The sequence below is a fragment of the Urocitellus parryii genome, chromosome X (assembly GCF_045843805.1).
Source record: "Urocitellus parryii isolate mUroPar1 chromosome X, mUroPar1.hap1, whole genome shotgun sequence".
Lineage (NCBI taxonomy): Eukaryota > Metazoa > Chordata > Mammalia > Rodentia > Sciuridae > Urocitellus > Urocitellus parryii.
The window spans coordinates 65,087,823-65,232,001 of NC_135547.1; positions in this window are offsets into that span (position 1 = coordinate 65,087,823).

A 144,179-nucleotide genomic window follows, 5' to 3' on the forward strand; every position below is an offset into this window, starting at 1 on the left:
TAGGGCAGAGGGGTTGGAGTGGAATGGAGGTGGCATGGGGTTAGAAATGATGATGGAATGTGCTGGACATCATTATCCAAAGTACGTGTATGAAGACACGAATTGGTGTGAATATACTTTGTATGCAACCAGAGATAAGAAAAATTTTGCTCTATATGTGTAATATGAATTATAATACATTCTGCTATCATATATAAATTAAAAAAGAAAATAACTTACAGTAAATAATTATAGAATTTTAAAGGTTGTCATAGGAAAATGACTAGTCCCATTTAGAGTGAAAACTATTTGATGTCATCTTCTTTCTCAGCCAAAACCCTCGAAGATAGAAGGTCTTGGAATAATATATACCATATTTCTGAAAGAAAATGGATGCCAGTTAATAATACTATACCAGCAATATTAAGCTTCAGAATTGCGAAATAAAAGCATTCCATCATACACAAAAGTTAAAAACCTAGAAAGCCTGTATCACAAAACATACTGAATAAAATATTTCATGAAGAAGAAATGAAATATAAAAGTGAAAACAAGCAAAGGGAGAAACTACAAACAGAAAAGTTAATAAAAGGAGAAACCAATTCAAAAACCTGAAATAAATCAGAATGACAGGGAGTAGAAATTATTACTTAATTGTAATATTGAAGGTAAAATGAACTAAACTCATCAACCAAGACACATACTGGCAGATTAGAGTAAAAAACCCATCAAGATGCTCTCTCCAAGAGACTCCCCTCATAGGCAAAAACATCCAAAGAATGAATGTAAAAGGACAGGGAAAAACACATCATTCACATGAATCTCCTAAAAAAGCAGGAATTTCTATCCTAATATCAGCTAAAAAGGACTTCATGGCCAAATTAATCAGAAGGAACAAAGATTATTTTGTACTTATTAAGGGGATTATACATCACCAAGATATAGTAATTATAAAGTTTTGTGCCCCAAACAATGGATAATCTATATACATTAATAATAATAATAATAATAACAACAACAACAACAACACCTTCTCAATTTCAAAAACTAAAGAAAACAAAACACGGAATACTTGGTGACATAACATGACTCTCCCCTCAATGGATATATTCTTCAAATTATAACTAAATAAAGAAGCCAAACAACTAAAAGATAAAATTAATCATTGACTTAACAGACATATTGAATATTTCCTTCATCAATGACTAAATTTATTTTCTTCTCAAAAGCACACATGTTCTTCTCTAAAACAATGTCTTAAGCCACAAAGCAACTCTTACCAAAAACAAAACAAACAAACAAAAATAGAGATAATATCTGTATTCTATCAGAACAAAATTGAATGGAATTAGAAATCAACAATGAAATAAAAGATACAATCTACTCTAATACCTGGAGACTAAATAATATGCTATTGAATGACAAAATGATATCAGAGGAAATAAACAATGAAATAAATAAAAAGTAAGGCAAATGAGAATAGGGATACAATTTGTGAAAATCTCTGGGAAGCTATGATGGCAGTTCTAAGAGGAAAGTTTATTGCATTAATCTAATTCATTAAAATAGCAAGCCACCGAATAAATCATCTAACATTACATCTCAAGCCCTTAATAAGTACAAAATAAGAATAGGAAGGATAAATGAACATCACAAGCAATAGAGCACAGGAAATAAATTAGTGCTGAAAAGAAATTAAAAAGGAAAAAAATTCACAAAAATCTACAAAACAAGAAATTGGTTCTTTGAAAAAATGAAGAAAGTTATAAAACCATAGCCATGCTAATGAAGACAAAGAGAGAAAACTCAATTATTAAAAATTGTTATATAATAGCAAAAATCACAATGGAATTTAGTGAAATACAGATGATAATAAAAAATTTTAAAATGTATACTCTAATGAAATAGAAAATCTTGATCAAGAAACTTTTAGAGACATATGAATGACCCAAATTGAATCAGGAGTACAGAGAAAATTTAAATAGATCAACTTAGGTTAACAAAAAAAATCCTACTAACAAAGAAAATCCCAGTACAAGTTGTTCTCACCCAAGCTCAATCAGATTTTTCAAAGAATAACTTAAAGAAATACTACTCAAATCATTACATGTAATATAAAAGGAAGAAATGCTGACAAACTCATCTGTGAAGGTAGTATCCTGATAACAAAACCAAAGAAATATCAAGAAAAATATTACTTCAGAGCAATATTCCTGATGAACAGATACAAAATTTCTCAATGAAATATTGGCAAAATGTGTACAAAAAAATATTTAAAAGATAGTGCACCACGATCAAGTGAGGTTAATCCCAGGGATTCAAGAGTGGTTTAACTTATGGAAATCAACTAACTTCATTCATCAAATCAATAGACAAACATCTCTTGATTAGCTCAATAGATGCAGGAAAAGCATTTGATAAAATTCAGTATGAATTTATGCTCAAAACACTTCAAAAAGGGATTCTAGGAACATACCTCAACATTTTAAAAGCTATTTATGCTAATCCCAATGCCAACATCATTCTAAATAAAGAAAACTAGAAAGCATCTCCTCTATAAACTGGAACAAGACAAGGATGCCCTCTTTCACCAGTTGTATTCAACATAGTCCTTGAAACTCTAGCCAGAGCAATTAGGCAAATAAAAGAGATTTAAAGAGATGCAAATAGGAAAAGAAGTATTCAAAATATCCCTATTTGCAGATGACATGATTCTGTATTTAAAAGATCAAAACCAAAACAACAACAAAAAAACTCCACCAGAATACTTCTAGACCTCATAAATTAATTCAGCAATGTAGTATGATATAAAATTAACACCCATATATCAATTGTGTTACTATACATAAATGATAAATCAACTAAAAGAGAAATTAGGAAAAAAATTCCCATTCACAATGCCCCCCCCCAAAACAAAATACTTGGAAAAAATCTAACAAAAGAAGTTAAAGACCTGGGGGGGGGGACTACAGAACACTAATTAAAGAATTTGAGAAGTCCTTAATGCCAAGAGCCACAGCCAAGTAGGAATGGCCCCTGGCATTTTGCCAATAGTATTCGTTGACAGGCCAGGCATTACTATCCTCCTTGGCCACTACTTTGGTGTTCTCGCGGGGATTCCGGGGGAATCCCGGAGATTCCCGGAGAGTTCCCATTGGTTGGGGAAGTGCAGGAGGACAGATTTCCGGAGGAGATATTTCCAGTGGCTGGTTCCTGGACAAGCCTCGAGGCATTCGGGAGAATTCCCCGGGAGTGTGTGTGAAGTGTTTTGGTGGAGTTCAAAAATAAAGTTTGTTCCTGCTTCAGTGGCTCGTGGTTTGTGCCCAGCCAGACTGCAGCACTTAAGAGATGGAAAGATCCTCTGTTATCTTGGATAGGCATAATACAGTGATTCAATGACCTCAATATTTATAGTAGCTTAATTCACAATTTCTAAGCTATGGAACCAACCTGAGTGCCCTTCAACGGGTGAATGAATAAGAAAATGTGCAATACATCCACAATGGTATATTATTGAATAGTAAAGAATAATAGAATTATGTCATTTGCAGGTAAATGGGTGGAACTAGACTATCATGCTCAGTGAAATAAGTTAATCCCAAATAACCAAAGGCCAAATAGTCTCTCTCACAGGCATATGCTAAGACATAATAAGAGGGTATAGAAGTTGATTGAAATAGGCAAAGATGAATGAAGGGAAGGGAGGAGGGTTTGGAATATGAAAAAGGGAGTGAAAAGGACACCACTTTCCTATGTTTATGTATGAGTACTCAACCAGTGTAATTTCATATCATGTTCAACGACAAGAACGGGAATATAATTAGAATAAATTATACTCCATATATATATATATATATATATATATATATATATAATGTAAAAATGTGTTCTATTGTCATGTATATATAAAAATAACAAATAAAAAGAAAAAGTAGAAAACAAAATCTAAGAGTTTGAAGTCTTGATAAATGGACATGAGTATTCATACAATATTAAGGAAGGAATCATAATGATGATCAAGTTATTCAAGAACTGTGGAACATAATTAAAACATGTAATTTAAGGTCATAAATTTAAGGTCATATATTGAGGAAGAAGAATGCCCCAGTATGACTGGGCGAAATAACGGGGGGGGGGTGACAAGCAATTTGTGAAGGTTGATACAGTGGGAGCCACTTTATTGTAGGATAGCAAGGATATATATACACATAACTGAATACACAGCTTGTTTCAATTAACATCATCCAGATACATCAATCAGTCATCAAGGAATCCTCATCATCTTAATTACACACAGCTTAACTCAATTAACATAAACTAGATACAGCAGTCAGTCATTCCTTAATGGCTCCACACTTAATGGCTCCCTAGGGTTACTTCACAAACCACTCCCTCTGGCAAAATGCCAGGCGCCATCTTGACTTGTTTATGGACCCTAACAAAGAAGATACAGGTTAATGGTGTTCCTAAGGTATTCGCTGAAATAATAGAAAATTTTCCAGTCATTGGGAATGACAGAGACAACCAGACACCAGACATTTAGAACTCCAAATGGGCATGACAAGAAAAGAAACTTTCAATGGCACATCATAATTAAATGCAATAAAGTCACGAACACAGAAGATAGCAGAAGAGTGCAGGAAGCTGCATTTCTAACTGCACCATGGTGTAAGATCAAGGTTGATGAAAGAGGGATTTAACTATAATTTAATATTGGAAACTTGTGGGGACAAGTGCATGGTGTACTGCATACATGGCATACCTTAAGGACCTGTGAGCCACAGGCAGCTTACCCCTTAGGCACAGCCCTGGGTATGAGGCCATGTGTTGCAGTCCTTGCACTTGCTCCATGGCCCACTCCTTGGTTGGTGGCTGCAAGGACAGTTAGCAGAAATTGCATTGGTGGCTGCCTGTAATCTGCTTAGCTACTGCCTGAGTATATATACATGGTTAACTGTGCAATAAAATCAAACCTGTTTCCTGCTTGGTCTCTGGAGGTTTTGATTAGCGAATTCACCCTGTTCTGTGGACCTCCTCACTTGACGAGAGAGAGCTCATGCAGCTGGTGCCTGAGCAGGGACCTAAGGTAAGCCTATAAGACAGGGTGTGGCCCCTCACAAAGTGGTGAGGAAGGGAAAATGAGGAACCTACCAAGTTCCTCTAAAGCCTTCAAGTGCTGCTCACTCTCTTAGATACTAGAGATTTAACCCTAAATAAGAGTGAAGCCCAGAAGTTCTGGGACGTTGTGATTGATATCAATCCATGGATAAATGGTACTGATATTTTTGATCCTAGAATGTGGGACAATATAATGGCAAATGTGCATCAAGGTGAAGTGAGACAGAGGTATACTGTACCCCTGCATTTGTTTTTCTATTGTGAGAGCCATTCAGCAAAGTCTAGAGAGCCTGGCAATAAACCCTTTTCATATAATGATGGCCCTGAGGGATGATGAGAGACAGAAAAGAGGAAAAATGCAGGGGCAAAAATCTACTGCAGAGCAAGCAACTGCAGCAGGCACAGGAAAGCAGGGGTGAAAATTTACTTCAAAGCAACCAACCACACAGGTGAAGTAGGGAGAGAGGTAGGAAATGGTACTGCTAGCCTTCATGGTGCAGGAAGAGGGGGCCACAAATGGTGCAAGTGCGCCTTCTACTGACAGGCACAATTTATATCGTTCCCTGAGTCAACAGCAACTGCCTCCTTATGAGGCAATGACAAAGCCAACAAAGGACTATGACAGCTTAGAAATGACGAGGACACCAGACAGGCCCAAGCCATGGTCTCCCAGAAACCCATTCCAGGAGGCCAGAGAATTTTTTGAAGATCTATGTAGGATAAAAGATGATAAGTAGGGTAAGGGAGTACAGCCTTCCCAGTTAACATGACCCCCACATCACAGCACCCTGCCACTTTGTATCCATACACATTGGGTACCCTGAAAGAGTTGAAGAAGGTAGTAAAAGAGAATGGGCCATGGGGGCCATTCACAGAGCAAATACATGCTCAAATCACTCAGTCTTGAACATAATTGCCCTCAAAACTGGAAAGTCCTAGCCAGAGCAACTCTTGAGCCCACAACATATTTGAAGTAGAAGGCATTCTTCAATGATGAATGTGAACAGCAGGAAGATTGTAACCATGGCAGAAATGTTAACCTCCCAGCTGAATGCTTGCAGGGAGAGGAAATCTACAATTCCCCTGCAGTACAGACTAGAGGACCACCAAATTATTTAGATCAGGTGTGGCTCTGTGCTCTAAAATCCTGGAGGAAGTTACCAGCTGGGGGAGGTACAGTTTCTATACAGGGCTGAAGGCATAAAACCACTTAGGAATTGCCACAGTTTATTGACAGAGAAAACAAGGTGGTAGAAGGGAAGGTGTCTCATGAAGGAGCTAGGGTGGCCTTAGCCAAGGAGTTGATTTGTGATTGATTAAATAAGGAACATAAAGCAGCAGTGGTGCCAGTATGAAATGGCACATTGGATGACTGGATTTTGGCTACCCAAAATATAGCCTCTTTGCTGGCCTCAGCCATGACAGTTGCATAAAAGCAGGACTAAAGAAGCTTGCAAGCAGCTAGTCAGAGACAGCAAAATATTTGCACCCTTTTTTCCCATTGGCCCTTTACAACCTGCTGGAGTGAATCCCTGGGAGTTAAAATCTAATGCTTTGTGGCAAAAAGATGTCACTTTCTATGTACCTTTTGTGTGTGTATATATATATATATATATATATATATATGTGTGTGTGTGTGTGTGTGTGTGTGTGTGTGTGTGTGTGTGTTTTCAGGCTGTGTAATTGCCACAGCCTCAACAGAAAAAAACACAAAAAAGGTCAAAGGTCATCTCCCATCTACTTAAATGTTTTGGAATTATGAATGTTCCCATGTCTATTAAAACTGACAATGGGCCAGTCTACACTAGCAAGATATGTCAAGGAGATTGCAGTGATTGGCATAGACAACACTTCACTGGGATCCTCTACAACCCTTAGACTCAAGACATCATAGAAAGAACACACACGGAATTAAAGACCATGCTTCAAAACAGAGAGGGGAAACTATACCTCTCATGATGCCTTGAAAATAATCTTATTTGCCTTAATTTTTTTTCAATTTCAAAATTTTCTACATAAATAGCAACCCATAAGCATTGGGCCCCCCTCACAGGGCCCTCCCATCTACCTATGGTTTCATAGAAGGATCCCATAACAAATGCATGGGATGCTCTGAGGCCCCTCCTAACCATCGTTTGAGGGTTTACATATGTTAATAGGAGCCTCACCCCATATGGATGCCTGCCAGAAAGCCAAGCCCTGAACACCAATAACCACAAACTAAGAAGATGAAGGAATTAACTCAGGAGGAAAAACCTCTCAAGCAGAGGACTCATCTAGGCAAATGGACCTCACGTAAAGTAACCTGGGGTGATATTAAAGGTCTTGTTGAACAAGCCACCAGATTGGCCCCTTTGCCTGGTGGCAACCCCATCCCTGGGCCTATAACAATGGTCCTAGTATGTGCAGTGCTCACTGCTAACACTTAAGCCTCCCATCAGGTAAATTGGATTTTGGTTCCTAGGCCATCACTTTTAGCTGTTGCTAATTGGAAAGAGGCTTTACCCAAGCTCTTCTCTAATAATTCCAACCTTATTGATCCTGAGTTATCCATCCAGGAGGTAACTGTAGCCTGGAATACCAGCATTTTCTGACCCACTCTGCCTATTTGTTTCTCCATAGTGGATAGTGAAAACTATAATTCAGATAGTCCCCTCTTGTTTTGCTCTTGCCAATAAAACTACTGTAGATAACTATAATAAGTCACCTTAGAATTATAGTTAATGCTACTATTTCCATAGACTCCCCTATGTCAAATGCAAGAAATCCTTGCTGCCAACATGCCCAACAATGCTTTTTGGAAAGCTCCCCCGCACACCCCAGACAATGGTAGCATCCCATGGAATCAATGTGTCACTGCCATACCTTATCTCCTTGATAAGAGAAATTTCTCTGAGGAAGAACAACATCTATGAGCCTGGGTGAGCACAGCTCCTTGTAATGTAACTGATGTGCTTCAAAACCACATGCACTACTGCAGTAACTACTACACAGAACAAGCCATTAGCAATTGGTATGCAGAAAATCAGTTTGGCATGATGGATATCACACCAATATGCTAGCTGTTAGACCTATCGAATGGGCAGCAGCCGGCTGGATGAATGGGTCTAATATTCAGTCCAGACCCTGACCATGGATTTGCCTTTGTGACAAATTATACACATACCCACTATGCACAAACTTATGTTATGCCACCTTTTGCCATGCTAATAATCAATGATACTGATGTCATAAATATCACTCATACAGAGATCCCTTGTGCAGTCAATACATCATGCTAGTTCACAAATTGTCTAACCCCTCTATGAAAGCTAAATGTATATTTATACTCAGAGTGCCCTCAGCAATCTGGCTTCCAGTGAGTGGAGGAGTCCAGAGACATGGTGATGAAGATCTGAATGAGATCCTACACCAGACAAGGCATGCAATTAGCCTCATCATTGCTGGAATTATTGTCCTGGTAGCTGCCATCCCTGCCATAGCCACTGCTGCTGCTTCACTCACTCAGCATATCCAGACTGCTCAGACTGTAAAAAATTTGTCTACTGTCACATCAGAAGCCTTTACCATTCAAAATGATTTAAATAAATGGTCCTGAGCTGCTATTTTAGTCATTCAGCAAGAACTACACCTCCACCAGGAACAACTAGATATACTGCTTATGTTGCAAAGGCTCACTTGTGACCCTGAATTTCATAGTATTTGTGTCACCCAATGTGCTGTATCTGACAATGTAACCTTACACTTCCCCAATTTTTCTCAGTATATTAAGGGTGCTTGAGATGCTAAATATGTTATAACTATGCATAACTTTACCAAGGCAATTGTCAAAATCATTGAGACAAAGAAGTCTATCTTGACAACCTCTTCTTTCTTCCAGGGATTGACTGAACATTGGAAAAACCTGTTAGCCAAATTACCTAATTCTTATAATGCTATTACCATGACCCCATTTATAATAGTAATAATATTTTCTTTTCTTGAGTTGTGAGATGCTTATGTAACCATGTAAAGACCATCACACACACACACACACAAAAAAAAAAAAAAACAGCAATTCTGGATGAAGTCCTTGCAGCACCATCAGAGGGGGGAGAATGGGGACAAGTGCATGGAGTACTGCATACATGGCATACATTAAGAGCGTCTGAGTGGCAGGCCACTCCTCTTGTGTGAGGCATGTGAGCAACAGGCATCTTACCCCATAGGCACAGCCCTGGGTGTGAGGCCATGTGTTACAGTCCCTGAACTTGCTCCATGACCCACTCCTCGATTGGTCACTGCAAGGACAGTTAGCAGAAATTGCATTGGTGGCTGCCTGTAATCTGTTTAGCTACTGCCTGAGTATATATACATGGTAACTGTGCAGTCAAATCAGACCTGCTTCCTGCTTGGTCTCCAGAGGTCTTGATTAGTGACTCTGCAGCCACACTCTCCTCTACCCTATTCTGAGGACCTCCTCACTGGATGAGAGAGAGCCCACACAGACACTTACAGTGGCTTAGAAACTCATAAATTTTTAATAAACAAGAAAAAAAAAAACAGCATAGCCCACCCATCATTCACCAGAGCAGAGTCTCCACAGACAAAGTGAGGGAGACATAGTCTTAGTATAGAAAAACTGGAGGTTAAAAACACTGCTTAATCTTTTTTTTTTTTTAGAGAGAGAGAGAGAGAGAGAGAATTTTAATATTTATTTTTTAGTTTTTGGTGGACACAACATCTTTGTTTATATGTGGTGCTGAGGATCTAACCCAGGCTGCAAGCATGCCAGGCAAGCCCGCTACGGCTTGAGCCACATCCCCAGCCCGCTGCTTAATCTTAACTGGACCAGAGATGCGAACCTGCACTACATTTTGGTAATTGCAAAAAGTGCTTATGTGTTTAAGACATGCACTCTGTATCTCAAGTGGCCCAGGAGAGCTGAGGCAGGGGCCATCTTGTGGTGAATGCACAGCAGCAATGAGATCAAAAAAGGAAAGACATGCACACATTACACAGAAACAATATGCCAGCAAGTGCCTATCAAGGGATGTAGGCTTTACCTGGTGGAACATATGAGAAATGGGCACCAAGTAGATGGTACTCTGGAGGACTCACATTAGAAGAGCAAAGGTGAGCCCCACTGGCTTCTCTCTTGTGCCTATTAGCCCATGTGACCAGCTGAATTGGCCACAAGTCTTAACAGGCAGTGGTGAGTGCATGAACTAATTCAGAGAAGGCTCTGGTTCTGCACAGCAATGAGTTGTGGATCAGAACCTCCTGCCACAAGATTAAATTTATTGGAAGATTTCCAAGAACCAGACTTGAGGAAGAGAGAGGCCACTGTCTGTCCCCAGGGGCAGATCAATATAGTCTCTCCAAAGAAGGCACCAACCAACAATACCTGATTAGAGCTGAGACATAATTAGTCATCAGCATTGACTGCTGGAATTCCCCTCATAGAATGCTGCAGAAATGTTACCCTAGGAATGCAACAAACCGGTCTTATGGATAAAATCCCAACTAACACTAAGTCCTAACAGATCCCATCTCATAGTGGTGAGAAAGGAAGCTGATTCCTATATCAAAGAGCTTTAATCTTAGGTCATTCCAACTGGTATCTCACAGAGGAACACAAAAACAGAACAGGGATAATAATCCCCATGCTTTGTGCTATCCTCTGTGGAGAAGGTTCCATAAGTTTTCACTAAGATTTTGGAATTTTCTATAATTTTATAATTTAAGTTAATTTAATTTTATTCTTTTCACATGTGTGTTTATGCATGTGAATTCTGGCTATGTTGATAATTTCAGGGATATAAATATATACATTTATTTTTTTTAATTTTCTCTCAAGTTTAGCATTGTTTTGGTTGGAGTGATGGGGATTGGACCCAGGTGCTTAACCACTGAGCCCCATACCCAGTGCTTCTTCTTCTTTCTTTTTTTTTTTAAGACAAGGTCCCACTTAGCTGCTAAGCACATTCCAGAGTTCCTAAACCTGGCTTTGAACTTGTGATACTCCTGCCCCAGCCACCCAGGGATTATAGGCATGTGCCACAGCACCCAGGCAGCATTTTAAAAATGTAATTATTTTTTCCAAGTATTGCATTTTGAGGCTTTGGGATTGTGTATTTTGGTTTGGTTTTGTATTATTTTAATTTGTTTATTTCTCATTTCTCTTTCTCTTTTATCTTCTGCTAATGGCCAAAGTTTATCTTTCTCTGTCTCTCAGTATCTTAGTATTCTCCCTTCCTTCCATATAAACATCATCTGCTGCATTTCTTCTGCATTCTATTAACTTTCCAAAATAGTGATGTATTTTCTAACTTCCAAACACATTTTCTTTTTCTCATAATTAACTGTATTTTTACCATCATCCAGAAATGATCGGTTTGTCTAATTCCTTCTCTGATCATTCATGCAACTATAATCATTGGTTCCAGTGGATGATAGAGTTGACACCTGCTATTCATTTTACAGCCAGAGCTAGTTCATGGTTATTGCTTTCACTGTTGACAATTGCTAATCTACCATTCTTTATTACTGGTGACAATGTTGAATATGCCATACTAAGAATTGGGTATTTACTTTAGCATTGTTTATTGTTTATTGATTGCAGCAGTTGTTACTATTGTTTATTTGATCCATTCTGTGAGGTACTGGGAGCCTACAGAGACACTGAAAGTACACATGTTAGAGACTTTGCTGATGTAATAACATTTCATGCCATTACTCCAACTCAAAGACATGAGGAGACAAAAAGGCTCAGATTAACAAGGACCTAATGAGAAAAATCAGGTAGGCAACTGAGAATCCACCATATGGAATCTACATAGACTTTAAAAAACAGAGAGAAGTACCAGGACAAAAAAAGATACACATCCAAAGAAAGAAAAAAAGAAAACAAAGAGAGGTAGAGAAATCCACTTCAACTGATGTAAAAGACCAAAACCTCTGAAAACATAGGAAAATAGGCAAAACAAAAATCTCCCCTCAAAATCCACAATCTCCCATCAAAGGATCCAAGTGATATAGGGGTACATTAAAACCCAGGGAAAGAGTACAAAAATTATTACCAAAATGATAAATGAGGGACTGGGATTGTGGCTCAGTGGTAGAATGCTCACCTAGCAAGTGTGAATCCTTGGGTTTGATCCTCAGCACCATATATAAATAAATATAGTGTCCAACTACAACTAAAAAAATAATATTAAAAAAAAATATATTAAAAAAAAAAGTGTTTAATGAATTGAAAGAAAATCTAATGAAGGCATTCATACAGTAATTATAAGAGATGAAAGACCAATTGAATAAATAAATAAAAGTATTGAAAAGAAACCAAACAAAACTCTTAGAAATAAAAGATATAGCCAGTATGGTGGGGCACATTTGTAATACCAGTAGCTTGGGAGGCTGATACAGGAGTATATGAGTTCAAAGCCAGCCTCAGCAAATGCAAGGTGCTAAGCAACTAATGTCTCTGAATAAAATACAAAATACAAAATAGAGCTAGGAACGTGGTTCAGTGGTTGAGTGCCCCTGAGTTCAATCCCTGGTATTGCTCCCCCCCCAAAAATAAATGAATGACATAATAAATCAAATTAAATATTTCACTTGAAGGAATCCCTAATAGATTAGATTACAAAAAAATAGAATCTCAACTCTTGAAGATAGAACTTCAGGCATTGAAGACAGGATATATGATCTTGAACACACAGACAGCAGGAAAGGGAAGAAAATTATAGAGCATGGCCAAAATATACAATAACTCTGAGACAAATTTCAAAGACCAAAGCTGAGAATCATTGGGATAAACATGGAGATACAAATGAAAGAAATGAATAACATTTTCAAATGAGATAGTTACAGAAAACATTTCCCATATTAGAAATGATAAAGACATTCACATACAGGAAACTCACAGGACACCAAATATTTACAGTTAATTAGAAAGCTCATGGAGATATATCATTAAACATGCCTTTTAAAGAAAATGAAGAAGGAATAGCAAAATCTTCAAGAGAGAAACATGAGATCACATTTAGAAGCAACCCAATAAGGCTCATTTCTAATTTCTCAGCTCAGACTATAACATCAGGGAGGGCCTGGAATGAGATATCCAAAGCCCTCAAAGAAAACAAATGCAAGCCAAGGATACTTAGAAAAATCATTTTCAAATTCAAAAAGGAAATCAAAGCTTTCCATGAAAAGAATAAACTAAAAGAATTCATGACCACCAACCTAGCACTTAGAAAGAATACTCAAACTGCACACAGAGGAACTATAAAAATTTTCTTAATCTTAAAAAAAGAAAAAAATGATAGAAAAGTATTCCAGTAAATGAAAATCAAGCCAAAATAAAATATAGCCTAAAAAGTCAGTAAACCACAAATAAATATCCACAGTAACATTGAATATTAATGATCTAAACTCCCAATTTAAAATATATATATTAGAAGAATGGATCAAAACCCAAAATGCACCTATATGTTTCTTATTATAGATCCATATTATATGCAAAGACATCTATAGGCTGAAGGTCAATGGATGACAAAAAATAACCCAGGCATAGATTCAAGAAAACAAGCAAGAGTAAGTAGCTATGCTCTTATCTGTCAAAACATATTTCTAGCAAAAAAAAAAAAAAAAAAACCTAGAAGAGACAAAGAAGGCCACTATATCCTAGTAAAGGGAACAATACAAAAAGAAGATATAACAATAGTAAATAATTATGCCCCAAATATCAACACACTCAATTACATGGAAAAATATACTCTCTGACATTAAATCTCTCATAGACCCCAACACAATATTACTGGGGGACTTCAGTACCCTTATCAGTAGCAGTTCATCAAACATAAAATCAATGAAGATAACTCTAATCTAAAAAAACACAAAAATCAAGTGAACTTAATAGACATCTACAGAATATTCTACCACCAAATATCTGAATTTACCTTTTTATAAGCTGTTTATAAAACTATTTCCCAAAATATATCATATTCAATATCACAAAGTAAATCTTTGCAAATTTAAAAATAAGTCAATATAGTCCCATGTATCCTGTAAAACCATGATGGAATGAAGTTAGAAATAAACATAAAGAAAATTAAGAGAATCTGCATAAACAGTGACTGAAAGTTAGTATCTTAAATTTAAAAAAATGATAAAAGAAGAAATGAGAATAAAAATGATGAAATTCTTAGAAATGAACAAGAACAGAGACACAACATATCAATATTTCTGGTAAAGTATGTGTTATGGTTTGGATGTAAGGTGTCACTCAAAAGCTCATGTGTTAGTGGAAAAAATCTTAGAGGTGAAATACTTGGGTTATGAGAACCTTAACCCAATAAGTGAATTAATTCCCTAATAAGAATTGACTGAGTGATAACTAAAGGCAGGTAGAATGTGGTAGGAAGAGGTAGGTCATTGGGGGAGTTGTATCTGGTGAGTGTGGAGTGTCTCTCTCTCTCTCTCTCTCTCTCTCTCTCTCTATATATATATATATATATATATATATATGTGTGTGTGTGTGTGTGTGTGTGTGTGTGTGTGTATCCTTCCTTCCTTGTGTGATGTCTTGAACCACTTTACATGAACATTCCCTTATTTCATGATGTTCTGCCTCACTTCAAACCCAAAGAAATGGATCCAGCTGTTGGAATGGACCCAGCTGTCTATGTACTGAGACCTCTGAAACCATGAGCCCCCAAATAAACTTTTCCTCCTCTAATTGTTCTTGTTAGATCTTTTGGTCATATCAATAAAAAATCTGACTAAAACAGCTTGAAAGTAGTTCTAAGAGAATATATATACTCTTAGAACTATATATATATATATATATATATATATATATATATATATATATATATATACATGCATACAAACATAATTGAGTGCCTACATTAAAAATCTCAAATATCTATCAAAAGAAGGGATGGGACAAAAGTAAGACTGAAATCTAGCTGGGCAAACAGGTCCTGTGGTCCTGTGTCTGGCATCCACAGAACATAGCATGATGTCTTCTCCAATGATCTATGATAGCTTTCCCCTTTAGCTTATTTGTTGCCATCCAAATGGCCTTTCTTTTGGGTTGTCTCTACTAAATTCTTGCAGCTTTCCTAGGGTAATGTCCCACATTAATGGAATTTTTTAATCTCAGTGGTCTCCACTGCATCTTTGGCTTTCTTCTACCATCTTCACAGCTTGCCTTCTCAGGAAGAACTCACAGGGACTCCAACACTGCCTCACTTTGCCTGATTCCCAAGTCCTTCCTTTGAAATTGTGATGGAAGCCTCCATGACCCCTAACTCCACCATCCTGCATTCCTGCCTAATCACCATCACATGGTTGATGCCAAGGTCTGCTGCCACATGGAGCAGTAGCTAAGCCTCCAGAGACCCTGGCTGTAGCAGTCTCTTCTTCTCTGGGTGGCTGAGCACATTGAAAAAATTTTATAGGCCCCTTGTGCAAAAAAGGTGCCCCATTGGTGTCTTTCAAGAGAATTTTTACTTTTAATTCCTCTGATTTGCAATGGATGTGGTCTTGACAATGCCTGAGATGACCTCAAGCCATCTTTCTTATTGTCTCTTGGCAAAGTCTGTAGCATTTCTTTACTGGCAGTAATGCCTTTAACAACTACCACTTCCTTAGGCCCAGTTTTACTTCTGCCTTTCAAATCCAAGTTTTTAAAATCTTTCTGGTCCTGATTATCACAACAAACTTAACTAAAATCCACCAGCAATATCCATGCCACCACCTGAATTATATGTGCCTAGACATTTATTCTGCCAGATTCAGAAGTCTATGGCTTTTAAAATTATCCTCACAGAAAATCTCAGGATACTGGCAGCATGTAGACAATTTCTCAGCCAGAACTAACATGAATGGTCTCTACTCCAATTATCAATAGTGTCTTTCTTTTCCTCTAAACCCTCTTGAGCCCTGTATTCACTTTCCTTGGTCCAATTGGTCTTCTAGTCTTCTGAGTGCCCACCAGAATCAGCCATTAATCTCTGGTTACAATAATCTAAAGTAATTCTAGCCTGCAGTGCTAAACATTTCAAAATTATTCCAACCAATTCCAAAAAGCTAAAAAAGCTTCTGAACCACAGGGTCAGTTTAGTCACAGCAACAACTATGCTTTTTGGTACTCCATTTCTGTTTTAGTTAGCTTTATTCTACTGTGACTTAAAGTTCCATCCAGAACAACTACAGAGTAAAAAGTTTATTTGGGGGCTCACAGTTTCAGAGTTCTCAGTTCATAATTTATTAAAAAGGCTGGGAATGTAGCTGTGTGTCAATGCACCTGTGGCTCCAATTCCCAGTACCTCCCCAAAAAAATAAACAAGTAAATAATAAAAATTATTAGAAGTAAAGAAATTATTAAGATCAGACCTGCAATTAATGAAATGGAGAACAATAGAAAAATACAAAAGCTAACTAAAACAAAGAGATTGTTTTAGTTAACTTTTTTATCACTGTGACCAAAATAATTGACAGAAACAACTTAGGGTGACTGGGGTTATGACTCAGTGCTGTGGCACTTGCCTAGCACATGTGAGGCACTGGGTTTGATCCTCCACACTACATAAAAAACTAGGTAAAAAAATAAATTTAAGGCTAAACACAGTGGCACATGCCTGTAATCACAGAGGCTCGGAAGGCTGAGGCAGAAGGATCACAAGTTCAAAGCCAGTCTCAGCAAAAGCAAGGTGCTAAGCCACTCAGTGAGACCCTGTCTCCAAATAAAATACAATATAGGGCTGATGATGTGGTTCAGTGGTTGAGTGCCCCCAAGTTCATTCTCTGGTACCCCACAAAAAAGAATTTGAAAATAAAACAATTTAGTGTAGCAAAATTTATTTGAGTTTCATTATTTTAGAGGTCTCAGTCCATAGATGCCTGACTCCATTTCCTCTGGGACCAAGGTGAAAAGCACATCATGGGTTAAGGGCTTGGTGTAGGAAATCTGCTACCCTCATGGCAACAAAGAAGCAGAAAGAGAGAGAGAGAGTATAGGTGGAAGGGACTTCAGGGAAGAACATTCATTATAGGACACACATTCAGTGAGCCAATTCTCCTAGCTACACACCATCTGCTAACACTTACAACTCAATAAATTCATTCAAACTAGGATTGACTGGGTGATGGCTGTAATAATCCAAATATTTTACCTCTGAATATTTTTCCATTAACAGGAGATTTGGGAGGGATAGGTAATATGCAAACCATAACAGTGGTGATTCTTTGAAATGATAAATAAGACTAATAAACTCTTACCAAAAATAATATTATATATATATATATATATATATATATATATTTGATACACATATGAATACATATATATAAATCATATATTAATATCTTATTCATTTCACATATTAATATATGATTTATACAAATCATACATATGATATATTTGAATTAAATTAATAAAAATAGAGACAAAAAACAAGATATTACAACAAACACACGAAAATCCAGAGGATCATTACAGAATTTTGGAAAGAAGAAAGAAAGGGGTAAAATCATAGACACATATAATCTACCAAAAATGAACCAAGAGGATATGATCAACTTGAAAAAGCCTTGTACAGTATTTGACACCCATTCATGATTTAAAAAATCTCAATAAACTACAGATAGACAGAAATTGCCCACTTGATATAAATAGTATATACTTCAAACCCAAAGACAATACAATACAGAATATGGGAAAATACAAAACATTTCTTGAAAATCAAGGCAAGCATGTTCACCTTTACTACTCCTGTTCAATACAGTACTTCAAAATTTAGCCAGATAAATTAGACAAGAGAAGGAAACAGAGACAATGCAAATAAGACATGAAGAAATTATAAATATAAAGGAGGATGCAGTCAAAATGGTCCTGTTTGTACATGATATGATCCTATTTTTAGAAAATCTTAAATTTTCCTTCATAAGTCTTCTAAGGGGTGATAAGCAAATTGAGCCAAATAGCAGGAAAAGTAATTAGCATGCAAATATCAATAGCTTTTTTTTTTTTTACTTAAAATGAAACCACTGAAAAATAAATGAGGAAAATCAATTTATTCACCAAAGTCTCAAAACTACTTAGAAATAAACCTAATCAGAATTGAAATACCTCTACAAGTAAAATTAGAAAATGGTGAAAAATAAATTGAAGAAGACACCCAAATTTGCAAAGTCACCCATGGTTGTGGAAAAGCAAAATTAATATTGTTAAAATTTCATACTACTAAAAGTGATCTATAGATCCAATGCCATTCTTATGAAAATATCAGTGGTATTCTCAGAACTAGAAAAAATAGTCATAAAATTTTTATGGATGGAAAAATGACCGCAAAATAACCAAATCAATTCTGTGAAAAAGTATCAAATCCAGTGGCATCACAATACCTGACTTCAAATGATACTACAGAGCCAAAGTTAAAAAACAAACAACAACAACAAACTTTGGTACTGGCATTATAATAGATATATACACCAATGGAATAGAATATAATAAAGAGGCACATCCACACAGAGATAACACAGATATAGTCATCTGATTCCTGACCAAAGTGACAAAAAATACGTGGGAGAGCATGACTAATTAACAGTGCTTGGAAAACCGGATATACATTTGTAAAAGATTGAAACTAGATTCCTAGATCTTAACCTACATTAAAGTCCACTCAAAATGTTGTAAGCCCTAGGAATAAGACCAGAAACTTTCCAAAATTTCCAGAAGAGAATATGGGGGAAATATTCTACCATATAGACATAAGCAAAACCTTCTTAAATAAAATTCCTATAACTCAGGATATAAGAGAAAAATATTAAATGGTATGTCAACAAACAAAAACTTTGTGCACAGTTCAGGGAACAATTCATTTTGTGAAGAAAGACTATATAGACTGGGGTAATATATTTTCCAGTTACTTCTCTGGCAGAGGATTAATATCCAGAATATATAAAGAACTAAAAAAAAGAAAGAAAAAGAAAACCAACAAAATATTTCATTCAATAAATGGGCAAATGGACTAAACAGATACTTCCCAAAAGAAGTAGTACAAGTAGCCAAGAATTAAAAATTTTTAATATATTTAGCCATTAAAGAATTGCAAAGTTATACTCTCCTGAGATTCCATGTAATTTCGATGAGATTGGGAACCAAGAATACAAATAATAATAAATTCTGATCAGAATTTTGGGAAAAGAGAATTCTTATGCACTATTATTTGGAATGTAATTTTTTTTAGCCTATGGAAATCAGCACTGGATTTGTTCAAAAACTAAAAATGTAACTACCATGTGATCCAGCTATATTACTTCATGGTATCTTTGGTAAAGATTTAAAGACAGCACACCTTAGCAATACATGCGTTGCCAAATGTATAACACCACAATTCACATAACCAAAATACGGAATCTGACATAAGCCCATCAACAGATTAATGGATAAAATATGATACACACACACACACACACACACACACACACAGAGAGAGAGAGAGAGAGAGAGAGAGAGAGAGAGAGAGTGAGAGAGAGAGTTTTGTTTTATTCTGTCCCAAACAAAGAACAAAACCATGTAATTTGCAGGAAGATGGATGGACCTAGATAAAATTATGTTAAGAAACATAATCCAGTCTCAGAATTCAAGTGTGATGTGTTTTTTTTTCTTATGTGTTTTAAGCTGAGAGAAATAAATGAATAAAAAGTGATCCTAGAAAAATAGAAGGGAGACCAAAAGAGTAGGTAATAGAAACAAGATAAGGGAGGAGGAAAGGGCAAGAGCAGATATTGAGAAATTAAATTGTTCAAATTCTATATGCATGTACAAATATGCCACAATGAAAACCAGTATTTTGCATAATTAATATGAACCAAGAAAAATATAAAAGAAAAGCTGTTTTGTTATTTTCCTTTTGTTACTGCTGTGATTGTTTCATAGTGTCAAACCATAGATTTCCATTTAAAATAAAATTCACTAAGATGAAAACTAAAAGTTTAACTTTCCTTTGCCTTGATTCGGTATACAATTATTTTTTGCAATTCAGTTTTTAAATTTATTTATTTATTTATTTATTAAATAGGGTATATATGACATCAAAATAAATTTTGATTCATTGTACACAAATGTAGTATACAATGAATCCATTTACCTGGTTATACATGATGTAGCTTTGCACCATATGTGCAGTCATACATATACCTAGGGTGATGATGTCCATCATATTCCACCTTCTTTCCTGCCCCCACACCCCCTTCCATCCCCTTCATCCTCTTGACCCAATCAAAGATCCTCCATTCTTCCCATGTTCTCCCCTATTATGGAATAGTATCCCATTATCAATGAGAACAACCAGGCTTTGGTTTTGTTGGATTAGGTTACTTTGCTTCACATGATATTCTCCAAATCCATACATTTACCTGAAAATGCCACAATTTTATTCTCTTTTAATGCTGAGTAATATTCCATGGTGTATATATACCAGAGTTTTTTTTAATCCATTCATCTATTGGAGTGCATCTAGGTCAGTTCCCCAGTTTTTATATTGGGAATTGAGCTGCTATAAATATTGATGTGGCTGTGTCACTGTAGTTTGCTCTTTTTAAGTCCTTTGGGTATAGACGGAGGAGTGGGATGACTGAGTCAAATGGTGGTTCCATTCCAAGTTTTCTAAGGAATCTCCGTACAGCTTTCCAGATTGGTTGCACTAGTTTTCAGTCCCACCAGCAATACATGAGTGTGCCTTTTCATCCACATTCTCGCCAAGACTTATTATTGTTTGTTTTCTTCATAACTGCCATTTTGACTGGAATGAGATTAAATCTTAGAGTAGTTTTGATTTGCATTTATCTAATTGCTACAGATGTTGAACATTTTTTCATATATTTGTTGATCCATTTTATATCTTCTGAGAAATGTCTATTCATCTCCTTAGAGCATTTATTTATTGGGTTTTTTTTTTTTTTGGTTTTTTGGTGTTAATTTTTTTGAGTTTTTTTATATATCCTGGAGATTAATGGTCTAGCTGACATGCATGTGACAAAAATTTTCTCCCATTTTGCTCTCTCTTCAGCTCATTGATTGTTTCCTTTGCTGAGAAGAAATTTGCTCTCTCTTCACCTCATTGGTTGTTTCCTTTGCTGAGAAGAAATTTTTTAGTTTGAATCCATGCCATTTATTGATACTTGATTTTATTTCTTGTATCAGACTGATACCAAAATCAGGCAGAGACAAATCAAGGAAATTAAAATTTCAGACCAATATCACTGATGAATATAGATGCAAAATTCTCAACAAAATTCTGGAACATCATGTACAAAATCATATTGAAAATAGTGTACCATGACTAAGTGGGGTTCAGGTTCATTCTAGGGATGCAGGTTTGGTTCAACATTCAGAAATCAATAAATATAATTCATCGCATTAATAGACTTAAAGATGAGAATCATATGATTATATCAATTGATACAGAGAAAGCATTTGACAAAATACAGCACCCTTTCATGTTCAAAACACTAGGGAAATTTAAAAGTCTATCTAAACTAAACCCAAGGCCAACATCATTCTAAATGGACAAAATTGGAATCATTTCCACTAAAAACTGGAACAAGACAGGGATTCCCTCTTTCACTACTTCTACTCAATATATTACTTGAAACTCTAGGCAGAGCAATTAGACAAAATGAAAGAAATTAAAGGAATACCAATAGGAAAAGAATAACTGAAACTATCATTATTTGCTGATGACATAATTCTATACTTAGAGGATCCAAAAACTCCATAATTTTTTATAGAAGAAATTGAGCATAGGTGAAAACAGATCAAAATCAAAAGTTGAAGGAGAAACAGGAGAGAAAACCATGTGTCCATGTTTAGGTCTTCACTGAGTGAATAAAATTGTTGCAAGGAATGAGGATTTAAAGCAAAGTATTGCCAAAGCAACTAATGTTCTAGCAGTAAAAAGTAAAGTAGGAACATCCTTTCTGTTGTTTTAAATACTGTTGAGATGGGTGGAATTAGCAAGACACATAGTGTTTATTCACAGGAATGTGCTTCAGTCTCTGAAGTATGAAGATTGCACACACTAATTATTATACTAAGATACTTTGAAAGATTAATTTATGAAATTAGTTCCATAAAATATAGACTGGATGTAGGGAAACCTCAAATGGTATGGTAGGACCACAAAGCAGAAGAGTGTTCACAACAACCAGAATTGAAATAACAAAAAAAAACCCAAAAAACAAAAAACAAAAAACACAAGTTTTTGGATCTTGAAAAAGGTTCGTGTGAAGACATATAACCTTCTGAGAAACCATTTTCTTTAGATGGTCACTTCTCCATTAAAAAAAAAAGACACTTCAGAGTGAGAGTCAGGAGCAATTAACACTCCAACTTCATTGTTCCTATATCTAAGTGTGCACTAGGGCTTCCAATCAATGAAAGCTTACTTCAATCAGAGGATAAGGGAACCCACAGTTATAATCTATACAGGTAGGCCTTGTGAAGAGAAAAAAAGGAGATAATGGAGAGAGTGAATTCAGAGAATTGTTAATTTTTATAGTGTAAGAAGTTCAATAGTTGAATTTCACCAATAAATAATTCTTTTTTTTTTTTAAAGAGAGAGAGAGGGAGAGAGAGAGAGAGAGAGAGAATTTTTAATATTTATTTTTTAGTTCTCGGCAGACACAACATCTTTTGTTGGTATGTGGTGCTGAGGATCGAACCCGGGCCGCACGCATGCCAGGTGAGCGCGCTACCACTTGAGCCACATCCCCAGCCCTCACCAATAAATAATTCTTCTAGCCATATTCACTATTACATTTTTATTAGAATTCTCAATATCTTTCATAGTCACAAGTCCCAGATAATTACCATATTGCTTCTAAAACAAAGAAATAATGAACTTTTTGACAATCTTTACACTCATAATATGGATTTAATAAACTACATAAAAAATTCTGATTGAATCTTAAGATTACCTTAGATGTTGTTTCCATTGGTATTATAAGGTTTCTCCACATTTTTAACCCTTCTCTCTTATCTCTAGGTCATTCCTTCTGGAAAAACTTTTCCTTCTTTGTCCAAAATATCCCATTCTTTCTATATCTGTTATAGTAATGGAAATTATTTGAATGACCTAGTCATTCCATTCAGATTTGTTTTATCTTCTCGTCTTTTCAAAACTTCTGGTCATGAATGTTCATGATTCCCTAATGGCTCAAAGCTTCTTGCCATTTTATAAATAAAACACCAATATCTTACATTCTTCTACCACCCTATATTTTCCTTATTCCCTCTGGTATCATTTACTACTAAAATATATGAAAACTCTTAGGCATGGCATTCTTTGATTTTTGATGAGGTATTCTTAAATCAGAAAATCACATTGTTAAATACATATCATGATAGAATAAACAAAATACCATTCAGTGCTTAGTTCATGAATCTCCAGTTTGCAATTACAAATAGATTGAAATATTCTTTGTATATTTTACATAGGTGTATTATATATACATTTTTAAGAGAGAGAGAGAGAGAATTTTTTAATATTTATTTTTCAGTTTTCAGTGGACACAACATCTTTATTTTATTTTATGTGGTGCTGAGGATCGAACCCAGCACCCCGTGCATACCCCGCGCATGCCAGGCGAGTGCATTACCACTTGAGCCACATCCCCAGCCCCAATATATATACATTTAATTGTCTCTTATTGGAATCCTTTTACAAACACCATACTACTTAAAAAAATAACAAATTATATTAACCTACTAGCAAGATAAACTACTTAAAAATGAACTCACATCAATGACTAATGCATTACAATTCCAGGCCATTGGCATTATTTTTATTGATGAGTCATATTCCTAATTCAGATGCTTTTTCTATTGTACTATGTTCAGACTGGTCATAAAATATAAATATCTTTGTCTCTATTTATATAAATGAAATTATTATGGTACCCCCCAAAAAAGATAGTATTAGATTCATTAACCACTTTTTAAAATAAAAATATTAGGAATATCTGATATTCTTTTTATACTAAACCACAATGTATGGAGCAAGTGACATAAAATCTGAGATGGAAATAGTATGAGCTAATATCTGAGATAATTAATCATGTTTACAATGTAATCTCATAATAACTGTTTACAAGAACATTTGTACATGAGTTGATGTCCTGGTTCAAAATAATGATTTATTAAACCATGGAACTCCCACACCTGTGTATTCAAATTAATTGCCACTTCTGCTACTCAGACTCAGAAAATCTTCCACATAAAATTGTACTCTATTTACAGATTTAATATCTGTAAATGAAGACATCTTTTCCTTGCCAAAGGCACTACTAATCCTTACTACATATAGAAGTGAAGTGACTCCAAATCTACATAGCCAAGATCTGATATAATCATTCATGTAATCCTGTAACTGGTTCTTATGTGCTAATGGGACATTCTTATTTTTACATATAAAAGTGTTCCACAGAATTTATTAAAAAGTCTCTTAAGAAGCAGCAAAAGAGAGAGAGAGAGAGAGAGAGAGAGAGAGAGAGAGAGAGAGAGAACACACCAGAGAATCAAAGTGAAATCCCTTGAGCTCATGCTTAAGAGCAGAAACTACTGTGCTTATTTAAAAAGAATTGCTTGATTTAATTAATTTTAATTCATTTAGTGCTAAAATGAAGTTGCAAATGCTTTCTTAAGAGCTATCTGTGCTGTCCCCCTCCAAATCTCAGTTTTTTTCTTCTGCATTTTGAACATTGTTCTTCCATTATATCAGATCTCTATTGTCCTTCATTCATTGGTTAATTTCCTGGATTGAGATTTAATCATTGCAATGGTATTTATAGCTATGAAAAATGAAACATCCTGATATCAACTATATCATAACAATTCATGTCTACTTTGAACATAACTAACCACTATGATTTTAATGATTAATTCATTCTCTTTTTCTATTTTCTCCCAAGTAGTGTGTTGGCAAGATACAAGATACATCAAACTATATTCTACTTTAATTAATGATACTAGGAAGTTCCTGATATTTTCCTGGGAAAGAAAAATTTGTTTTCTGCTTTGATGCACACTGTGAAATTTTAATATTTTAAGTGCTTTTTAAATGCTTATTCCTGTGAGGTAAATGTTGTGATTAACTAAAGGACTTTTTTTTTTACTACATTTGGTCTGGTTTAGATTGTTAAAATATATTTACATAAGAGAGGGAGAGAAAGACAGAGACATAGAGATAAAGAATACAAAACTGAAAAAAAAAACACTAGTTAAGAAATTTGTTTAAAATTTTGAGTTATATTTAATCTGGTGATGTGTCACATTATGATCTATAAAATTTTAGGCACAATGTGGTGGTTTATGTTATTCAGTTTCTGTAAACAAACACCAGAAATGTTAAACAGATGACTGAAGAAAAGACAAAAAGAGAAAGACTCCTGAAATAGTGGAGGAGACAAAAATTTTTCCATGGGATTTTGATATTCTGTTTGTAATACTTCATATAAACAGAAATGCTAGCTCCTTATGGATTCCAAAATTCCTGTCTTTAGCACCTTTAATACCATAAAAAGTGTTCACAACCTACTGCTTAGGTATTCATGGCATAGCATATTGGCAAGCTGGGGTACTTTTTATTCTTTTTGTATTGGCAAATCCTATGAGGAAAATACATTGGACACTGTTGTAAAAGCAAGTCCACTTTCTAGAAAAAACATATAAGCCTTTATGGGGGGATTCTCAACTTCTGAATAGGTTACAAATTAAATTTTCAGAAGCAATGCCAAATGTTTATGTCATTTGGAAAGCCAGAAGAAATATGGGCACATCAAATTCTACTGTCCTCAAGCCAAACTCACCCAAATATAACTTTCTTTAACATTCTTTGTACCTTCTAACTTCCAAACAATTCTGATTCTTGGGACCATGGAATTGATACAGAATGAACTCTCATGTTCCACTGTTGATAGAAATCATGTATCAAATGAGTTTGGCAGGTTTTTCATTGAAAAGCTTTTAAAGTATTGATATAACAACATATATATATTGGATATATAAGGACCTGTATAAGAAACATTACATAGAATGTGAAACACTGACATTATTTTTGTAAAAATATGTCAAAGATAGTAGTTTTCTCATGTTTTCATAAATATTTCATAATAGTTCTAAACACTTTTGAATTTTAAATGGTGTTTGTCATCAACAGGTTTTATTTTGATTTACCAATAGCAAAAAAACTGTGTTACCTCTGTTACAACAGCATTTTACCATTCGAAATAATTGCTCCAAAAGACTTCAAGGTAATTTAGACAAAACAATTCTCTTGAAAAAATAAGAAAAAATACCACCACTCAAAGTGAAAATTTTTCTTCTTTGGAAGAATTAACATTGTCAAGATATATTTTAAACTTTTAAATTTAAAACTTCTCATCTGTCATGATATATTAAAAATTCTAAATCATTCTATTTAAAACTCATAGGTTTTCAATGGTTAATTTTGGTCCCTTTTTATATTCTTAAAACAAGAAAATGAGTGGATTTTTAGTAAATAAAAAAGTATCAAGATTCATTAATGGGTGCATTTTTAGGGAAATATGGATATTTATAATAGAAAGACTATCTTGATAAAGTTCAGTGAAAACATATTGCTTCCAAATATATTTTTCTTTAAAAAGGCAATTCTTCTTAAATGGTCCTAAGAATGTTTTATATCAGGGAATCAGAGTTGAAAGGGTCACAGTTTCAACATTATTCCCCACAAACATGAACTGAACATGTAGTTTTTAGCCATATTAGTAATAGTCATGTACATTACATATTAATAGTGTATAAAGAAAAATAAATCTACATAAAAATAGCAATATGGAGAAGGGTTTCATAATTAGGGATTGCACTCTTTTGGGAATTAGAAAATATGGCACAATCATAGCCCTAGTGATCACCTTTCACAATAACTGTGTGGGAGATAGCAACAAGAGATAGCTATAGAAAGGAAAGTATGTCTCAAAACCACTGAGAGTTTTAACAACAGGGAGTGTAGATTGTGAAGGGTTGGTTTGCCTGCTGTAAGTAGCAAAAAGTAAAAGTATTCACATGTGGTTTCACCTGGGAACTGGTGAAAAAGTTATAAACAGCAGCACAATTCATAATAGCTAGACTGTGGAGCCAACCTAGATGCCCTTCAATGGATGAATGGATAAAAAAAATGTGGCATATATACACAATGGAATATTACTCATCACTAGAAAATAATAAGATCATGGCATTTGCAGGGAAACGGATGGCATTAGAGCAGATTATGCTAAGTGAAGTTAGTCAACCCCCCCAAAAAAACAAATGCCAAATGTTTTCTTTGATATAAGGGGGGTGACTCAAAATGGGGTAGGGAGGAAGAGCATGGGTAGAAGATTACCTCTACATAGGGAAGAGGGGTGGAAGGGAAAGGGTGGGAGAAGGGGAATTGTATGGATGTTGGAAGGAGACCCTCATCGTTATACAAAATATATGTATGAAGATGTGAGGAAAAAAAAAAGAATAGCGTTAACTTACATTAGATAGAGAGAAGTGATGTGAGGGGAGGGGAGAGGAGAGGGGATAGGAAGGATAGTAGAATGAAACTGACATTATTATTACTGTGTGTATATATGTGACTGCATGACAAATATGATTCTGCAACCTGTACACTCAGAAAAATGAGAAATTATATCCCATCTGATTCAAATGTATGATATGTCAAGGTCATTGTACTGTCATGTGTAACTAATTAAAACAAATAAAAGCACTTTTTCATTTTTTCCATTCTACAATTTTTATCTATCTATCTATCTATCTATCTATCTATTAATTTTTGGTGCCACAGATTGAACTCAAGGACATTCAACAACTGAATGAAATCCCCATCTCTATTTTGTATTTTATTTAGAGACAGAGTCATATTGAGTTTCTCATCATTTTGCTTTTGCTGACGTTGCCTTTAAACTTGTGATCCTCCTGCTTCAGCCTCCAGAGCCACTGGGATTACAGGTGTGCACCACTACATTCTATTTTTTTTTTTACTTTTCTCCAATTACCAATTTAATTAATAATAGTTTTATTAATTTTGAAGAGTTTTTTTTTTTGTTGAAACAGGGAGTCACCATGTTGCCCATGATAATCTAAGAAAGGAAGGGAAACTGAAGGAAGAGGGAGAAAGGGAAGGAAAAGATAGGGTAATAGAACAGATGAATACAATCAAAGCATAATATCTGCATGGAAATGTTGCAATAAAACCGATTAATTTGTAGAATTTACTATGTGTAAATAATTAAAATAATAAAAAGTCACACTAAGCAAATTATAAAAAGGAAAGGCCAAATATCAGTAATTATATTCTACTTGAGGGGTTGGTTATGATTTAGCTCTGTGATAGAGCACTTGCCTAATATTTGTAATGTCCTAGGTTTCATATCCATTAATCCTCCACATCAAATCATGTTACTATCTCAAAAAGAGAGAGAGAGAGATAGAAAGAGTAGCAAAATTAATATAATTCAGGCCCAAGGGATAAAATAATGATTAGAAAATGAATCAATTAAATTAAAATAGATAAGCTATAGAAAAATTAATATAATAAAAGTGAATTCTAAGAAAGATCAATACGATTGATAAATTATATAAAAATAAATATAACAAGAAATAAGATATAGATCACTGATATCAGAAAGGAAACAAAAAGTATAAAAAAGATACTAAATCCATTAAAATGTAAGAGGATACTGCAAACAACTTTATAATCATGCATTTAACAGCTTGGAAAAAATGACATAATTCCTCTGAAACCAAAAATGAAGAAATTCATGAAAAAAATCAATAAAAAAAACTAAAATATACGCAGGTATTTATTGTAGGCTTTCTAATCTGGCTTTGTGTTTGTCAGCCTTTCCAGAAATTTTAAGCAGCTGCATATTTCCTTTTAACTTGCAATTATTCACACTGATTCCACACCTGATGGCTCCCAGGTTCAGGTATTCCAGGAGTGTACTATTGGTGTATTGTCACTGTTTTGACACTAGAAGGAAATCAACTTCCAATTTTGTCCCAAATAGACTATCCACACAAATTTCTTCCTGGAGCAAGGGTAGGCTCTGGTACCCCATTCAGTTACCAATATGTGGTCAGGCATTCTGGAATTCTGCTAAACTCTTCAGAGAATCACCAGGAATTGGCAAGTCCCAGGATCCTTTGTCATGTTCATGGTCATGAATTCCAACAATCTGTTTCATATCCTGAATCCACAACTCACAAAGCTTGTGACTACTCTAGGTTAGGACTAAGATACACATTGCTATGGGTTGCCTATTACTGAGGTAGAATCATGGTCCTATACCACATCAATAAGCCAAAGATGATGTTAGCTGCAATAGAATTTCAGTAAAATTTCAGGTTTCATGTCTTCCCCTGGCACTTGAGCTATTCCACAGTCTCTGTTCACAGACAGGCTTAAATATATGTGAAATTAGAGTCTTCCCAGATTTATGATTCAACTGCCTAGCACAAGCACCGTCTCATTTTTCTTACCCTGCCCTGACCCCAGGTAATGTGTTCTTGCCCCACATTGTGCAATCTGAGTTTGGAGGTAGTGGTTGGAGGATACAGCCCCTGGCCATCTAGAATCACATAAGATGTGTTATATTTCAATCTTACAGGTAGAAAGACCTTCACAGATGTATACTGAGTCCCAACTCAATAGAAATGTAGGTTGACACTTGACTCCATCCCAGTATGACACACATCTATCTCTAACTGGTTCCAGGGCAATTCTAGAGTCTCATCTGTGAGAATTGGCCATGTTTGGGAATTGCATGATTTGGGAACAAGTTCTAGAAACAGCGCCTAGGCTGTCAATTCTGCTGATACTCTGGGTCACACCTTAGTCACAAAACTACAGAAAACTTAGTTTTACAAGGAGGGCAGCTGTGCCTTGAAAACACTCTGAAGCAAGAAATGAGGCTGGCCAATAATGAAGTCTGTCCTATGAGTACACATGTCTCTGCATGATGCTAAGATTATACAGAGGTTTCATCTGTGATATCAGACCTGCTTACAGGGCCTTCAGATACTACCAGGGGCTGGGTCTTAACGTAGGCAGTGGTCTTGGAACTGTGCTTTAAGACCTAGATTTCATACCCACTTCTACAGATGAGTTTTTGCTTCCTGATCTGTCATCTGAGTGGAAGAGGCAGATACCTGTGTGTAATAATGCAGTTTCCACAGTAAATTCCATAGGCATTGGCCTGGCAGTAAGAGTCATAGAGCTCTGCCCAGCATTGGATTCTGTAGTAATTTCCTTGGTAGTGGGTTTCAAGTTTAAGGCCTGAACTTAATTGTATCTCTGTCCCTAAATCAGAATGTGTCTGTCTCCATACTAGGCTGCTTGGAGTTGGAAGAGAGTCAACATTGGAATCTCCTCCTTTCTGCCTTCCCCCTGCCTTCTCTTTCACTCTCTCCTTCCCCTACAAGCATGTGCTATGGTCACTCACCTGACTTTCTTAGTTCTTGTAAAGGTGATTTGGTGTCTCTATGGGGAGATAATCTCTGAATGTGCTTATTCATTCACCATCTTTTTCTGCCGCCTCATAGACTTTTTGAATGGTAGCTTTATTTTTTTTATTTTATTGTTTTGTTGTTGTTGTAGATGTACACAATATCTTTGTTTATTAATTTTTATGTGGTGCTGAGGATTGAACCCAGGGTCTCACACCTGCAGGGTGAGTGCTTTACCACTGAGCTACAGCCCCAGCCCTGAATGATAGCTTTTTAAATATCTAATTTTCACTAGAAGGTCTGCAGAGCTCTTCACACTCCATTTTCAAGCTTCTCATTCTATAATTTTCTAAACATCATCATTTGGGAATACTGTATAAAGGATAGAGAGGACATCTATGTCATTTGTTACAACTGTATGTTGATTCGTAATATTTTATCAATATATTAAATTAAAATTAAATTTAAATATCACAGAAAATAAAAACTGTTTAGGAATAAATATATCAGTATATACATATGGTATGCAGGGACAGTGAATCTTATCAATATTGTAAAGTTAGAAATTCTACTAAAAATTAATTTGTATGGTTTGGGCTGCGATTGTGGCTAAGTGGTAGAGTGCTTGCCTTGCATATGTGAGGCACTTGGTACAATCCTCAGCACCACACAAAAATAAATAAAGACATTGTGTTCACCTATAACTAAAATAAATAAATAAATAAGTAAATAAAAAAATAATAAATTCATTTGTATGGTCAATACAATCCCAGAGAGAATTCCAAAAGAACATAATAAGGGGCTGGGGATGTGGCTCAAGCCGTAGCGCGCTCGCCTAGTATGCATGCAGCCCGGGTTTGATCCTCAGCACCACATACCAACAAAGATGTTATGTCCGCCGAGAACTAAAAAATAAATATTAAAAAATTCTCTCTCTCTCTCTCTCTCTCTCTCTCTCTCTCTCTCCTCTCACTCTCTCTTAAAAAAAGAACATAATAACACATTATATTTTTGTCATTTTTTCTAATTTTAAAATTATATTTACTTAAATTGATACATTAAAAATCACTACTGTCAATGGTGTAACAACATGTTTTGATATACGTATCCATTATTTAATTTTGATCTGGTTAACATACCTAACTCCTCAAACATTTATCATGTTTATGGTGAAAATTTTCAATCTTCTATATTTTAAAAATATGTGTTATATTAATATTATCTATAGTCAGTATACTGTGCCATAACATATCATAACTAATTGTTTATAACTGCCTATTGATCCCCATTGATCCACCTTGGTCTTTATTTTATCCCCTCTGCATTCATTCTCACATACTCACATGATCCTCAACAAACACACAGATGGAATGCATTTTCCACATATTGACAATTATAATATTCATCCTTAAAAAGGTTTACTTATATATTCACCTACTTAAATCCTGCCATTTGTGAGAACATGGAACATAGATGAAACTGGAAGACATAATGCTATGTGAAAAAATTCAGACACAGAAAGGAAAACACTGATTGATCTCATTTATACTTGCAATCAAGAAGAATTGAATTCATAAAATAAGAAAGAAGAATGATTTTTGACATTGGCTAATATTGAGAAAAACTGAACATGTTGATAAAAAGATACAAATGTTTAGTTTTGTAGGATGAATAAGTTCTGTATAACCAATGTACTTCATGGGAACTATAGTTAATAAAACTAAATTGTATACTTGAAATGTGTTAGTAGAGTTTATATTAAGTATTTCATATAAAAGAAGTTATATGAAGTAATAGATTTTTTAAATGGCTTGGTTTAAATAATAATTTCATGATATGTGTATATCAAATGTATTTTTATGAATGTCATATTGGACACTTTAAATATATAATTTTTACTTGTCAAATATACTTTAATAAAATTGCAAAACATAAGAACACAATACGAGTTGGCTGTACCAGTGAGATGTCACATTTGGGTTGTCTATTCTGTTTCATTGATCTATGTATTTATTTTTTCAGCAATAGTATGCATATATTAATTGTTATAAAAAAGTATAAAATTTGCATGCTTTTTTCTTCATTTTATTATTTTTTCAAATAATTTAAAATAATACATTTATTTCATGTTTCTATATAAAGTTTTAGAATAATCTTGTCTATTTCTCTAAGAAAATTTTGCTCTTAATTTCATATAAAATATATTCTCTCTCTATATATATATCAATTTCAGAATTATCAACATCTTTAATATGTTAAATTTTCTCATAGATAATATATCTATTCTTTTATTCCAATCTGCTTTTTTGGCATCAAAGATTTGTAGTTTTCTCACAAAACTTCTCTACAATTTTCATTATATTTACATATAACTATTTTCTTTTTTGAGTAAGTATAAGTGGTATTTGCTATTTCCTGACTTTTTCTATTCTTTTAGCTTTCATTTTTTGAAGCAAAAGTTACCAATTTGTAAAGGATATGAACCATATCATATAATGGTAGAGAACTTTTAATGGGACAGTAAAAGTCCCATTAACAGTAGACCTTGTTAGCAATGAGAGGAGACAGATTTTTACTCCTCTTCTTGTTTAACAAATATGAATAAAAGATGACTTTTCAGCATTTGAAAACTGTCCAATAAGTGCCAGATATATCTGTGCCATAATCTTGGACTACCTGAGCTTTAGAAATTTTATGAATGAATTTGTATTGTTTAAGTCACCCTGACTATGGTATTCTATCATAGTAAACCTAACTAATTCATGACAAAATTGAAAATTTAATTTTCATTTCTAAATGGTCAATTCTAGTGTATATAATAAATACATGTGATTTTAATGGATGGCGTTTTAAAAATATTTTTAATTTGTTACACATGACAGTAGAATGCACTTATGCATTGTGATATATCATATATAGATACAGTATAATTTCTCATTTTCTGATTGTACATGTTGTAGAATCACATTAGTCATGCAGTCACATATGCACATACATTTTTAGAACATATTTCAATTCACAAAAAAGTGAGATGAAGGTACAGAATTCTTTTATATACTCTGCACTTACCTATGTATATATTAATCCATTATTAATATCACCATTAGGTTGATTCATTTATTAAAATTGAATCAACTTTGATGTATTATTATCATCCTAAATACATAGTTTACATTTATGTCCCATTCTTGATGTGGTATATTTCATGAGTTCAAAAATGTATAATATGTATCCACCATTATAGTACCAAAAACATAATTATTAATTCTCTGATCATTCTTTATGCATTGTTCATTGACCCCTCCTCCACCTAGAATCCTGGAAACTACTGAAATTTTTTCATTCTCCATGATTGTACCTTTCCTAGAATATCACCTATTTAAAGTTCATCTTAATTACTTCCCATTTTTAGCAATTATGAATAAATCTACCATTAAGTTCCATGTGAACGTGTTTGAGTTTTCAGCTTCTTTGGGTGAATACCCAGGAGTATGATTTTATTCTATTTATTTTTTTTAGTTTTTAATTTTTAATGCACCTTTATTTTATTTATTTATATGCAGTACTGAGAATCGAACCCAGTGCCTCACACATGCTTTGCATGATATGAATGTGTTTGGTTCTTTTAAGAAACTGCCAAAAGCCCTGGATTACTTTGGCTCCCACAAGTAATCAAATAGAGTAAATGTTGCTTTATATACACATCAGCATTCAGTAGTACCTGTTTTATAAAATTAGGAAACTCAAAAAGATGTTTGATGGTAAATTTTTATTAATTTGTATTTTCCTGAATGCATATCACTTGGAAAATATTTATGTATTAGTTGCTGTCTGTATATCTTCATTAGTGAGGAGCTTGTTAAGGCTTATAGCTTATTTAAACTGGGTTATGTGATTTCATATTATAAGATTTTAAGAATCCTTTGTATATTTTGGTAACCAACCACTATTATATATGTTTTTTGAAAATATTTTCCCTCATTGTATGTCTTCCATTTTTATTTTTTGACAGTGTCCTAAAATAGCAGACTATTATTTTATTTTATTTAGTTAGTTTTTAATTTTTGTTGGACCTTTATTTTATTTATTTATATGCAGTGCTGAGAATCTAACCCAGTACCTCACACATGCCAGATAAATGCACTACTGCTGAGCCACAGCCCAAATCTCTAATATTTTATTATTTTAATTAAGTTCAACCTATTCATTTTTTAATTTTATGTATTATGCCTTTGATGTCATATCTGAACCATCATTATTGAACGAATTCTCATTTGGATTTCTTTCTTATGTTATCTTTCTGGAGTTTTATACTTGCTTTTCATTTTACATTTAGATGTGTTTTACATTTGAGTAAAATTTTGTATAAAGGGTGTAAGATTTGTGTCATCATTTGTGTGAGAGGTTTTTTTTTTGTGTGTGTATGTGTGTGTGAATGAAAGTTTAGTAGTTTCTGTACCATTTGTTGAAAAGAGTATATTTCCTTCATTTTGCTGTTTTTGTCCTTTGTAAAAGGACAGTAAACTATATTTATGTAGGTCTATTTCTAGGGTCATTATTTTGCATCACTAATGTTTTTGTCTATCCTTTTATCAACATCATAGTTTTATTTGTACCCTCTTGTTCTCTACAGAAACCAAAGGGCAGGGATTTTTAATGTGAAAGGTTAAAATCTCATTCCCTCTTTGGCCTTCTCTGATACGAATATGGCTATAATATATGGTTTCTGGTGTGATCTGTATATCCATGTTCATCACAAATCTGAATGTTTTAAGATAATGCTAAATAAAATGCTATCAAGGGGTGGAGGCTTTGGGATTCCCTACTACAACAATAACTATGGAAGTTGTAGAATTGGAGGCATTGTCGTTTTTCTAATAGCACGATGTCCAGTGGAATTATAAGGGCAACACCACCCTCTGTACTTCCATATAACTCTTCAATTTTCAGTAAATTTCATGAAATATTTGCCTTAATTTCATATGCTTTCTGTTTTGGAGAACCAGTGCCACTGGACTGCAAACTGTAAGATCTGTAGTGTGCTTTGTGCCCAGCAAAGCCATGGGAGTACAGCACCATGATATCTTTGCTGTCCAATGCCCCATTATGTTCAGAAAGTGAGACATGAAGTCAAAGAAGGCTATTCTGAAGACTTAAGATTTAATCATTCTCCTGTTATATTTTGAATTTACTTGGGGACAGTGATCCCTTTTTTCTATTTATATATCTTCATTTTAAAATGTACTTGTCTATCATATGTTTGTCCCTCCATTTCACTTGGAAACACACAAGTGGTTTGATTTCAAACATATTTAATTGGAGAGAGATATGTAGCAGAGGAAATCACAACTTGTCTTTCATTAAAGTCTACATCAATATTAGATGATATTTATTTAGGACTTTGTATTTTGATTTTGACATTGGGATATATTGGCTATTGTGATGTAATGAATATGCATTGAATATGCATATGAAAAGATAACATCATGAGGGGCCTGATGCAGAATGCCAGGTTGTAATTTTCTGCTTTCTCCCCTAATTCAAGAGTGGAAAGTTAATCCCCAATGCAGTAATACCAATAGTGAGGATTTAGGGATTTTATAAGATCATGAGAACTCCAGCATAATAAATGGGTAAATTCTTATAAAAGGGATATGAATGAATTTGTTAAAGAAAAGAAGTCTCTATGAGGAACAGTCGGAAGCAGTTATCTTAGACTTCTCTGTCTCTAGAACAATGAATAATAAATTAGGTTTATATATGAGTTATCAAGACCAATGTATTATATTATAGTATCTAAATCAGACTTAAAAATCTGTCTTGTTTCCTCTGTATGAGTCCATGTACCAAAATAAATCTTTTTGCTCTAAGTTGTTCTGGTCACATACTTTGTTCACAGTGACAAAAACACAATTAACAGTTATAGTCACATTTATATATTTCCAAATACACTTTGCTAATATTTTCAAGATTTTTAAATATACTTGTAAAGGTTATTAGTCTGTAGTCTTCTTTTTTGAGATGTGTTCCTATGAAATTTTTAAAATTTATACTGATGATACATAATTATTTTGAAAGCATTTCATTTTCTTCTGTTTTCAAAAAGGTGTGTGAAAAGGCTATTAACTTCTAACATTTGGTACAATTAATTGAAGGCCAAATGAAGATACACTTTTATTTAGGGCAAGTATTTCAATTGCTAATTTATTGTTTTTACATTTTAGAAACATGTTGGAAGTTTGTGTTTCATCCTGAGATAATTTTAGTGGCTTCTGTTTTTCTAGATGTTTTTCCCTATTATATCCATGTGTTGAAATTTATTAATATCCCCAGTGACCCGCCAGTGTGGTAGACACGTCACCCCAATTGGAGTAAGGGCAGAGCAGAGCTGCCACCCGCGCCTGCAAGGTAGGCAGACCTGCGACCGACCGGCAGAACAGGCCCAGAGGCCGATCAGCGTGGTAGACAGATCACCCCAATTGGAAGAGGAGCACAGCTGCCGCACGTGCCTTCAAGGGAGACTTTTCAACTATACAAGAGCAATATAAATATATAGAGGGAAAATTCAATAACAAAACAGTTTCACCAAGCAGAAAGAAACGCGAGCAGTATGAAAAGACAAGGAAAGAAAGGACCACAAGCAATTCAGGTCAACTCAACTTTAGAAGAGGTAATAGCTACAGCAGATGGAATGTCAGATAAAGAATTCAGGATATACATGCTTCAGATGATCTGGAGTCTCAAGGAAGACATTAGACAGCAAAATCAGACAATGAAAGATCACTTCAACAATGAATTACATAAACAAATCCAAGAAGCAAAAGATCAACTATACAGGGAGATAGAGGTTATAAAAAACAAACAAACAGAAATCCTAGAAATGCAGGAAGCAATAAACCAACTTAAAAACTCAATTGAGAATACTACCAGCAGAGTAGAACACTTAGAAGATAGAACATCAGACAATGAAGACAAAGTATTTCAACTTGAAAAGAACATAGACAGCTCAGCAAGACTGTTAAGAAACCATGAGCAGAACATCCAAGAAATATGGGATAACATAAAGAGACCAAACTTAAGAGTCATTGGGATACAGGAAGGTATAGAGGTCCAAACCAAAGGAATGAGCAATCTATTCAATGAAATAATACGAGAAAACTTCCCAGACTTGAAGAATGAGACAGAATCCCAAATCCTAGAAACCTACAGGACGCCGAATGTGCAAAATCATAAGAGATCCACACCTAGACACATTATAATGAAGATGCCCAATATACAGAATAAGGAGAGAATTTTAAAAGCTACAAGAGAAAGGAAGCAGATTACATTTAGGGGTAAACCAATCAGGATAACAGCTGATCTTTCAACACAGACTCTGAAAGCTAGAAGATCCTGGAATAACATATTTCAAACACTGAAAGAAAATGGGTTCCAACCAAGAATTGTGTATCCAGCGAAATTAAGCTTCAGGATGGAAGATGAAATTAAAACCTTCCACGATAAACAAAAGTTAAAAGAATTTGCAGCTAGAAAATCATCTCTTCAAAACATCCTCTGCAAAATATTACAGGAAGAGGAAATGCTAAATATCAATGAAAACCAACAGCGGGAGGTAGTACAGTAAAGGGGGGAAAATAATCAAAGAGGAAAACAAACCATGTTTAGTAATATAAATAAACAAATATGAATTTTGTTGATAACTTTGAAGGAACAAACTTTAGTTACTTGCATTTTATGACTTTTTCTATTGTAATTCATTTATTCTCTATTCATTATTACTTCTTTCCTTTGCTTTCCTGGAATAAATAAAGTTCCTCAATTATTAATTTGATAGGGTGAGATAAGAAATGCAATTAATCTTTCCTTGTTTGATACTCTAACCTCAGATGAGAGCTTGGAGTATAAACAACTCCCATGTTCTTGCCTGTACCAACCCATCACAAAGTGTCAGGGGTATAGATTCCATCCCACGTTGCTTAGGAGGGGTTTAAAAGTGAGCCATATCTCAAATTTCATTGCTTTTGTATTTCTTACTATTATTTAGTAAATTTTCTTAAATCTATATTTCTCCATTTTCCATATCAATTTAGTATAATTCTAAGATATTTTAAATGAGTACTCTTAACTAACATTCAACATCAATTAGTGTTATCAAACTTGTTAGATGACTCCAGAACTCCCCTCCAAATTGTTATTATTTTGCAGAATAAAGGAGAAATAATATAAGTATGTCCATTTATCTAAGATGGTGTTATTTCTAAAACAACAGTAATGATATAAAACAAGATAAAATGTGTAAAAGATCTGCTAAAGATAAATTTACTTTAAATCTGCTCAGAGCCACAGCCGAGTTGGAATGGCCCCTGGCATTTTGCCAGAAGTAATGGTTGAGAGGCAAGCCATTAAGATGATGCTGGATTGATTCAATTGTATATTAGACCTTTACTGTCTGCCTTGGGCCCGCTACTTTGGAGTTCTCCCAAGGATTGCCTGGGGAGTTCACGTTGGTTGGGGAAGTTCCAGGAGAGGGAGTTCTGGTTGGTGTGTGGAGTGTTCCTGGGGGCCTTGTGGGTGGCGTTCGGAAGAGTTCTCGGGGAGCGTGTGTGGAGTGTGCTGTTGGAGTTCGGAAACAAAGTTTGTTCCTGCTTAAGTGGCTTGTGATTTGTGCGCAGCCAGACTGCAGCAAAATCAAAATTTCATTTAATCGTAAATGTTCATTTTTTTTATTCTTTATGTAACAGCATGAATTTTCTAATGGTACATGAATTTTTCTGTTTTATCATTCATTACATGTTTTAGAAGAGATTTCTAAAGTTCATTGTTTATGTTGAGGTAGAAAATCCATGAAATGTGGTGATATCAAAATATTTTAATATTTTCTGAAAATATTTAATGTTTTTACTTCAAAATTTACATTTTTCAAATATGTAATTATGATTGCTGAACACTATAATTATTTAACATTTCAATGTAAAAAACACCTAAAGTGTTTCTTAATTAAGATAATTGATATATCAAGTGGTTTTCCTTATAATTTGTTTTTTATGTTTAACAATTTTGCATAATAAAATAATTTTACACTTAATAATTGTGTTTTAATATGGTTTGATGAAAAATAATATAATTTACAGTGTCAATTCTCCTTATTTATCTTGTTCATAGGATTTTATGATATATTTATTAATTCTAATATATTGCTTACAGAAAGCAATGCAATCTATCCATATATTTTATGAGTTAAATTACTTTAAAATACTCTGTACAAATTCACCAGAGTGAGCATAAGTAGTCAACAATACATCACGGTTTGCTGAAAATGTGCAAGAGTTGAAACCAATGGAAACTTGTGAATTTCTGGGAACTCTAACTCTTCCTTCAGGATACTCAGGTGAAATGAGTAAGGGTGACATCTTTCTATGACATAAGGACTTAATGAAGTTTAGTTAAAGAAACATATATTGAATAATTTCAGTTTTTTACATTGCAATATACATTTTAAATTTTCTTCTATTTTCTTTCTGTTTGCACACTAGATCATCTGAAGCAGCCTTGGTCATTGTGTTTCTCACTTTTGAGATCTTGGTCTTACATCACTCATTCATAAGAATATCTCTAGATAGATTTTCCAAAGAAAAAATTGGCTGACTTATATTGATTCTTCCCTCTGTAGTTTCAAGGAGATAAAAAACATTTGTTCACCTCTTCTCTGATAGACAGGCTGAAACGGAGTTAAAGCAAACTAAGGCATTGTTTGTTCGAAAGTACTGAGAGTTATAATTGATCAAATTATGTTATATGTACTTATAAATTTGTCAAAATGAACCCCACTTTTATCAATACAATACACTAATAAACTCACATACACACAAAATGAATTCAAACAAAAAAGTTTATTATTACAAATTAACATCTCTTTTCTACTCCAGATTTGTTGCCTGAGTTATAACACTTGAAAATAAGAACTGTTTTAAATTAATAAACAAAATATAATAGGGCTTGTTGGGCTGGGGTAAAATTAAATTGTAGAGCACTTGCCTGGCATGTGCAAAGTGCTAGGTTCCATCCACAGAAGCACAAAAGATAAATAAATTTAGTTCACAGGTAGTGAAACGTTACTTTATCTTAAGGGAAATATAACTTTATATTGTTGCAGACCATAGAGAAACATTTCCAGTTCATATAAATGCATATATATAAATGCATATTAGATGTTTGGCACATAAGAAAGAAGGTGGCTACTGGAGAAACAGAATTATAATGATTGTTAAATCCTATTTGGCAAAAAAAATGTATAAATGTTTCAGAATAGTTGTCTATACAAATGTATTATATATATTTAAAGCTTTTATGTCAACTTTGTAAGTCAAATTCCTCATTCTACACATTTCCAACATGCTTCAAATTAATTATGCAGTACTTTTAGAAACCCATCTGCAATAAACTTACCAACTTCTGTAAGATTTGATTTGGGACCTAAAAACTTAAGATGAAACATATGAAGAGTTTAATCTAATAACAATTTTTTTTCAATGTAAAAGTAGTTTTCTGTAGCAAGAAAAAAGCCCAACAAAAGTTAAACTTGCAATACACTTACAAAAATTATTTACATTTAGATTAATTTATCAAGTCAACTGCAGCTGAAACTCCAATGTTGTATTTATATGAATATTTGTGGCATCTCATTCATTAGTAATTTACAATGATTTTTAAAAATCTGACATTGTTTTAAGAATCTATTAGGTAGTAAGCATGTGTAAGACTTTGAACATGTGTAGGAAAGTACTTAAAGATACCCATTTTCTCACTCCTGATGCATTTGAAGTATTGAATAAAAAACAATTTTTAAAATAATTTTACAATCATGGCAGGGGCTACCATACACATAAAGTCTCTGCAATTAATGACAAACTTATTGGTTCTAGGTAATTAAAGAAATATCAGCTAACAACTAAGATAACTAAACATACACATCAGTAGGAAACAAGGCAGGGAATACACACTTTACAGAATTACTCTGGCAAATTAAGTAAAATATTTTCCCCCATAGGCTGAATAAAAAGCAAGGAAGTAGGCCACTGCACACGTGATTGGACAGCCTGAAGCAGAAGGATCCTGAATTCAAAGCCAGCTTTAGCAAAAGTGAGATGCTAAGAAATTTAGTGAGACCCTGACTCTAAATAAAACACAAAATAGGGATGAGGATATGGCTCAGTGTTAGAGTGCTCCTGAGTTAAATTCCCATTATCCACCCCTGCCAAAAAACAAAACAAAACAAGGAAGTATGTTCTTTCTTTCTTTCTTTTCTTTTTTTTCCTGTATTAAACATATTTCTGGAAATTCTAGCTACTGCAACCAAGACAGAAAAAGTAGCATGGGATGTGATGCACGGATAATGTAGATTCAAAGCCTAGCAAAAATAAAAGAAGAAAGAAAGAGAGAGAAGGTGGGGAGAGAGAGAGAGAGAGGGAGAAGGAGGGAGGAAAGGAGGGAAGGAAGGAGGGAGAGAGGAGAGAGAAACAGAAAAGGAAAGAAAGGAGGGAAAGAAGGAAGGAAGGAAAGGCATACATCTTAGAAAAAATAATACATTTTTTATAGACAACATGAAAATATATGCAGCACATCCCAAAATACTCCCTACAAATCCAACAGAACTAATAAATTCAACAAAGTTTCAAAATAGATAATCAATGTTCAAGACATATTAGCATTCATTATACAAGAAATACACAATTTAAAATAAAATTAAGTGTAACATTTAAAAATAAAATACTCAAGGAAAAAATTTCACAAAAGAACTCAAGTATAGTACACTAAAATTTTCAAAATTTTACAAAAAGAATTTAAAGATGCAAATAAATTGATAGTTATCCTATATTTACATAGTGAGATATTCAAACTCATAAGAGAATAATTCTGCCTAAATCAACCTGTACATTCTGCTTAACATCTATGAAAATTATCTAAGGGAATTTTTCAAAAGAGCATATTCTAAACTTTGTATGGAAATTCAGACTACTTAGTCTTTCTAAAAAGATTTGAGAAAAAAAATGTAAAAGGTTATAAGAAATTCACTTATAAATAGCATGTTTATGCTACAGTTAGATTCATCAAGACTTTGAGATATTGGCAAAAGCGTGCATTTCAATAAATGCTACAAAACTTGGAATTCAGAAAATTTTATTTACATTCAACTGATTTTTGTCAAAGATGACCAAACAAAAGGATTGGAAAAGGAAGGAAAGTCTGTTCAATAAATGGTATTGTGACAACTAAATAGCCACCAGTAAAAAAAAAAAAAAAAAAAAGGATTCACTCCTAAATCTATAAAGATAAAATAATTGAATATGAATAAGAAACTTGAAATTAAGAGCCAAAATTAAAATTTTATGGGAAAGCACAAAAAATGTTTTGAAAGTTTGGGTTAGACAAATAATACATATATATAACAACCAAAGCAAATTCCATAAAACAGTAGGTAAATAATGAATTGGAATTTATCAAAATTAAACAATTTTGTGCTTTAAATAATGGAATCAATATGGTGAAATGTCAAAAAACAAAATGCCATAAATACTAGTAATATATATCATGCATTTAATAAAGAAGTTACTTCTGTCTCTTTTCCATTTGAAGTTAGTAAATGTTCTCTGTTTATGATTTGGTTGAGCCATCAGAATAATTCATACTAATCTCTCCACCTTAAGATATTTAACTTTAATCAAATGTGCAAAGTTCCATTAACCACATAAATTATAAATTCACATGTATTGGGGTGTAGTGTATACTCCTTTTGGGACCATTAGTTTGTCTTCCAAAGTCTATGATTCCAAAAGCTTCACATCTGTCACAGGCAGTAAATATCCTCACTCATGTCATTATGGTTATTAAAGCATCAATACATTGCAGCTTCAACTCAAAATCCAAGTTCTCATAGTTTCAAATCTGGTCTTCTAAATGATCCATGGATTAAACTCTGACTATTATCCATCTTGAAAAATAGTTACCCTTCATTTGTGGACTTGTGAGTCCAAAAGAAGCAATCTGTTTCAAAGATACAATGAGAAGAAAATTATTGAATTGTACTTTGTCTCGTTAAAGGAAGAAAACCATAAGGAAAATGAAGTCAGCAATTTTAATTTTGAAATTGAATCGGACTAACTTAATTTATTTTAAGATCTGAAAATAACACTTTGAGATGGCCCCATAGCCAAAGGCCCTGATAACTGAGTCATGTATCATGCAAAATATCATATTTGCAGCTGAATAGTTGTATTTATCTATTTCAAGTCAGCAGAGTTTGGAGAATCCTTCTTTGTTTCTCTACTATCAGTTTCAGTTCAAGATGGAACTGTTTTTCTACATATAAATACTCAAGAATATTGTTCATATATGTTTCCTAAGTTATGTGTGATGGCTGAAGTAAAAATTATAATGTGGTGCTCAATGCATATAGAGGAAATACATACATTGTCAGAATTTTATATATATATATATATATATATATATATATATATATTCCATATATATATTATAAACATATAATTTTTGTTGTTTATTTATTGGTACCAGTAACTGAATCAGGGGTGCTTAACAACTGAACCATAACTGCAGCACTTTTTGGTTGTTGTTACTAGGGATTAAACCCAAGGGTACTGAACCACTTAGCCATATCCCCATCCCCTTTTTATATTTTACTTAGAGACAGAGTCCCACTGAATTGCTTAGTGCTTCACTGAATCGCTGAGGCTTAATCTTGAACTTGCAATCCTTCCACCTCAGGCTCTTGAGCCACTGGGATTACAGGTGTTCCCCACCACATCAGGCCCTTTTTAAATTTTTAATTTTGAGGCAGGTTATTATTGTTAAGTTACTCAGGGCTTCCCTAAAGAGGTTGCTGAGTCTGGCTTTGAATTTGTGATCCTCCTGCCTCAGCCTCCTGGGTCCATGGGATTGCAGTCATCAAAAATCACCATACTTGTCTAAAATGAATTATAAAAGATAATCCAGCTATATGTAGTATAGAAGAAACTAAATTCAATGTCAATGACATAGTAATATACAAAAAATGGTAGACAAATGTCAGCATTAATTTCTAAGAAAATTAATGAGTAGATGTTCATGTCATATAAAATAGAATTTAAAAAATTGCTGAGGAAGTAATGAAGATTATAATTAATACTAAGATAAATTTATCAAGAAGATAAATCAACCTTACTAGTCTAATATGCATCAAACAAAATTGCTTTAAAATACCTAAAGCCAAAATGTGATAAATAGGAAAACACACAAAGTGATATATCTGTAGCTCACCATTGGTATTGATAGAGTTACTATGCAAAAAGATCTACAAACACAAAGAAAACATAGACAGAATCAACAAAAGATGAGCAAATAGTTATTTATAGAATGTTCCAACTGATTATTGTGGAATATACGACTTTTTACAAATGTTCACACATATATTAACAAGGTTGGCTATATTCTGGGTCATAATGCAAACTCACTACACTTAAAAGAATTAGAGTCTGTTCATTTTACATAATGAAATCTAACAAGGGATCAATGTCAGTCACTCATAAATAAAAATGAATTAGTGTTTTTATCCAGAAAAAAATGGATGGAATTGGAGATCGTCATGTTGAGCAAAGTCATGCAAACTCAGAAAGACAAATGTTACATGTTTCCTGTCATATGCAGAATCTAGGTGAACAAAAAGAGGATACGAAATAGAAGGGAGGGTACAAGAGAAGATAAAAGGGACCAGGGAAGTGGGAGAGAAGTGTGAATAGGGTAATATGGGTGGATATGTATATGTTATATGCACTTAAGAAAATTATACAACATAGATTATTGTGCATAATTAACATGCATTAATAAAAAGAAAAAAGGCCAAATATAACAAATCCATAGCCAACATCAGAATCAATAGAAAAAAAATTTGAAAGCTTTTCCTCTCAGATCTGGAATAAGACATCAAAGTTCACTCTCACAACTATTCATCATAGTATTGGAGGTCCCAATACTATGAGAGCAGGTTGGGAAGAGAAATAAATAAAGACATTCAAATTGGAAAGGAAGAAGATAATTAATCCTGTTTGGTGATGGCATGATCTTATATATAGTAAACACTAAACACCCCAACAAAGAGCTATTAGAACAAATTAACAATTTCAAAAAATAGCACAATACAAAAATCAACATGCAGCAATAACAGGAAATTGACAAAGTCTCATAAAAGAACCTACAGACTTCTAAACAACCATGGATCAAAATGAGTATCAAAGAAATTTAAGAAAATATGAAGAGATATCAACATTTGTAGGATTCAGAACCATGCTGAGAGGGAAAGTTGAAAAACTCAATAAATTTATAAATGATAAGTTTTCTGGCGAAGGAACCGCTGAGCTAAAGCCAGCCCTAGCAACACAATTCACAATAGCAAGACTGTGGAATCAACCTAGATGCCCTTCAATAGACGAATGGATAAAAAAAAATGTGGCATTTATACACAATGGAGTATTACTCTGCAGTAAAAAATGACAAAATCATAGAATTTGGTGGGAAATGGATGGCATTAGAGCAGATTATGCTAAGCGAAGCTAGCCAAGCCCTAAAAAACAAATGCCAAATGTCTCCTTTGATATAAGGAGAGTAACTAAGAACAGACTAGGGAAGAAGAGCACGAGAAGAAGACCAACATTAAACAAGGATGAGAGGTGGGAGGGAAGGGGAGAGAGAAGGGAAATTGCATGGAGATGGAAGGAGACCCTCAGGGTTATACAAAACTACACACAAGAGGAAGTGAGGGGAAAGGGAAAAACAGTACAAGGGGGAGGAATGAATTACAGTAGTGGGGGTAGAGAGAGAAGAGGGGAGGGGAGGGGAGGGGAGGGGGATAGTAGAGGATAGGAAAGGCAGCAGAATACAACAGACATGAGTTTATCAATATGTAAAGCAATGAAGTGTAACTGATGTGATTCTGCAAGCTGTATATGGGGTAAAATGGGAGCTCATAACCCGCTTGAATCAAAATGTGAAATATGATATATCAAGAACTATGTAATGTTTTGAACAACCAACATTAAAAAAAATAAATTAAAAATAAATAAATAAATAAATAAATTTATAAAGCTTGATCAAAACAAAACAAAAAAGAATGAAGAGACAAATCACCAAAATTATAAGAAAGTAGGAAATGACACTCAAGGTACTATTTCTATTAAAACAGCAATAAGGAAATTCCACAAATGACACTACATATAAATTTAACAGGTTAAAAAGAAATGAAACTATTCCTTTTAAACCACAAATTGCCACTTTGAGCCAACATAAGATATTTAACCTGAATATATTCATATTCATTAGAAATGAGTTTTCAGTAAAATTCTCTATTAAAAAATGTGTCAGTACCAATGGACCACAAAGAAATTTTATCAAACTTTTTTTAAAAATTACAATTTTACAAATTTATTTTACCAATTATAGGAGGAGCCTCATTCTCATTCATTTTATTAGGCCAGTATTACTCTATGCCATAGAGAGACGTTAAAAAAATCAAAATACATAACCTCATCACTCATGACCTCAGATGCAAAAAGAATAAACAAAATATTATCAAATAAAATTCAATAATTTATAAAAGGAATTATATTAAGAAATACGAGATTAATCCCAGGTATGCAATTTCTAACAGAATTTTAAAAATCAATTAATATGATCTATCATATCAATAATAAAAAATCATGAATTTTAATATTAAAAGTATTAGAACAAATGTATCAATTTCAGATAAAATATTTAACAAAGAATAGATTGTAACTTCTTCTATATATTAAAAACTATGTCTGAAAGATCTACAACTATCATACTGAGCAATGCAAGACTGAATATTTTACACCTTAGATTGTGTTTGCTATTTATCATAGTTATGGAGGGAATACATATAGTTTTCAAATTTTAAAAAATAACATATATGTAACTATTTTTAAAAATATTTTATTAGTTTTTGATGGACCTTCATTTTATTTATTTATTTATATGTGGTGCTGAGAATCAAACCCAGTGCCTCACACATGCTAGGCAAGCACTCTACTGCTGAGCCACAAACCCAGCCCCAATCACTGACTATTTTAAGAGTATTATTGTAAGCAACCCAAAGGAATCTGCAAATAAACACCTAGAGTTAAAAGCCTAACTCCCTCAGGGTCACAAGTCACAGGATATATGACAATTGTGTGTGTGTGTGTGCGCGTGTGTGTAGAAATAAAAGTTAATAATAGAAAAGTTGTACTTAGTATCAAATTAATAAAACATTTGTAGCCTTTATATGCTTACATTTGCAATGTGCAAGATTCTGAAAAATAAAAATAAAATAAAATAAAGGGCATATATATATATATATATATATATATATATATATACTGAAGCATAAGTACTAGAATAGCTAAAACTGTCTTGAAAAAGAGAAAAAAATGGAGGAATAAATGTACTCAATATTGATGGTTATAACAGAGAAACAGTAGTCAAGGCATTGTGGATTTCTGAGGTTTAGACAGATAATTCATAGAAACAGAATAGTAAATTTAAAAGCAGACTGAAATAAATAGGTCAAATTGATCAAATATCCAAGAGTACTTTAACTGTGCTCAAAATGGACTTTTCAACAAATGGTCATAAAGTTATTGGGTACTTATAGATGAAAAATTAGCTATTTTTTGAACCTCGAATCTCACACAAAACTTAAAATGTATCATAGATTTTAACATAAAATATCAGACTACTACTTTAAAATATGATATTTCTTATTATTAATTTAATTATACTATTTATAGGGGAGTGTGATAATTCTATATATGTACAAAATGTGTAACAATCAAATGAAGACATTTAACATTTCATCTCAGATATTTTTAAAACAGATTTTGATTAGTTTAATAATTATATGCATTTATGAAGTAGAATGTGATATTTCAATGCTTGTATATAATATGTATCCATCATATCAGGATAATTAACATTTCCATTTATTATCACTACTTTGTAGTTAGAGCCTTCAAGCTCTTATTTACCAATTATTCATAAAATATTTTTGTTTATTATGAACTATAGTCACTCCATTTTGCTGTAAATACTAGATATTTTTACTTCTTTCAACCTATGTTTTGGTACATGTTATCCAAACTTCTTTATCTCCTGATCTCACCCAGTCACTACTAATCCAGTATTCTACAGTCAGATAGACTGTTGTGGCATCCACATGTGAGAAGAAATTTGTTGTTTGTATTTCTGGGTCTAACTTACTTCATTTAACATGTATTTTGCTAAATATGGTAATATATCATATTTAAGGTTAAATAATATTCCGTTATGTGCATATATATATATATATATATATACATATCATTATCTATTCTTCTGTTGATATGCATGTAGGCTAATTTTATATCTTAACTATTGTGAATAAAGCAATAATAAATATGAGCATATAGGTTGTATCTATTTGAAGTCCTAATACAATTTTCACTGGATAGGTACTTAGAAAAGCTATAAATATCGTAAAACAGGGAGTAGCAGGGGAACTTTAGGATACTGTACTAGGTGTAGATTTTTATGTGTGACAATAAAAGGCAATTCATAAAAGAGAAATCTGATACATTACATCTCATGAACATTAAAAAATTTTCTTGGCAAAAATACTTTCTTTTTTTCTTTTATTATATTTAATTTTTAGTTGTAGTTGGGCACAATACCTTTATTTTATTTGTTTTTACATGATACTGAAGATTGAACCTAGGGACTTGCATGTGCCAGGCAAGTGCTCTATCACTGATCCATAACCCCAGCCCATGAATAAATACTTTCAAGAGGATGAATACATAAGAACTGAACTTTGAAAATATGATATTTGGCAAAAGAATAAAATTGAGAATGCATAAAATACTATCAACTAAATGTCAGGAGTTATACTTCTTAACTCTAACATTGTTTTTATTAACCAATCAGTCACTATTTATTCTCACTCATACTTTCACATTCTCTACTCTCAAATTCTATGGGGTCAGGTTTTTGATTCCACATATGAGTAAAATCATATGATTGTAGTAATATGATATTAATCTTTCTGTACCTGGCTTCTTTCTTTTAGCATAATGATCCATCCATGCTTTCAAAATTGTCAGAAATTCATTCTTATTATGGTTGAATAGTATAACACACACATGAAAATACACACAAATTCACACATTTTATCCATTGATGGACATTTATCTTGTTTCTATCTCATGGCTCTTATGAATATTTCAATAAATATAGAAGTACAAATGATTCTTTGACTTTTTTGATTTTCTTTTCTTTGATATATGGCCAGAAGTAGGATTATAGGATCATACAGAGTTCTATTTTAATGTTTTTAGACTCTCCATACTCCTTTTCATAATGGTTATACTAATGTGCATTTTCAACAATGTGTAGGACTAGGGTAAATATAGCTAACCATAATGTATTGTCTATTTCCAAAGCTTGGGAAAGGCTTTAAAACATTTTCACTTCAAAGAAACAATAAATGTTTAAGTTGATAAATATGCTAATTACCCTATTTGATCATTTAACCATGTGTATATTAATCAAAACATCATACTGTACCCCATGAAAAATGTCTAATTGTGTGTCAATCATGAATAGTCTCTCAAAAGTCATCAGGAAATTTAAAATTTCAATTAGAAAATGGGCAAGAGATGTAAACAGAAATCAAATTGAAAGCATGAAATGATGGCAAGCAAATCCCGGAAAGCTATTAAACTTCATTAGCTATCAGAATTGCCAAAACTAAGGTAGTTAACAATAAGAAATATTGCAAAAATGCAGAAATATTAGGTCTCATACATTACTTATTGGAATAAAAAATGGTAAAATTGCTGTAGAATAAAATTTGTCATTTTGAGAATTTAATATGCAATGACCTTAAATTAGAGCAATTATAATTCTTTATTTATTCCAGAGAATCAAAAATTTGTTTCATATAAAAATATTCATACCTGTAGGGCACAGTGGTGCATGCCTGTAATCCTTGTGACCAGAGGGTTAAGGCAGGAGGATCACAAATTCAAAGCCAGCCACAGTAACTTAGCAAGGCCCTAAGCAACTTATTGAGACTCAGTCTCAAATAAAAAATAAGAAGGGCTGGGAATGTAGCACAGAGGTTAAGTACCCTGGGTTCAACCCTTGGTACCCTCCCCCCAAATATCACATGCATAGTTATATACGATTTATATAGTACAATTAAAAAATCCATTTTGCAGTGCTAAGGATATGTATAAATCATTTAAAGAAGACAGATAAACAGGGGCTAGGGCTGTAGCTTAGTGGCAAAACACTTGCCTAGTATGTATGAGGCACTGGGTTCTATCCTTAGCACTGCAAAAAGATAAACAAAATAAAGTCACACCATCCATCCAAAACAACCAAAAATTTTTAAGATAGGTAAATAGCTAATGAACATTCCAAAAATATGTTGATGTTCAATAACATTTTTTTAAATATTTATTTTTTTAGTTGTAGTTGGACACAATACCTTTATATTATTTATTTATTTTTATGTGGTGCTGAGGATCAAACCAAGGATCTTACACATGCCAGTAAAGTGCTCTACCACTAAGCTACAACCCCAGCCCTCAGTAATAATTTTTTAAATAATAAAATACAAAATATTGCTCTTTTACCAATAATTTGCCAAATTTTAAAGATATTATTGATACTACTTTTAAGTATAAATTGGTGTAAACTTCCTGGAAGATAATTTTAAATTATCTAATAAAATATCCATATTTTATTAGATAATGGAATATATTACAATGTTAGCATTCTAAGATACAATATAATCATCCAATTTACTAAGGTTCACTTTTAAAAATGCTTATTATAACTTTTTTAATGATTGAAAATGAGTAAAGTCTTATTAACAATACATGATTGGTTGTGTAACATAGACTTCTTTTAATGGAATAATTTTCAAGTTTTAAAAATAATACGGTAGAAAAACATGCATGAAAAAATAATAATACAGTAGATTTATATATATTGCCATGGAATAAGGCCAAAGATACAAATAATGTATGTATTGCAGATACAAACAAAAAGAAAGCTAAAAGCAGACAGCAGAGAGCTATGTAGAAAAATAGAATATATATATATTTTTTTCTGGAATTTCTTAACATGTGCGTTTACCTCTGGATATGGGCTCTGATAGTAGGACAGCTATTAATACTTCAATTATTTATCATTTTTTAATATTTTTTTCTTTCCATTGTATACATCTTATGGGACAAATGTGATTTCTAAATATTTGTAACCATATAAATATATCTATTGATGTTTAAATTATAAAAGAGCCTTTGTGATGAGATTTTCATTCTTTTCTTTATGCATCCTTTTATTAGAAAAGGGAATATTTACAATAAAAGAAGAAAAGTGTTATGTCAATGTGGAAATGGATAATAGTTTTTACCTTATATAGTCTCATGATACTGACCAAGATATAATTTCTCAATCTCAGTTTGTATTTGTTGAAGTGGGTACTAATATCTAATTTGTTGATTGAACAAAAGATTAAAACAGAATTGTTTGAAAAATCCCAAATTTCATATGATGGAGTATTAAATACAATCAGATAATATTATAATGGGGGAGACCTTTGTGATGCAATTAAATTTATGATGGTTGAACCTTCATAAATGGGTTTAATGCCCTTACAAAAGATACCACAAGACCTCTCAACCAAATGAAAACACTGTGAGAAACAACCATCTGTAAACAAAGAATAAGGCTCTCAAGATAACCCAAAATAGCTTGCACACTGATTTGAGAATTCCAGCCTTCAGGAACATGAGTTTCTGTTTTTGTAAATCTATAGCCCTCTGGTAAGTCTTTAGTACTGTCTAAGAGCAGCCCCAACATAAGGCAAACAGTGTAAAATCAGTGCTGTTATCTTGTTCTCTAATACATTTTCCTAAAATTCTGTGCTTCATCAAGATGCCTAAGTCAATTCAGAAAGCAGTTTAGCAGAATAAAAGAATATTGATCACTCCAAACCAAATCACTTTAAAAACTCAGGAATAATATGGCTATGAGTAGCAAAGATATAAATAAAGAAGGTATTACAAAGATGTGATAAATATTAGGTATTTTAGTCAGCATTTTTGCTGCTGTGACGAAAAATCTTGACAAAATGAATTTTTGAGGAGGAAATGTTTTTTGGGGGGCTCACAGTTTCAGAGTCCTCAGTCCACAGATGGTCAACTCCATAGCTCAGGGCCTCAGGTAAGGCATAATACAATGAAAAAAAAAAGAATGTGGCAGAGGCTGCTCAGTACATGACCACGAAAAAGAAGTGGTGGGGGGGGGGAGAGAGAGAAAACAAGCACACTCTGCTCAAAAAGGACAAAATATACATACCCCAAAGGCGTGCCCCCAATGACTTACCCATTCCAGCCAGCCACACTCACACCTGCTTACAGTTTCTACCCAGTTCATCCCTATCAGGGGATTGATGCACTGATTAGGTTAAAGGTCTCCTAACACACTCATTTCACATTTAAAACTTTCTTGCATTTTCTCACACATGAGCTTTTAAGGGACATCTAATATCTAATCTATAACATTCCACTCTGGCCCCCAAAAGCTCATGCATATCTCACAATGCAAAATACATTCAGTACATTTCCAAGAGTCACCATAGTCTTAATAGTTCCAGAATTGTGCAAAAATCCAGGTCCAAAGTCTCCTCTGAGACTCAAGGCAAATTCTTAGCATGAGAGCCTGTAAAAAAAAAAAAAAAAAAAAAAAAGAAGAAGGTCATGAGCAACTAATAATAAAAAAAAAAAAAAAAAAAAAAAACCAAGGGCCGAGCTCAGCAGTAGAGTACTTGCATAGCATGCATGAGGCACTGGGTTCCATCCTCAGCACCACATAAAAAAATTAAATAAAGTTTATTATGTCCACTTACAACTATAACAAATATTTTTAAAAATCTATTAAAAAACAAAAGCAAGTTACATGTATCCAATATATAAAGGTCCATAAAAAACATTTACATTCTGAAATGTAAAAATAGGGGCACAAAAAGAAGGGAAGGGACACAAGCAAGAATAAAATTTAACTGGGCAAACAAGTCCTGTAGCTCCATGTTCAGCATCTGCAGCAGATGATATTTTGATATTCTCTTCAAATGACTTGTCTAGTTTCACCCCATGGCCTTGCTGGTTGTAGCCCACATGGTCTCTCTGTTGTCTAATCTCTGACAAGTTCCTACAGCTTTCATTGGCAGTTGTTCCATGGTGCTGACATTTCTTAATCCAGGGGTCTCCATTGCAGCTTTTGCCTCCTTTTACATGTCCACACATTGCCCTCTCAGTGGCAGTATCCAGGGACTCCGATCCTGAGGCACATTGCCAGGTCTCCTAGGATTTCCACTGGAATCTCAGTGGAATCCTTTATAATCCCCTAACTCTAGAATTCTGAGTTTTTACAGAATCAGCACCACATGGTTGATGACAAGGTCTGCCACCATTTTGAGAGTAGCCAAGTATTCAGTGACCACGGCTTTAGCCTCTGAATGCTTGAGTAGCTGAGCATAATGAAATAACATCCTAGAATCCCTGGGCAAGCAGGATGCCCCAATATTCTCTTTTCCAAACATTTTTTTTTTTTAATTTTACACACTTGAGTCTGAGATAGGTGTAGTCTTGACAATTCCTATAATGTCTTCCAGGCATCTTTCCAATTGTTTCTGGGTGAAGTAATTATCAGAGACTAGTGGCTATAATCCCTTGAACAGCCACAACTTCTTTAGTCCCAGTTCTACTCACATTTTTCTGGCCAAACAGCAGGTTTTTAAAATCTTTCTATTTTGTTTTCTACTCCTGATTATCACAATAAACTGTACAAAAATCTGCCAGAAATAGCCATGCCACTGCCTGAATAATATGCTGCCTATAAATTACTTCCAACAGATAAAAATTTCATCACCTTTAAATTAAAAACACAGAAAGTCCTAGGATGTGGAAAAATGTAGAAAAATGTTTATACAGATCATAACACTAATGATCTCTAGTCCAATTTCCAATGTAGTCATCTTTTTGCCCTGAAACCTCATGATCTCACTCTTTACTATCCACAATTCTATCTGTATTCTGGTCTTCTGAGATCTAACCAGAATTGTTCTTTAAGCTCCACTTAAAACAATAGTGAAAATGTTCCTGTTTGTTTTATAAATATATACATAGACGCACGCGCACACACACACACACACACACACACACACACACAGGATGGCAAAGGTAAAAGTTAATACTGTGAGCAAATTAAAATGTCAGATATTCTTTGGGTGTCTGCTTATATCAAAGACCTCCTTGCTTACATCATAAAATGTGAATAATTTAATAAGCCAAATACTTGTACCATGGGATATTTCCATATTTTCTTTATTAGAGGTTTGTTTTATTTAAAATTGGTATAAATTTCAGGTTTGGTGTCCGTAGAACTAACAAAGTATTAGAAATTATAACCACAATTCTATATTCATTTTATATAACATAGCACTTCTACTACTTATGCTAATAGTGGGGGGAAAACTTATATACTAGGAATACTTTAAGTAAAAAATTTGGACTAGTGTCAATATATTTTAATTTAAATTTAAAAGCCCTTGTGTGAACCAGAAAATTGTAAATCAAGTGTCTTCTTTGATATAATGAGAACAACTAAGAACAGAGCAGGGAGGAAGTGCAGGAAGAAAAGATCAACATTAAACAGAGACATGAGATGGGAGGGAAAGGGAGAGAAAAGGGAAATTGCATGGTAATGGAGGGAGACCCTCATTGTTATACAAAATTACACATAAGAGGTTGTGAGGGGAACGGGAAAATAAACAAGGAGAGAAATGAAATACAGTAGATGGGGTAGAGAGAGAAGATGGGAGGGGAGGGGAGGGAAGGGGGGATAGTAGAGGATAGGAAAGGTAGCAGAATACAACAGGGCATTATGTAAAAATGTGGATGTGTAACAGATGTGATTCTGCAATCTGTATTTGGGGTAAAAATGGGAGTTCATAACCAACTTGAATCTAATGTATGAAACATGATATGTCAAGAGCTTTGTAATGTTTTGAACAACCAATAAAAAAAATAAATATTATATATTTACAAAATTATAAATTGATGGTTTTACATCAAATTGGTAATATTAAAAGGATATACCTGGTTCTGGCAAGAGTTGAGTTGAATAACAATTCTAAAATATTATTGGTACAAGAAAAAATTGGGAGCAGTATTTTTAATATGAACTTTGGCAGCCTTATTATTGCCAGTCACAAGCCTTAGAATTTTCATGGTAATTGACCTAATTCTTTTTTTTAATATTTATTTTTTCAGTTGTAGTGGGACACAATACCTTTATTTATTTATTTTTATGTGGTGCTGAGGATTGAACCCAGGGCCTTGCACATGCTAGGTGAGCACTCTACCGCTGAGCTACAACCCCAGCCCTGACCTAATTCTTTTGTTCAACATTTACAGAATAGTGAAAAGCTGAAAATAACCAGAGAGAAATAGTTAAATTAATAAAATTCATAGTGTATGATCATTAGAATATTTTCAAAAAAATTTAAAAAATAAAATACTCATGCATAAAAATAAATTTTACAAAGTAAATCTCGTATAATATAAGCCACAAATAATAAAAATAGCTATATTGCAATAGAAAAACATACTGAAAATAAACCTAAAACTGTAATCAGGGCTGGGGCTCTAGCTCAATGGTGGAGCACTTGCCTAGCATGTGTAAGGCACTGGGTTAGATTCTCAGCACTACATATAAATAAATAAAATAAAGATTCATCAATAACTATATATTTTTTAAAAAAGTAATCAACCTGGCACAGCAGTGTATGCCTTTGTACCCAGATATTTTAAAGGCTGAGGGAGAAGTATTGTAAGTACATGACCAGCCACAGTAAGTTAGAAATACACTGAGTACCTTGATAAGACCGTGTCTCAAAATTTAAAAATATAAAATTTTAAAAGGCATGGGATGTGTCTCACTGATAAAGTGCCTCTGGGTTAAATCCCCAGTTTAAAAAAAAAAGAAAAGAAAAACAAAAACAAAAATGATATTAATGGGTATCTTGTAATGAGTTTACAGATTTTTACTTTCCTCTTGGTACTCTTTTTGCATTCCTCACGATAAACATTTATGAAATTTGTGGTGAGAAAAATAAATTTTATCAAAGAAGACAAAAACATTAGAGAGTGATTTAATTCATTCATAATTTGAACAAGTGTTTTCATTTGCATTGCATTTTTTATTGAAATTTGAACTGCCACTTGATTTTTATTTTAGACTCGGTGATTATATTATTGACAATTATAAATCTGGATAGTAAACATTTCTACTTATTTAGAATTTGAACCTTCTTGTCAGAGTGGATATCTATATAAACCAGTAAAAGAATTACAAGAACAAAAAAAAAAATCATTCCTAGAGTTAGATTATAAAAATATGGTCTGAGAGCCATCTAAAAATGTTGGAATCCAAAACATATTCTCATTTTAAAAAGAATGTGTGTTGACAGCCATGTTTGATCTAAATTTCAAAGAGAAAATTGAAACCATATAGATGATGCAATGAGGTTTCTATAAAGCAGAACCCACAGTATACTATATTGCACTTAATACTTCTTTGTTCCCAATAAGTAGGTCCACCAAGCAATTCACTTTAACATCAGTAGAGACCTGGAAAATGTTTAAAAAGAGTGTAAATATAATTATAACAGATCCTACTAAAAACAGATTGTGAGAGCATTACCAAGTATCTCTAAAAATATTAAAATGGATTACGTGGAATAGAGGTGCCATATAGACACACAGAACAATTTATTTACTTGACTATGTGTTAGTAACCTCAGGTGGTATAGTTTATTTATTTATTTTATTCTTCAAGATAGTTTTATTTCTCTGTATGCAATAAATATACGTTATTTTAATTAGAAAATACACTTCGTATTTCATTTTTTAATTTTCTATCTTTACATTGAGTGTCCTATAGAGTTTCTTATTATCTGTTCTTTGTTTTTTATTATTGGTTGTTCAAAACATTACAATGGTCTTGACATATCATATTTCATACATTTGATTCAAGCGGATTATGAACTCCCATTTTTACCCCGTATACAGATTGCAGAATCACATCGGTTACACATCCACTTTTTTACATAATGCCCTATTAGTAACTGTTGTATTCTCCTGCCCTTCCTATCCTCTACTATCCCCCTTCCCCTCCCATCTTCTCTCTCTACCCCCTCTACTATAATTCATTTCTCTCTCTTGTTTTTTTTCCCTTTTCCTCTCACTTCCTCTTATATGTAATTTTGTATAACAATTAGGGTCTCCTTCCATTACCATGCAATTTCCATTCTCTCTCCCTTTCCCTCCCCCACCTCATCCCTGTTTAATGGTGATCTTCTTCTCATGCTCTTCCTCCCTGCTCTGTTCTTAGTTGCCCTCCTTATATCAAAGAAGATATTTGGCATTTGTTTTTTAGGGATTGGCTGGCTTCACTTAGCATAATCTGCTCTAATGCCATCCACTTCCCAGCAAATGCCATGATTTTATCATTTTTTAGTGCTAAGTAATGATCAAGTAGGATTCATCCCTGGGATGCAAGCCTGGTTCAATATACGGAAATCAATAAATGTTATTCACCACATCAGGAAATCAATAAATGTTATTCACCATATCAATAGACTTAAAGACAAGAACCATATGATCATCTCGATAGATGCCGAAAAAGCATTTGACAAAGTACAGCATCCCTTTATGTTCAAAACACTAGAAAAACTAGGGATAACAGGAACTTACCTCAACATTGTAAAAGCTATCTATGCTAAGCCTCAGGCTAGCATCATTCTGAATGGAGAAAAATTGAAGGCATTCCCTCTGAAATATGGAACAAGACAGGGATGCCCTCTATCACCACTTCTATTCAATTTAGTTCTCGAAACACAAATAATTAATACTTAGTAGATAAAATGTTATTTTAGAAACACTGAGGCTGACAGAGTAAATGCATTTCTCAAGGATTGTTAAGATCTAAACTTAGGTCAATCAAAATAAAAACCTAGATTTTGAGCAACTATGAAATATTTTACTCCCATATTAAATCATCCTGTCCAGTATATTGTCAGCAATAATCCTCCTATTTTTTTTTTCATTTTCCCCAATGATTTCCTTTTTGAAAGTTGTTACTATCAAAAATGTTTATCACTTTCAGACTTACGACATACATTTTTCATTGAATTTTAGTAAAAAGGGAAATTAAAGGAATAGTTTATCCTACATAATTTATTAAAAATAAATATAAATCAGTCATTGAATTCAGTGAGTTAATAAATTGAAAATATTTGAAAATTTATAGAACCTCCATTACTTTATCTTTAGGGACTCTTACTTGTGTGTGCATAGTAACTGTATTATTTCTAACAATCTATAATTTTCAATGCTATTTAAGAAACAGAGAATTTTAATAACCTGCTCAAATTCACACAGCTAGTGAAATTAGGAATTATATTTATTTCTATTTACTCCAAATAAATTTTATATGCTATATTCTGTGGCAAATTATACCAGATTAAAGTTCTCCTAGATTTTCAGTCTCAAACAAATTTTAGAAGATATGGAAATAGCTTCAAGAACATTACTTGATAGACTTTGTCAATGTAAAATGGTACTTTTAAAGAAATTACTAGGGAGGCTTTGTAATGTGGGCAGTAATAAGAGTAGGTAGGAACCAAAGAGCTACAATGATCTTTCTGATCTAATACTTGGTATTATTATGATGGCTATCATTTTGAAAGAAACCATTATCATTTATAGTAATTTAACTTTCATTCAAGTGCACAAATCTTATACCTACTAACTTACTGAAAGTATACCCAAGAATTTAAAATTCAGTAAATATAGATGCAATTGGAATGCCCAGGTAAATTTAGTAATTCTCTTAACGAGTTAATAGCTTTGTTGAAACAAGACCACAAGAAATATAATGATTGACACTATTGCCACAAACTGAAAGAAGAGAAAATTATATGTAAAACAGACATATATAAGTAGAATGGACTACCTTGAAATATCAGAACTACTTCTGGTCACTTAATAGCTTCAACAGTTGGGAATTTGTTCTTGTTTATTTCTTAAAAAGTATAGTAGGTTTTTCCACATGTTATATTTGTGTTTCCCAACTTTCAAGTAATTCAAAACCCACATTTAGAAATTTTGCATTATCTATAGGTAACCATAACTATTATTTTCTTAACATTTGTAAAACTTATTAAATAATTATATGATAATAAGTGTCATTATATAATTCCCACATTAAAAACATATAACCAATCTTGGCCTAATGCAATATATCTTTAAAAAGTCAACATGTTGTCAGGCACAGCACACCTGTAATCCTAGTCTTTTGGGAGGCTGAGGCACGAGGATCTTGAGTTCAAAGCCAGCCTTAGCAATGGTGAGATGCTAAGCATCTCAGTGAGACCTTCCTTGTCTCTGAATAAAATACTAAATATGGCTGGGGATGTGCCTCAGTGGTTGAGTGTCCCTGAGTTCAATCCCCAGTAACCCCTCTCAAAAAAAGTCAATGTGTTTACATATTATTTATTTGAAATAACACAGTGTACATTAATTTGTGGGTCACAGATAACAATGTTACTATGAATTTTACACAAATATTAGAGAACCGCTTCCCTTATACAATTGTTTTCAGGCATTTAAATTCACAATATTTAACCCAGTTTATGTCAGACTCTTCTGGGATTTGAAATGGTTATTATCAATCCTTTTCTGGCTTCTTAATAACATGCAATTTTTAAAAATATTTTTTTGTTGTCAATGGACACTTATTTTATTTATTTTTAAGCAGTGTTGAGAATCAAATATGGTGGCTCACAGAAACTAGACAAGCACTATACACTGGGCCACAACTCCAGCTCTATAACATATAATTTTAACAAGATCCATCTTGTTAAAGCTAAAGAACAAACTAGAGGGGAAGGTGAGTCTGATCACAAACAGGCATAACAAAAGCAAGAGAATCAATTGTTGTCCTCCTGATGTAAGAAATTAAAAAAAAAAAGAAAACAAAACAAAGCAATGACAACTACCTTCCTACAGTTTTCAATAAAGAATAGTCAAATTGGTAGTGACATTTAAATATAAATATCCAGTTCTGTTTAGTGATGTTTTTTCAATAAATCAGAGACCTATGAAATTTAAAAATCTAAACACAAAGGCTAAAATAAAAATATGAGTTGCTTTACTATTAACACTTCAGTTATCTATAAAATTCACATATGCAGAATACTGCATTTGTAACATGGCCAAATGAATTGTTATAATAATTTTATAAAAGGAAACTAAGGACTCAATAAAATTTCTGGTATGTGAGTCATCATAATTCACCCAGCTGCAGCCAATGCTATGATACATATTTTAATAAAAAAAGAAACAATTTTTTTTTGTTTGTGTATGTGTGATACTGGGAATTGAACACGGGCACTACTGAGATCAATTTTAGGATCCTTTCTGTTTTTTGAAACAGGGTAATGCTCCAATTTCCAAGCCTGTCCTCAAACATGCAATACTTTACCTCAGCTCCCCAAGCAACAGAGATTACACTTGTGCACCACCATGTCCAGTGAGATTTAATCATTTTAATAAATTAAAGTACCAATTCTGAATACTTTTTATGCCATAGAATTGGAAACTGCTATATCCCCATCAAATTAAACATTAAATTGTGAATAATTGCTAATTATTTATAGGAGGTAGACTATCTGGTAGAAGTTCATTTCTCTGTTTTGGACAAATGCCTTTATAAGTTGAATGTTTTAAAGGGAACCTCCCAGAAACATAGAGGTGATTAAAAGATTTGAGAGGTGGGGTCTAGTGGGAGGTCCTTAAGTTATTGGGGCCATGATTTCCAGAGGAAACTAGGCCTTTTTTCTGCATCTAACTCTGCTTTTTGGCTCATGATGTAAGCATGCAATATGTTCCATCAAGTGTTCCTGTTGTAGTATGCTGGTTTTTTCAGTTTCCCAAAGTGATGTAGAGACCAAAACTTGAACAAAACTTCCAAAACCTTGAGGAAAAATAAAACATTTATTTTTATAAGTAAATTGTTTTTGGTGTTTTATAATCATGTGAAGTTAAACAAAGCACAACCCATAGGAAAAATAGTGAAAAATAAAATCCAATATATTTTCCAAATCACATATGTGATTGTTACCTTTTGATAAGATGTTATTTCCCTAATCATAAGATCTGCTTCCCCTGATCAAAATAAGAAATTTAAACACTCATAAACGGAGGGATGAAGGAAGATTAATATCACTTCTTCCATAAAATACATTTCAATAGTCCTTCAAAAAATTAATAAACTGGAAAAATTATTGGCCAGACTGACAAAGAAATAAAAATTAAGACACACATTGCCAATATCAGGGTTGAAACAGGATATCAATATTGATCTGTAGCAATTAAGCATAGTAAGGAAACACTATAAAGAATTTTACATTGCAGAATCACATCGGTTACACATCCACATTTTTACAAAATGCCATATTAGTAACTGTTGTATTCTGCTACCTTTCCTATCCTCTACTATCCCCCCTCCCCTCCCCTCCCATCTTCTCTCTCTACCCCATCTACTGTAATTCATTTCTCTCCTTGTTTTTGTTTTATTTTCTGCAATCTGTATTTGGGGTAAAAATGGGAGTTCATAACCTACTTGAATCTAATGTATGAAATATGATATGTCAAGAGCTTTGTAATGTTTTGAACAACCAATAAAAAATAAAAATAAAAATAAATAAATAAATAAATAAAAAGAATTTTACATTATTAAATTTGACAATTTAAAAGAAAAACAATTCCCATGACTTAAAAACTAGGTAAACTCAAGACAAGATAATTTATATAACCTGCAATATTAAATAAATTCAGTTCATAGTTAAGAAGCTCCAATAAAAGAATGGCCTTGGCACAGATGACTTCATTGGAGAATTAGAAAAAATAAATAATTAGGATCAATCTCTTCCAAAAAATAAAAAAGAAGAATACTCTGCAAATTATATAATGAGACCTGTGTTACTCTGAGAGGAAAACCAAAGTCAGTATCAAACAAACAAACAAAGAAAACTGCAGATTAATGTTTCTCTCAAACTTAGACACAAAAGTCCTCCAGCAAATATTAACAGATTAAACTCAATAATGCCTAAAAAGTACTATGCAAAATGGACAAGCAAGATATATTCTAGGTATGTAAGATTGGCTTCAAAATTAAAAAAAAAAAAACAATGTAATCAATAATAAAAAGATCAATCAGATAAGCATATAAATTGATACAGAAAATCATTTGATAACATCTAAAGTCCATTCTTGGTCAAAGAGAACTTTCTAAAACTGTTAAAGTCAAACAATGGAAAAACTACAATTAACATCATACTTAAAGGTGAAAGATGGAGTGTTTTTCCCCTAAGATCTGGAACAAATCCAAAATATCCACTATCAACACTATAATATTTACAAAGTATTGGAAGGTGTATTCACTATGATAAGGCAAGTAAAGCAAATGAAAAACACAGACAAGAAAAAAAAAACTCCCTCTTTGTAAATGGCATGTATGTGCATATAGCAAATCCCAAAGTATCTATAAGTAATATCAGAGCTAATAAATTACTCTAGCAAACTATAAAGATATAAAATCATCATGAAAATCTCTATTATATTTTTATACACCAAAAATAAACTTGCAGAAACTAAATCTAACAATACAACACCATTCATAATCATTCAAAAAAGATGAAAACTTTGAGTAGGAACTTAGCAAAATAAGTATAGAATGTGTAAGGTATATATTTTTCTAAAATTATTATGAAGAAAATTAAAGACCTAAATGAACATAGAGACCTATCACATTCATGAATTAGGAGTTTAAGTATAACAAAAATGCAAATTTTATTCAAATTAATATATAAGTTTAAGGAAAATCCTATCCAAGCTAGGAAATATTTTTATAGACTCAGACAAGCTTTTTCTGATTCTTATAAGAAAATGTACAGGAACTGAAATAGCCAAAACAATCTTAAAAACGAATACAGTGGGAGGAATCATTATTTAATAATGTGGCTTTCTATTCAGGTACACTAATTGAGACAGTGTGATATTTGTGGGATAGATATGGATAATTTTTACAAGTAGAAAAAGTAGAAATAAAATAAAATAAATATGCTTATTTGATTTCTATATAAGTTCACAACAACTAAATGGAAGTAGTCTAGACATTTCAATAAACATTGCTGAAGCATTTCAACATCTATATGAGGAAAGGAAAGCAATTTGGCTTAAGTTTCACATCTTTTATAACAATTAGCTCAGAATAGATTACAGAATTATGTACAAAGTGTAAAACCATGATACTTTTAGGAAAAAAAAAATAGGTGATAAACTACAGTTTCTATTGCTAGGGAGAAAGTTCTCAGGCTTATTGCCAAAAGCACAATCCATGAGATAACAAATTGATGCATTGTTTCTCATTAGAATTAAAAACTGCTCTGTGAAAGTCTCTTTGAAAAGAATTTTTTTTTTAAAAAAAAAGCAGGATAAATACTAGGAGAATGCATTTGCAAAGCATATATGCAAAGAATTTTCAAGAGTGGCCAGGTGCCAGTGATGTATGCCTGTAATTCCAGTGATTCTGGAGGCTGAGGCAGGAGTATTGCAAGATCAAGGTCAGCTTCTATGACCTAGAGAGACTATGTCTCAAAATAGAACATAAAATGGACTGGGGACGTAGATCAGAGGTAGAGTGTTCCTAAGTTCAATATGCAGAAAAAAATTGTAATGCATGTTTGGAAAAAGAGCTAGGGCAGAAAGGGTTTTCTTCTACAGCCAAAAATGAAACACACACACACACACACACACACAATTTCATTTATGACAGATCTTCTGGCAATAAAAATGCCTTTAGAGAGTGATATGAGTGTATTCTCAAAAGTCACTTTTGTCTGAAAAAATATGGATCAATAGAAGAAAAATATCAGACCAGTGCTAATAAGAGTTTAATACTGAAAAATGAAAGGAGTAAAATTCTTAAAGTAGAAATGAAAATTATAAAATTCACAAGTCATCTATTGTAGTTATATTTAACCTCCAACATATAGTGTAAAATTTACAATCATCTTGCAACAATATAGTTAATTGCCAATAATAAATAACCACTTAGCTCTTTCTTCAAACATGTATTATTTTTTTAAAACATAATTATTGGTAATACATGTTTGGTTAAGTTTTTCAAATAAAACATAACTATGAAAAAAGGAAGCTGTTTAGAAATTGAGATCATAGTTCCACATATTGTAGTCTACCTATATATTATAGCAATAGTATTTAGGAGGAAATATTGTATTGCAGAGGTTAGTTACATACACCCAAAACCTAAAATATTTTTGGAAAATTAATATTACTCAATTAGTTTATCATATGTTCATAATTGTGTTGAATAAAAATAAATTGTATAATATTTTCCTTTAGCTGTCATTCTAACAGCATAATTTTAAAAAGCCAAATTTGTTATAGATGAAATACATCATTATGAATGAAACGATACTGCCAAGTGGATTTGGAAGATACAGGGAGGGTTAAAAGAAACTACCAACTCAGATGTGAGCCAGATGGAATCCCTAAGCTTTAATTCAAAAAATCCCATGCCCTTGAGTTCATGATAGTCTTTCCACATTGATCTCAGAGGGCCTTCCTACCTATCAACAAAAGAATTCTAAACTTTGAATGAGATGTTTGAAGTAAGCGCTTCCAATGGGTGAGAGCTCTTGCATCCAAACTGCCTAAGCTCCTCAGCCTGGACAGCTGGACAGCTGCCTTTGTGAGGAGAGTTCTTTACTAATAATTAACAGAAAGGGCTGCAATCCAGTCAGGAAACCTCTCGCAGCTCCCGTGTCACCAAAAGGGCACTTTGGCACAGTTTTCCCCAGTAGACTAATGAAATGGGAATTTGTAGGTTATGAGATCAGCACTACCTTAAGTGGATTCTGTATTGTTTAGTTTACAAAAGTAGTTTTATTAGCTTTTTCTCCCAGCTATTTCTAGCTAAAGTTGCATGATCAGATTAGGGTAGTGGGAAAGCACTATGTTTAAAGAACCTTTGTAGGTGGAGATACTTGTTAAATTCTTTGGTTTTTCAAATAGATTGAACATGAAATATAACCTTTTTGCCTAATAAAAGCTTTGTTGATGCAAATGTCTACTTTCAGGAATTTCTCAAGCAGGTTTAGCATGAGCAAAACTGTGAATAGAAAACTTTTGTTTTCAGTGGCTTCCATCTCTTTTTTCAATGCCCTGGTTTGCCTTTTCCCAAGCCCCATCAACCCACCCACCAAGAAATCAAAGCCTTCTTGTTGCATTCCAGCTGTCCAGGTTTTCTCATGGTCCAGTTTCCTACGTGTCCCCTTCTCACTAAACAATTTGTATTCAGACATTTCACTCCTCCAATTTCCTCTACAAGCAAATTTCATTTGTTCTGTGTCCTCTTTCTTCCTGATCTAATCTCTACTAGTTAATCCGATAAATTTACTTGATGACTATATGGTAGTCCTATGGGTAGCCAGCAAAATAATTATAATTGAACAAAGCTTATAGAGGTTAAATATTTCAACCATGAATGATTTAAATAGAAACAAACTTATGGAGAAGATAATTGGAAGAAAGCGAGCTCTTTAGTGCCCTTGAAATTAGCCACGTAAACAGCTGCCTGCATACTAAAATATCACCACTAATCATTTAACAATGTGATATTTCCAACACCTTTCAGTTTCCTAGGCAAAGACTTTCTTCAAAGCCACAATTTGTTTTAGTTTACATGGTCCATAAATCATACTATTATTCATCAAGGAAAAATAAATGAGATTTTTAAGAACATGTCAGATTTATAGAATTAAAAGATCATTAAAAAGGGCATTTCCTGGCTCTCCCAAATAATACTAATTCTACTTTAGAAATTACAAAGTCTTTCCATATCCACAATTCAATTTGATCATCACAAAAACTCTAAGACATATACATGTATAAGAAACATTATATAGTGACCTATAATTATATAATTTTATGTTTTACGTGCCAATTAAAATAAATGCAATTTTAAAACAAATTAAAAGGCATATTTTAAAATTTTGTGATGAGAAAATGAGGTTAAAAGAGATTATGAACCTGTTCAAGATAATTTTTATTTCTATTGACATGCAATTTATAGATGGGATGTAAATAACATGAAGTAAAGACAACCACTGCAAAAGCTACTTAAACAAGAATGCAGTTAGAAAGTTGTTGGGGAAATTGGGGATGAGGGATGATAACTGATCAAGGGTGGAAGTTAAAATCAAAGATCGTTCTAGATCTTCTTCTAACAAAGGCCAATGTGCATGTAAGAATGCAATACTTTTAAAAATGACAAACAGGATAGAAGATAATTTTCTAGTGAAAAGTAATGATAACATGAATCATAAAATAAAATGCAAAACTGATTAAATAGGTTGAATATTTAAAGAAAGGAGAGATATGGGAGCTCAGCTGCACTAAGTATGTGTAAATAGACCATTTTTATTGAAAAGCATGGCTAAGGGGTACCTGAAATTTTTCTACAGTTTATATTAGAGTATCTCAATAAAATATATACCTGGGTTTAATGACACTGGTACACTGATAATATTTAAAATATTCAAGCTTAAGTCATCATAATAAAACTTTCTAGCCTGACTTACTATTATAGATTACATCACAGTTCTCTGTTCCTCAATCTGAAGACAGTAATCACCCAAAGTCTCTGCCCACTGTACACTGTAAAACAGTACCCAGATCAAATCCCCTAAAAGCTCCATCACTCATAAGTCCTGGGAAATGAGCCTAAAATATTTCTCTATTATATCTCACCTGTACCAGAATTTCAGTTTTTCCTCCCATCCTAATCTCAGCCTTGTCTTGAACTCTTCCCAAGACCCTTCACCAGAACCAAATTCACAGAGGCTTATCTGATTTCTGCCAAAGGGCAAGGACAATAACAATTCTCAATTAGGAAGAAAAGCCTTGAAACTATGTATTTCTATTTTGTCAGCCCCTGCCTAACTTCACCCTACATTTGACACAAAATAACAATAGTTTTAAACAGCTCATTGCAGCAGGCACATAGAACTGGGGGCTGGTAAAGAATAAGCCAATACAGCATAGTGTAGTTAGAAGCAATTGAATTTTGATCTCAGTCTCCAAATAAATAAGTTTTCTCAGTTGTGCTTTCTGTAAATAAGAAAATGAAAACTCTACATCTTGGAGTTATTTACTTATTTTTAGAAATATCATATAGAAAAATAACTGATCATTTTCCTTTGGAGTGCAATTGTTAACACATTTATAGATGTGTAATCACTGTCACATTTACAATAAAGAACAATGTCTTAACCTTAGCAAAGTTCCTCAGGCTTTACTTTTGTGGTGAAGGTTTGTAAGTAGAATACAAAATTATTACTTCTTGCCAGAAAGATCCGTACATGCTTCCCCATTAGAGCAGGGATTTTTTTTTTTTGAGAGAGAGAGAGAGAGAGAGAGAGAGAGAGAGAGAGAGATTTTTTAAATATTTATCTTTTAGTTTTCAGTGGACACAACAACTTTATTTTATTTTTATGTGGTGCTGAGGATCAAACCCAGCACCCTGCGCATGCCAGGTGAGTGCACTGCCACTTGAGCCATATACCCAGCCCAGAACAGGGATTTTTAGCTATGTACAATTTTACCTCCCCCAAGGAATATTTGGCAGTGTTTGAAGATTTTTTTTTTCTTTTTTATACTTAGGACAGGTGCTTCCATGTGTGAACCTTCACACAAAAAACTGATACTTGCTAACATGGAGAATTATTGATTATTAGCAATAATTTTGTCCCAATTATAATTTCTGGCAACCATTGATCAGTTTTCCATCACTATAAGAAACTACATATATTTTTAAATCTATTTTCTGCATATTTGGCACAAATTATAAGTAAAATATATATCTGGTCTGGAGACATTTTTCAGGTTTTTTAACTATACATAATTCATTAAGTATAGAATTATTTTGTCTATGAAAATTTTTGTCACTTTTGGTAGTTTGAGACTTTTAAAGAATTAGTATATTTCGTGTAATTTGATGAATTTATTTACAAAGATATACCCATTTTATAGTTTCAATATTAGAACTTTTCATAGTTATATATACTCTTTTATACCTGTTTTTGTTTTAGTTTGCTCTACTCATATCCCTTACTTTTTCACTCCATAAGTTTTCCACATGTATGTGCACAAGAGGCACAGTTTTAATCAAAGATACAAATAGGCTTGAGGAGAAAGGATAGAAACTAATATGTATTGTAAGCACTATTCAAATTATAGTATGTTTGGCTATTGTAATATCATCCAAAATGAACTTTGATACATAAGTTATTATTAGATTAATGATGAACATTGTAAAATTATAAAAGTTCAGTTCACTGATTATATAGGTATGAAGAATACACATATGTACATGTCATTGACTGCATTTTGTTCCTCCAATGCTGCATATGCTAAAGTCCTAAATTCAAATGCTTGTGTAGAAACCTATATTTATAGATACATTTTTTCAAAGAGGTAATATAATTAAAATGAGGCCATTAAATTGGACCCTCTTATAATAAAACCAGTGTATTATAAGAGAAAATTTAGACTAAGAAATAGACAGTAGAATAGTAATATCAAAACACCAGAAGGAAATGGTAATTTACAAGAAAGGAAAGGGCCCGAAATAAATTCTTCCCTCAAGACCTTTAAGAGAAAGCAACACTAGAATTGCCTTACTCTCAAAAATCTATTTATTGGTATTAAAATTTTGTGGTGTTTAAGCAACATAATCTGTAGTATTCTGTTGACAGCAACTATAGTAAACTAATACAATATCTAACAACAGAGTTTCAAAATAAAAATATGTAAATATGGTTACAATTGAAGAAAGAAATAGGCAACTCCACAATAGTTGGAGACATTAATAACCAGCATTCAATTATAAATAGAACCAGGCAAAAGATCATCAAGAAAACAGAATTGAAAACCACCAGAATGCAATCATATTTGACATATGTGTTTGACAGACAAGTATAGAACACTCCTTCTAAAAGAGTAGAATATACATTCTTGTTTTAAGTGCTTATGGAACTTATTGCAGATATTATACAGTCAATGACTAAAAGACTCTAATATTCGACTAAAAAATTGAAGTAAACTTATATATTAACAAAAGAACTATTTGAGAAAATCATAAACATCTTTAAATACACAATATACTCCTAAATTACCAATTGATCAAAGAAGAATTCAAAACGGAAATTATATAATATGGTGAAATGAATTAACAGGTAAAAAGGATATACAAAAACATAGGATTCAAGTACAGTAGTGACTCAATAAAACTTAGGAATATATTTAAAATTTCATAGTTATATTTCAAAAGAAGAAAGATATAAAGGAAAATACTATATATTTTATCTTACAATAGAGGAAAAAGAGAGTACAAAACTCAAAGCAAGCACAAGGAAATAAATAATAGAGACTAAAATGTAAGTAAATGTAACAAGGACTAAAAATATAGAAGAAATTATTAAAACCAAATGTTATTTCTATGATATGATTAATAAACTGATTATTATTTAATTGGATCAACTATGAAATAAAAAAAAGAAAATGAATTTGCTAAAATAGAAAACTAAAGGCTGGGCCTCACTCCCAACGTTTTAATTGAGTACTATGAACAACTGTAACATAATATTTAGGGAATGGAAGAATTCCAACAAAGAAAGAAAAAAATCTTAAATGGGATCTATGGAACACAGAATATCAAGTAGACCTACAACAGATAAAAAGATTGAATTACTAATCTAAAACTAGACATTAAGGCTGAGAGGCCTTCACTGGGAAATTCTACAAAATGTTGAAATAAAAACACTAATTCTCCACTAACTTTTAAAAATTAGATGAGAAAACACTTTTTATCTTTTTCTATGGGACAAGTATTATTCTGATATGAAATCCAGAGAAAGACCACAGAACATCTACTAATATATTTTATGAATATGAATGCAAATATCAGCAAGAAAATATAAACAAATTATTAATATCATGTTAAAATATTAAATTCCATTACCAAGTGATATACATTCTTAAGCATAATAATTATTATATTAAGGCATATCAATAGAAAAAGGACAATATCTGAATTCTTATACTAGAGTCAATAAAAAATATTTTTATACCATGCCACACTCTTTTATGATAATTCTCAATAAGCTCTGATAGAAGGGAACATCTGTAAATTGATTATTGTCATGCAGGGAAATCCTACAACCAACATCATCCTTTAGAATGGATAACCTAAGATCAGACATTAGAAAAGGATATGTGTTTGACTCACATTTATTCCACATTTTATTCCATGTTCTAACCAGTTAGTCAGGAAAATGAAATAAAATTATTTCATATTAGAAAGAAAGAAATAAAATTATCTTTTTGAAATGTCATGTTGTCATATATAGACAGTCATAGATACTACAAAGTTTTAGAATTGCTAGATTAGTCAGTTTTCAGGATACAAAATAACACAGCAAAACCAGGTGTGTTTTTCCAAACTAATGAAGAACAATATTAAAAAGAAATAAAAAGGACACCATACTTATAAATATGTGTGTCAAAAAGTGAAAATTTCCACTACAAATCTTTTAAAATGTTGAATGAAATCAAGACAATCACAATAAATGCCAAGATATTTAGAGTAAATAGAGCATTAAAAGACTTGAGTTCATTGAAGTTGAAACATTCTCCAAATTGATCTCATGATTCAATATAATCATGATGAAAATCTTCAAGTTGCTTCTTTCTAAAAATTGGAAAGCTAACTGAAAATTTCTATAAAATTTCACTGGAATCAGACTAAAACAATATTGAAAATTAAGATCAAAGTTGGAGGATTCAAACTGCAAAATCTTAAATCATTAATACAAAGCAACAACAATCAAGAGAGTGTAGTTCAGACAGAGAATATACATATGTTTGTTGAAATTGATTTGAATGTCCACTATAAACCTGGATATTTGTCATTAGTTGATGTTAAACAAAAAATCAAGATAATGTAATTGGAGAAAATGTTCTTTATAACAAAATGGTTCTGGGTCAATTGGATGCAAATAATTAACACCATATCAAAATAATGAACTGTGATCCTTACTTTTTGCCATATATAAAATTTTATTCACAATATATCCAAGACTTAAATGTAATAACTCATAGCTAAAGCAGTTAAACTTTTAGGAGGCACTCATCTTCCTAAATTCAAATCAAGCAATGGTTCTTATAAATAGCATGAAAGGATGAAGAAACAAAAACAAAATTGATAAATTATGTATAATAAAAATTTTAAAAATACTTTTCAATGAAAATTGGAAATATAATCCAGAGAATGGGAAAAATTTGCAAATCATTGATAAGAAAACTATAACTAAACTATATGAAGACCTCTAACAATATCAGTAGATGTCTATGAGCAAAGGAGAATGTGATATATGAGTTTCAGTTATGCTACAGTGCCACATTTTTTGTTCTCAGTGGTCAGCTCTAAGGGAGTCACAAGAAACTTAGGCTACTGAAATAGCCAAACCATGTCTGACTCCAAATCTCCACATAATCTGCTCCCCTCACCTCATAAAGGAGTCATAATTTGGCCATCACAGGATCGCCTCCACTATTGCCAACTATGCCCTTCTTCACATTACAAAACCCATATCAATGGTATGTGTGTGACTATCTGTGCCACAGAAAAATAAGCCACCAATGTAACAGATTTTTTGAGCTCTGGTCTTAGAGCAGCATTAATATTTCATATATGTAAGCTCTGGACCACTTTTTCACACCATACTCTAAAGGTCAGTGTCAGGCACATCATCTCTAAGGCAGCATCCCAGATGCCTAATGCCCAGCACTGTTACCACCACTGGTTAAGACCACAGAATCATAGTACATCCATGTAATATTCACATTCCAAACAACACTTCTAAAGTTGTTCTACTTGCATTGCTCATCAGGTACTGCCTCCTCCAACAGGAATATGCATGTCAGCCCCTACATGGCATCAAGAGGCATTTTGACAGTCAAACCTTTCCTCATGGGAAAGAAACAAATCAGGAGAACTCCAGTCCCTTGCCACAGGAGATTCAAACAACTCTTGATAACACTGCAGATAACCAGGGTCTTGGCCACTAAAGATATCAGCAATCTAAATTAATCTGATTTCACTTTAAATTACCTGTTATAAAAAAATTAAAAAAAAAAACCTTGAAGTTGTTTTATTAAAGCCTCATGGTAAGCACAACACAAAATATATAGTGTGCTCTAAAAGATAATCAAAGCATAACAATAAAGAAAATCATCCAATCATAAAAGGAAGACAGCAACGAAAAAAGAACAAAATATCAACAAAACAATGAAGAAAAAATTAACAAAATTACAATTTTAAGTCTTTACCTATCAATAATTATCTTGAATATAAATTAATTGATGCTGCTATAAAAAAGGATAAACTGGTTGGATAGATTAAAAAATGATCCAAATTTATGCAGTTTTAGGGACACCTAAAAATGAAAGTGAAGTTATGGAAAAAGATAAACCATGAAAATAAATAGGGTAGCTATTCTTTATCAGACTAAGTGTTAACAACTAAAAAAATAAGGTCTTTATATAATGATAAAGGGGTCAACTTATCAGGAGGATATAACAAATATATATATATATATATATATAGCCAGAATTTAAAGCACAAAAGTATGTATCACAAATACTAATAGATAGATTTGAAGGGAGAGTTTATTAGTCCATTTTCCTTGTTATAACAAAATACTTGAATCTGAGTATTGTATAAAGAAAAGTTTATTTTTCTCCCAGTTGTTGAAGTTGAAAGTCCAAGAATATGTTGCCTTATCTGTTTAGCCTCTAATAAGGGTCTTCTTACATGCATCATTAATCTAGTAGAAAAATGGAAAGGGAAGAAGTACCATTCAGAAGAGATATCCCACTGTGAGACAAGAAGCCAAGGAGAAAATAAGGACTTTTCTTTTGATAACTACACACTATTGTGGTAATTAACAAAGGTCAGGTCTCTCATGACAACTAGATTAGATCTTTCCAAGGATGATGCTCTCAATGACTTACTTATTTTCCACTAAGTCCTATTTCGTAATTGTTCCACCACCCCATTAATTCCATACTAAGAACCAAACCTTCAGCACACAAACCTCTGGGAAACAAATCATATTCAAATACATCAGATTACATATTTTGTCTTCATTTTTAGAAACTCTATCTCATTGTTGAGGTGATCTTTAGCTTCCTGTATTTGTTCATGAAGTTCCTTGTGGAAGTGATCTTTCACTGCCTACATTTGCTCTCTTATATCTTCCTTGAGTTCATAGAACATTTTAATCATGTATCCTAAACTCCTTCTCTGTCATTCCTCCTGCTGTGGCTGCCGATGATTCTAATGATGTGGTGTTCATTTGTTCAAGGCACTTTCTTCCTTGTCTTTTCATGTTGCTCATGTGTCTTTCTTTCTAGCTCTGTGGCTCTGTAATTTTACTGTTTTCACCCTATAGTTTGGTAGTGCTATTGTAGGGTTCCAAGACCTCTACTTTGTGGGGAAGGACAATGTTAACAGATCCCAGTATCAATAATATACCACCTATAATAATTTGTTGTTATTAAGACAGTTTAGTCTCAATGTACAAAAATGTTGGATTAATTATTATCTAAAATGTAATCAGTAGTTTTGAAAAAAAGATTTACAGACACTGACGGTGGACAATGAACTGGGGGTGGGACCTTAGACGATATGCTGAGGAGGTAGGATGTAAGGATATAGAGTTAATATATCTTAGGAAGTGTGAAAGAGAAATCGAATGAGGAGGGTTAGTAGCAAGAGAATGGAGAAGAAGTCATTTAGGGTAGGAAAGTACATGGAAAGACAGTAGAGCACATAAAACAAACACAAATATGTACTTAGAAAAATACAGAATGTTAAAATAGTAAAATTTGGAGGAGGAAAGAAAAATGAAAGAAGACAAAGGAAAAGAAAAGAAAAAAAGGAATATACACCACCTCTATATTATATTATTCACATGACTCAGTCCTCAACATACTATTTCATGCACAGTTCTTCATTTCACATATGTTGGGGATGTGAGGGCCAGAGAATAGAGGGGTAGAAGAAAAAAAAAAACTGGAAGGAAGATGCTAGTTTAGAGATCCATATCATTCCTGGTTCCCTTCTCATCCAGTAGGTGGAGTTGTCTGTTGTAAGTTGGTGTCTCTACCCTCAGGATGGTGGAGGTAACCAGGGTGAGAAGACAGGTCCTGGTGCAGGTGGCTTGGAAGTAGGGAGTGGCACCCACTAGTCCCTGCAGGAAGACTGTACCTCACAGGTCTCTTTTTGGGACCCCTCCTATGATTTGAGCGCCCAGCACTATCTCCCTATCTTGCTTGGAGATTTCCCAGCTCCTTTTCTCTCTGTTAGGCTCCAAAGTTTAGCCCCATCTCCTGCTCCTTTAGCAATTCCCAACTGAGGAACCTTTCATACCAGGGCTCCCATGGGCGGCATCCTGGTCGCACTGCGCACCTGTATTGGGCAGCTACTGTGTTGGGTTACTGCCACTGGGGAGGGGGGAAAGTTGGGAACCTGGTATCTGGCCGTTGGAGATCATATCTGGGAGCTGCCCCCACCTAATGTGGGGAGAATGTTGAGTCAAGATGGAGGCAGTCTGGCTTTCATTGCCCGAGTGTCTGGTGGTGTAAGGGGAGCTGGGTGATGGTGTTGTGCTGTGGATAGGTAGCAGCTGAGTGACCTCCATGGGAGAAGAGTGAAGTCTTGGAGATCTGCAGCTGTGTTGATAGGTGATTCTTCTAAGGAGCTCGCAAGCCCTGTGTGGCTATATCTTTGAACTTTGTGTGTTGGGAGTCAGGAGTCCTGCTTGAAAGCTTGGTGTCCTGCTCAAACACTGAGGCCTGGTGTCCTGTGTGGGGTCACAGTGCTTGTGATTTCTGTGGAGAGCAGCTGTATAGGGGTGAATAGAGAGCCTACATCTTGGGAGCAAATTTTTACCCCTCACACATTTGTAGAGCACTAATCTCTAGGGTATATAAAAAACTCAAAAAGTTAAGCAACAAAAAAAATGAATAACCCAATCAATAAATGGGGCAAGGACCTGAACAGACACTTCTCAGAAGAGCATATATAATCAATAAACAAATATATGAAAAAAAAATGTTCATCATCTCTAGCAATTAGAGAAATGAAAATCAAAACTACTCTAAGATTTCATCTCACTCCAGTCAGAATGGCAGCTATCATGAAGACAAACAACAATAAGTGTTGGCAAGGATGTGGGAGAAAAGGTACAACTCATACATTGCTAGTAGGACTGCAAATTGGTTCAGTCAATATGGAAAGCAGTATGGAGATTCCTTGGAAAACTGGGTATGGAACCACCATTTGATCCAGCTATCCCTTTCCTCGGTCTATACCCAAAGGACTTAAAAACAACACACTACAGGGACACAGCCACATCAATGTTTACAGCAGCACAATTCACAATAGCTAAACTGTGGAACCAACATATATGCCCTTCAGTAGAGGAATTGATAAAAAACAAATGTGGCATATATACATAATGGTATTTTACTTAGTATTAAAAAAGAATAAAATTATGGCATTTGCAGGTAAATGGACAGAGTTGGAGAAGATAATGCTAAGTGAATTTAGCCAATCTCAAAAAGGCAAATGCCGAATGTTTTCTCTGATATAGGGAGGCTGACTCATAGAGAGGTAGGGAGGGGAAGCATGAGAGGAATAGACGAACTCTAGATAGGGCAGAGGGGTGGGAGGGGAAGGGAAGGGGCAGGGGGTTATCAATGATGGACATGTGATGGACATCATTATCCAAAGTACATGTATGAAGACATGAATTGGTGTGAACATACTTATATACAGAGATATGAAAAATTGTGTTCTATATGTATAATAAGAATTTTAGTGCATCCTGCTGTCATGCATTTAAAAAATAAAATTAATTAAAACAAATGTTTCAAATAGGTTGAGTGCAATAATATAATATTAGGTCAATTTACTATGAAAACTCAGCAATGAACACGCAATCCACATAAGTATAAATAAGAAAAGTTGGACTTGCAATAGACCTTAAGCAAATGGACCTAATGGTCATATACAGAACATTTCATTCAACAGAAGCACAACATATGTTATTGTAAAAAGGAACATTGGATATTCTCAACATTTGGACTTAAGACAAATTAAGTCTTAACAAATATAAGAAGACTGAAATCATATAAAGTATGTATTCCAAACAAAATGGTATGAAAGAGATGAAAAAAAGTAAAATTCAAAAATTGGTGTAAATTGAACAGCATAATCATGAACACCTAAAGTATCAAATGAGAAATAAAAATGAAATTTACGAATATTTTGAGACAAAAATAGGATAAAACATTTCAAGGCTTACAGTGTGAAACAAAAGCAGTTGTAAGAAGGAAGTTTACAATAATAAATGACAACCTTCACAAAAGGGAAAGGTCTTGTATCCTAATATTATATTTTATTCCATTTTTTCCATCATCTCAGATGTAGAGTATCTATAAAAATTAAATTGAGGGCTGGGGCTGTAGCTCAGTGGCAGAGTGCTTGATTAGCTTGTGTGAGGCATTGGGTTCAATACTTATCACTGCATGAAATAAATAAATAAAATAAACACAACTGTCCATCTAAAACTACCGTTTTTTAAATAAATAAATTGGGAAACAAAACAGTTCTAATGTGTCTCATTTTCTCTTTCTGCCTTAGTGCTCAGAACTGAGCTCTGTCTTCCACCACCACAAATGAAGGGCATCTGTCTTATTTCTGTCCAGCTTCCTTGGCAGCTGTGCAGAGGACTGAGTTGGGTGAGTTCTTTCAGGGGCTGGGCTTCTCTACCTTGTTCTACTTGTTCTCAGTGAAGGGGAGAGGGTTTCAATGACTTTAGTACCATCCCAATAATTTTACAAGTGCTTTCCGGAAATATTCTCAAAACAATCCACTGCAGAAATACTGTGCTTTATGTTGGTGCTGTCTAGAAGTAGAGAGAGGCCATGTTGATTGAAGGGGGGAACTGGTCAACTGTGGACTTCATAAAATGTTTGTAGAAATTTGCAGGTCTTTCTATTCATGATTTAGTTTTATATCATTGATCTGCTTCAAGGACATCACTATTCTTACCACATTTTAATTTTTTCTGGCTTTATTTTCAAATGTGTTTTAGGAGATGATCTTTTATGCTTTTCTGCTGCCTCCTTTTCACTCTCAATTCCTTCCTTCCCCCACCCTGGTCCAAGTTTAGGGTTAGGGAACTCTACACTTCTTTTCTACTCTGCTAACCAATCTTCACCTCTGTCCATGTTTCAGATTTTATAATATTGACTATTAAAGGATTTATTTTGTCAGCTAACTCTCAGATCTGTTGCTTCTTCACTGCCTCCTTTCTGTGTTGTGGTGGGATTGGGAATCACTAACTAGAAGTATTCTGCCATTTTCCTGTGGCTATTATAAGATGTTGTTAACACATTTTCCTGAAATAATTTATAAGAAACATAAATTTATATTCTGGATATTAATTTATATTCTGGATATATATATATATTCTGGATATATAATTTATATTTCTGGATATTAATATACTTTTGTGTTATGGGAAGATGCTCAAGAAGAACCCTATGATGAACTTTTGCTTGGGAATAGATAGTTCTAAAATGCTTGAAGTGGTAGAGAATCCACAATCATACTTTTTCCACTATCTACTCACTATTTATGATATTTGGTATACCTCCAAGATATTGGATTTCAAGTGACAGGCATCTGGAGGGGTAAGAAACGAAACAAATGTCCTCTGAATCTGAAAACAGAAAAGACAACCCAAATAATGTAAATACTCATTTTAAGGATAATTATAATAATAAAGATACCATTGTTGGAATGAACTACAGTACAATAGGACCATTTGGCAATATTTAGTGATGGAAAAAAAGAGTCAAGTCAATGTGCCTCAACCAAAATTAGGGGGCACCTATAAGAGTTTCAACAATGGTGTGGATAAACATAATTTGTTGTTTTTCAAATTTTTCATTTATTTTTATTTTATAATTGTATTATTGCTAGTGCACTATAGTTATATGTTATAGTGGGATACTTTTTGACATTTATACATGCATGGAATGTGGTTTGCTCCATTTTAATCCATAATATTTCCTCTTCCCCTCACCTCCTCCCTCTTTCCACCATTCCCCTCTGTCTGCTTTACTGGTCTTCCATTTATTTATGTTTTTTATTGATTTTTTTTCAATTAGTACTTTTTAATTATTCATAAAATTGGAATTCATTTTGATACAATCAACTGGCATAGTTTGGTTAATTACACTCGGCTGTTCTTCTTTTTACTATCAGTCTTCCTTCCCATTTGTGCCCTTTCCTCTACTCCACTGATCTCCTTCCTATTCTCATGAGATATACTCTTTTTAATTCCTTATTTCTCTTTAGCTTCTATATATAAAATACCCAACCTATACTTTCTGGGCCTGGCTTCTTTCACTTAGTATGATGTTCTAAAATTCTATTCATTTACCCCAAAATGACATAATTTCATCCTCCTTTATGGTTGAGTAAAACTTTATTGTAAGTGTATATGTATATAAAATAAGTATAAAATTTTTATTTTTATTAAAGTGAAACACTAGCATTTGTTTTTGGTCATTGGAATTATGATATGTGAATTGTAAACACATGGACTCTTCACAAATTTGTGAACAAAACCAAGAAGATCTCATGAATTTCTTAGATTTCAAAAGAGACATTTACTTGGCATGCCAAAAACAAATGAGAAACAATAAGGACGAAAAAATTATAATACTCCTGGACAATGCCAAAACTAGGCATATGATACAAAATTGAAAACATGTTGTCAGAAATGTAATATGATCCGTTCTTTGAAGTGTTTTGAGCTTTTCCATCAAAATTAATTATGAAACAGTTCATGAAATTCACATCTTTGTATATTTTCTAGTATATGAAAGAATATTGTATTTGTTCCAAGTGCTATTCATAGGATAATTCGGAATTAATGGCTAAGCAACGAGAAAAGAAAAAAAAAAAGACTAAGCCCAAAGTTAGTAATAACTGGTGATAATAATTATGAGAATAAAAATACATAAAGCAGATACTGGAAAAAAAACAGTGAAAGAAAATCACAAAATTAAGATGTTTAAAGCAAGAAAAATTGAAAAGCCTTAAACTAGACAAATAATGCTAGAGATGAGACTTAACTGAAATTACAAATGAAAAAGTATATATTACAAATAACATCACAAATTACAAAATGCCATAAGAGACACTAATAAAAAATTACCAACCATTTGATAATGTAGAAGAAATGCTAAATTCTAAGAAAGATGGGACATGAAATATTTTTCATGCAGCATGGTAACTTTTCTCATGAAAACGTGTATCTAAAAGAAGAAAATCTGAACCTGTTCATCTTCTTTTTCTCTGCTCCTATTAAAGATGTGATCACTTGACTCCAACATTCATTCATAACAATGTCATCTTCCATTTGTCATGAGATTCTTACCAAAACTGAACTGGTGCAAAATACATGCTCATGAACCAACAAAAATGAACTGAATAAACTTTTTTTTTCTTTTAAAAAATCACTAAATCATTTTCATTTTAACTGGTAATTAAGGGAAATAACTATTGGTTGCCCTGTTGCCTTGTAGGAGCTCTGTGTCTTTACTTCTCAGTTAAATAAATTCTACCCTTTTATGCTCACTTTTTTTTGTTGTTCATGGATTTCATTATTCAAATTCATGAGACAAGAACCTGGAAAAAAGTCACTGGTAGACAACTGGGGTCTGATGCAACATTACAACAGCAGAGGCTAAAAATCCAGTTTCATCTTTTGGGGGCATGTCTGGGATACTTTGGAAGGCTCAAACAGTCAGTCACTTACCAATTGCTACCATGAATGGAGTGCCTTTATGTGCAAGACGCTCAAACTACAAATGGTCAGGCTGATGGATCCAAAATAAAATCCCCATCAACCAGAGGCCCTTAGATTGGCTTCTATAGGAGGACCCTGACTGCCATCTCCTTTCAACAACTCCTACTCTTTTCAAATTGAGATATCCAGAGCTGTCATTGCACCTTTCCCCTAACCGAAGATAGTGGGATTTCCTCAGAGGGGCTATTGAATAAAATGTGATAGATAGTAAAACAGGCAGACAGTTATGGAAATGGGCCCCATAATGACTTCTCTAAACGTAAAGTCCACTCCCTGAAATTAATCTGTAGAAATATTCTAAAGATTCAAACAAAATCCCTTGTTCTAGAGCAGTGGGAAATGAGAGGTAAAACAGATCTGAATGAATCCTGTAGACTGAAAGGTTAACAAATCAAAATTTATGGGCTAAATAATTAGCCTAAACACATTTCCAGTAACTAATTAGCATAAATATTAACCAAGAGCTTTAGCACTTTTCCAAGATCTGATCAGCATAGATATTAATCAATGCCCCTACCCAGTACTCATATAAGCACTTAGATTAGTACACATAGGTGATAACACCTATTGGGTCATCACTCACCCATTTATTCTCATTTGCTTAAGTGCTACACCTTTGTGCTCACAAATTTGTTTTACTTGGTAATTGAAACATAAAATTATCAACATTAATCGGTAACATGATTTTCTGATATATGTACAATTTGTATAATGTTTAAATTAGGGTACACATAATTATTTCCTTATCTATTTATCACTGTTTATGGTGAAAACTTAAGTATTTATTTTAACTTTTTGAAATTTAAAAGTACATTATTGAGATCTATACTCACCTTACGTGCCATAGCATACTAGAAATTTTTACACCTATCTAACAATATCATTTTTAAACATCAGAAATTTAATAGTTGCTCAAAACATTACATTGATCTTTACATATCATATATCATACATTTGATTCAAATGGGGTATGAATTCTTATTCCCACGTATACCGGTAATCAACATTTCCCCATTTCTCTTGCTGAACTACATTCCCAAGTATCTCCTAACCATCATTTTATTCTGAATTTCTATGAGACTACCTTTTATAGATTTTGCATATGAGTGAAATCATGTGATATTGTCTTTCTGTTTCACATTTATTTTATTTAACATTATAAACTCCAGTTCCATATTGTCAAAAATGATAGGATTTTAGGACTTATGGAGAAGCTCATCAGTAGAACACTTGGCCTAGCAAGCACAAGGCCCTGGGTTCAATCCTCAGTGTTGAAAAAAAGTTTTCTTTTTTATGGCTAAATATAACATTGTAGCAAATTTTATTCATCCATTACATAGTTTATGGAATCTTAGGATGATTTCATATCATGGTTATATTAAAACATGCAGCAATTAAAAAGGAGTGCAGATATCTCTTTCATCTACTGATTTCTTTTATTTTGAGTACATATCCAGAAGTGAGATTGCTGGATTATATGGTAGTTATAGTTTTAAATTGTTGAGAAACCTTCTTACTGTTTTCCATATAGACGTACTAATTTTATATTACCACCAAAAGTATGCAAGGGTTGTGTTATCTCCTATTCCTCACTTGTTAACATTTAGTCTCTGTGATAGTGATCATTCTTACTGGGGTGAGGTCAAATATTGTGTTTTGATTTACATTTCCCTTATTATTAGTGATGCTCAGCATTTATTATGGATCTGTTGTCTATATGTGTCTTCTTTTGATAAATATCTGCTCATATTTTTTGCTTAATTTTTATTAGTATATTATATTTTTATTAGTATATTATAATGGTGGGTTTTATTTTAACCCATTTATAAGTGCATATAATATAGCTTGTTCCATTTTAATCCCCAGTACTACTTCTTTCTCTATCTGTTTTTTGTGGGGGTTTTTTGTTTTGTTTTGTTTTGTACCAGGGATTGAACCCAGGGACACTTAACCACTGAGCCACATTTCCAGGCATTTTTTATTTTTATTCATTTATGTATTTACCTATTTATTTAGAGATGAGGTCTCACTAAATTAGTGAGTCTAGCCTTGACATTGTGACTTTCCTGACTCATCCTCCTAAGCCACTGAGATTATAGGCATGCACAACCACACTCAGCCTTCTTTGTCTATATTTGTTGTTTATTAATCAATTGAAGTATAAATTGACTGCTCTCTACTATTTGTATTTTCTTATATATTCTGTATATCAGTTCTTTGTTAGATGCATAGATTGGAAATATTTTCTCCCGTTCTGTAGATTGTCACTTCACTGTGTTATTGTATTTATTGTTCCCTTTTCTATACAAAAGGTATATAGGCTGATATAATTATACTTGCCTATTTTTCCTTTTGTTTCTCAAGCTTTTAGAATGTTGTCCTTGAAAATTTTTACTAATTTCAATGTTCTAAATTATTTCCCCTATATTTTCTTCCAGTAGTTTTATAGGTTAGTGTTATCCATTTAAGATTTTAATACATTTAGGGGTGTTTTTTTCTAACTTGTAAGAAATGTATCCCACTTGAAGTTCTGTGTGTTGATATCAAATTTTCCAAACACCATTTATTGAAAAAAAAACTAACCTTTCTATAATGTGTGTTCTTAGCACCTTTTCTGAATACTAGTTTTCTGTAAACATGTACCTTTACTTTGTAATCTCTTTTCTTTTCTATTGGTCTATGTGTCTGTGTACATGCAAATATCATGTTCTTCTTTGATTACTATAGCTTTGTAGTGTATTTTGTAGTCAAAGAGTATAATATATACTAGTCTGTTCTTTTTCTCAAAATGACTTTGACTATTCAAGTGTTTTTGTCTTTCCATATTAATTTCAATTTAGTTTTTTGAAGAGTGGGTATTTTGAAAGGAATTGCATTGAATCTCTAGATTGCTTTTAAAAGTATGTATATTTTACCAGTTGGTTCTTCTCAAGCATGGAAAGTTGTTGTCTTTCTATTTTTTTTTCTTTTTGCTTTTGCGTGCTCTTCCTCTCCTTTCATCAATATTTTCCAAATTTCATTATAGAGATCTTTCATCAGTTTTTTTATTTGTTTGTTTTAGATATACATGGAAGTGGAGTGTATTTTTGACATAATATATATATATATATATATATATATATATATATACATATATACATGAAGTACAAGTTATGCTAATTATGATTCCATTTTTGTGGTTGTACATAATGTGGAGTTTCACTGGTGATGTTTTCATATATGAAATAAGGAAAGTTATGTTCAATTCATTCCATTGTTCTTCCTATCACTGTCCCCATTTCCCTTCATTCCCTTTTGTCTTATGCACTGAACTTCTGTTCTTTTCCTCCCTCCTGTTATGTATTAGCATCCACATACCAGAGAGAACATTTAACCTAATTTTATTCCTAGTTATTTAAGTATTTTATCTGGAGTTTCTTATTTTATTTGTTTTCTTATATAGTTTGGTACTGCACATAGCAACATTACCAATTTTTGCATGTTGATTGTCTATCTTGCAACATTGTTGAAGTGATCTATTTTTTCTAATTGACGTTTTTCTTGTTTGGGTTTGGGGTTTTCTACAAATAAGATCATGCCATCTGTTAACTGTGATATTTTGACTTATTTTACAATTTGAATGTTCTTTATTTCTTTCTCTTTCCTGATAGTTCTAGCCAGATCTTCTAGCTCTATCTCAAATAGATGTGTTGAAAGTACTCATCCTTTGTTGTTGTTGTTGTTGTTGTTCCAGATCTTAGAGAGGAAGCTTTAATCATTTCCACCTTCAAGATAATGCTAGGTATTCTGGTATATGATTTATTATTTCTTTATAAAGCTACCTGCCTCAGGTGCTTTGTTGTGGGAATGCATATCTGACTAATATGACTATTTTGACTTTTGGGATCATTTTGCAGTATACACATGTATCAAAACATCTATAAGTTTACATTATTTGAATATAAACAAATTTTATATTTATGTAAATGTGAGAAAAAGCAAAATCTGAAAATATAAACTCTGAGAATTTTATTAAAATTAGTAAGGTTTTAGTGGACATTTCATTAAGTAAGATATATGATTGGACAATAAACAAAAGGAAAGATGCTCAGCACCATTAATCATTAGAAAAATATAAGTGAAAACCACAAGACGAGATTTTTCTCACCCATTAAATACAAATTACTGACAGTATCAATTGCTGGTGAGGATGTTGAGAAATTATTCACACATTGTGGAAAAGAATGTAAATAATGCTAACATTTGGGGAAATAATTTTGACCATACCTAAAACAGTTAAACATAAATTTCACACATGATAAAAAATTCTACTCCTGAGAATCTACCTAGGTGAAAGAAAAGTATACATCCACACAAAAGCTTGTAGAAAATATTTATAATTGTATTGATCACAATATTCCAAGTTGACAACAACTTGCATGTCCTTCAGTCTTCAGCTGGATATATAAAAATGGTACATCCAGTTGATTAACAATTATTTATAGGAAAATTAATGAAATACTAATATGTCATACTATGGATAAACCTTAAACTATTCTGATAAATGATTTAAACCAATCACAAATATTACATATTGGATTATTGTATTTCTAAATGTACCCAGAATAGGCAAATCTACAAAGACACATAAATGTAAAGTAGTATTTGTTTGGAGCTGAAGAATGGAGTGGTAGAAATAAAAGATGAAAAGTGAGTTTTACCAGTGCCATTTTAGAGTACCAAAAATTACTGTATTATATACTTTAAACTGTTAATTATATGGTATATAAATTACATCTCTTTGGATCTATTTTATAAATAGAAGCGGTGAATGTTGGATATATACTTCAGTGGTAAAGTGCTTGCCTAACATGTGCAAGAACCTTTGTTCAATCCCCAGAACTGGAAAACAAAGCAAAACAAACAAACAAACAAAAATGAGAAAAGCTGTAAGAAAATCAAATCTTTGGGCTGTGGTTGTGGTTCAGTGGTAGAACACTTGCCTAGCTTGTGTGAGGCACTGGGTTTGAGCCTCAGCACCACCTAAAAAATAAATAAATAAAATAAAGATATTTGTGTTAAAAATCATTTCTTTAAGATGTCTAGCTCTATAACAACTGTGACTAGATAAACAGCAGTAATTAGTATGGTATATTTGATAGTGAAATAATATTAAATTCTCTATAACTGTAATAAAAGAGAATGCAAGGGGAAGGATCAACAGAATAAAGTATAATAAATCATTAATATAGCAAATGAGAAGAATTGATGCTTGAATTAATTTGAGTTTTCTTAAGTAAAACTTTCATGCTGAGCTCTAAGTTATTTACTAAAATTGAAATTGCCAATGAAAATTTTCATGTACGAAGGAAAAGAACATTAAAGGCTGGTGTTTTAGCTCAGTGGGAGAACTCTTGCCTAGAATACCTGAGGCACTGGGTTCAGTCTTCAGCACCATAAATAAATAAATAAATAAATAAATAAATATATGGTGTCCATTTGAAACTAAAAAATGCATATGAGAAAAAAATATTTTAAAAACAGTAGAAATGTAATATGTGAATTTTTCTGAGATAAGATTTGAAGAAACTAAAAAAATTCAGAAAAATAATTTATCAGTGATAATGAATATAATTATGTAAATTTAATTTATAAACAGTAATCCTTTTTTATTTATGAAATTTAAAGAATCCACGCAATGTGAAAGTGTTTGTGTGTATGTGTCTGTGTTCATACATATACATATAGGCATACATATAAAAATATTTTAAGTCATTAATTTTTATAAATGCTACAGATGACTGTGTATGTAAAATTGTAAATTTTATTTATATACCTTATTTTGAAACTTATCTATGAAAATTTTAACAACAAATACCGTATGTTAGTTATATACAGTATTAAATAGAAAAAAATTATAAAGTTTTACTGTAAGTCTAGGTATAGGTTAATATAATTTGTATTCTACTGTAGACCAACTAAAATTATCCATGAAATGGTGTCTTATTGTATAAAAATACTTAAAATTTAGAGTCTCTCTCTATAAAGGGAAATGTGAATATCCATACCTAATGAAAGAAGTAGTGAAGGAGATCTCAGATTTACCAAGTTCTTCCTCAAAATATAGCTCTTGTTTACTAACTATTTATGTACTTGACACTTACTGAAACATTTAACATTCATTATCTCATTTAATATTCACAATAATATCCTTGTTGTACAAACATTATTGTTTACTCAATATTGCAACTAAGGTATTTAGGTTTAGTGGCTCTGAATAAATAGCACATTATCTTACAATCACAACAAAGAGCACAGATATGAATGTGAATCTATTTGAACCTATGTTCTTAAGCACTGCATTGCATCCTACCAGAGAAAGTATCTCTGTGTGTGTTTTGGGAGAAGAATTTTATGTATGTAAATGTTTATGCATTTGTGACAGGAAGAGCATTAGAAATACATAATTTAAAAACCTCAGAGAAGTCAAGTGAGGTGGCACATACCTATAATTCCCAGCAGTTCAAGAGGCAGATGCAGGAGGAATGCCAAGTTCAAGGCCAGCCTGAGCAAATTAGTGAAACCCTATCACAAAAAAAAAACAAAAAAACAAAAAAAAAAAAAAACACCAAAACTAATTTTTAAGAAGGGCTCTTTGGTAAAAACCCCAAGTTTGATTCCCCATAATGGAAAAAAAAGACAGACAATGGCATTTAGGAATAAAAATGTAAGAATAATAGAAAGTTTATATTCCACTGAAATGCTATATTCCCAAACAATTGTACCATACCTTATTTTTCTTTCTTCTATAACATTTTTACTCTTCCAATATACTATATATTTTTTCTTATTTTTTCCCCATGGAATGGAAGCTGTACAAAGAAATACATCTTCATGTTTCTGTTGTTGTTATTGTTTTGTTTTTTTAGTTGAAGTATAACAAAACTGCAGAAAAATATCCAATATATGGTGTACACTTAATAAATATCTTATAAATTATAGAACTAACAAAAAATGAAATATGTAAGACTCTAAATTTATGAAAGATGTTTAATCTCATTCAAAATAAAAGAATGATATTTATATCACAAAATTTGGACTATAAGCCTTTAGTTAGGCAAAGATGAAAATTTTTGTATAATTTTGTCAGGGTATGGAATAAAACACAACCTAACACACTTTTGTTTGGAGAGTAATGTAGTATAACCTCAACAAAGGACAATTTACCAATACTTACTAAAATACAAAATATGCATGTTTTGAAATACACATATATTTTGTTCCAGGAATTCTATCTGCCAAACAAAAGGATAATTTATAATATCATTTATATCAGTGTTATTTATAATAGCAAATGGACAGGAAACAATCTTAAGTGTCACTTAGAAAATTGATTAAATATATAATATGGCTTATCTAAATCAGTGTAATGGAATGTAATGCAAACCACATTTGATTCTTTATTAACCAAATAAAAACAAAATATTATTTCAACGTATAATCAACATAGAAATATTGAATTTTTTACTTTTTCTCTTAAGAACCTTTAAAATCAATTTTAGTTTATAATTATATAAAAACTCATCTCATAGAAGCCATACTTTAATTACTTAATAGTCATATGTGTCTAGTGATTATCACAATTGGTAATATACTTCTCTTTAAAGGACATTATAGAGTTGTTGTGATAAAAATGTGGTTGTTTTTTCTACTTACATGGAACTATATCCAAGACATATATTTAAATGTAAACAAGTAACAGAGTATGAAGATTTCTACTATTTGTAGAAAAATAAGGTGTTTGTGTTTTTCTTAAATATACATAGATTATCCCTCTAAAGATACACAGGAAAGACATAATTGTGGCTTCCTTGGAGTGGAAGATCTAGGTGGCTACATAATAGAATATAGGTAGTAGATAGATTACTTTTTACTCTCTTCTTTCTTCCATTTAAATTTGAATCATGTGAATATATTACAATTAGAATAAAAGGCAGATACAAGAATTTCTTCTCTACCTCTTTGGAAAAATCTTTTAAATTAGGTTTTCAAATAGTTATATAGGTCTAAAATATTAGTACATTGATTAAATTCTAAATAAATCTAAGGATAGGAAAGCCATAATTATTGAAGGAAAACTAGGCTGTTTGAAGTGTGCTATTGGCCTTGTTGCACTCTAACAAAGATTTTGCTCTATCAGAGACAGCAAACTATATAGACATGGGGTCTAACTCAATATGTGCACTTTATGCTTAATATGGGCTATTGTTTCAGGAAGCTCTGTTTCCATAAACAGTTCAATCCCAGAATAGAAAAGGTATGGAGTGCTTGCTGGTTGCATAGCAATTGAGATAATGTATGCAAAAGCACTGTGTGCTATGCAAATGTAAGGTATTATTATTATAATCATCATCATCAAGTGGTAGAACTGAGACCTCTTACTCTGTCTATCAAGTTATTCCCTCTTGTCTGTGTTCCTGCTAATTCTCCTAGGAATCAGATTTTGTTTCTGTTATTTTGGTTTTTGTTATGCTTTTAATAGGTTTTAGCAGATTTTCAAATAACCTTTAGTAAGGAAATACATTACTTTGGGCAAATGAGGATAATATTTTTTCTTTTTTTCTATCTTTTCAAGTTTGGGTAGATTTGGAGTTTTTAGACCATTCTCATTATACACACAAAGATACTGGGGCTTTGTTAGAGAAGCTTAGAATATACTGAATGGACAAGAATTTGATTGATACACCAGAATGCCTCATGCTTAGATAAGTGCATGTTTTAAAAGAGTCACTTGATTTATACATTTTGGTACTTCTTTTTTAAACAGCAAAATTATTTTGTGGAGTATCTGATCACATAGGTAATATACATAAGCAGTATTTCAGTTGGTCATATCATTTTAATGTAGGACCAATTTTTTTTCATTTGGGGCAATTTAATTAAGTAGGGGGGGATAATCAGAATTGCCTATTAAATATTTAGTTGATGTTAATAAGTAAATGATTTAACATCTTAAGAATATTCACTTTCTTACCCCAATGTTATCCTTCCTAATTTAGTATAATATTATGCTTTTGATGTTTCTATCAGCATTTTCACTCTATTCCTTTGAGGAAATTGCTATTTCATATTCTATCTTCCTGTTTTTCTTTTTTTTTCCTGAAGATACCATTATATTAGTTGGAGAACAGTGCTGCCTACTAGAATGTGAAAATAGGTTTCATTCAATTAATGAGCTGGAAACAGGGAGACATTCCATAGTAAATGAGGTTTACATATGATAATGTTGGACTTGTTGTATAAGGGATTGCTTCCTTTCAAGTCTCTGAAAGAAGTAAATTTTGCTTTTGTGGAATCTGTACAATGCCAAGAGAAATGAATGCAACAAACCATACAAAAATAATGCGAGTTTATAATAATTCTAATGAACAAAAATTATTGTTTGCATTTTATTAAAAAAGCAGACCAGTACTAAATAATAAACATCTCAAATCCAACAAAAGAAAATTATGAATAAATGCGTTCTGATTCATCAGGGATGGCATAATTATAGCCATTTTAAATTTATCTAATTTTGAAAAAAAATAAGTAAATGGTAAGATATTAAAAATATAAACATGACACACATTGTATCATATTAAGCAATTTGCTTACATTGTGTTTTTCTGATTATTATTTTGTTAAAGAAGTTTAAGTATGTTAAGCTAATGAAACTGTAGTATATCATCAGCTATAGATATTTGACTTACTATTTTCAGTTAACTTTTGTAAGATTCTTTAGTAAACCATGATTAATTCATAATTAAAAACAGTCATTTGTTAGTTTTGATGTTATGGCTCAGGAATTACTAGAAAGAAATTACTTAGTTCTGTGGAAATTTGACAAGACAAGTTAAGATTTGATTTTGTAGCTAGTATCAGGGAACTAATGTTGTAATAAACATTAACAAAATTTTAAAGATTCTGACTTAAAATAAGTTTGTTGTCTTACTACTTTTTCATCTCAAAATCTATATTAAATTTATCATTATTAATTTTTATTTTACAAAAGCAAAAATAGTGTGATGTATAAACTGATCTTCTGAACTCCAAATATAGCATAGTTGCTTGTTATCAAAAATATAATTATTTGAAACAATTAAGAATGTGAAGAGACAACATGAGAATCCGAGAAAACCTTTGCCTGCTAAACTTCTGACAGAGGATTATGAACTCAAAAATTTAATGCCAAAAAAAATAAAACAAATAACCCAATTAAAAAAAATGAGTGAAAGAACTAATGGAACAAATTTCAAAACTGAAATTCAAATGGCCAACTAATATATTAAAATTTCTCAACAACTTGGTGCTTGGGTTGTGGCTGAGTTGTAGAGCATTTGCCTACCATATGGGTTTGATCCCTAGCATCACATAACACTAAATAAACAAAATAAAGGTATTATGTCCATCTACAACAAAAAAGTTTTTAATTTTTTTCAACATCTTTAGCATTATGGAAAATGTAACTCAAAACTACACTGAGATTTCGTTTCATTCCAGTCAGAATGAGAACCTTCCAGAGTACACACAATAATAAGTGCTATAGTGGATGAGGAGAAAAAGGAACAATTTTAAATCATTGGTAGAATTGTAAATTAGTACTACCACTATGGAAATAATTATGGAGCTTCCTCAAAAGTCTAGAAATGCAACTGAAACAGGAGTTCAATTCTTGCTTTGAACATAACCGTTGTTGCTTGGCCACTGGGACTTATTTCCAAACTGACATTATTCCCCTTTCTCTTCTTCCTCTCTCTCACCCTCTCTGCATCTTTGCGGCCAAGGAAAACTGACTTGTTTTCCAATCTAGGTCGAGTTATCGGTCCATAAGCATGCATGATACAGAAATGAAGCAATTCAGACTTTGGTGTTGATGTCAGAAGACCCAAGAAACAAATATCTGTAAAGTCTACAAGTGCATAATGATCCCTGACAGGGCAGATGTGGTATATATAGCCTTTGAATCACCTCTTTAAAAGCCCTCTGTTCCTCCTGAAAATCAGTACCACAGCCTCTGGGAAAGGTGTCCACTGTTTCTCCCTTGTTATCAAAGCCATAAGAATTCTTATTCCTTTTTTCTCAAAACTGTGCCTTAATTACTGAATTGGCACCAGAGACAAGGACCAAATTTTTTGTAATAGAACCAAGATATAACCCACCTATCCCACTCCTTGGTATTTATTCTAAAGAATCAAAGTCACGGGGCTGGGGTTGTAGCTCAGTGGTAGAGCACTCATCTTGCATGTGGGAGGCACCAGGTTCGATCCTTCAGCACCACATAAAAATAAAATAAAGGTATTGTGTCCATTTACAAATAAAAATATTTTTAAAATAGATTAGAGTCATAATATTATAACTATACATGCATACCCATGTTTATAGCAGCACAATTCAAAATATCCAAACTATAGAATAAACATAAACAGATGAATGGATAAAAAACTACATTATGTATTTACAATGGAGTTTTATTAAACTGTAAAGAATAGAATCATGTAATTTGCAGAAAAATTGATGGAACTTGAGTAAACAAAAAAGGGTGACATGTTTTCTCTTGTATGTGGAAGATAGAGAAAAAAAAAGAACAGAAAATTGAGGGGAGATCTCTGGATTACAGGAAAAGTACCAAGGAGATGGAGGAAATAGAATGCTAAATTTGGGAATAATATTGGCCAAATTATATAGTGACATTGTATTTGTGTATGAATATATAATAACAAATGCCACCATTATGTACAATTACAATGCATCAAGAAAAAATAGAATAAGGAATAAAATTAGTCTCCTGAGATGTAGACTATTATTGCATTTTTCTATTTGCTTTAAAATGTCAAAAAAGAAACCTTTGAATTTCTTTTAAAATTTAAGAAATCTTTAAATATAGATTTTTTACAGTATTTTCAAGGTGAGCGTATTTTCCTAGATGACTTGGAAAGTTCCAAAATATAAGGAGTCTTTATAGTCTAGGAAGTGTTACTAAATGTGGAAGGGAAGTTGCTGAAAGTAGCATATCCAAAAATCTGCATTTCTTGGGTGTTTCTTAAGTTCCATGATTGGGAACCACAGCTTACTGATGGTAAGTGCAAATAAGTAAGGTTTGATTAATCTACCAAGTTATAAAAACCTGTTAAGAAAGCAGTTTTCCAGGCAGTTTTTTGTTATATCATCTTCTCACTAGCGAGTGGACTGTGAGTATATTTTTTCCCCTGGGAGGAAGGTAATTGAAAATATACTCCAAACCATAGGTTTGATAATGATCCTACTGCTTAATATTTTATATAATTATATCATAGTAACAATTAAGTTTCCTCTGAAAATTGCCTAGATACTACACATGCACACACGTGCGTGCACACACACACACACAAATAGATGTTTACCATTATCAATTAGAAAATAAATGTAAATTATGGCTATGTTAGAAGGGCCACAAAACTGTATCATTATAATGTTTTCATATTTTCCTACTTGTTTCGTAACTACCTTAATTTTATCTTTCCTAGCAAGTTTAGGTAGATATTGACTGCTAGTAAAGCTCTATCTTTCTTATTATATGGATATTTGAAGTATTAACACTATCTTTACCTGTTTTCTCCTGAAAATCCATAGTGCAACAGGCTAGATCATTTATAAATAGAAGAAATGTATTCATAATAGTTTTTCAGACTAGGAAGACCAATATAAAGGCATTCAATCTGATGCAGTCTTACTACTGCATAATAACATGGTGGAAGCCATCACATGAAGACAGCAAGGAAATGTGCAAATTTGGATCTTTCTTCTTATAAAGCCAATTGTGTGGGCCCTTCCTCCATTATCCCATATAACCCTAATTACCTCACAAAGATTCCACTCCCAAATATTATATATATATATATATATATATATATATATATTTTTTTTTTATTAAGTTTCCAACACATGATCTTTGGGCGAACCATTCAAATTTTATCAATAACCATTGAAAATTCATTGGTTACTTTCAACCATTCAGATGCACAACTACTTAGTTCAATCAGTATCTTACCCAAACCCCTAAATATCTTAGAAAATAACAGGAAACATAATAAATATAACTTTGGAGCATTATAGGAAATTAAGTGCATAAATGATACAAAATAGCTATAATTATATTAAATACACAAAATACTCAAGCTATTGTCTTCTTCATCCTCCCTTGAGATCTCATAATATCTTTTAGAAAAATTGCCAAAAATACCCATTTGTGCTAGGCATAATAATGACCCTCTTAATATGTTAAATCTTTCATCCTCAACCTGTGAATAAGTTAGCTCATATGAAAAAAAGGAACTTTGCAGGTACAATCAAATTATAACTGTTCAGATAGGAATTTTGTTTGTGATTACCTGAATAACATAATCCTTAATGATGATTATACACATATATATGCATATATATGAAATAATTTTTACTGTTGTCACTGGGAAATAATATGGCAAATAAAGAAGGGTAAAAAGATGCAACTTTGTTACCTTTGAAAATACAGGAGTGAGAGCATGAGAACACAATGATCAGAACTTTGTGAGATATACCTAAAGCACTAATTAGAGGAAAATGATAAGTGCAGATACCTACATTATAAAATGAGCATCAAATCTATAACCTAATGTTTAACCTTCAGAAACAAGAAAAATAATCCTACAGCAAGATGAGGAAAGAAAAATCAATAACAGAAGGAAAATAATCAGAAGAAATGACATCAGCTAGATAAAATATAGGAGGTCTCAGATCTTATACATTGAATTAACAATTTAACAGAAATCTGATAGACAAAAAATAGTCCCATGAGAGCTCCAAGGGGTAATTGAGGGTTTTGATGATGAAACACAAAATCCCATAACAGCAACAGTGAAAAAATTAAGAATGATTACATTTTACCCATGTCACCAATTAATAAGCTGGCACATTTATTGCTGAGAAAAACTTCTTTGACCCCCAATTTATCCCATGACGTAAAGACAGAATAAAGTGAGCATACAATTTTCCCAGTCCTTGGGGACATCATTTTGGAGAAATTTTCTGTGTTACCTTCATCTAGTATCCTGAGAGAATCAGCAAGACTAGATCACACGTGAAGAGAGGAAAGAAAATGGTTATTTACTCGTGACAATTGTTGTGCCAGTCTCAACAATCTGTCCATGAACACTGCAAGTTTGTTCAACTCTGTGCCCAAAAAGCCAGTATTTTCATGCACATATAACCAAAACAGCATGTGGATTCCAGAAGCAGACTCAACCAACCAGAATCATGGGAACTTAAATAGCCATGAGACTACTTCAAGAGTGAGTAAGGAAATGGAATTTTGCACCCATTGCCCTGGTATCTCATTACACTGCTTAGAAAAAAAGGCATGGGAAATTTTCAGCATGAACCAAAAATGAACAATGTAGGAAGAAGGTCAAAATTCTAACATGTCTGCTTCAGGTGTGAGATAGATTAAAGACGTTTCCATCAATATACCTAGTACTTAAGGGTACTGCTATAGGTGAAATAAATAGGTGGATTTCAGAACCCAAAATGACTCCACAAAATCAATAGAAGAAAGACAATCCCAAAACTTATCCTCTAGGAGGGAACAAGAGAAGCACAATCAGCTCATCTGTAGACAAGGTTTTAGAGTGCTTCCAGAATATTTCTTTAAGTTTACCGGTGAAGATCTTTTCACATTGAAGCCAGCACATACAGACTGAAAGAGATAAATCTCTCTTCAAAAGCATAGAAATTAATAAATTATCATGAATAATAATGAAAATGTGGAATCACCAAATGAACAAAATAAAGTGTTAGTGAAAAATGACAAAGAAATTAAAATCTGTAAGATGTCTGATAAAGAATTAAATTTTTTGATATTAAAGAGTCTTAGCAATAATAGAACATTAAATGAAAGAAAGATGCCGCTTATCAACTAAAGGAAATCAAAGAGACAATACATGAAGATAAACAAAAGGGTACAAAATGCAAATATATATATATATATATATATATATATATATATATATATATATATATAATTTATGGAGTTGAAGAATGCATTGAATAAATTGAAAAAGAACATATATCAACAGAAGAAAAATAAACAATATAACTTGAATCAAAGAGATAACTTGAAATGATTCAATATCAGAAGAAATATAAAAGGAATGAAAAAATAGTGAAGAAAGCCTATGGGGTTTATGGCAGTCCTGAAATGAGGACATGAAGGAGGAGAAGGAGGAGGTGGAGGAGGAGGAGGAGAAAAAAAAAGGAGGAGGAAGAGGAGAAGGTTGAGGAAGAGGAGGAGGAGAAAAAAGAAGAAGACAATGAGGAAGCAGCAGAAGAAGCAACAACAGCAGCAGCAGTGGCAGCAGAGGGGGAGGGGGAGCTGGAGAAGAGGGAGGAGGAGAAGAGGAAAGGAAAGAAGAAGACGAAGAAGATGAGGATGAAAAATGATAGTTAGGAGGAAGAGGAGTAGGAGAAAAAGAGAAAGAGAAAGGAACAGAAAGTCCACTTGAAGAAACAATGACTGAAAATGTCTAAATTTTAGTGATGTACCTGGACACCTAGGTTCATGAAGTTCAAAATTCCCCCAATTTTTATCTTCCATAAAGTTTTACATATCTAGCTGGGTGCTGTGGCACATGTCTATAATCCCAGCAGCTAGGGAGGCTGAGGAAGGAGAACCACAATTTTCAAGCCAGCCTTAGCAACATATTGAGGTCCTTAGCAACTCAGCAAGAGCCTATCTCAAAATAACAATAAATAAATAAAAAGGATTGAGATGTGTCTCAGTGGTTAAGTGCTTATGGGTTCAATCCTTGGTACCAAAAAATACATATTTTAATTATATTATGAAAAGTAAAATTAAAAGAAAACATCTATGTATTTATTCATTTGAGTATTGGTACTGGGTATTGAACACAGGAACATATTACTACTGAAATACATCACCAGTTTTTATTGTTTTAAATTATTTTGTATCTCACTAAGTTGCTGAGGTTGGCCTGAAATTTGTGATCCTCCTGCCTACCAAGTTGCTGAGATTACATTTGAGTACCGGCATGCCTGACAAAAGACAAAATATTAAAAACAGCAAAGAAAACCAATGTAGCACCTATGCATTGACCTCCACAGAAGAATTGGCATGTTTATCGGCAGAAACCTTGCAGACCTGAAGAAGATGGAAAAAAAAAAAAAAAAATATATATATATATATATATATATATATATATATATATATATATTACACACACACACACATACACACACACAAAGAACTTACAGAAACATACAGTCAATTAAAAATAATATACCTGAAAAGTGTCCATCAAAGATGAAGAGAAGATAAGACTCTGAGAAAAAAACTGAAGAAGTTTATCATCACTGAACATGACTTATAAAAATGATAAAGTTAGATCTTCAACTTGGTATGAAAAAAACATTAAATAGCCACACAGCAGTATGAAATCATAAATCTCATTGTTAAAATAAAAGTGTAGCCAATTAGTGTATAATAAAAATGTTGTAGTTTTGTATTGATAGCTCATTAATAAGTTTAAAACTAGTATAGATTTTAAAGGCAGAAGTATTAAAAAGACTGTAACCACAAAAATAATGAACACACGATACAAAAATAAATAAATTCCAACAACAGAAACACAAAGTGTGGAGGTTTAAAATTATATGATTTTGCATGCGATTATGGTTTAGATGTGGTGGGGTGTCCCCCCAAAACACATATATGTGACAGTATAAGAACAGAGGCAAAATGATTGGGTTTTGACAGCCTTAATCTAATAAGATTATTAATTCGATGGAATGCATTGACTTGCTAGTAGTACCTACAGGCAGGTAAAGTGTGGATGAGGACGTGGGTTATTGAGGGTGTGCCTCTGGAGCATATTTTGTCCATTTTGAACAGAGCTAGCCCATCTGCTGCTTTCTGATAGCCTTAGCTTTGAAGAATTGATTTGTTAAAATGTCTATACATCCCAGTGGAACTGACACATTTAATTACAATAATAAAAGGATTATAATGAAAATTTTCAAAGAATTTAGAGGAGGGAAAGTTTATTTAGGGCTCACAATTTCAGAGGTCTCAGTACACAGACATTTGGCTGCATTGCTTTGGGTTCAAGATGAGGGAGAACATTATGGCCTAAGAGTGTGGTGGTGGAAATCAGCTCAGCACAAGGCAGCAGGAAGAAGAGAGAGACTAAGCTTTACTTATCAGGTTCAAAATATATACCCACAGCCACACCTCCAATGTCCCATCTCCTCCAGACATACCCTACTGCCTATAGTTACTGCCTACCTTATCCTTATAGGGGGATTAATGTACTATTTATGTTGGAGCTCTCATAACTCAGTCATTTCATCTCTAACAAGAATTTCATTTCACACACAAGTGCTTTTGGAGGAACAATCCCAATATATACCATAGGACTGACTTCACAATATATTACAAATTGATTAGTCAGTTTTTTCACTGCTCTGACTGAAGGACCAAATCAGAACAACTATAGAGGAGGAAAGGCTTGTTTTGGAGCTCACAGTTTCAGAGATCTCAATCCATAGCTCCAATCCTTGGGGCTAGAGGTAAGGTAGAACATTATGGTGGAATAGTGTGGCAGAGAGAAACAGCTCACATGATGATCAGAGGTAGAAAGACTCTACTTGTCAGATACAAAATATATACCTCATAGCCACACCCCCAATGAATCACATTCTCCTGGCACACCCCACCTGCTCCAGTTACCACTCAGTTAATACCATCAGGGATTAATTCATTGATTTGATTAAGGCTACAGCCAAATAATTTTTCCTCTAAACTTTCTTGCACTGTCTCTCACCTGAGCTTTTGGGGGACACCTCACATCCAAACCATAATGCAAATACTACAGTATTATACACACTATAATACTGACATCAGAGCAGATAAGTAGATCAATATAACAAAATATAAATCCAATTTATAAACACCTGAATTTTTTGTTGATTAATTGCCAGTGAAGTGTCTGTGAACACACAATAAGAATAGAAAAGTATTAAATAAATATGTTGGGAAAATAAGTGTTACAAAAAAGAATGAAATTAGTCCCTTATCTTACTTCATATTAAAAATACTTTTGATGGATTAAAGATCAAAATAAGATCTGAAACTCCAGAAGAATAATAGTAAGTGAAACTCAAATACACTTTTATGGGAAATGTTCCTTTTTAAGATGACACTGAAAGCACAAATTATTCCATGAAACAGAAAAGGAGGGAACACTCCTAATCTAATTTTATGAAGTCAGTATCACCCAGATACCAAAATTAGGTAAGGATACTTCAAGGAAAGAAGACTATACATCAATCCCACTAATGAGCATGCATGCAAAAAAGCTTAATAAAATATTCAAAAATTGAATTCAACACAAGAAAATGATTGTATTCCAGAAATTGGGAGGCTGAGGTAGTAAGATTACAAGTTCAAAGTCAGCTTTTGGAATTTAGTGAGGCCCTAAATAACTTAGTGAGACCCTATCTCAAAATTAAAAAAAAATGGGTTTGGGGATGTGGCTCAGTGTTTAAGCATCACTGAGTTCAACACTTTGTACCCCCCAAAACAAAACTGTAAACCAAGACAAAGTTGATTTCATACCACAGATACAAAGTTACTTCAATATATGCAGATCAATAAATGCAGCATGACTCATAAATATAACCAAACACAAAAATCACATGATAACTTAAACATATGCAGAGAAAGTCTTTGACAAAATTTATACCCAATCATGATAAAAACCCTGAAAATACTAGGGTTACGTGGAACTTGCCTCAACATCATAAATGCTGTTTATGAGAAATGCAAAGCCAAAATAATACTGAGTAGGGAAAAACTGAAAGCATTTCCTCAAAAACTAGGAGAAAAACAAATATGTCCTTGACAAGTCCAAGAAAATCTCTCATGACTCTTATTCAATATAGTACTTGCAACTCTATTCAGAACAATTAGGCAAAAGAAGGAAGAAAAAGGGCTATAAAGAGGAAAGGAAGAAATTTAATCATCACTGCTTGCAGATGATACCAGCCAATATTACAAGTATCCTACAGAAGACTTCCAGAGTTGAATAACCAAATTGAGCAAAGTAGCATAATAAAAAAAAAATCAAAAGATAAAAAAACAGTAAGTTTTCTGTACCTTAACAATTAATCAGCTGAGGAAAAAATCAGAAAAAGTAACACTATTCACAATCTCCTCAAAAAATGATACCTAGCTTTAAATACAAAAAAATATATTTAAATATTTTATTAGTATATTTTATTTATATATAACAGTGGGGATCAATGTAAAATAGTTATAAAGTGCATAAAATATAATTTGCCCCGTTAGCCCCCACTGCATTTACTTTCCTCCCCTGTTCCTCCCTCCAACTCCCCTTCCTCTACTGCTCTTCCTTCTAATTAGTTATTTAAAAAAATAGTGCCTTATAGATATAAATTAAGATGGAAATCCTTGTGGTATATTAATGTATGTACATGGAATAATTACGTCAATTTCATTCCACATTTCCTCTGTCTCCACATCCATCCTCTCTCCCACTCCTCCCCCTTTCTCAATTCCATTGATCTCCCTCAGATTTTGGTGGGATCCTCCCTTGTTTTCCTTTACTCTAGCTTCCTCATATGACAGAGAACATTTGAATCTGGTTTATTTCACTTAGAATTATGTTGTCCAGTTCCATTCATTTGCCATCAAATGAAATAAATATTTTCTTCTTTATGAGTGAGTCAAATTTCATTGTGTATATTTATCACATTTTTTCAACCATTGGTATATTGAGGGACATCTAGGCTCATTACCTAACTGAGATATTGTGAATTGTGACAATATAAATATTGGTATGGACGTCTTACAATACTACAGTGATTTTAGTAATGATTTCAACATGTCTCTCACCAATTGATAGGTCATCAAGACATAAATTAAGTCTTCACTAATTAAACAATATTAATAAAATGGACCTCACAGACAAGGTTTGAAAGAATATTCCATCCATCAACAAGTTAACTTCCTTCACAGTTGTTCATGGAATAGTCTCAAAAATATAACATGTTTTAGGACAAAATCAAGTGTTAGCAAATACAAAAAAATATATAATTCTTGCATCCTACCAGGTCATAATGCAATGAAATTAGAAATCAATAATATGATAAAAAGCAGAAATTATGTTAATATCTGGATAGTAAATAATACACTTTTAATGAGGAGTGGTTGATAGAATAAATCAGGTGCACATAAAGAAAATTGTAAAAAGAAATGAGAACAGAACTATAACAGGTCAATATCTCTGGGCAAGAAAGAAGGCAGTTCTACAAGAAAATTTGAAAGCACTGAATAATTACATTAAAAAATATAAGCATTAACAAATAGAAAGATCCTGCCAGGCGCAGTGGCACACACCTGTTATCCCAGTAGCTCAGGAGGTGAGGCAGGATTATTGTGAGGTCAAAGCCAGCCTCAGCAAACATGAGGTGCTAAGCAATTAAGTGAAACCCTGTCTTTAAATAAAATACAAAATAGGGCTAGGGATGTGGCTCAATTATTGAGTAAACTTCAGTTCAATACCCAGTATACCCCCCAAAAAAGAAAGATCCTAAGAAAACTATCTAATATTTTATTTCAAGGGCCTAGAAAAGAAATGACAAACTAACTCTAAAATCAGTAGAACACAGAAAATGATTAAGATCAGAGCCAAAATCAATGAAAGTGATATTAAAAAATACAAAGAACCAACATAACAAAGAGTTGGTCTTCTGAGATGATAAAATATTGATAAACCCTTAGCCAAACTAACTGAAATAAAGAAAATCCCAATCAACAAAATTAGAGATGAAAAAGAGATGCCACCAAAGACATTCTGAATTCAGAGAATCAATAGAAATAATTTTGAAAATGTATACTCTAATAAGAAAGAAAACCTATAAGATGTTAACAAATTTATAAATTTATAAACATATATGATCTGCCGAAATTGAACGAGTAAGTTATACAAAACTCAAGCAGATCAGCATAAGCAATGAGACTGAAGGAGCAATTAAAAGCCTTCCAATAAAGAAAAACTCAAGAACCTATGGATTCTTAGCCACTTCTTACTAAACTTTAAAAGAAGAATGAATGCCAATCTTCCTCATATTATTCCATGAAATATAAAAGTAAGTAATACTCCAAAATTTATTCTATAAACTCAGTGTCCTAAACATACAAACAAAACTCATAAATAATGTATTAGTAAGCTACATTCAAAATCTCATAAAGAAGGTTGTACACAATAACCTACTGGGTTCTATCCCATGGATGCAAGGTTGTTTCAACATATACAATCAGGAAATATAATTCAACACATAAATAGAATTAAGGACAACTATCACATGATCTTCTCAGTAGATACAGAAAAGCCTTTGACTAAATCTGTCACTCATTCATGTTAAAAATGCTGGAAAAACTAGGGATAGAAAGAACATTCCTAAGATTCTATAACAGATACACAATTAGCCCAAACAATATTTATAACAATGTTTTATTAGGGTTTTAACATTTGGCAATGTAATATGAAAAAAAATTTAGCACCAAAATTTGAAAATAAAATACAGGAGTATTATTTTTATGCTCTTTGGAATAGGTTGTATAAATATAAAGTAAATTCTGAGAAGATGTGTAAGGTAAGCCCTCAAACAACAAAGAAAAAAATGACTCACATAAATAAAGTGGAAAATTAATTGGGTAATAATAATATCAAAAGACAGAAATTGTAAAAATAAATCACAAATGATATCCTATTTTTTTTCCTACGGGAGAAACATTATATTTAAAGATAAAAATGGGTTGAAAGTAAAGGAATTGGGGCTGAGTCTATAGCTCAGTGGCAGAGAACTTTTCTAGCATATGTGAAGTACTGAATTCAATCCTTAGCACCACATAAAAAATAAATAAAATAAAGGCATAATATCTGTCTACAACTACAAAATTTTTTTGAAAAAAAGGAAGTAAAAGCCTGGAAAATATATATTATAAAAAACAGTCATAAGAAAGCTGAAGTGTAATATCAGAGATATATTTTTAAACAAAGATTTATTGTAGGAAATATTAACATCATTTTATAGTGCTGAAGTATTCCACCCATGAGAAAAAAATAAAACACTTTAAGCTTGCGTGCACCAATAACAGCAGCAAATATATGAAGCAAATAAATAAATAAACAAATAAATAAATAAAAAATTCTAAAAATTTTGGGGTTAAAATATTGGGCAACTTCAATTATTTTCTTTCAAGTATGGTTACAAAAATTAAATGGAACACCTAGAAGAAAACAGAGGCTTGAAAAACAATACAAACCAGTGGTGCCTCACAATCTTTAGAAAACTCCACTCAAAAATAATAGAATATGCTGGGCACAGTGGTGCAGGCTTGTGATTCCAGCTTGTAATGCTGAGACAGGAGGACTATGAATTCAAAGCCAGCCTCAAAAATGGTGAGGTGCTAAGCAAGTCAGTGAGACCCTGTCTCTTAATAAATTAGAAAATAAGGCTGGGGAAGTGGCTCAGTGGTTAAGTGCCCTTAAGTTCAATCCCTGGTACCAATAAATATATATAAGTAAATAAATAAGTAAGTAAGTAAATAAATAAATAAATAAATAATGTTTTTTTCCTGAGAATTTATGTAATATTTAGTATGACAAATATGCTAAAACATAACATAAGCTTTTGTGATATTCAAAATATTAAATGAAACAAAGTACATTCTCCAACAACAAATAAATAAAACTATAGAATTAGAAATTAATAGCAAAGATATTAGGAAACCTAAAAATAAGGGATCATTAAATAACATGCTTCAAAATAAACATTGTAACTAATAATTTAATAAGGGAAATTAGAAGCTATTTTAAATCAATGAAAAACAAGGCATACAATATTAAATTTATGGAATGTAGGTATAACTGGGTTTAGAGGAACAGTTACCCTTATAAATGCTTACTTAACAAAGAATAATATCACATCTATAGCTTACAACCACATGATGATTCTAGATATTGAATGGAAGTCTAAAGATAACGTATATCTAACAATAAATTCATGCAAATCAGAGTAGGAAATCAGATATACTAAGATTCAAAATTAGGTGGGAGTTTGAAATGATTCAAATGATTTCGTGGACAAATACATTTGGTTATTGACACTTTCTACATATGATTTTTATTCTAGTGTTTGAAACTGTTATTTTAAATCAGATTCATTTAGAAGACTTTTGTTAGTTTATTTACTTTTTGTTTCATGCTTTCTCTCACAAAGAACTCCTTGGCAATGTTTACGTTAATTACTTAATGTTTTAAAAATATAAAGAAGGCTCTATACTTTAAGCCTCTTCCAGGATATATGTAAAAACTCAAAGAATTAAAGTGATTATCTGGATACTTCACACTCCAAATTCTTCACTCTCAAATATTGGATTATTTTTCAAAAACTTGAATCAAATTAGTTTAATTCCAAATGTTATGGTTAGCTGCATCATTTTTTTCTTTAACCTCCTATGGGTAGATAATTTTCTTGTCATAAAATTAATACTTTCTGAAAACATATTTTACTATGTGAAAAATGTAGGAATATGCATGTACTTTGGTTCACATTTAGCCAAAATATTTATAGACATATGAATAGTTAAGTAGGACATGAACATATAGATAACCATGTTTGTTCTCTTCTTATGTACACCTTTTTTCATCATGAAAATTCAGAAGTTTTTGTTATTAATTGTATTGAAGATTTCTTTCAATCATTCCACATCATTTGCTATTAACCTATCCAGCATAGTCTTTATCACACTTACTGCTCATTTTCAGAAATACTTAAGCAAAAGAGAATTAAAAAAATTCTAAGTCATTCTACAATTTACACATTTTTTTGTATCACCCACTTACTAGTGACATACATAAGTGTTTCCTCTGAACAGATTTAATTTTTAATTTTCCTGAATCAGTGTTAACCAGGAAAAAGGTAATTGTTGTCAAGAGTATTCAAACTGTCAGAATATCCTTCAATCTAAAAGCTGTTAGAATCTGAGCAAAAGTAATTACTGAAACTCTATTCAACTGTAATAATAACCTGCCACTGATGACAGCAATTACTGGGAAACTGTAATAGAAATCAAAGGCGCATTTTTCTCTGACAAGTACATTTCTAACTAAGGTTTACATTGGCTGAATAGTGTTGACAAAGATGATGTGCTGTATCATTCTTAATCACAGTTGGCATGATGTTATAGTTTGAACTGTTCACTGTTAGAAAGAGACTAATTGCTTGTTTCATTTGACACTGTCCAGGCTCTCTGTATATAGAAATATATATTTTAGATGAATAGAGGTTAAGTGTTATACTTCCATGTCTCTTTTGCATCCCTTTTCAGTGAATGTTTTAAGTATATTTTACCTTAAATAAAAGAAATTAATTGCAGTTAGGCTGAACTGGCAAGGCAAACTTCAAAGATTTTCCAAAGTTTTGGTAACCCACAATTAGGTCAAATTATGGGTGGTACTTCTGTCAATTTGAACCTTCAGCAGTGGTCATCCTCACTATCATCATTCTTGGACATGCCCCTCACTGTGATTTGAAATGACAACACAAAGGTCCTCTTAAAGGGGATTCTCTGATATTTTCACTATTTTCTTGATGAATTCTCTGATATTTTCACTATTTTCTTCATGAATCTGAAAGTAAAATGTTGGCGATTACTTTTTCTTATGAAAAAAAGTGAAATAGATATGAAATAACTTTAAAAAGAAATAAAATTATATTTCACAGAAGAAACATAAAAGGGTATAAAATTGAAGGGAATTCAACAAAAATTAATATTTAAAAAATGTATCCTGTTCAATTGTATTGAATTTTTGCCAATTGTTGGTTTTTAAGAGATTCGTACTGCAATTTGCCCTTCATTTGTTTACTGATGAACAAATCAGCAGCAAAGTTGTAGGATAAAAACAACAGGAAGAGTTAACCAGATGAAATCATGTGACTGTCTCTCTTAGTGTCCAGGATGCCAATTAGTGTTTTGGTTAAAGATGCTTACTCTAGGGTTTGAGACTAGGCTCATTTTTCTAGGAAAACTAAAGACAAACTGTTTAAACTACATTATATTTGTATTTTCTTAGTTCTAGGCTTCACTCTCCAAGATTCTTGTCAATTATTTACAGTTCTTGCTAATAATTTAATCAGAAAAACTCACTCAATTGACTCAGTATCTCTTGTATGTGAAACTATATACTATAGGTTGGAGACTACCAGGAAGAGTGAAAATGTATCCTGTGCAGATTCAAACAGTATATATATATATATATATATATATATATATATATATATATATATATATATATATATTGTATTATGAACAATTATGGGAAAAATGTTATGGGGATACACATATTCATTGTAATAATATTACATTTTGTACCTTCATTTATTATGAATTTGTTACTGAAATCTTGGTCCTTGTCCTTGATGATAATTAAAAAAATGAGAGCATGGTTTTGAGAAAAAAGACAAAGAAGTTTTATTTTGCTAGCAATGGGGAAAACACAGGGGACTCCTGTGGAGAGGTTCTGATTCTGAGCATCTGGGAGAAGATAGGGTTTCTAAGGCAATGATTCATTCTAAGTGTCCCCTGTGTTTTGGGGGCCAGGGTGGGGTAGTAATTCACTTGTTAATTTGGGAGATAGCCATTTCTTAGATCTTCTCCTGCCATCCTGAAGTCTGAATTACTTGGTTCCTGTGGTAGGTGTTTGCTCCAAAACAGCTTACTGGACCTAGGATGGGAAACAGTTAATCTTGCCCAACCCTTCCTCATGTTAGGGAGGGGGAAAGGGAGAAGAGGAAAAGAAAATTTAAAAATTTGAAAATAAGCCTCAGTGGCAGAGTATCATGGGCTATATTCAAAGAATTGAGTGGACCACTGTTACAAATTAAAAGAACAATCGTAATAAACTTTGAATTAAATTAATCTTTTAGTTGATTTTAGGCCAATAGTTTTCCAAAGAGCAAAATTTAAGAAAATAAAAATGTAAATTGTGATTTCTTTGCATCTTTAAATAAACTACATAAGGGGACAAAAATTTTCCCCTTTCTGTGGTTTATGTGAATATATATATATATATATATATATATATATATATATATATGAACTAGGTTATATAAAACTTAAATTCTATTTACAGATGTGATATTTATGAATATATAAAGCAATACAAATCACAATATTGATACTCTTTGGCATCTGAATCCAAAATGAAATAATAATATCAGTCTTAACTATTATGTACAATTCTATAATAATCAAGAAAAAATACACATTAAATAACTTTCTAAATTATAAAGCACTCCATGGTAGTGAAACACTATGATTTTACCCTTGGAAAATCTGGAATTGTTATATAAGAGTAAATAATTTGTCTATGCATTTCTGGAAGACACTAGTTATCACATCCTGACACAAACAGGGTTTTTTAGTCATGAATTATAAATGAAGATCAATGTCAAAGCCAGTCCAGAAGAAAAATGTATAAAACATATTTTAAACTAAAAATGGTCATATATAGTAATTATATGTTGGAACACCCATGTGAGTCTATGCCTACTGTACAGAAATTATTAACTGACCAGAGAAGACTTTTGAGTTTTTGGGCAGGACAACAAGACCCCTTCAGTATTCCCTTCCTTATCAATCAAGATTCAATTTGTTTAAATCTTTTTTATAAGGACAGATAACTTGTTTAGATAAATAATGTTTAGATAACATACACTGGCTTTTTATGTATTTCACTCCATTTAACTGTAACTTCTGCTATATCCTTAAATTTAAAATATTCAATGAACACAATTCACAGTTGTGCCTCTTGGAAGAAAAAAAAACTGTGATGGATCAGTCAAAAAACATTCATTTGCCAATTCACTTTTAAACTGCTAAATACTTCTTTCCAGCTTCTCCCACAAACTGCCAAACAAAAATGACTGTGCTTATGACTTAGTGTATTTTTATGTGTGTTTAAAGGAATGATTTTAGGAAGTATTTCAAATCTGATTTGATTGTATAGTGTCTCAGTAAGTGAATACCATTCAATGGTTCCCTAGATAGGGGTATACTAAGAAAAGGAAAAAGAAATGGATAAAGTGAGTCTGAGGCTCTTGGAAACAGATTGTTCAGTTAGCTGATTGGTTTATTTTGCTTGTATATTGCTATTCATTATTGAAATGTATCATTGTTAATTTTTCTCACTCAATCCAAATCAATGGATGGTCTACACCATGTATTTATAATTGTGATATGTAAAAAATATGAATCATTCCCTAAAAACAGTGTTCAAATTACTTTGATTTTTCTATTCCTTAGGTATAGGACAATTTTGACAAATCACAAAATAAAGGATTTATTTTTCTGACCTTAATCATTGAATTTATGACAGGTTATTAGAGACATAGATATTCTGGGTACTTCAAAGGATAGGCCATTTTCAAAGAGCATCATATAGTTCTCTATGTGGAAAGCATGAGAATCCATGAAGAATAAGAACTTCTCCATAGACATTAAAAGAAACTTGACTGGCCTAGCCCCTTGCAGTGGCAATGCCTGTAATCCCAGTGGCTTAGGAGGCTGAGGCAGGGGGACTGTGAATTCAAAGCCAGTCAATACCCTGCCTGAAAATAAAAATAAATAAATAAATAAATGAAAAAGGGGTTGGGGATGTGGCTCAAGTGGTAGCGAACTCGCCTTGCATGCGTGCGGCCCAGGGTTCGATCCTCAGCACCACATACAAACAAAGATGTTGTGTTCGCCGAAAACTAAAAAATAAATATTTAAAAAAAATTAAAAAAAAAATAAAAATAAAAATAAATAAATAAATAAATAAATAAATGAAAAGGGTTGGGGATGTGGCTCAGATTTTTAGCACTCCTGTATTCAATCTCTAGTACCAAAAAACAAAAATGATCTCAAATGTATTTTTAAAAGTGTTGTCATGTTGCATATACTTCAATATAGGAAAAAGGAACAGGAGTAATATTCCATCTTTCCTGTGTAAAATATCTCAAAATCTGAGCACTAATCATATGAATCAGAATCTTTTGTGGCAGTTGTTCAGAACTGCAGGTTTCATTGTTAGAGTTTGTAGGTTTCTTCTTGCTGTGGTGGGGACAGTGATTGAGCCCAGGGCAAGCTTAAGGAGTGAACCATATCCCCATCCCATTTAAAATATTTTATTTATAGACAGAATCTTCCTAAATTGTTTAAGGCCTTGATAAATTGCTGAGGCTGGCTTTGAACTTGAAATCCTCCTGCCTCAGCCTCCCAAGCTACTGGGATTACAGGTGTGCGTCACCACGCCCTGCTATAGCTTTATTATTTTAATTTGTAAATATCATTAATTTTGGTAGTTCTGAAACCATAACCTATTAAGTCACTTGAAAAATTCCTTGTTTAAATCAAATATGTCTAGTGATTTGATCAATACTTAATAAATGATTCTGTAAAGACAATTGAACAATACTGAAAAGTAGTTATTTTGTTAGTATATTTGTTAGATGTAGATGGACATATTACCTTCATTTTATTTATTTTTATGTGCTTCCAGGATCAAACCCAGTGCCTCATGTATGATTAGCAAGCCATCTACTGCTGAGCCACAATCCTGGCCCTGCAAGATACTTCTTAAAATGATTTTAACAAATTAATGAATAAAATATTAGTTCAAATTTACCATATCTGGTTACAAACAATTATCTATTTCAGTAGTTTTTAAACTTTATTTTTGAATGCAGATTCCTTGGCCCATTGAGGCAAAATTCAAATTCCTGTAGGTGGTCTGGGAATCTGAAGTTTTAATATGTAGTCAGGATGATTGTGATACAAACAATCTATGAAAAGTATCACTTTAGGAAGTAATAGGGCTGGGGGTGTGAATCAGCAGTACAGTGTCGCCTAGCAAGTGGGAAGCACTGGATTCTATCCTCAGCATCACATAAAAATAAATATATAAAATATTGTGTACAACTACAACTAACTAAGTAAATATTTAAAAAAAGAAGAAGAAGAAGAAATAACACTCAGCCAGGCGCAGTGGTGCACACCTATAATCCTAGTGCATAGGGAAGCTGAAGCAGGAGGATCTTGAGTTCAAAGCCAGGCTCAACAATTTAGCAAGGTCCTAAGCAACTCAGTGAGACCCTGTCTCTAAATAAAATATTAAAATGTGCTAGGGATGTGACTCAGTCATTAAGCACATCTTGGTTTAATTCCGGGTACCAAAAAACAAACAAACAAACAAAAAACATTCTAGTATGTCCCAGAACCTTTATAATCTTACTTGTAAACCTCTTGAAAAGAAATCTTTCTATAATCTGACAGATAGATGTATGGGCACAGAGATTCATACATTTTCTTAGGATTACATTATAGCTTCTTCCCTTTTTATTGGGATATTTAGACTCAAAATACAAAATGCTTAGTCAGAAAACTACCTGCATAATGCAATGTAAAACTCATCAAGAGGTCTCTGACTAAAATACTTCTTTTTCTGCACTCTTCTAAATAATGATAGTGCCTAGAAATCCAACATTAGAAATGTATTATGGTATAGATTGAAAGCTTTTCAATTCATTCAAATAATAACTTTTTTACTTTGTAAGTTTTTACTTATTTTAATTAGTTATACATAACAGTAGAATAGATATATTAACTTTGATATATATATATATATATATATATATATATATATATGGCATAATTTCTCATTTTTTTCTGATTGTGCATGTTGTAGAATCACATTGGTCATGCAGTCATACATGTACATAAGGTAATAATGTCTGTTTCATTCTAACATCAAATAATAAAATTTTAATAGAGTGCATACTATGTGCCAGAAATTGTTTTGACTCAGATAATCCAGTGTTCTCTACTGAAGCACAGAGTTATCTATGTGAATACATTTGTAATCTGTATTAGATAGTAGTGAAAGACAAGAACTAATAATTATTGATCACTTGTTGTGCTTCACAGATACTTCAAAATAATTTACAAATAGTATTAACTCTCCCATAAATCTTATTGTGGCCGCTATGTATATTACCATTTTATAGATGAATAAAAAAAGGCACAGGAATGGTAAGTAAATTTTCAAAAATCACACGCACAACTAGTAAAAGGCAGAACTAGTATTCAAATCAAAGGTTTCTGTCAACCCAATATCATGTTTGTAATCACTGCTGTATATGAACATATTCTTTTTTTTTTATAGGTGTTACCATCTAGGGGTTCTGGGTTCATTGTCTCCCTTCAGCAAAGAATTGAAAAAGAGGATACAGAGATAGCAAGCATGAAGTAGTTTTATTGCAAGAGAGAGAGAGAGAGAGAGAGAGAGAGAGAGAGAGTTCTCCAAAGAGAAGGGCCCCAGAGCTGGGAATCCAGTGGGAGAGTTTTGGCCTGTTTTGTTTTTGTTTTATGGTGTCTGGAATTTCCTCCTCTCCTTATCTTGTCCATGAGCTTCTCGCTATTATTGATTATTGTTTCCCCTGTGTCCACATGTTGCTTTTACTTTTTCTATTGGATCCCCCACTTAGAAGCACCTTTATGGAAGTGTCTGTCTGATATTTCTCCACTTGTGTTCATGAATGCTTTATTCAAGAAGGAAGTTAAACTCATCAAAAGACACTTTCCATGCTCCTTTGTTATGGCCTTGCCCTCAATTCTTCACTGCCATCTTGCCTGACTGCCTGAGCCCTTCTACTTCTTCTTCACAGGGATAGAAACTTGGGGTGCTTAACAACTGAGCCGCATCACCAGACATTTATTTATTGATGTATTTTTACTTTGAGACAAGGTCTTGCTAAGTTGCTTAGGACCTTGCCAATTTGCTGACCCTAGCTTTGAATTTGTGATATTCCTTCCTTAGCAGCCTGAGCTCTTGGAATTAAAGGTTGCACTACTGCACTTGGCTCAAATATTCTTTCTCTGAAGATAAGAATGTGGTCCTAAGGAAAGGAAATGCATAAATTTGAATTTATGATTAAGTTTGATACATTAAAAATAGAGATATACAAATATGAGAAGTAGAAAGAAATCTAATCCAAATTTAGCCTTCTTCGTCACCTTGCTGACTTTAGTGAAGTCAGAACAGGGAATCACATCTTTATATCACAAAAAAATGAATGGTATCCCAGATGTATGTGGCACTTGTCAATTTATTAAGACCTTTCATACTTTCTGTTTTAGTTGAGAATCATTATTCTGAAGTACACTGGATTGACATAATCATCTATACTCTTTAAATAAAGAAACTGAGACACAAAAAGTATAGATGCCAAAGCTACAAAGTAGTTTTAATATATTTTTTAGACTTTAGATTGACTTTTATAAATCCTTTGGAATATTTACTCTAATGTTAGCCCTAGCTAGGTAGAAAAATAAAATATATGATTGGTGGAAAAATGAACACCAAAATTGCTGGATTTTCTCTGAGCTTTGTCAATAAACCATAACATAGCAATTCTGAAAGATTAGATCATCATGTTTTACAAACATGAGGCCATAACCAATCCTTAGATGCTACAAACAATAGATCAGTCCCAAGCTTCACTGGGAATATATAAAAATATTCCCATATTTTTATTTTTATAGCACTCACATGCACATCTTATTTTCTCCCAGTTTGCTCTGAGGAGAATATTTAAAACTTAAAAATGAAAACTGATTTATGCTTCATTAGTTCTGTTCCCCTACCTGAGAATATGGAAATGAAAACTAGGGGTATCTTACAAACCTACATAGCCGAAGAAGCGCTTTGGATGGAAGAGGACTTTGATAATTTCACTTTCAAGTGAGGGAAAAAGAAGCTTGCTCAAATTTTGAAAAGAGTGACATGTGTGAAATTATTCTAAGATGCCTCTTGGATTTCATTTTCTTTGAGAAATTTGCCTGCTATAAAGAAGGGGCCATATAGGAAATTAATAAAATGTGCCAATTTGGGGGAGATAAGAAATCCTGTGTAAATAAGATAGTATTCAAATTGACAACTAATACCACTAAACCAAAGTACATAAAATTGGTTCAGATAATTTTAACTTTAATTTTACTCACATACTGATGAAATTCACTTCCTAAAAACTTCAATATATGCAGGAAACAATCACAATTCCAAAACTCCTTTTGAATATGTTTTTAATATGGCATGAAACATATAAAAGGAAAAAAAAGTGTATGTCTGCAGTTAATCATGTAATTCTCCAAGGAAATAAGAGAATACTTCAAACGACTTCCCAATCATTTTCCCACCCTCTATTTTTCAAAGAACTATATCCAAACTATAACTCTCAAAGTGGAAAACATGCCTAATTGATATGTAAATAAACCAGTATATGTTTATTAAACACTACTACTGGCCTAGCCTTGCATAGATCTTAGTGGTCGTACTGCAACACAAATTATCATTCATATTTTTCTCTTATGTTGAGGCCATTAGAGAGAATCTATTCTTTAAAAGTGCCACTTATGTCAAACTGTGTAAACATTTGAACATATAACACTATAGCACAGCTCATTACTTAGAAGTACTGAGATCTCCAGAGAACACAGCATTGTAATGTCAAATATATGACCATATTGGGGAAAAACATAATTATAGGGATAACTGACGTATACCATATAAATTCCTGTAGAAGTAATCATGACTATGAACACTATGTGCAAAGGAAAAGCACCTTTACATAATATTGCATGTTGTACAATTCTTTATCATTAAAAAAAAAAGATTCCAGAAAAGACTTTTTGTCATCATTACAGAGAAATCCTAGTCACACATTAGAAAAACTCACTGTGGACTCCAATATTATAGTTTGTATTGGGAAGGTGGTGGTTAGGAAGGGTTCAAGAAGTTATGCATCAGAAGGAATGGTAAGACACAAAAAAGTGAAATTTATAATTATTATTAACAGAACTTCATTTTTTGTCCATTATCTCAATTTGCACAGTCTGTGAAAAATATATTACTGGGAATAGATAATTAATCACCAAGTCTGAAAGATATGTCTTTGGTAGCACTGCCACATCTGTCTGTGCATTCTGCACCATTTCCATTACTCTGCTCTCATTCAGGGCCCCTTCACATTGGACCTGAATGATTCAAATTAGATATTAGGTCTTTTCTCCTATATTTTCCTTTGCTCTATTCCACTTCACATTACTGTCAACTGAGTAAGCTTAAATTACTCCCCACTATTCCAGATATGAAGTCAAAATTATTTGTACTAGCATCCTTAAATGAATGAGATGACTTTTAGTCTGACATTTTCAGTATTATCTCCAAAAATTTTGTAAATACACAATTCTATTCAGATTTTTCTTCAGTTACTTCTTCCTATTTTCCAAACCTATTTTCTAATTTTTTTCACCACTTTTGTTGTCTTTAAAACAAGTGACAGTGTTCCTCAAATACTCCAGGAAACTACCTTTTCCCTTGGATTTGCACTGTTCAGGGATACCTGTGTTAGCAAGCTTTCATCACTGTAACCAACATACCTGAGAACACTTAGAACAAAGATTTTGTTTGGGCTCACAGTTTCAGCGGTTCACTCCATGACCAGCTGACTCCATTGCTCTGGGTCCAAGATTAGGCAGAGAATTATGACAGAAGTGCAGGGCAGAGGAAAGCTGCTCACCTCACAGTAGACAGGAATCAGGAGGCATGTGCCCAGAGAGATGAAATGCAATCCCCAAGTGCATGCCTTCAGTAACTTATCTCCAACCATGGCCCACCTGCCCAGAGTTTCCATGCAGCATGTTACTGTGTGGTATCAACACATCAAAAGAATTAATTTACTGATCAGTTTGTGGTCAAAAATAATCTAATTATTTTACCTCTTGCATTAACTTCTTCCTTGTCTTGATCATTAGCATAAATGTTTGAAAATACACAAGTATTTTTATAAAAATAAATATAATATGCCTTAGATATTATTTTGAGGATCTGACAGTCAACTGTCACTAGGCATCAATAATATTGAATAGTTAAGTCAGGTGCTGCTTTGTTCACAGAACCACCTGGCCCACCACACAGCTTTGCCACTGGCCTGTAGGACCCAGTACCTGGCCCTGAGCCACGTGGCCCAGGCCAGCTGGGCTCCCTGGATGTGGCCAGATGCCTCACCACCTTCATTAAAATCAGCTTCCCTGGCATGCCACTTTGCCTCCAAGGCCCACAGCCTGGCCCACTCACACCAATCATGCAAGAAGGGAAATTGGGAAGTCTTAAACCTCAGCATTCAATCCATTAAGCAACACAATAAAAAGGAAAGATGCAACAATCTGCAGCCCATACTCCCACACTTAGTTTATACCTCAGGAAGAAATGAAAAGAAAATCAGATGGGCACAGACACTGCACACATATGCTCATTGACTATTTTTTCCACCATAATAGATATGACTCCTTAATTTCTTAACATTGTACCAATATTTGTAGTTTTTGTTGTTTTAATGTGCCCAAGCTCCTAGGAAGTTCCTTCTTACTAGCCTTTCTAGTCTCATCTCTTATTCTTCAATATGTCAAGTTTCTTGATAATCTAGTCACATTTCTTTGTGCCCCAGTTGCTACCTCTTTTAAACTAACACCTTTTGATACACACTCTTAATGTAGTTATTTCCTATTCATCCTCCATTACAATGGTCGTAAGTAGAAAATATTTTAATGAAGGAATATATATATATATATATATATATATATATATATATATATATATATATATCCCCAGGCAAGGAAAAACTCTATACAATAAATCAGGAATGTGGCTAACCAAAGTTGGATGCATTGGGAATATAAACACTATGAGTCTATTTCTTTGGAGCTAATTCTGGTCTATTCATAGTTTTATACTTAAACTTTTACTTTTAAGCCTTTAATTCATTTTGAGTCAGTAAATTTTATGCCTTGTATGAAGAGAAAGGAACCAACATACTTAAGTACAATTTTCGAAATACTTTTGTTGAAAAGACATCCCATTCTCTATTGAACAGTTTTCATATCCTCATCAAAAGTTATTTTTTAATGTTTTACATATAGGTGAGAGCTAATTTCAGGTTTTTCTTTGTTTTCTACTGCAGTAAGACAGCAAAACAAAATCCAGCCACTTAGATTTTTAAGTTTAAGTTATAGTATTGTTAACTATTGGTACAATGTTGTATACCAGTTCTTTAGAAATTATTCATTTTATATAACTGACATTTCATACACATCAAGTAGCAACTACAAGCTCCTGCCAAATCAGCTAGTCTGTGGTTATAATAAATTGACTATCCCTGAACAGTGCAAATCTCGAATAAATGAAATTATGCAGTACTTGTCTTCTGTGACTGGCTTATTTTTACTTTTCCTAATTTCCCCAAAGCATAATCTTATTGCAGCATGTGACAAAATACCCTTCATTTTTGTGGCTGAATAATATTCTATTAAATATATATGCTATATTTAAATAATTTTTGAAATCATCATTTAATGTAATTTGGATAAATAACCACTTGAGGGATAAATATGTTACATGGTAATTTAAGTGTTAATATCATTATTATATTGAAAAGTGTCCATATTGTTTCTCATTGAAATAGCACCATTTTCAAATCCACTAAGAGTGCAGAAGTTTACCAATTTTTCCAACTGTTCACTAGCACATTTTTTAAAGTAATGCAACTGTGAGCAAATTTGAGATAACCTGTCATTGCATTTCGTGCTTGCATTTCCTAAAGATTAGTAATATTGTGCATTTTTCTATACTCCTGTTGTCAATTTGTACTTTTTCCTAGGCAAATCACAAAATTAACTGCTTTACCAATCTTGTAAGTTTTTATCATCTGCCGCAGTCTTGGCTAGGCACAAGATCACGAGCCACTCACAGCTTTGTAGATTCAAACAGCAATTCTTTATTCCCGAATTCACACCGGCCTCCACACACGTTCAGGGGAAATCTCAAAAAATGCCCGCACAATTCACGTCCCAAATACTTTCTCAATTCCACCAAGAACTCAACATGCCTCCTGATTCCTGTCTACTGTGAGGTGAGCAGCTTTCCTCTGCCCTGCACTTCTGTCATAATTCTCTGCCTAATCTTGGACCCAGAGCAATGGAGTCAGCTGGTCATGGAGTGAACCTCTGAAACTGTGAGCCCAAACAAAATCTTTGTTCTAAGTGTTCTCAGGTATGTTGGTTACAGTGATGAAAGCTTGCTAACACAGGTATCCCTGAACAGTGCAAATCCAAGGGAAAAGGACTGATAGTAACTTACCATTGATCATAAAGATAAAAAATGAACCAATAAGAAAAAAAATTACAAATAGCATTAAAATTCATTTACAATCCATTAATTTTCACATATGGCATTTTTTATGTTCCATTTTATGTCTGTTTCTATTGTCTATTTATCATTATATTAATATTGTTATTTATATTTGGTCTTTTTTTCAAACTAGTGGTATAAATGGTTAACATATCCTATCTTCCATATTAGAGAATTTTTAATTTGTCTGAATACTTAATATTTAGTGATTTTTTTTTACTATCCAGCAATTTCTTCTCACTTATTTATGTCTCTCATTTAGTTTTATGTAGTCCCCTTAACATTTCTTGTAATATAGGTTTGGTGGTAATAAATTCTTGCAGCTTTAATTTTTCCAGAAATTTTAAAATATTGGACAGTTTTGCTGCTAAAGTGATTTTGATGACTTTTTTCTTCAGCACTGTGAATATTTCATTTTACTCCACTTTGCCCTATAATTTTTTTTTCTGAGAAGTCTGTTGTTAGCCTAATTAAAATCTGTACTTTTAATTTTAGGTGTTTCTTAAAATGAACTAAATCCCATATTTGCATCATGCATTCAGTTTAAACCCATTCAGACTTTTAATTGAGTATCTCATTGTTTACATTCAAGAAAATTGTTTATGACTAACAATTTACTATTGCCATTTTGCCATTAGTTTTTTACTTTACTTGTGAATTTTTGTGTTGTTGTTGTTGCTGCTGTTGTTTTGTTTTGTTTTTGTCTTTGCTGCCTTCATTTTTTATTTGATATATTGTAGTGGTTTGTTTTAATTAATTTGCATATTTACATTAGGTTTTTACTTTGCAGTCATAATTATATTTACTTATAATACCTTCTTAGCTACAATGCACTGTTATACAATAACAAGTTAACCTTGCCAGCTTACAAAAATTGTATTTTTGGCACTCCCCTTCACTTTTATTTTATTTCTTCTTTTCAGACATACATGGAAATAGAGTGTATTTTGACATATTATACATACATGAAGTATAAGTTATTCTAATTAGGATCCTATTCTTGTGGGATATTCATATATAAGTCCACTGGTCAGTGTATTTATTTATGAACATAGGAAAGCTATGTCTGATCATTCTACTGTGCCATAAATATGCATTGGAGAAAAGACAGCCTGTTCAACAGATGGTGCTGTGAAAAGTGGACATTCATATGTAGCAGAATGACATTTAACCCCTATCTTTTACCCAAGACAAAACTAAACTCAAAGTGCATCAAGGGCCTAGGCATTAGTACAGAAATTCTATGACTACTAAAAGAAAAATGTAGGTATAAATTTTTCATATATTAGCTTAAGAACCAACTTCCTCAACATGACTCACAAAGTGCAAGAAGTAAAATCAAGCATCAATAAATGAGATGGTATCAAAATAAAGTTTCTTCACAGCAAAAGATCCAATTAACAGTATGAAGAGAAATCCTACAAAAATAAGAGAATATTTTTGCCACCTACATGTCAGATTGCAACTCCAGTCAGAATTGCAATTGTCAAGAATAAAATTAACAATAATTGTCAGCTTGGATGTGTGTAAAAAGATACATTGCTGGTGGGACTGCAAATTGCTGCAGCCACTCTGGAAAGCAATATGGAGATTCCTCAAAAAAATTGAAATCGAACTACAATTTGACCAAGTTATCCCACACCTTAATATATACCCAAAGGAATTAAAATCAACATACTTCAGTGACAAAGCCACATCAATGTTTATAGCAGCTTGATTCACAATAGCTAAACTATGGAACCAACCTAGGTGCCTTCAATAGATGAATGGATAAAAAACAAATGTAAAGGATGACTTTATGAGATTTCCCAGCAAATGCATGGAACTGAAGACTATCAATATGAGATAAGCCAATCCCAACAAACTATAGGTCAAATGTGTTCTCTGAAATGTGCATGCAAACACACAAGAACAGGAAGGAAGGAAGAATAGAGTTTGTCTTCACTTTTAATTTCACAGTTTACATTTTTTTTAAAATTTTGTGTCCATTAAAAATTATTGTAGCCAGGCACGGTGGCTCATGCCTGTAATCCCAGTGGCATGGGAGGCTGAGGCTGGAGGACTGAGAGTTCAAAACCAGCCTCAGCAAAAGTGAGGCACTAAGCAACTCAGACCCTGTCTCTAAATAAAATGCAGCATAGGGCTGGGGGTGTGGCTCAGTGGTCGAGTGTCCCTGAGGTCAATTCTTGGTAACCCCCTTCCAAAATTATTGTCACCAAAATTAAAATTTGTAGATTACATTATTCCTCTGTAGCCATGTTTTTAGCTTTCTATAATGTTTATTAGTACTAGCATGGTTCCAATTTTAGTGGTGTTAAGGGATACTGTAGAACTTCTGGTCTTTTCTCTTACTTGGGAAATCATGGCCCAAACAATCCTTCTTGGTACTGGGTCCAGCTTGCTCACTTGCTCATAGTGCAGGTGGCTCACATTGAGTAGTCATGGTTCTGTGGTTTGCACTAAAATTGTGTGCACAGAAACCTCTGTTCTAGGACCCATGTCATGTATTAAGCTTTTGACACAGTTTGGACACACACAGATTGGCCATGGAATTTAAATCTAGAGCCCAGGCTCATGTGGATATATAATGGGACTAGTTTCTGGTCAATGGTTAGCTCAATGCAGTTGTGGCTCCTATGTAGTAATTTCTAAAACTCCTCGAAAACCAGATGAACCAGAGTCAGGATTTCAAACATAAACTGACAAAACAAGTCTGTAGGGCCCAAAGTGTGGTCTAGGTGACAGCATCATGACTCATGTATCTGATGTACAGGGCCACATGTGGTTCAGTCATGGAACAGAGGGCTAAAGACATAGACAAAAATATGTCTATTAATATGGAATCTAAATTTTTCACAAGTTTAGGTTTTGATGGTGTGTCTGTTTCCGGAATGGTACAAGAATATCTCCTTACTCTGGGAAGTTGTAGCAGCATTGCTCTTTCCAGGAAGTCTGCAGAGGCAGTAGCAAAGCCTCAGAGTTGAAAGCTTCCAGAATACTCCTTTGGATGGAACACTTGAGACCACACTGATGAATATTAGGGGGAACACTTGTGTTAATGTTTTGGTACATCCATAGCTCTTCTGGAATGTGTTCATATCCTCAGTGGCAGAGACTGTGTAACACCTATAGAGAATGTTGCCAGGAATCATGATTTCACATACTGTGTGACTTCTTCCAAGTCATCTGTTTTAGTAAGCTTTTTCTGATGCTGTGAACAAATAACCTAATAAGAACAATTATAGAAAGAAAAGTTTATTTGGGGGCTCACAGTTTCAGAGCTCTTAGTCCACAGATGGCTTGATTTGACGCAGGGCTTGATTTGAGGAAGGACATCACAATAGCAGAGTGTAGAAGAGAAAAGCAATCAGGAGCATGGGACCAAAAATAGAGAGAGAAAAAAAATCCAATCTCAAGGGACAAAATATATACTCCTAAGGCCAGCCCACAATGAGTCAACTCTTCAAGTCTTACCCTACCAGCCTTTAGCTCCCAATTAATCCCTTTGAGAGGATTAATTTACTGATTCAGTTAAGGCTCTCTTATCCCAATCATTTCACCTACAATACTTCTTGCATTGCTTCACACACAAAATTTAGGGGACACCCAATATTTAAACTATAACATCATCTTCTGATATTTCAGGCATGCCAATCTTCCCAGCCTATCTTTCTTTGTAGTTATTTTCCCTTTTATCACTCTAATATATTATTGCAGGCTCTTAATTGAACTCTTAAGCCCTCCTGGAAATATTTTAATTATGAATAAGGGTATACTTGCTGTTGTGAGTTAGTATCTCCTATATAATTCAATTTTCTGACATGCCTCCTTATTTAAATATTATTTTTTAAAATTTTTATTTGTTTTTTTAGATATATATGACAGTAGAATGCATATTAACATATTAAACATAAATTTTTCTTACTTGTCTTTTAATCTAAGATAATTTATTGTGAACAATATTCCATGTCCAGCTGGGTAAAATATACATTCTGCTGATGTTCCATGAAATATTTATCCACCTCTGTTAGGTCCATTTCATCTGTTATTTCCTTATGTCTATACATTGTATCCATTATTTAAAGTAGAGTATGAAAGTCTGTCATGCATTATATAATTGTCTATTTCTCTCTTGTTCTGTCAATGCCTGTTTATATATTTATGTGAAATTGTTCTGAATGCCCATAAAATTGTTTTATCTTCATGATGAACTGACACTTTTCTCATTATATCATGTCCTTGTCTCTTGTTGCTGCCTTTATGACAATGTCTGCTTTGTGAAATATAAACATAGACAACCCTGCTTTCTTCTGATTTCTTTTTATTTGGAATATCTGTTTTTCACCATTTGCTTTCAGGCTCTATGTGTCCTTAAATTTACAATGAGTCACTTGTATGCAACATGTCACTATATTCTTTTTTTACAAAGCACTATATATCTATTGATTAGGAAGTTTATACACTTACACAAATTATCTAGGAGCAAGAACTTTATTATTGCCATCTTGTTTACTGTTTTGTGTGTGTCTTATAGTTCTTCTATCCCCCACTTTTTCGACTGTCTTTTTCAGTGTTTTATCCTTTTTTATATTGATTCTATCTAATTGCTTCATTTTTCTTATACTTCTATGAATATTTTTGTGGTTTCTATGTGATTTTTAAAAACCACCTTACAGTACTATTAAACTATTTTAAGTGGATCATAATTGCATTCAATTCCACATTTTTAATCTTCCCATATACACTTTTAGCTGTTGTTATAATTTTCATGTTTATAATGTATATATATTAACAAATTTTATCCTCATAATTATGTTACTATTTTTTCTTTTAACTTTTATAATAAAATTAAAATTAATTTACCCACCACATTATAGTTTTGTACTGTTGTTTATAAACAAATTTTATAGTTTAATCTATTTTTATATTGCTGTTTAACATCCATTCATTTTATTTTGAGGAAATTATTTCAATTCTTCTTTTTAAGCAGGTGGGTGGTAATGAACTGTAAAGCAGATAAATGCAAGAAAGTCGCATCTATTTAATTTTAGAAGTCAGTTTTGCCAGAGATGCTTTTTTCTGGTTGGCATTATCTATTATTTCAATACATTCAGTATATAATTCCACTTCCCTATGGCCTATAGCATTTTTCCTATCAAACCATTAATATTTTTCTCATGTACCTGACAAGTCACATTTTCTCTTTTCAAAATTATCTACTTTTTGGATTTGATTACTAATTTGAGTCTAATGAATCTTAGTGTATATTTCTCACTTTTGGAAACTGTAAGTCTTTCTGGACCTGGATATCTATTTCCTTCTACAGATCTGGGAGTTTTTCAGCAATTATTTCTTTGAATAATATTACTAGTCCTTGCTCCCTCCTTCAATGTCATAATCTATATATGAATTCCCTATATAATATACATTAGTACTTTATGCTCTCACAACTCTTTTAAGTTTTTATGTATATGTGTGTGTGTGTGTGTGTGTGTGTGTGTGTATATATATATATATATATATATATATATATATATATATAGAGAGAGAGAGAGAGAGAGAGAGAGAGAGAATTGTACTTGAACACAATACCTTTATTTTATTATTTTATTTATTTATTTTTATGTGGTGTTGAGGATTATACCCAGCATCTTCCACATGCTAGGCAAGCGCTCTACTACTGAGCCATAACCCAAGCTCCCATTACTCTTTTTGATTCCTTTTTCTTTTTGATCCTACAACTTCATAATTTCTATTAATCTGTTTTCATATTTGCTGATACTTACTTCCTTTTTATCTCATCCACCAATAAACCTAATAAATTTTCATTTCTGTTATTATAGTCTTCAGATCCAGGATTTATTCCTGACATTAGAAAATTTTACTTTTTGTTGAAATGTTTACTTGTTTCATGCATTGTTCTTTTATTGAACTTAGCATTTTTATTGTTGTTATTTTGAATTCTCTGACAAATAATTCAAATATGTCTGTTTAATTAATGTTAAAACCTGGAAACTTGTCTTCTTCATTTTTTGGTGGAGTAATTTGCCTGTGTCTCACTTTTCGTTGCCACTTTGTACTATCTGCAAATTAGAAATACAACTATTTCTTGCAATCTTTGTGGTCTGTGCTTATACAGGAGAAATTCCTCAATTATCAGGCTGGGCATAATGTACTGGTGATTCTTATACCTTTATTTCCTTTCAAACTTCCATCTATATTCTTAGTGGCACCAAGGTAAAAAATGTGCTAGATTCCACCAGCATTAAGACAAGTATGACAGATACCAATCTCTAAGACATACCCCATAAATATTTAGGTATGCAACCCAACTATTTCCCTCCCCAGGAAAAAGCTTCAATTTGTAGTTTTCTGTTTTATTGTCTTTCTTCTTTCAAACCTTAGGTGTCACAGTATTATGGGTCATATTATCTTTCAAATACATTTGAGATAGAAGTTGGTATCTTGATGAACCTTAGAAAAAGTTGCCACATTGGATATGAAATGCAACTATTTCCCCTTCCAAGGACTATATTGGTTCTGGGGTTTTGCTCTCAATGGTGCTATGGTAGAAATAATAATTATGTTCAGAGTGTTTCTAAACTTTTTATTGGTTCATTTTAGTTATATACAACATCTTGTCATAATTATATAATATGGAATATAATTTATTCTAACTCATTCTCTAGTACTTCCCCTTTCCCTCTCCTCCTCATTCACCCTCTTGTCTTCCTTGTATTGTACTGATATTTCTATTTACTTATAGAGTTTTTAAAATTAGTGTCTTCTGGATGTACATGATGGTGAGATTCACTGGAGTGTATTCATATATGTATGTAGAAAATTTAGGGCAGATTCTTTATGCTGTCTTTCCCAACCCATTCCTCCCCGCTTTCCTTCATACTTCTCCATCTTCTCCATTGGTGCTTTTTATATTTTTACCACCTCACCAATTTGGATTAGCTTCCAAATATCAGTGGAATCATTCAACATTTTACTTTTTTGGTACTACCTTATTTCACTTAGCATGATAGTATCCAATTTCATCCATCTGCTAGCAAATACCAAAATGTGATTCTTCTTTAGGGCTGAGTAATATTCCATTGTGTATATATACCATTTTTAATCCATTTGTCTGTTGAAGGGCACCTAATTTGGTTCCATAGCTTGAGTATTGTGAATTGTGCTGCTATAAATATTGATGTGGCTTCATCTCTGTAGTATGCTGATATTAAAACTTTGGGATATATACCAAAGTTTGGAATAGCTGGGTCACATGGTGGTTCTATTCCTAGCTTTTGAGGAATCTTTGTAATGCTTTCCAGAGTGGTTGCAATCATTTGCAGTCCCACCAACAATGTGTGAGTGTTCCTTTCCCCCCACATCCTTGCCAATACTTATTCTTATTGTATTCTTAATAATTGCTATTCTGACTGCAGTGAAATAAAATTTCTATACAGTTTTGATTTTCATTTTCCTAATTATTATAGTTGAAAAATTTTTGTCATAAATTAGTTGACCATTTGTATTTGTTCTTTTGCAAAGTGTCTATTTAGTTCTTTTGCCCATTTTTGATTGGGTTATTTGTGTGTGTGTGTGTGTGTGTGTTTTAATTTTTTTAGTTCTTTATATATCCTGCATACTAATGCCATATCTGAAGAGTAAAGATTTTCTCCCAATGTGTGAGCTCTCTCTTTATGTTTTTATCCTGGTTTATCTAAATATGAACTTACCACTTTTCTATAAAACCATATGGAACCTCTGAATTTCTATATTGCTTAAAAGTGCATGGAATCTTAAAGTTATTCAACGATTCACAGTAATTTTAAATTTGTGGCCCGATTTCCTCAGGTTCCTCAATCCAATTCCTATATACTCCTAGAATTAATGGAATTTTAAAACTACAAATGGTAAATTTTAGATATCATTATATTATATTAAACATTTCATTGTTTTCCAAATGAAATAATGATGTCCCAGTGACATGGACATGATTCTGTAATTTTTATATGTTCCCAAATTCACATAATTTGCAATTAAATTAGGTTAAAATGTAGATAGCTTGACTATGTTTTTCAATCAATGTCTCTCACATTTGTTTTGCTTCTCCCATATCTGTGGCTTAAATCAAACCTTGTCACATGTTTGGAACACTGTAGAAATCTCAAGTCCATCTGTCTGGTTCCATGTTTCTCATTTCCTCTTTTACCCCATTTCATCCTTCATATTATGAAATTCATCTTATAATATTGTCATAACTGCAGTTATCTCCCAAATCTCTTATTTTGTTTATTTATTTAAATATATATATATATATGTTTTTTTTTAATAGAGATTGAACTAGGGACACTAAACCATGGAGCTTCATGCTCCACACTTTTTATCTATTTTTTCGCTTTTTAAAAATTTTCTTCTAGTTGTTGATGGATATTTATTTTATTCATTTATTTATGTGTGCTGCTGAGAATTGAACCCAGTGCCTCACACGGGCTCAGCAAGTTCTCTACCACAAAGCCACGACCACAGCCCTATATTTATTTTTTGAAAAAAATCAATACAGGGTATTGCTAAGTTGCTTAGGGCCTTGCTAAGTTGCTGAGGCTGTCTTTCAACTTGCAATTCTTCTGCCTCAACCTTCTGAGGTGCTGGGATAACATGTGTGATCCACTGTGCCTGGCATGTTGTATTTTTTTTTTTGTCAGTACCGGAGGTTGACACCTGGGTGCTTCACCACTAACTACTTCCCCAGTTTTTTTTTTTTTTTTTTTTTTTTCTGAGACAGCGTCTTGCTAAATTGTCCATGCTGGCCTCCAATGTGCAATCTTCTTTCCTCAATCTCCTGAGTCACAAGGGTTACTGGTGTGCACCATCATTCCTGGTCTATATATCACTTCTTAATTTTCAGAAGTTGGAACTCCTAATTTCATAAATTAATGAATCACTTCCTCTGTTGTTTAAAACCTATTCTCCACTATGTTCACTGCATATTTACATATTGTTCTTGACATGACTTGCACTGTCTTTCAGATGTTACAGACATTATTTATAGTTGTAATTCAATTACATTTTCCATTTGATTCTGCTTTGCTCACTTTATTCACATTTGGAAATTTGGTAGCACTTACTGTGTATATTCCTCTTCTGGTATTTTGAATAAACTTGCTTACAGAGCATTCAATTTTTCCTAGATCCTAATTACCTCAAAAGTTCTTGAATACAAGAAGTATATCATATGCCAGTTAGAAATTTCTCTTCCCTTGCCACAGAACAATGTTCAGCATAAGCTCTTAAAATTTTTTTAATAGCTGACTGACATGAAAATCATTAAACAAATGTTGAACAAGTCAATATATTAATTATTCTTACATCCTCTGAACATGCAATAACATATGTTTACAATATACTTAACACAATGTGGAAGGAGGTTGAAACACTCTTTCCAGTCTACTCTCCTGGCACAAAAAGGAAATTGTAATTAATTCCATGTACTCCATCATGATTTTCTCCACCAAAATCTGGTCCTCATCCACCTATTTTTCCAACCTCCTGCTTATTCTTTTAGAGGAAGAATTTCTAACACTGTCATTTTTAAACCAAGATATTTGCAAAGACTTTCAATTTGACCCAGTTCTGTTTTCTGCTTCCTCTTGAGGTCTGTGGTTGCTTTGTCTGCCTCTGATTATCCCCATATGTCATATTTTAAACTCTCCTGCAGGGAAGTGGTGACCAGTTTCCCAAGAGAGAGTCCTTGTCACCACTCCTGCTGTTATATGCCTAAGCCATTTGGAATTTAGCAACAGAGTGGCACACATTGTGATTCAATCATTTTGTATAGAAGGGTCAAAGTTACTAATTGAAATTTATAAAGGAAAAAGATGATTATGAGCTGAATTCTGAGCTTACATTCCTGAACTCAGAAAATTTATTTTCTACTACATGATTTCTGACTTTACCTCTAGAATGCATTTCTAGCAACACTAACACCACACATGTTCCCTTGTTGAACGTTTAATTCATTCAGTTCTGTTAAGATAACTTTGGAGATATAGTTTATATTGCCTCTAATGCTATTGCAACTGCCTATTTCTTTCATACTCAGTTCATATTGGTATGTTTTTAAATAGCTTCTAACCAAAATACTGTAGGATCTGCCTCATTCTTATGTCTTCACTATTTTTTTTCTATAAAAGTTAATTCCATAAGCAGTCATCTGCATGCAAGCATACAAAATGGATTTTCACTTCCAGTGGGTGGTAGGGGACCAACATCTGCCTTACATAGGAGTTTCCTACATAATACTGCATAGTTTTCTATTGTTCCAGCAATTGTTCATGCCTATAATAAAGTTATAATGACTTCAGAACTTCTGTTTTTAATGATGTTCTAGGGAATTATTTTCCTACCACAGCTTAGATTGCATTTTTTTAAGGTTACAATAAGTAAAATATCTGTGTATCACCCATCCTATTAAAACACACTATTGTTTTTTGTCTTGTAGGGATAGAAAAAGTAGTCTTTCAGAAGTTAAGAACTTGAAGATATAGTGCTCACTATATTTATCTGCCAAATGAATACTGAAAAAAATATGTAGTCCAATACTTTTATTATATTATCAGGAAAATAATCCAAAGGCAGCCTAAGATTACACTCAAATAAAATTACTCATTTTTTTTATCCCAAAATATTTGAGTGATATAAGGTAAAATTTAGTTAGTTGTCATCTTTGCTAAAATATGAGGTAAATCATTGATGTTCAAGTAGTTGTTAGGACATGGTACTACAGCATTGAATCTCATATAACATGCTCTCTTGAACTTCATTCTAAACTTAATTGCTGGAATGCTTATTCAAAACCATATTCTCCGTGGCTCATTTATCTACAAACAAACCTTTAGTAAGTCACTATTATATTAAAAATAAAGTTCAAAATATTTGTTCATCTTCTAAGGACCACAGTTTTCTTATTACATCCTTTCAAAACAACCTTATATCACAACATTTTCAAAGCAAGTCGTCTTATATAGTAATAAAAATATCCTCAATAATTTCCTGCTAATTATCATTCCATATATTTATTCACACTGGAAAGATCTGCAAAATATTTAACTCTAACACTCAGTATTTAAAATATCTGAATAGGGTTTGAGTTGTGTCTCAGTGATAGAGTACCTGCTTGGCATGTGTGAGGCCCTGGGTTCGATCCTCAGCACCACATGTAAATAAATAAATAAAATAAAAGATCCATTTACAACTAAAAAAATAACGTAATAAAATATCTGAATATTTCAAAGTCCAATTAAGATCCCATTCTTTTGACAAATCTTCCGAGAATTACTTTTTTCCAAAGTCTATCCATTTTATAATATTTTATGTTAGTTAATTATAATTATACATAATAATAGGGTCCACTATGACATATTCATAAATGCACATATCACAATTTTATTCATTTATTTGCTTCATTTGATTTCTCAGTATTTCCCCTTTTTCTTCCCTTTTGATGAAAACCTTTTACTGTTAAGTTACACAGTATAGCATTTATAAATGATTGGAATTCAATTCATGTCACTCTAAAACTCCCCTTTCTATGGGTTTTGTCTTCTTAAGAGAACTGTGATTTCACAAGGAGAATAACTCATCATGCTTCTCTTTCATATATTTCTTAATACCCAGCATAGTGTTATGGGCATGTAGATAGTTCTGAGTTAAGTTCTGTTTAAGTCAGGCCTAAATACAAATTGGTGGTGTCATAAATATGATGGATTTTAAAAATTTACCAGTATCTAGGTACATCTTTGAGATTATGTAATCATTAATTATATAGTAACCTAATATAACTCAGATACTTTGAAGGTAAAACAATTTTTCTACCTGGATATTCAAGAAATTAATAATAAAACAATAACATAACTGCTGTGTGTGGTGGTGCATTCCCGTATTCCTAGCAGTTCAGGAGGCTGAGGCAAGAGGATGTGGGTTCAAAGCCAGCCTTAGTAAAGTGCAATACTAAGCAACTCAGTGTGACCCTTTCTTGAAATAGAATACAAAATAAGGCTGGAAACATGGTTAAGTTGTGGAGATCGCCTGAATTCAATTGCTAATACCAAAAAAAAAAGAAAGAAAGAAAGAAAAAATAAATTATTATTAGACCCAAATTGTTATGTGTTAAAGGCACTAGGAATGGTTCTCCTTGAAAGAGAACCATTTAAGGAGAACCATTCCTAGTGTTAAAGGCACTAGGAATGGTTCTCCTTAAAATCTGAGTCAAAAATTTCACTTAATATTTATATGTATGACAGTAATTTAACTTCATTATTTACTATATATTTATTCAATTTTGTACTAACATGAAACAGGGATACAAATACAGAAGTTACATAATCTGAATTACATGTTAAAAATAAAATTCAAAGTTATAGAAATACAAAGTTTGGTGCATACCAAAAAGTATATGTAAGGTGAGGGTAGGTAAAGGGAAAATATTGGTCAAATGTTACAAAGTTTTAGTTAGGTGAAATAGCATTTTAATCTAATTCACAGCAAAGTGATTATAATTAATAATATAGATTTGAAATGACTGAAGGTAAATTTTTAACTCTTCTTAAGTATAATATAAGTATGTGAGGTGATATATGTGTTAATTAGGCAATAAATATACGAAATTATCACATACAGATAAACTAAAATATGAAAAACTCAACTGTAATGACTTAAATGTATGTAATAAAACACAAAATGGAAAAAAAATTGAGGTGGTACATAAGTCAAATACATTGATTGATTTTTTAATACATGTACTTATATCAAAACCTCAAGCTTGGTGTGGTGGTGCATGCCTATAATCCCAGTAGCTTGGGAGGCCGAGTCAGGAGAATTGCAAGTTCAAAGTCAATATCTGTAATTTAGCAAGGGCTTAAGCAATTTAGTGAGATGCTGTCTAAAAATCAAAAACAAAAAGTTCTGAGGAAGTAACTCAGTTATTAAGCACCCCTGGGTTCAATTCCCAGTAACAAAACAAAAAAAGCTTAAAATTTATGCTTTAAATATATATCATTTCTCTTTTAATCCTTAATAAAATTGGGAAAAAAATGACAGTACAAAAAACTGCAAACATCATACTGTGTACCATAAAACATATTATTTAAGCAATTAATTGATTACATTTCCATTAGTGATGATTGAAAATAGAATAAGTTTTTTTTTTCTTAGCTCATCTAATGTTTAATATAAGAAATGCTTGGAAAGGGAAGATGGTGGTTCAGAGGATCCTAAAATGTTGAAACAGAACTCCAAGAGTAAATTATGTCATCAAGTTTGCAGGTACAAACTGAGAGGACTTGGGGGTAGCAATTTACACTTGAATTATGCTGACCCTCTGTGTTGAAGCTAAGATATACTGAAAGCACAGAACTATTCAGAAAAGAATTGCCTCACAATCGAAGAGGAATCTATCTTAAAGTATGTGCAAGTCTAAGACCTCTAAAAACATGAGGAAACACACAAGCAATTTATGACATACAAACATCCAACAAAGCAATCCATAGACATTGAAGAGGATTAAAGTGCAGAAAACAAGAACAAAAATTGATTATTAAAATGATTAATGAGGCTGGGCATGGTGGAGCATGCCTGTAACTCCAGCAGCTCAGGAGGCAGAGGCAGGAGGATTGCAAGTTCAAAGCCAGCCTCAACAATCACTAAGCAACTCAGTGAGACCTTATCTCTAATAAAAATAGGGCAAGGAATGTGGCTTAGTGGTTGTGTGCCCCTGAGTTCAATCCCTGGTACAAAAAAAAATTCCTAAAATGATTAATGAACTAAAAACAGGTTAAGGAATTAAGGAACAAATTAAGAGGCCAAATACAGAATTAAAAGACTAGTTCATTAAAGAAGGAGAAAGAAAACTCAAATTACTAAGATCTATGATGAAAAAGGAAATATCACAATGGATATTAGAAAAAAATTAGAAATTATTTTGAAAATTTGTACTCCAAAAAAATAGAAAATATCAAAGATATTGACAAATTTCAAGATCCATATGATTTGCCCAAACTGAAACAAGATGATATACACAAGTAAAACAGATCAATTTCAAACAATGAAATAGAAGATACCATAAGAAGCCTACCAACCAAGAAAAGCCCAGGATCAAGTGGATACAGAGCTGAGTTCTACAAGACTTCAAAGAAGTACTAATACCAATATTCCTCAAATTATTTCATGAAATAAAAAGAGAGAACACTTCCAAACTCATTGATAAGAACAATATTACCTTGTTACCAAAACCAGACAAAGACACATCAAAGAAATTAAATTTCATACCAATATCTCTATTGAACATAGATGCAAAAATTCTCAATGAAATTCTGGCAGATTGAATATAAAAACATATCAAAAATATAGTGCACCACAATCAAGTAGGGTTCATCTCAGGGATGCAAGGTTATTTCAACATATGGAAATCAATAAATATAATTCATCAGATCAATAGACTTAAATATAAGAATCATATGATTATCTAAATAGATGCAGAAAAAGAATTTAACAAAATACTTCACCCCTTCATGTTCAAAACACGACAAAAACTAGGCATAATAGGAACATATGTCAACATTGTAAAAGCTATCTATGCTAAGCCCTAAGCCAAAATCATTCTAAATGGAGAAAAATTGAAAGCATTCTCTAAAAATTGGGACAATACAGGGATGCCCTCTTTCACCACTGCTATTTAACATAGTTCTTGAAACTTTAGCCAGAGCAATTAGTTGAAACAAATTAAAGGGATATAGAAAGGAAAAGAATAACTCAAATTATCACTATCTGCTGATGATATGATTCTATACTTAGAAGAAAAAAAAATCCACCAGAAAATTTCTAGGACTAATAAATGAATTCAGCAATGTAGCAGGATATAAAACAAACACTCATAAATCAAAGGCATTTCTGTACATAAGTGACAAATCTTCTGAAAAAGAAACTAGGAAAACTACCCCATTTACAAAAGTCTTGGAAAAAATAAAACACTTAGGAAGAAAAATAATGAAAGAGGTGAAAGACTGCTATAATGAAAATTACAGAACACTAAAAAAATTAAAGAAGACCCAAGAAGATGAAAAGATCTCCTTTATTCTTGGATAGGCAAAAATAATATTGTCCAAACGACCATACTACCAAAAGCAATATACAAATTTAATGCCATTTCAATCAAAATCCCAATGACATTTTTCACAAAAATAGAAAAAGCAGTCATGAAATTCATCTGGAAAAATAAGAGACTCAGAATAGCTAAAGCAATTCTTTGCAGGAAGAGTGAAGCAGGTGGTATCATTATACCAGACCTTAAACTGTACTACAGAAGAATAGTAACAAAAACAGCATTGTAGTTGCACCAAAATAGACTTGTAGACCAATGGTACAGAATAGAGGACAGAAACACAAACCCACACAAATAAAGTTACTCATATTAGACAAAGGTGCAGAAAACATATATTGGAGAAAAGATAGCCTCTTCAACAAATTATGCTGGGAAAACTGGAAATCCATATGCAATAAAATGAAAACAACCCCCTATGTCTCACCATGCACAAAACTCAAGTCAAAGTGGATCAAGGACCTAGGAATTAAATGAGAGACACTGTTCCTAATCAAAAAAAAAAAAAAAATCAGGCCCAAATCTTCATCATGTAAGATTAGGCCCCAACTTCCTTAATAAGACTCCTATAGCAGAAGAAATAAAATCAAGAACCAATAAATGGGATAGATTCAAACTAAAAAGCTTCTTCTCAGAAAAAAAAAATCAGTGAGGTAAGGAGAAAGCCTAGATATTGGGAACAAATTTTTACCACACACACATCAAATAGAGCACTAATCTCTAAGATATATAAATAACTCACAAATCTTAACATCAAAAAACCAAATAACCCAATCAAAAATGGGCCAAAGAATTGAACAGAAATTTCTCAGAAGATGATATACAATCAATCAACAAATATATGAAAAAAAGTTGAAAATCTCTAGCAATTAGATAAATGCAAATCAAAACTACTCAAGGATTTCATGTCACTGCAGTCAGAATGGCAGCTATTAAGTATACAAACAACAATAAGTGTTGGCTAGGATGTGAGGAGAAAGGCACACTCATACATTGCTGGTGGGACTGCAAATTGATTAGAAAGCTGTAGGGAGATTCTCTGGAAAACTTGGAATGGCACCACTATTTTACCCAGCTATTCCACTCCTCAGTTTATACCCAAAGGACTTAAAGACAGCATATAGCATACTATAGTAATGCAGCCACATCACTATTTATATCAGCAGAATTCATAATAGCTAAATTGTGGAACCAACCTAGATGCCCCTCAGCAGATGAATGGATAAAGAAACTGTTGTATATATACACAATGAAATATTACTCATCATTAAAAGAGAATAAAATTATGGCATTTGCGGGTAAATGGATGGAGTTGGAGAAAATTATGCTAAATGAAGTAAGCCAATCCCAAAAAAATAAATTTGGTATGTTTTCTTTGATATGAGGACGCTAATCCATAATGGGGATGGGGGTTGGAACATGGGAGGAATAGAGGAACTTTAGATAGGGCAAAGTGGTGGGAAGGGAAAGGAGGGGGCATGGAGGTAGAAAAGACAGTGGAATGAGATGAACATCATTACCCTAAGTACATGTATGAAGAGATGAATTTTGAACTCTACATTGTGTACAACCAGAGAGATGAAAAATTGTGGTCTATATGTGTACTATGAATTGAAATGCATTCTAGTGTAATATCTAACGTATTAGAATAAATAAATATATTTTTAAAAAGAGTCATTGCAATTGAAGTGCTAAGTGAAAAACACTGGCACATGAGATTAAGAAACATCACAGTGAAAGAATAGCAGAAAAATGTCCCAATTTCCCAACCTTGAGAATGATATGGACTTCCAATATAGGAGGCATATAGATCTCTACGTAGACAAGATCAAATAAGCCTCTGTAGGACACATTATAAACAAAGGCCAAAAAGTGCTTATGGAAAGATTAAATGCTACAAGAGAAAAAGTATCAAATTGTATTTAGTTATAAACCAATACAACTCATTTTTAAAAAAATTTATACCTTTATTTTGTTTATTTATTTATTTATTTATTTATTTATTTTTATTATTAGTTGTTCAAAACATTACATAGTTCTTGACATATCATATTTCATACATTTGATTCAAGTGGGTTATGAACTCCCATTTTTACCCCGTATACAGATTGCAGAATCACATCGGTTACACATCCACTTTTTTACATACTGCCATTCTAGTCTGTTGTGTTCTGTTGCCTTTCCTATCCTCTACTATCTCCCCTCCCCTCCCATCTTCTCTCTCTACCCCCTCTACTGTAATTCACTTCTCTCTCTTGTTTTTTTCCCTTTCCCCTCACTTCCTCTTGTATGTAATTTTGTATAACCCTGAGGGTCTCCTTCCATTTCCAGGCAATTTCCCTTCTCTCTCCCTTCCCCTCCCACCTCTCCTCCCTGTTTAATGTTAATCTTCTTCTCATGCTCTTCCTCCCTGCTCTGTTCTTAGTTGTTCTCCTTATATCAAAGAAGACATTTGGCATTTGTTTTTTAGGGATTGGCTAGCTTCACTTAGCATAAGTGAATGTGGTGTGAGGATAGAACCCAGTGCCTCAGAAGTGCTAGGCAAGCACTTTACAACTCCTTTCTGATTTCCCAGATGAGACTCTAAAATATATCAAGGCCTGGAATTAGATAACTCAAGTTCTACAAGACAACAATTATCAGCCAAGAGTACCATATCCAGCAAAACTATATACAGAATTAAAGGGGAAAAAATATTCCAAGATAATTCTGAAGAATCTATGACAATTAAGCCAATCCTATTGAAATTTCTTAACGAAGTATTACACACAGAAAAATATAAAAGTAAACCCCAGATATCCAAGATCCATGAAGATTACTAGACATGCAGTTAAATAAAAATTTAAGAATAAATTAAACATACAAAACAAATAAAATTGCAGGAAGTGATAAACATCTCTCCAAAAATAAATATGAATATAAATCATGTCAATTCCCCAAATAAAAGGCATAGATTGTCATAGAATATTAAAAATCAAGACCCAACTCTATGTTGTGTGCAAGAGATTCATAGGCAAAGAATTCCATTGGCTGAGAATAAAAATATGAAAAAATAGTCCATGAAAATGTAATTCAAATACAAGCAGAACAAAAGGGTACAAAGGAAAGTGAGGGGGGATGGGAATAGGAAAGACAGTAGATAAATCAGACATAATTTTCCTATGTTAATTATAAATTCTTGACCAGTGTAACTCCACATCACTTGCAAAAGTAAGAATGGGAAGTTATACTCCATGTATATTTAATATATCAAAGTGTAATATAACGTTGTGTATATCTAAAAAGAACAAATAAAAAATGTTCAAAAAAAGCAAGGAGTAGTTACACTCATATACAGTAAAGCAGATTTCAACCAAAATTTAGTCAATAGAGACAAGAGGGGTCACTACATACTAGAAAGGGTAAAAATCAAGCAAGATGATATCACAATGGGAAATATTTATGCCCTAAATATGGTTTGTGACTCAGTGGTATAAGGCTTTCCTTGCACGTGCAAGGCACTGGGTTTGATCCTCAGCACAACATAAAAATAAATAAACAAAATAAAGGTATTGTGTCCATCTATAACTAGAAATATTTTTTAAAAACCCAGACTACTTGACATTACCTCAGAATCCAGTACAATAATACTGGTGTTTGACAGGCAAATGGCAAATATGTAGTGTAAAAGATATAGCAAATAGATTGCTTACTTGTGGCAGTTATTTCTCTCTCTCTCTCTCTCTCTCTCTCTCTCTCTCTCTCTCTGTCTATATATATATATATATATATATATATATATATATACATAAATACATACATGCATATATATATACACACTTATATCAATATACTTATATCAAAACCTCTCACCAATGGATATGTCTTCCAAAATAAATAATAATGACAATAATAATGAATAAAATAACATATCACAACTATATAATACTCTAAGTAAAATGGACTTAATAAACATCTATAGAATATTTCATCAAATGACACCTGAATCACTTTGTTCTCAGCAGCTCATGGTACCTTATCCAAAATTGATCATATTTTAGTCACAAAGCAAGTCTTAGCAAATGGATAAATGTAATGTAATTTTCATTATGCTATCATGCCTTGCATTTCATGATAGCATAATGAAATAAAATTAGAAATCAACAAAAAATACAGAAACCATGCAAACACAGATTGAACAATACTTTTCTGAACATAAAAGAAAGAAGAAATTTAAAATTTCCCAGAATCAAACAAGAATAGTAACAAAGTTCACTATAATCTCTGAGACATGATGAAGGGTTTTTTTTTTAGGTTTAACTATTTTTATTTGTTCTTTTTAGATATACATAGACAATAGAGTATATTTTGATATATTATACATTCATGGTGTATAAAATTCCATTCTTATGGTTATACATAACTTGGGGTTATGTTTGTGGTGTATTCATATAAAAACATGTGAAACCTATGTCTAATTTATTTTACCTTCTTTACTAATACCATCCCCCATCCCTTCCCTTCATTCCTCTTTGTCTAATCCAATGAACTTCTATGCCCCACCCCCTTATTATGTGTTAACATCCAGATATCAGAAAGAAAATTCAGTCTGGTTTTTGAGGGACTGGCTCATTTCACATGGCAGAAAAGTCTTCAGTTCCCTCCATTTACTGGCAAATACCATAATACCATTCTTCTTTATGGCTATTATTGCATTGTCTATATATACTACATTTTCTTTATCCATTCATTTGTTGAAGGGTGAAGGGCACATTGTTTGATTCTATAGTTTTGCTAATATTATGAATTGAGCTGCTATAAACATTAAAGCAGCTGAGTCACTGTAGTATGCTGATTTCAAGTCCTTTGGGTATATACTGAGGAGAGGAATAACTGGGTCAAATGGTGGTTCCATTCCAGGTTTCCTGAGGAATATTCATACTGCTTTCCAGAGTGGTTGCAAAAATTTGCAATCCCACCTCTAAGGTATGAGTGAGCCTTTTTCCCCACATCCTTGCCAACATTTTATTGTTCCTTCTATTCTTCATAATTTCCATTCATTCTGGAGTGAGATGGAATCACAGTGTAGTTTTAGTTGGCATTTCTTCAATTTGTTAGAAATGGTGAAGTTTTTTTTATATATTTGTTGACTGATTATATTTCTTCTTCTGTTCAGTTCCTTTGCCCATTTGTTGATATATATGTATTTTTTTTCTGGTGTTAAGATTTTTGAGTTCTTTACATATCCTGGAGATTAATGCTCTGAATTTAAGGTGGCAAAGATTATGAAGGCAATTTTAAGAGAAAATAATATAGCATTAATTGCCCACGTTAAAAAGAAATACCAACTATGTGCACAATAATACATCTAATGATATATTTCAAAGCCGTAGAAAAGCAGAAAAATTCAAGCACAAAACAGAAGAAGACTGAAATAATTATGAATTGAGCCATTACTAATGGAATGAAGAATAGAAAAATGCAAAGGATCAATGCAATAAAAATTTCTTTTTTAAAAAAAATATTGACATAAGTTTGATAAAACCATAGTAAAACTAAATTAGAGAAAGAAACAGAAGAGTCAAATCAACAAATTAGTTGTGAATAGTATATATCACCAGACATTGTTGAATACAGATGGATCAGAGAATATTTTGAAAACCTATATTCAAATAACTTAGAAAATCTAAAAGATATTGGCAAATTTCAAGACCCATATGACCTGAGAAAATTGTATAAAGAGAATACAGAAAATTGAAACAGATCAATATCAAGCAACAAAGTTTAAACAGTAAAAATGTCTTCCAAAAAGAAAACTAACCAATAAGTATGAAAACAACATCCAGACCTTGCCTTTTATTTTTATACTGAGCGAGGACACCTTATTGAAGTTACAGTGTAAAACATACTTGTTCCCTCCATCCCAACGTGATTTTACTGTCTTCCTCAGTACCCTAAGTCTTAAACACTCAAAAAATTAAAATAAAATTAAAACATTTTAAACCCCCCCCCCCAAAAAAAGAAAACTAGGTGGATTTTCAGATGAGTTCACCCAAATCCACTAGGTGGATTTTCAGACGAGTTCACCCAAACCTTTATAAAACTATTATAAATCTTCCACAAGTTACTCCCTGAATTGAAAAATAGGGAACACTTCCAAATTTATTCTAGAAGCCATTATCACTCTGATAACAAAACCAGAAAATGACACATGAATTTAAAAAATTACAGTGCAATATTAGTAATTAATGTAGAAATTAAAATTCCTAATTAAATATCAATATACATTCAAAAAACATTAATAACATTTTACACTATGATCAAGTTGATTTTATCCCCAAGATGCAAGATTGGTTCAATGTATGTAAACTGAAAAATAAAATTCACCACATAAATAGAATTAAGGACAAAAATATATCGATTATCTCAATTGATGCAGTAAAAGCCATATCAAAAGTAAGCACCTATTCATGTTAGAAAACTGAAGAAACTAATGATAAAAAATTTATCTAAACATTATAAAAGCTATATATAAAAAAACCCAAAGCCAACATCATAGTGAATGTAGAAAAACTGAAAGCTTTTTCTCTAAAATAAGGGACAAGACATGCATGCTTACCTTCAGGACTCCTACTCAAGAAAGTAATTGAAACTCTAGCAAGAGTAATAAGGCAAAAGAAAATTTAAAAAGATACAAATAGCAAAAGAAGAAGTCAAATTATCTCTTTTTACAAATGCTACAATCCTAAATTTAGGAGACCAAAAATTCCATAAGATATCTAGAGCTGACAAACAAATATAATATGTACCAGGACACAAAATTAATATACAAAACTCAGTAGCTTTCCTAAATTCCAAAAACAAATCTGCAGATAAAGGAATAAGAAGAAATATTCCCTTTCAGTAGCCTCAAAACAACATAATGAAAATATTTTGGAATGTACTGAACCAAATTATTATAAAACTTCTACAATAAAAATTATAGAACATTGCTGAGGCAGGAGGATCATGAGTTCAAAGCCAGACTCAGCAACTTAACAAGGCCCTAAGCAACTCAGGGCAACCTAGTATCTAAATAAAAAATAAAGTGTCTGGGGATGTGGCTTAGTGGTTGAGTGCCCTGAGTTCAATTCCCTGTACACACACACACACACACACACACACACACACAAAACAGTGAAAAAAAGAATTGAAGACCTTATATGGAAAGACCTCCCACATTCTTGAATAGGCAGGATTAATATTGTCAGAACAGTCATAGAGCCAAAAAAAAAAAAAACCCACAGACTTAATGAAATTCCTATCAAATTGCCAGTGACATTCTTCATAGAAGTAAAAACAGAGAACTAAACTGCATAAGTAGTATAAACACCCAGAATATCCAAATCATTCCTTTGCAATAATGAATGATGCTGAAAATTTATATTGATGGAACTGCATGGCATTGCCAAAAATTTTTTTTTTAAAAAAGACACGAGGACCAATACAAGACACAGAGAGAAATCCATATATATATAGTTATCTGATCCTTGACAAAAGTGCCAAAAATTTATGTTGGTGAAAAAAAATAATCTTTTTAACAAGTTGTACAGGGAAACCATATATCCATAAGTAGAAAAATGAAACTAGATTATTTTTTTTCACTGTGCACAAAAAATCAATCCAAAATGGATGAAGGACCTAGAAATAAGACCAGAAACACAGTGCTCCACACATGCTAGGCAAGTGCTCTACCACTAAGCCATAACCCCAGTCCTGCAGTTTTCTTTTGCCTAAAATTTCCTCTAATTTATCTCCCATTCTATCATGACACATTTAATTCATAAGCCCATAGGGAACAAAGTAATGCAAATGATAATCTTTGGATTGATATATCAGTGTAGAAAAGCATATTTTCAAATACTAAAAATTTAAGCAACTTTGCAATATTTTGACTCTCATTTGATTATGTAAGAAAGGATTCTTAGAGGATAAATAATTGTCATTTTTAAAATTTTTGTTTTTAAGTATTTTGATTGATGAGAAATATTGACTTCATTAAGTTTGGTGAAAATTACAAAGAGCAAAGTTGGAAAGCAAAAAAGTTTTGAATGTAGTCTAAATTTATGTAAAATAATATTAATACCTGGAAGAGCAGAAATAAAGATAAAGTATCTTAAGGTGTCTTGTAGACAGAAAATCAGATTATGATGGGGGAGGGAGATAGCATAGAAAAAGCATTATTTTCATTTAATATTTAATTCAATTTTAAAAATTAATGCAAATTATTTGAAATCAGTAATTGATGATATTTCTAATACTCTGACCAAAAGTTAAAACAAAACAAGAAGCAATGGATATCCTCTCTATCTTTTGTGATGTTTTTCTTTAAAACATTTTTAAACTTTCAAAATACGCTCATTTTCAACTTACACAATTTTGATTTCCTTAACATTTTTTAATGTAAACACATGTGTATGTAGAGTAATAGTAAAAGTTTGCACTTGTAATGGATATATTTGTGGAGTTGGGCAGGATAACAGAGTGAAAATCAGTAGCAAATGTTGACTCCTCTGTAGTTTGGAATTAAAGCACTGAGAGTGCAGATGATCAGAGAGGTGGATGACAGAGGGAATGTACTAATACACAATACTCGACAGTGTCTTAGAGGTACTAGGAAATTCTGGTTACTGCAACAGAATGTATAAAACATCATTTAATGTTGAACACTGACCAGAGTATGTAGGGTCATGGGGTGACAAAGGGGAAAAAAAGGAGAGTCAAAGTTCACAGCTTACCTCAGAAACAATGGTAGAAAAGAAAATCAAAATTATATAAACCAGGCTAGGATTTCAGAAACACTCAGTGAATGAAAAATATACAGCTTATGTGAATAATTTTGGCAGACAGACATTTTGTAAAGACCATGCCTAAATCAGCCTTATGGAGGAATCATATCTGTACAGCTTCATCTCACCCAAATAAAATAGCAAATCTAACATATAGAACATGTTTGAAAATGTTTATCTGAACAGCATGTGTAGTGTGATTATTGCTAGTTGAAGATTGCTGAATGCCCCACATCTTCTCTCCATTAAAAAGGAGAGTGCGGCAAAGCGGACCTGAGAGCAAGTTACTCTCATGGAGTGCAGCATCTAGGAATCAACTAGTACCTTAGGTGCTGGTTCCAGCTTGTGTCCCCCAGAAGCTTATAGAAAGTGCCCACACCACAGCATTGTTGCATGTTCCCCAGCAGTGACCTACAGATGTATGCATCCCAGATGCTGGCCACCACCAAGTGGAATCTATCAGCACTCAGCTGATAAATGAACCCTGCATGCGAGCCTTTCAAAATAGGATTAGGTAATAACTACCACTGAGAATGCCCTAACTCCAGTCCATCAACCAATGTGCCCCAGACACAGGTTTGCCTTTGCACTTACCCCAGCTGCAGGTAGCTGCCCTGTGCCTCAGCCATGGGCCACTGAATGCCACTATTAGCAGAATTCTCTGCATCTGCCATGGGATTCCACACCCCATGTACATTGAAACATACATGGATAATCTCACAACTGTTTTTTTTTTAAGAGAAAGAGGAGAGAGAGAGAGAGGGAGAGAGAGAGAGAGAGAATTTTTTAATATCTATTCATTTATTTTACTTTTCGGTGGACACAACATCTTTTATTTTTATGTAGTGCTGAGGATTGAACCCAGCGCTGCGTGCATGCCAGGCAAGCACGCTACCGCTTGAGCCACATCCCCAGCCAGCTCACAACTGTTTTAATAGTTCTGAGTACATGAATTATTTCTACACACAAGCAAAAAGGACTGCACTTCCATCCAAGGTGAGAGATGATCACCAGGCCATAGACATCTAGGGAACTTTTCCTCTGGACTTCCATGAAACTATGAGGCACTCAGATACAACAACTAATGGAGGAAGCCTCCTAGATACACATCAAAGATGAATGAAACAAGGTCTAGAGGAATAGTTTCCATAATACACTTTCTGAAGATTTTCAACCAAAAAGATGAACTATCCAGGTGTAAAATTTAATAGACAGCTCCTCAACACAAAAAGAAGTGGCAGGTGTGGCTGCTACCTATGTTAATTAGATTTATTCTCTTTTCCTCTTACTCATTTTAATTATCTCCTCTCCATTCTTTCTTTTTCTTCTTGTATTATCTACTTCTATCTTTATTCCTTCCCCCATTTTTGCCTTTACTTTATTTTTTTTCTTTTTCTTTTTTATGCCCTTTGTAGTATGAAAGTAATTTTACATTTTAATATCTAATGTATGAGTTTTCCTTACATTATTACTGTTTTTTTTTTCTAATCTACAGTTTAATAAAGCTTTGGAGGATATTTTTAATACTTTTAAAGATTTATAAATATTTGGCTTTTTTTCTCTGAAATGATCACAGATACTAATAATTATTATCTCCTTTCAAAACAGTGCTAGTTACCAACAACTCTGTGATCACACACAGTGGGAGGTTTGGAATTTGAATATTCACCAAACTTAGGAAATATAGTAAAGAGAAATCGGTCACTAACAAACCAATGTAATTTTAGAAAAAAAATGATCTAGTGAAAAGTATCTATTTGGCAATTATACAAAAATGAAACTCTTACTTTGAAATAATTTATCAATTTTAGAAAAAAATAATTTGTATAGATAGTAAATTCTACAGGAGTTCTGTAGTGTCATATGCTTAAAAATATTTAGGCAAAAAAAAGTAGTATAGAGAAGTTTGAACTGATGTGAAGAAGTAGGACCAAATGTTTGAGGAAATATATTTTTTTAAAAAAAATCAAGCTTGCCTTTGTCATATAAGTGGTACGATCTAAAATCTACACTGTAACAGGAGGAAAAGATCTTATAGGGCTGAAATGAAGGCTTTTGTCAAAGAGGTGATATTTGGATTGGGTATGAACACTGGGATAGACATCTGATAAGTGAAGATATAAGAAAATAGAATTTCAGTGACAATAAAGCAAAGGCAAAGAGCTTAAATCAAATTGGCTGGTACAAAGGACCACCCTAAAAACTGCTTAAAAAGAACAGGGTGAATGGGGAATGGGAGTCAAGAAACAAATGCTTCACACTTTAAATTTTTCTTAAGCATACATGACTATGTTTGCAATTTTAGAAGACATAAATCACAATTGCAACAGATTAGACTGAAAGGAGAAAAACTGACAAAAAAGAAAAGTTTTGACAAATTTAAGAGGAATTTTAGAGCTCACTGTTCTGCATGTGTTGCCTTCCATCCAACTTCCAAGATTTACCTCCCAAAGCTCATCATGATCATTTGTTTCAATCTACTGGGACTAGGCATTCTGTTCTTTGAGCAAGTACAAACTTTCCCTGCCTCTGTATTTGCTATATTATAACAGTCTACCCAATAGTTCAGAGCCAAGTGAAATACCACCTCCTCATCAAAAGCCCTCTCTAATTATCTCAGTTCTAGAAGATCCTTCCCTCCTGTTCTATTATTGAGTTCAGATTGCACCACTCAAATGATACAAATAACCTAAAGTTGTAAATATGTATGCATTTGTTTACTGAATCCTACAGAATTATAAAATTCCTCAAGGGCAGAAACTGCATAATACAATTTTTGCATACCACATGATTTTTCATTTTCATAAGCTGGTCTACAAAAGCAAAACCCGATTCACAAAATAATGCTAAATAAAATTTT